Source organism: Thermochaetoides thermophila, assembly GCF_000221225.1.
Source record: "Thermochaetoides thermophila DSM 1495 unplaced genomic scaffold scf7180000011822, whole genome shotgun sequence".
Lineage (NCBI taxonomy): Eukaryota > Fungi > Ascomycota > Sordariomycetes > Sordariales > Chaetomiaceae > Thermochaetoides > Thermochaetoides thermophila.
In genome coordinates, this window is record NW_006383038.1 from 1 (window position 1) to 113669 (window position 113669).

The 113669-nt window shown below is 53.9% G+C and overlaps 31 protein-coding genes and 1 non-coding gene across 32 annotated transcripts; 18 read left to right on the forward strand and 14 right to left on the reverse strand.

The window, feature by feature from the left end:
• Positions 1 to 181: 181 nt before the first annotated feature.
• On the forward strand, positions 182 to 692 carry CTHT_0064580 (uncharacterized protein; the record flags this gene model as incomplete). Its single annotated transcript, XM_006696699.1, has 1 exon — positions 182 to 692. A coding segment is annotated over one exon (511 nt), but the record flags the coding sequence as incomplete, so codon positions are not given.
• Positions 693 to 3956: 3264 nt separating this feature from the next.
• Positions 3957 to 8613, forward strand: CTHT_0064590 (putative pyridoxal phosphate binding protein; the record flags this gene model as incomplete). Its single annotated transcript, XM_006696700.1, has 6 exons — positions 3957 to 4413; positions 4480 to 5047; positions 5967 to 6130; positions 6178 to 7446; positions 7846 to 7894; positions 8511 to 8613. 6 exons carry the CDS (start codon positions 3957 to 3959, stop codon positions 8611 to 8613), a joined length of 2610 nt encoding a protein of 869 aa, XP_006696763.1.
• A 4003-nt stretch (positions 8614 to 12616) lies between these two features.
• CTHT_0064600 (uncharacterized protein) lies at positions 12617 to 14382 on the forward strand (the record flags this gene model as incomplete). Its single annotated transcript, XM_006696701.1, has 3 exons — positions 12617 to 13067; positions 13325 to 13611; positions 13882 to 14382. 3 exons carry the CDS (start codon positions 12617 to 12619, stop codon positions 14380 to 14382), a joined length of 1239 nt encoding a protein of 412 aa, XP_006696764.1.
• Positions 14383 to 17207: 2825 nt separating this feature from the next.
• Positions 17208 to 24289, reverse strand: CTHT_0064610 (uncharacterized protein; the record flags this gene model as incomplete). Its single annotated transcript, XM_006696702.1, has 14 exons — positions 17208 to 17294; positions 17563 to 17823; positions 17872 to 18033; positions 18232 to 18570; positions 18760 to 19074; positions 19146 to 19587; positions 19650 to 20050; positions 20114 to 20352; positions 20626 to 20789; positions 21160 to 21179; positions 21614 to 21721; positions 21993 to 22128; positions 22558 to 23206; positions 23269 to 24289. 14 exons carry the CDS (start codon positions 24287 to 24289, stop codon positions 17208 to 17210), a joined length of 4344 nt encoding a protein of 1447 aa, XP_006696765.1.
• A 1556-nt stretch (positions 24290 to 25845) lies between these two features.
• CTHT_0064620 (cinnamyl-alcohol dehydrogenase-like protein) lies at positions 25846 to 27074 on the reverse strand (the record flags this gene model as incomplete). Its single annotated transcript, XM_006696703.1, has 4 exons — positions 25846 to 26364; positions 26766 to 26874; positions 26942 to 26990; positions 27038 to 27074. 4 exons carry the CDS (start codon positions 27072 to 27074, stop codon positions 25846 to 25848), a joined length of 714 nt encoding a protein of 237 aa, XP_006696766.1.
• Positions 27075 to 27294: 220 nt separating this feature from the next.
• CTHT_0064630 (uncharacterized protein) lies at positions 27295 to 28602 on the forward strand (the record flags this gene model as incomplete). Its single annotated transcript, XM_006696704.1, has 1 exon — positions 27295 to 28602. One exon carries the CDS (start codon positions 27295 to 27297, stop codon positions 28600 to 28602), a length of 1308 nt encoding a protein of 435 aa, XP_006696767.1.
• Positions 28603 to 28821: 219 nt separating this feature from the next.
• CTHT_0064640 (uncharacterized protein) lies at positions 28822 to 29655 on the reverse strand (the record flags this gene model as incomplete). Its single annotated transcript, XM_006696705.1, has 3 exons — positions 28822 to 28868; positions 28932 to 29149; positions 29207 to 29655. The coding sequence occupies 3 exons, from the start codon at positions 29653 to 29655 to the stop codon at positions 28822 to 28824; spliced, it is 714 nt and encodes a 237-aa protein (XP_006696768.1).
• Positions 29656 to 30616: 961 nt separating this feature from the next.
• Positions 30617 to 31509, forward strand: CTHT_0064650 (uncharacterized protein; the record flags this gene model as incomplete). Its single annotated transcript, XM_006696706.1, has 2 exons — positions 30617 to 31415; positions 31466 to 31509. 2 exons carry the CDS (start codon positions 30617 to 30619, stop codon positions 31507 to 31509), a joined length of 843 nt encoding a protein of 280 aa, XP_006696769.1.
• A 3660-nt stretch (positions 31510 to 35169) lies between these two features.
• Positions 35170 to 36297, reverse strand: CTHT_0064660 (uncharacterized protein; the record flags this gene model as incomplete). Its single annotated transcript, XM_006696707.1, has 2 exons — positions 35170 to 35787; positions 36163 to 36297. 2 exons carry the CDS (start codon positions 36295 to 36297, stop codon positions 35170 to 35172), a joined length of 753 nt encoding a protein of 250 aa, XP_006696770.1.
• A 1223-nt stretch (positions 36298 to 37520) lies between these two features.
• CTHT_0064670 (uncharacterized protein) lies at positions 37521 to 39904 on the reverse strand (the record flags this gene model as incomplete). Its single annotated transcript, XM_006696708.1, has 4 exons — positions 37521 to 37602; positions 37685 to 39542; positions 39603 to 39768; positions 39857 to 39904. The coding sequence occupies 4 exons, from the start codon at positions 39902 to 39904 to the stop codon at positions 37521 to 37523; spliced, it is 2154 nt and encodes a 717-aa protein (XP_006696771.1).
• A 12264-nt stretch (positions 39905 to 52168) lies between these two features.
• Positions 52169 to 54374, reverse strand: CTHT_0064680 (uncharacterized protein; the record flags this gene model as incomplete). The annotated part of the gene is made up of 7 exons (XM_006696709.1): positions 52169 to 52198; positions 52255 to 53030; positions 53080 to 53547; positions 53597 to 53723; positions 53774 to 54039; positions 54089 to 54121; positions 54173 to 54374. 7 exons carry the CDS (start codon positions 54372 to 54374, stop codon positions 52169 to 52171), a joined length of 1902 nt encoding a protein of 633 aa, XP_006696772.1.
• A 1154-nt stretch (positions 54375 to 55528) lies between these two features.
• CTHT_0064690 (uncharacterized protein) lies at positions 55529 to 57154 on the reverse strand (the record flags this gene model as incomplete). Its single annotated transcript, XM_006696710.1, has 1 exon — positions 55529 to 57154. The coding sequence occupies one exon, from the start codon at positions 57152 to 57154 to the stop codon at positions 55529 to 55531; it is 1626 nt and encodes a 541-aa protein (XP_006696773.1).
• A 1010-nt stretch (positions 57155 to 58164) lies between these two features.
• CTHT_0064700 (uncharacterized protein) lies at positions 58165 to 59186 on the reverse strand (the record flags this gene model as incomplete). The annotated part of the gene is made up of 2 exons (XM_006696711.1): positions 58165 to 58492; positions 58552 to 59186. 2 exons carry the CDS (start codon positions 59184 to 59186, stop codon positions 58165 to 58167), a joined length of 963 nt encoding a protein of 320 aa, XP_006696774.1.
• A 1278-nt stretch (positions 59187 to 60464) lies between these two features.
• On the forward strand, positions 60465 to 61869 carry CTHT_0064710 (3-ketoacyl-CoA thiolase-like protein; the record flags this gene model as incomplete). Its single annotated transcript, XM_006696712.1, has 4 exons — positions 60465 to 60529; positions 60583 to 60763; positions 60816 to 61392; positions 61445 to 61869. The coding sequence occupies 4 exons, from the start codon at positions 60465 to 60467 to the stop codon at positions 61867 to 61869; spliced, it is 1248 nt and encodes a 415-aa protein (XP_006696775.1).
• A 355-nt stretch (positions 61870 to 62224) lies between these two features.
• CTHT_0064720 (uncharacterized protein) lies at positions 62225 to 63742 on the reverse strand (the record flags this gene model as incomplete). Its single annotated transcript, XM_006696713.1, has 4 exons — positions 62225 to 62272; positions 62323 to 63150; positions 63240 to 63557; positions 63608 to 63742. The coding sequence occupies 4 exons, from the start codon at positions 63740 to 63742 to the stop codon at positions 62225 to 62227; spliced, it is 1329 nt and encodes a 442-aa protein (XP_006696776.1).
• A 954-nt stretch (positions 63743 to 64696) lies between these two features.
• Positions 64697 to 67288, forward strand: CTHT_0064730 (uncharacterized protein; the record flags this gene model as incomplete). The annotated part of the gene is made up of 2 exons (XM_006696714.1): positions 64697 to 65884; positions 65933 to 67288. The coding sequence occupies 2 exons, from the start codon at positions 64697 to 64699 to the stop codon at positions 67286 to 67288; spliced, it is 2544 nt and encodes an 847-aa protein (XP_006696777.1).
• Positions 67289 to 67998: 710 nt separating this feature from the next.
• On the forward strand, positions 67999 to 70392 carry CTHT_0064740 (putative sulfate transporter protein; the record flags this gene model as incomplete). Its single annotated transcript, XM_006696715.1, has 3 exons — positions 67999 to 68453; positions 68502 to 69534; positions 69688 to 70392. The coding sequence occupies 3 exons, from the start codon at positions 67999 to 68001 to the stop codon at positions 70390 to 70392; spliced, it is 2193 nt and encodes a 730-aa protein (XP_006696778.1).
• A 305-nt stretch (positions 70393 to 70697) lies between these two features.
• Positions 70698 to 71768, forward strand: CTHT_0064750 (uncharacterized protein; the record flags this gene model as incomplete). Its single annotated transcript, XM_006696716.1, has 1 exon — positions 70698 to 71768. The coding sequence occupies one exon, from the start codon at positions 70698 to 70700 to the stop codon at positions 71766 to 71768; it is 1071 nt and encodes a 356-aa protein (XP_006696779.1).
• Positions 71769 to 75606: 3838 nt separating this feature from the next.
• CTHT_0064760 (putative cellulose binding protein) lies at positions 75607 to 76414 on the forward strand (the record flags this gene model as incomplete). Its single annotated transcript, XM_006696717.1, has 2 exons — positions 75607 to 76179; positions 76235 to 76414. 2 exons carry the CDS (start codon positions 75607 to 75609, stop codon positions 76412 to 76414), a joined length of 753 nt encoding a protein of 250 aa, XP_006696780.1.
• Positions 76415 to 76512: 98 nt separating this feature from the next.
• CTHT_0064770 (uncharacterized protein) lies at positions 76513 to 78358 on the reverse strand (the record flags this gene model as incomplete). The annotated part of the gene is made up of 6 exons (XM_006696718.1): positions 76513 to 76663; positions 76715 to 76949; positions 77001 to 77241; positions 77330 to 77600; positions 77650 to 78203; positions 78287 to 78358. The coding sequence occupies 6 exons, from the start codon at positions 78356 to 78358 to the stop codon at positions 76513 to 76515; spliced, it is 1524 nt and encodes a 507-aa protein (XP_006696781.1).
• A 1881-nt stretch (positions 78359 to 80239) lies between these two features.
• Positions 80240 to 80339, forward strand: CTHT_0064780. Its single transcript has 2 exons — positions 80240 to 80275; positions 80304 to 80339. It is a non-coding gene; the product is annotated as a tRNA-Trp (tRNA).
• A 3278-nt stretch (positions 80340 to 83617) lies between these two features.
• On the reverse strand, positions 83618 to 84934 carry CTHT_0064790 (uncharacterized protein; the record flags this gene model as incomplete). Its single annotated transcript, XM_006696719.1, has 1 exon — positions 83618 to 84934. The coding sequence occupies one exon, from the start codon at positions 84932 to 84934 to the stop codon at positions 83618 to 83620; it is 1317 nt and encodes a 438-aa protein (XP_006696782.1).
• Positions 84935 to 85393: 459 nt separating this feature from the next.
• Positions 85394 to 87498, reverse strand: CTHT_0064800 (uncharacterized protein; the record flags this gene model as incomplete). The annotated part of the gene is made up of 4 exons (XM_006696720.1): positions 85394 to 86142; positions 86283 to 86624; positions 86721 to 87147; positions 87199 to 87498. 4 exons carry the CDS (start codon positions 87496 to 87498, stop codon positions 85394 to 85396), a joined length of 1818 nt encoding a protein of 605 aa, XP_006696783.1.
• A 677-nt stretch (positions 87499 to 88175) lies between these two features.
• Positions 88176 to 89004, forward strand: CTHT_0064810 (uncharacterized protein; the record flags this gene model as incomplete). Its single annotated transcript, XM_006696721.1, has 2 exons — positions 88176 to 88274; positions 88330 to 89004. 2 exons carry the CDS (start codon positions 88176 to 88178, stop codon positions 89002 to 89004), a joined length of 774 nt encoding a protein of 257 aa, XP_006696784.1.
• A 279-nt stretch (positions 89005 to 89283) lies between these two features.
• On the reverse strand, positions 89284 to 91856 carry CTHT_0064820 (uncharacterized protein; the record flags this gene model as incomplete). Its single annotated transcript, XM_006696722.1, has 3 exons — positions 89284 to 89951; positions 90003 to 91638; positions 91686 to 91856. 3 exons carry the CDS (start codon positions 91854 to 91856, stop codon positions 89284 to 89286), a joined length of 2475 nt encoding a protein of 824 aa, XP_006696785.1.
• A 798-nt stretch (positions 91857 to 92654) lies between these two features.
• On the forward strand, positions 92655 to 93764 carry CTHT_0064830 (uncharacterized protein; the record flags this gene model as incomplete). The annotated part of the gene is made up of 1 exon (XM_006696723.1): positions 92655 to 93764. The coding sequence occupies one exon, from the start codon at positions 92655 to 92657 to the stop codon at positions 93762 to 93764; it is 1110 nt and encodes a 369-aa protein (XP_006696786.1).
• A 50-nt stretch (positions 93765 to 93814) lies between these two features.
• Positions 93815 to 94436, reverse strand: CTHT_0064840 (N-acetyltransferase-like protein; the record flags this gene model as incomplete). The annotated part of the gene is made up of 2 exons (XM_006696724.1): positions 93815 to 94332; positions 94397 to 94436. 2 exons carry the CDS (start codon positions 94434 to 94436, stop codon positions 93815 to 93817), a joined length of 558 nt encoding a protein of 185 aa, XP_006696787.1.
• Positions 94437 to 95015: 579 nt separating this feature from the next.
• CTHT_0064850 (uncharacterized protein) lies at positions 95016 to 97238 on the forward strand (the record flags this gene model as incomplete). Its single annotated transcript, XM_006696725.1, has 4 exons — positions 95016 to 95168; positions 95447 to 96359; positions 96425 to 96740; positions 96809 to 97238. 4 exons carry the CDS (start codon positions 95016 to 95018, stop codon positions 97236 to 97238), a joined length of 1812 nt encoding a protein of 603 aa, XP_006696788.1.
• Positions 97239 to 99261: 2023 nt separating this feature from the next.
• CTHT_0064860 (uncharacterized protein) lies at positions 99262 to 100540 on the forward strand (the record flags this gene model as incomplete). Its single annotated transcript, XM_006696726.1, has 4 exons — positions 99262 to 99462; positions 99515 to 99737; positions 99793 to 99859; positions 99919 to 100540. The coding sequence occupies 4 exons, from the start codon at positions 99262 to 99264 to the stop codon at positions 100538 to 100540; spliced, it is 1113 nt and encodes a 370-aa protein (XP_006696789.1).
• A 317-nt stretch (positions 100541 to 100857) lies between these two features.
• CTHT_0064870 (uncharacterized protein) lies at positions 100858 to 102169 on the forward strand (the record flags this gene model as incomplete). Its single annotated transcript, XM_006696727.1, has 3 exons — positions 100858 to 101161; positions 101214 to 101790; positions 101851 to 102169. 3 exons carry the CDS (start codon positions 100858 to 100860, stop codon positions 102167 to 102169), a joined length of 1200 nt encoding a protein of 399 aa, XP_006696790.1.
• A 646-nt stretch (positions 102170 to 102815) lies between these two features.
• On the forward strand, positions 102816 to 107600 carry CTHT_0064880 (uncharacterized protein; the record flags this gene model as incomplete). The annotated part of the gene is made up of 3 exons (XM_006696728.1): positions 102816 to 102922; positions 103138 to 107252; positions 107305 to 107600. 3 exons carry the CDS (start codon positions 102816 to 102818, stop codon positions 107598 to 107600), a joined length of 4518 nt encoding a protein of 1505 aa, XP_006696791.1.
• Positions 107601 to 107931: 331 nt separating this feature from the next.
• On the forward strand, positions 107932 to 110949 carry CTHT_0064890 (uncharacterized protein; the record flags this gene model as incomplete). Its single annotated transcript, XM_006696729.1, has 1 exon — positions 107932 to 110949. One exon carries the CDS (start codon positions 107932 to 107934, stop codon positions 110947 to 110949), a length of 3018 nt encoding a protein of 1005 aa, XP_006696792.1.
• Positions 110950 to 113669: the final 2720 nt, after the last annotated feature.

Consider the following 113669-nt stretch of genomic DNA (forward strand, 5'->3'; position numbering starts at 1 on the left):
TAACCCTAACCCTAACCCTAACCCTAACCCTAACCCTAACCCTAACCCTAACCCTAACCCTAACCCTAACCCTAACCCTAACCCTAACCCTAACCCTAACCCTAACCCTAACCCTAACCCTAACCCTAACCCTAACCCTAACCCTAACCCTAATACAACTGGCCCATCATGCGTCCCTAAGGGTCAATCAGCTGTGCACCAGGGCCCGAGGGCCCGGCATCAGGGTCGACCCGAACAAGACGGAGGTCCTCTACATCCCCCCCCCCGGGGCCACCGGAGCGAGGCGTGGCAGGATCGACCCCACAACAACCTCGACCCAGGCGGAGAGGACGTCCTTCCTCCGTGGTAAATCCGTCAAGTGGCTTGGAGTCTCCCTGGCCCCAAGCTCAGCCCTGCGACCCAAGCAGCCGCGAGGGCGGCGGCGACAGCATCGGTGGTGGGGCTGGTCGAGCGCTTATCCAACACGAGGCTCCGGGGCTTTCCCCCCTGGCCGGTCCCAAGATCTTCGCGCAGTCGTCACCCCTTCCCTCCTGTATGGCATGGTCCAACTCGATACCGGCCCAACTAGAGCCGCGGTTGACGGCCACTTAGCCCCATCTAAAATTATGCCGGTGTGGTCGTCCCTCACCAAGGTCGCGAACGCGGCACCCAGAGTGATCTTCCCGGTGTGGTGGACGATCCCGACCACGTGACTCTGGTGGCTAATTGGCCTCTACCCAGAATATCTGCTGGACAGAGAGCGATCAAGGTGGAGGGCTCGCACAGAGATGCTGCCGGCCAACCACCCTCTGTGGATCAGGCTTGTCCGACCCCCTTATCGGGGCTGGTCTCGTCTACACCAAGCGGCCCGCGGGCTCAGGGCTAAGCCCTTATGGGAGCCAAAGCACCTAGGGATCAGGGAGTGGCTCGGCCTCCCCCTGCCTTTTCTCCCCCCCCCCCGCGGAAACCGATGAGTGCCTCCCCCGGATATGCGTAGCTGGTGGCGCACTAACAAACCCCCCTCGACCTGCTGGGCTGGGCACAGTGCTAAACCATTCCTCGAGAGTTTCTCCCGTCAATGCCTATTGCGTTGGCTGGCGGAAGCCTCGGGCCACGGCGACTTCTTAGAATATCACACGATCACACGCGCTTCAACCATCCGCCGGAGGCTGTCAAAAAGTGTCCCTGCGGGGCGGTGGTTTCCAGGGGACACTTCTCCTGCCCTCTTGTTTCCCTTGACAACCCACTCGCGGGAAGGATAGACCCTAGGGCTTTCTAATCCTCCTTCCAACTTTTTTATATCTAGAGTCTCCCGGGCCGTACTCTGGGGGCAGCCTGCGAACCCTGCCCAGTGACGGCTCTCTCTCTCTAACATTCATCCTCTTCCCCCAAATCCCCCTTCGAACCCGGGGGTCCGGACACAGCTCCCCTGAACTACTCTCTCTCCCCTTAACCATGTAACATAACAGCCCTTCATTACTTCACGTCGGTTTATCTCCCACGCGGGTTTTTTCCTCCGGCGTCACCTGTAATTAATATATTTTAGATAGCTCTTGCCCGCCGGCACCATGGGCACGACTTAGCACTCCCAGTGGTGAAACAGTCGAAAATCAAATCAAATCAAATCAAATCAAATCAAATCAAATCAGGGCTGCTCCCCCCAGACGTTGCAGGAGCCATTCGATCGCCCTCTCACCTCCTTAACAACCCACTTGCCGGCAGGCTAGACTCAAGGGCTTTTTGGTTTCCCTTCCAGCTGTTCAAGTCCAGGGCCTTCCAGCGCAAACTCTGGGGGCAAGCCTGGGACGCTGCCACAGGCACCTATCCCGTTACCACTCCTCCGCTCCCCTCTCGCAAGCCCGCCCCAAGCCCAACGTACTGATCATTTAGACTCCGAGCCTAACGACCCGGAGTAGGTCCTAACGAGGCACATGCCTGGGACCGGCCGGTTTTGAGAGCCTTCCCCAGTACATAGTATGCTGTACTCCCTCTAACCGACGCCGGTTTACCCCTATGCGGCTTTTCCCCGGCGTTACCTGTATTTAGTTCAACTCAGGCAGCTTTTGTCCGCCGGCGTCGTGGACACGACCCAGAACCCTCGGGGGTGAACCCGGTCGAAAAAAAAGAATGAATAAATAAACGATCAGAGTAAAGGGAGTTGTGACCCATCCACCCAGATATCTGTCCTTAACGACTCCACGCATTGGGGAGGGGTTCCCCAACGCCAAGAGGCATTGATCCCCAACACCCAAGGATGTTAACCTTCAACAGTCTGTACCGTTAAGGAGGAAGGAGCAAGGGAAGTAAACAAGATGGTATAAGATATAGATAGATTCCAGGCAAGGCCATTTGGCCGAAGAAGGCCCCCAGTCAGCAATGCACAGTTGTCTACTCAACTGGTGATCACTGCGATCATTCTGACTGTGTGAGAACTCTTGTCTCCAAAGTCCAGCGGCTTGGCACCTCGCGAACCCATCCAGGAGGCCTGTCTGGATCGTCACACTCGGCTAGCTCCTATACCTCTCTTCTTGTAATATATGTTACCGCGTTGATGCGAACCTATAGCCGTCCCTCGGCAGTGACGAGAGGACCAACCCCGAACGGGGCCGGAGAGCGAGCCAATCAAAGGCCGGGAAAGATTATCGTTGCCAAGAACCATCGCTAATCGACCCCAACCCGCGACGATAATCCTAAACTTTGTTGACGATGACCTAAACAATAAGACGGCTGTACCAACTATTTTCAAGCATAAATCAGAATGTAGATTAGCCCCTTCCCCAGAGCCACGATGGAGATCCTCGGTCAGTAATACAAACACTTGGATGCCAACAGTTGTCACGACCAACAGGGTGTCAGGCGGGAAGAGTGGGGCCAGACACAAACGGCCAACAAAGACTCACGGCTCACGTGGGTCGGAAACGGCCAATAGGATACAGAGCCTTCTGACTAAGGTTGTCAAAAGCCAAGAGTCACTAACGAAAGATCGCCATAACAAGAACCGCTGACGAAGGACTGAATGGCCCTTGGTAGAAGTAAGAAACAAGGATCTGAGTCTCTAAGGAGATACATTCCTCGCAGCAGAAAGAGGATGAAGAACTCCCAGGTTAGCAACACAGTTTTGCATAACAAACTGATGACCACAGTGCTCCTGATCTAAGCCCATCTCAGCAAGGCTCGGTGGATCGGCACACAGTCATTCAGCTGTGTGAGGACCCCAGTCACTCAATTCTACAGCCTGATCACTACTTTTGAACCCATCTCAGGAGGTTGTAGAATCGTCACAACTCTCTTTTCCTAGGAGGTTTTTGTTTAATTAGCTGGGTGAGTGTTGTAGAGGCTGTACAAGATTACGGTGCAAGATTTAGTCGCTTAGATAATCGAGGAAATTTTCCAAGATTTTGCATTGTAATCATTGCGCAGTTAAGGTGCCCTTTATTTGCCTTGCATTTGCATGTCTTCTCAGTTTTGCGATTCTTGCAGTTGTGAAAGTAGCCCCTGCATCCTCTAACAAGAGTACCTGCACTCCGCATGATCCTCCTCGGTTGTAGGGTAGTGTTAAGGCGCTCAAACGGCTTTGCCGAATACTTCAGTCAACTTGGACAAAGTGAGAAACACTAGGTAATTTATCCTGCTTGGCTTCCGTAGACGTTGTTCGGTTTGGATCCGAAACACAGCTCCGATTGGCGCGCATGGGGATGCGGCTCAGCTATAGTAGCATTCGGAATATTCAGGCTCACCCCGCCATGCGTCAACGCCTAAACACCACGCTCACACATCGCGGCGATCACCAGACTATGGCTCCATTGGGAAGTTCTCCGGGGGATTCCAGAAATGGATGACCGGCAGATGGCGAGGTTGCTCGCCAAAGTGAACCCCAGAGAACATATATGAAGGGGTCACTCTTGCTCGCAAGCCAATGTTGCCAGGCATCGTCAATCCACCGCTCAATCTTCGGTCTTGTCTCTTGCACCAACACCATGCGCACTCTTTCTACCATCGCTCTCTCCCTTCTTGCCGTTCAGGCTGCTGATGCCGCATCGGCTGGATGCGGCAAGGCTCCTCCAAGTTCAGGCGTCAAGACCGTCACAGTCAACGGAAGACAACGTCAATACATCCTGCAACTGCCCAACAACTATGACCGCAATAAGCCTCACCGCGTGGTCTTTGGTTTCCACTGGTTGGGCGGCTCCATGAATGACGTTGCCAACAACAACTTCTATGACCTGCGGTCTCGTGGCGCCTCTAACACTATTTTTGTTGCACCAAACGGCCTGGATGCTGGCTGGGCCAACACTGGCGGCCAGGACATTGCCTTTGTCGATCAGATCGTCGCCTCCCTCAAGAATGACCTTTGCGTTGATGAAGGACAGTTCTTTGCGACCGGTTTCAGCTATGGTGGTGCCATGAGCCACAGTGTGGCATGCTCGCGGCCAAGTAAGTTAGACCCATGGACACTGAACAGCATCCGCGGAGGTACTCTGTACTAACGCTATTACTTAGACGTCTTCAAGAGCGTGTCAGTCATCGCGGGTGCTCTTCTCTCTGGTTGCGACGGAGGAAACACGCCGGTCGCGTACATGGGCATTCATGGCGCGGCAGATAACGTCCTCCCGATTGCAATGGGTCGTCAGCTGCGTGACAAGTGGCTCCAGACCAACGGCTGCCAGAACAAGAACGCTCCGGAGCCGTCTGCCGGCCAGCAAACTCACATCAAGACCGTGTATGAGTGCTCTCGTGCGCCAGTGGTTTGGATTGCTACCGGCAACGGCCATGTCGGTGATCCTACTGGCACCGGTGGCGTCAAGTTTGCTCCTGGAGAGACCTGGGATTTCTGGAACTCGGTCGCTGGTTTGCCGGGCGAGGGTGGTAGCAATCCTAATCCTACTCCGACTACGATCGTCACGTCGGTTATCCCTACTCCGACCAGTGTAATTGTGCAGCCGACGCAGCCTCCTGCAAACTGCTCGCCTCGTTGGGGACAATGTGGTGGTCAGGGCTGGCAGGGTCCGACATGCTGCGAGGCCGGCACTACCTGCCAGTCCTTCAACCCCTGGTACTCGCAGTGCCTGTAAGCACTCGGCACCTGATGTATAGTGACTTTGCTTCCGCATGTATATAGTTTACAGTTTACGTTAAGTTCAACGATGAAGGCAACCAGCTTAGGTGTTAAGACAGTGCATTCTCGCTATTAACTATGAACATGACATTGTAATGAACCGAGAGAGCAAGTGTTTATCCAAAACAACACCAATTTCTTCACCCCTCCCCTGCATATTCCCAAAATGAGGTAGCATTCGGTAGAACTAGAAGAAGCCGCTGAACTGAATCAAGTTTCTTTCTCCCCGCATTTCTTCGCCCTTTTTGAGTTCCATGTTTTGCATACAATACTGCGACGAGTCGCTGAAGATAGAGCATAATGACGGCTGTTTCGCTATTTGAATGAGTCTTCACACAATTGAGAGAGCCTGACAAGGAGGCATGTCTTTACATGTCCAGTATGCGGGTACTGATATAACGGGCCAGATATCGTGAACTGCTGTCATGGACACTGATTGGTCCCGACTGGGCAGCTGTGCTCTACTTTAATGTAGAAGTTCACTCTGTTCGTGAAATTGAGCTTAAGGGAAATGAGCCGATCTACCAGAACTTGAGTAAACAGCTGGAGTGTAATCCAGACAAGTCATACACGAGTTCACAATGCTACTTGAACTGTCATCTCCTCGAGCACGTGAATGTCACGTGATGCAGTGACTTTCAAACCTATCAGTCTCTGAAACTCTGAGCAAAGCGGTCGCTGGCATTGGAAGGAAAATGGAAACCATTGACTGATTTTGCTGAGAAAAAGCCCTACATCTGTGTTGCAAAAGAAAAGGCGCGCCCTTTGAACAACAGGTGTCACCCCACTCTTTGTGGATCTGCACGGATTGAAAAGACCGGCATATCCGATAATAGGAAACACTGACACGCTCTTACCACCTATTTGTGAGACTCGAGACAATGCTCAAAGTGTTCAAGGCGACTGAGATAAACTCGACATATGCTTCCACAATGGGCTCCTCTCAAAGCGAGTATATTGGGCCCGCCAAGTTTGGGCGCGAGCTCAGGGAACAGCACTTCCTTTTTGATCCCTCATATCGCAATCTCAATCATGGTATGCACCGCTTCTTGACTCACCAGCGCGCACTCTAATCCACACAGGTTCCTTTGGCACGATCCCACGTGAGATTCAGGCCAAGCTGCGCTCATACCAGGATGCTGCCGAAGCCAGGCCTGACCGCTTCATCCGCTACGATTATCCCAATCTACTGGACGAGTCCCGTGCAGCTGTTGCGAAACTCCTGGGGGTTCCAACCGATACGGTTGTCCTTGTCTCCAATGCGACGGTTGGCGTCAACACCGTTCTTCGGTCATTGCCTTGGTCTCAGGACAAGACAGATGATATTCTATATTTTGAAACCATTTATGGGGGCTGCGCCAAGACTGTCGATTACGTTGTTGAGGACCGGCGCGGCCTCATCACTTCTCGCTGCATCCCCATTCAGTATCCGTGCAGCGATGCTGTTCTGGTTGAGGCCTTTCGATCTGCCGTAGCTGCGTCCCGGGCTGCGGGGAGAACTCCTCGAGTGTGTCTGATGGACGTAGTCTCGTCCTTGCCTGGTGTTCGGGTGCCCTTTGAGCAACTCGTCGAAGCTTGCCGAGAGGAAGGGGTGCTCTCACTCGTCGATGGCGCACAGGGGATCGGCATGGTTGATCTGTCGCATCTTGGAAAGGTTGACCCAGATTTTTTCGTCAGCAACTGTCACAAGTGGCTACATGTGCCCCGCGGTTGTGCCGTGTTTTATGTGCCGCTGCGCAACCAACACTTGATCCGCTCGTCTGTGCCAACATCTCATGGATTCGTGCCCTTGCCGGTTCCTGGAGAGAAGCCCAGGTTCAACCCACTACCGCCGTCAAAGAAGTCTGCATTTGTCAACATGTTTGAGTTTATTGGCACTCTGGACAATTCGCCTTACCTATGCATAAAGGACTCGATCCAATGGCGCAAGGAGGTGCTTGGAGGAGAGGAGAGGATCATTCCCGCGTTGACAGAGCTCGCTCGGGCCGGAGGAAAGACGGTTGCTAAAATTCTAGGCACCAAGGTGCTGGATAATGAGGAGCAGACCATGACTCGTTGTGCTATGGTGAATGTGGCGTTGCCACTTGCAGTGCAACCGGCGGAAGGCAGAGAGCTGGACGCTGATTTGTCTGGACTGCCACTGATTCCCAAGGAAGACATTGGTGTTGTGACCAACTGGATGCTCGAAAAGCTCGTATACGAGTACAACACATTTGTGGCGCTTTTTGTTTATTCTGGTCAATGGTGGGCACGGTTGAGTGCGCAGGTGTACTTGGGTATGGAGGACTTTGACTGGGTAGGCCGCACGTTGAGGGAAGTCTGTGATCGAGTCGCTAAGGGCGAGTACAAAAGTAAGGCATAAGAAACAAAGCATGAAGAGCCCACGGAGAATGTCAATAAGAGGAAATGACTAGAGAGAAGATTAGGAGCATATATCTTGTAATTTGATACACTACTATCTACAAATAAGCCCCTGAACCCCTGATGACCACTCGTGACCCTAGGAAAGAAGACAACTATGAGAATCCATCCCGGTTAACCCTTCAGTAGTATGTTCGATGATTAAGTGAATATACCGAAAAATGACTGCAATCAATGGATAGTCGCTGCAGTCATGAGAGTCGTCACGGTGTCGAGAAAGAGCCGAACGGGTATTGGAGCATGAGAGCTATGTCGTTTGTGGGTTAAATTGAGGGCCTTACATAATGTGAAGCATGCGCCAGTCCATGTGCTGACACAAAATTGAGCAGAAAACGTAGACGAGGCTTTTGCGGCAATGGTCGTCCTCAAAATATATTGGTAAGAGGAGATGGGACGGAAGAAAACAGGGCCGTGAAATCTTGAGGCAAAGGACAATGTCACACGGACACGGCAGTCCAAGGAAAGGGGTGTCCCGACTGCCAACGCAAGGGACACCAGAGATAGAATGATTGTGAACGAGAGAAATACGTTGTTGATCCTGGAAGATATATGGAGCCATACAACCGAATGAGCTAGATGGCCGGGGAAGGAGGACGAGACCTCTGAAAAGTCTGGAAGCCCGAGGCACTCACAGGGCAAGAGGATTCCATAAAGGAAGCTGCCCGGACACGATGAAAGTCTTCTTTTGGTTCTTCCCCTCCCTAACACAAGGACACTGAGGAGCAAGAAAGATTATTACACGTATTACTTGACTTCGTTGTGCACTCCACATCGTCAGTGGCTATCATCTAACCCATTTGACCCATTGTCGATCTCTGTCTACACCAGATCAAGTCATACCCCACAGACAAGGAATGTTGGAGTCCTTTTGGGACAATAAAGAACACAAGATGAAGAGCAACACTGGGAATTGGGACTTCCTTAATTCAGGGAGATGAGAAAGTGCTTATAGTCCAGGTCCGTCGGGGGGTGTCAGTTTGCATCCCTGTGATAGTGGGGCAGTCCCGGCTCGAGGAGGTTTCCCAGCTCTTGCGGTCCCTCCTCCCCCGGCCCCGGCTGACTTCGTCGACAAGGAGGAGCTTGAGCGCTTTGCCTAGCTACTCTTTGATGTCCTCTCCGGGGTCGCTGGCCGGTTCTCGGTGCGCCCCCATAAGCACACTAAGTGTGGCCTCAGTGGTCCGAAGTGCTAGTTTCCTCCAAGGAACGGACCCCATCGAATTAAATTGAATTTTATTTCCGACCCGTATCACCCATGAGGATGCTCGGTCGTGCCCACGACGTCGGCGGGGAAAAGGTACATATGCACTCACTAGTCTAAGTTATGTAAATGCGGGGAAAAACCCGAGAGGGAAAACCGGTGAGTATCCGTGGTATAGATGAGTGGTATAGGAAAAGGGAGAAAAGTAGGAAAAAGAAAAAAGAAGATGGGTTAGGAGGGGCGAGTGTGAGGTATGTGGATGTCCAAACTAGACCGTTCTGATTCTGATTCTTCGTTATTAGGGGTGCGCATCGGTCGAGATTGTACGGCCATGCGTCAGGAAGGGTGGGGAGGGCGTTGAGTAGAGACAAGCTTTTGTGCGGGGAAGTCTGTAGCCTTCTCCAAGTGGGTGGTCCGGAGGTAGAGTTTGAACTCGATTCCGCCATCTGTATCCTTCCCGATCCAATAGGTACCGCAGGTACAGTCCGGCGAGCCACCACAGCCACGGCGTTGGGGTTGTACGCCAAAATGGAAAGAGAACCCTGAGAGCCGCGTGGGCGGTTTCGGACAGGACTGCCTCAACAGCACAGAAGCCGACGGGTATCAGCCGACCCCTAGCCCCGACCCGGGAAAGGCCTATGTCGAGTTGAGCCAAGCCATACATTAGTGATGGCACTACTATTATGTTGAAGACGATAGGTTCAGATTTGGGAGGGAAACCTTTAACTTTAGTATTGAAAAGTCTCTTGATTAGGCCTACCACGGAGGACGTAGCGGATGTTCTCAAGGATGCTTGGGCTAAGGGTCTCAGTTTGCCATCTAGAACTACCCAAAGTCACTTCACTGAGGTCTTGGGGGGACTGTCAGGTCACCAGATCGAAGAGTAAGCCAATCTGGGTCCGTCTTGTGCAGCTTTAAGCCTGCTCCACATGGGGGGATGTACAGGACCTCTGTTTTGTTGGGATCTACTCTAAGACCGAGGCCGCCTGCCTTTTGACGTAGGGATTTGACACGGAAAGCAGCGTGGAGTGCCAGTTGAGTCGGGTCCCGGCTCCAGGATAGTTGTGCGTGGTCATCCATGTACGTGAACGATGCACCTTGTGGTAACGGAGTAATGATGGGTAAAGAGTATAACACAAAGAGTATCGGTGACAATGGGCATCCTATGGAGCAGCCCAATGTCCGAGTGAAAGGTAGATCGTGCCGACTAAAGGAGAAGCGGCGCCTCTCGCAGAAGGTCGTTGCCGCCTCTCAGATGTTTGAGGGCCATCCTTGGTCCATTAGGACCTCTTTGAGTAGCTGAGGTTGGACTGAGGGGTAGGCTGAGTCCACGTCGAGTGTAACCAGTAGCCCGTGGTATCCTTGACGTGATCTAGTCTCCGCATCATGAACAAGAGCCTGGGCAAGGTCTAGAGCAGATCTCGAGGGAATAACCCCGGCGACGTCTGGGGGGATGATGCCTGATAAGATTGCAGCTGAAGTCATCCTTCTCACGAGGAGTCTCTCAATGCCCTTACCGAAGACAGACAATGAGGTAATCGGCCGCCATCCTTTGTAGGATCGGGGTCGTGGCCTGGTTTGGATAGAGTAACCACGGTTGCTTGCTTGAACGCCGAGGGGAAGTAGCCGAGGAGGAGACAGGCCTCAGAGAGACATCGGGCGGTCGGTAGCAATTTGTCCCAGGCATGTAGAACAAATGCTAGTGGCACTCCATCGGGATCCGGAGTGTTAGACGTCGCCCCGAGGAAGCTGTCAGTGAGTTCAACGTCCGAGGGTGGGGTTTTTAACTTGATCCGTAAATCTGGGGTGATTCTTGGTCCGGACCAAAGTGGTCTGGGGCCGGACTGCGAACCAGCTGGCCGGAAGGCTTGGACAGCAAGGTAAGCTGATATTTCCTCTACGTTTAAGATGGAACGTCCATTGACTGAAATTACCGATGGGCGGTCGTCCGAGGAACCCTTGCGCCATCGCAGGATGTGACCCCAGTCGGATGGGGTAGCGGCAGAGGCAACCTGGTTTCTGTAGAAGTTCGTACGGGCCTCTTTACAGAGTTTCCTGAAGACCAGGGAGTCAAAGTCTCTGGATACCTGGAGCGTCTCGACCACCATGGAGTGCTCTTTGGGTGTGGGCCAGAGGGAACAGCGAAACGGCCAACTACTCCTTTCAAGGCGTCATAGACTACCCAAGCATAATCCTTCAGATCTTGCAAGGTGAGGATTTTCCTCGGTTGGGGCAGAAAGACCTCTAGGAGAGCGGAGGCTTCGTCGAACCGGCTTCTTCGTAGCAATTTAGGGGGAGGGAGGGGCATCGGGCGGGCTCTATCCACTTGCACCAGCAGGGTTCTGTGATCCGAAACCCAGTGGGTAAACTCGGCGAAGGCTGTCTCCGGTCCCAGGGCTAGATCTAGTACTCCGCTAGCCCAATGTGTAGGGCTGGGCGGGTTTAGGACGTGAAGGACACGGGTCTAGATCCAAGCAGCGAGCATGTTTTCTCTGGGGTTCGGGAGGGCTCGGGAATCCCAGTGGGTGTCGTGTACTAGAGTCGCTAAGGACAAGAGTGCGTTGTACGCATTGTATGTTTCTAAGGCGTGTCCAGGCTGAAAGGGCCCTATCCAGTCTGGGATGCAGGTATATATTGATAATCGTCATCGATGGTAGAGAGTTGCCGAGAATGGCATGGTCGGGGGGGAAAGGGCCAGGTCGAAAGTTAGACGCCGGTCCACGTATATGGCAGCGTGTGTATCGTTATCGTCGAGGGTCAAAGTAGTATAGCCCGGGTGACGTCGCACTCTGTTGAAGATTATAGAACGTTCTTGGATGCAAACAATTTGGCATTTACATTTGACGGCGAGCTCTAGGATGCTGTCGGTATTGGCTATGGAACGTTGGACATTGGCCGAGATGATTTTGAGAGAGGGTAGCATTATTTAGTATCTCACGAAGATAGTGTCGCCGATATGGACTGATGGTCGATCAGGGCCTTGTGAAGAAGGATTCTGGAAGGGAGGGGAAGAGGAGGACAAAGGGGCCGTAGCTGCCCGGAGCGGTTGTATAGTACCGTCTGTTGAAGGCTGGGCGAGGCCTCTTGTTCTGACCGGGCGGCGAGCGGGGGTCTCTCTACGAATGTGTTGCTATCCGTCGAGGATCGCAATGCCCTCAGGGGAATCCCATGGCAGCTGGGCTACACTAGGGCAGCCTTACTCCGATGGTGGGAGTCTGCCAGAGCTTAGGAAGTCAATAAAACCTCTGGCATCTCAGTTCCTGTTCGTGATGAGTCGTTGGGCCTCTGCGATGACTTCATTCAGCGGGGACCTAGCTGTCACCATCCTAAAGGCCGCTCGGAGGCGTTGTCGCCATTCCTCCAAGAAAACTATGGTCGCTACGGTCTCTAGGGATGGAGGGCGAGAGGTGTTTGCCGCCGAGGGTTCGTCCTCCATCAGATCCAATGGCGACAGCGTCACGTCCTGCGCGTTGCGGGATTCCGCGAGTTTAGTTTTGTAGGCCGCACGACCCGCTTTTCTGATCTAAGAGCGTTGTTCTTTGGTCGGCTTAACTACTCTGCTCTGCAAGACTTTAGGTTTCGTAGGGCAGTCCTGATGACCCGGGGTGATATGGCCGAGGGAGGTTGGGGCATTGTGGGATTAGTTTGTGTTGCCTGTGATCCCGGAGTTGGCCACCGCATTCTCCGCACACTGGGTTATATTGACATTTGTCGACGTGATGAAAACCAAAGCACTTGGTGCAAGTATAGATACGAGGTTTGCGAGGGAGAAATTTGGTTGGGTCGGATCCAAACACAGAGAATGCAGAGACCTTGTGTTCGAGAATGACTAAATAGGAGCCCGGGGTATGAAGGGGGTAGACTTGCGCTTCTGTTTAATGGACGCTTCAACATCCTCAGCAATGAGGGGCTCCGTCGTGTACCGCAACTTGTGCAAGGTCAGGGTGATCTTCTGTAGGGAGCAGGTTGCCTCGGCCTCGTCTTCGGCGGACTGGGGCAAGATACTCAGGTGGCGCTCCGGCCCCGTTGATGACTGGCCAACGGTTATAGTCGTGAATGGGCGGGCGATTTTAGATACGGAGCAGGTGGCTGCGTACCTGGCTGCCCAGGCCTTCCGCCCAGCCGGGGCGCAGGTGGGACCCCGCCCGTTGTGGTTGGGGTCCCGCCTGACCCCCAGTGATGAAGAGCTCAAGGACGCGTTTTGGGGGCCACACCTAACCCCCCGGGTCCGGACGGGATCCCTCTGGCGTTCCTCAGGCACGTCTGGGACGTCGTGCGCCCGGCTACCCGGGCCCTCGTCGGGGGCTGCGTCGCGCACGGGCCTTCCCCGGGGCCTTGAAGCAAGCAACGGTGGTCACTCTGTCGAAGCCAGGGAGGGACCCTCTGTCATACAAGGGGCTGGCAACCGATAACTCTTCTTTCGACATTCGGTAAGGGTGTGGAGAGACTGTTGACCCGACGTATGGCCGCGGCGATGCTGGGCTTGGGGTGACTTCCCCCTGACGTCGCGGGGGCCGTCCCACCCAGGTTGGCGTTAGACCTCGTCCAGGCGCTAGTCCACGGTGCGAAGTCCATGTCAAGACAAGGCTATCGCTATCACGGACTCTTAGTCACTCTAGACGTCGACCCTGCCTACCCTTCGGTCCAACCACCGGTCCTCCGCGAGGTCTTGGCTGCCCAGGGCTGGCCCCGCTGGCTGTGTGAGGCGGCGGCGGACTTCTGCCACGCTCGCCGGTTTTCCATTCGGTGGACGCAGTTTAACTTCCGATCAGACACGGGTCTCCCACAGGGTCCCCGTGGTCTCCGATCCTGTTCTGTACTCTATGCCAATCATAACCCCTTCGCAACAAGGGTCCTCAATTCATGTACATGGACGGCCACACCCAACTGTCGTGGAGTAAGCACCCTGTGCAACTGGCCCAGCGTAATTCCCTCAGGATCAGATAACTGTGCTGCAAAGCCCACGGGCGTGGCCTCAAGATTGACCCAGGCAAGACGGAGTCCTCTACATTCCCCTCCGGGGGACCGGGGCAAAGTGGAACACGGTTGACCCGACGAGGATCCCGACACGCGTGGAGGGGGCGTCCTTCTCCCCTGGCAAGTCCATCAAGTTGCTAGGGGTCTCACTGGACTCTAAGCTCAGCCCCGCGACCCAAGCGGCCACTAGGGCGTCGGCGACTGCCTCGATTGTGGGTCTGAGTTAACGCCTGTGCAACACGGAGGTTCGGGGCTTCCTCCACTAGCTGGCCCCAACATCTTCAACACGGCCATTGCTCCCTCCCTCCTGTACGGCATGGTCCAACTCGACACAGGCCCAACCAGGGCCGGGGTTAACAGCCGCCTGGTCCCATCCAGGCTCACGTCAGCCCGGTCGTCTCATCAAGGTCGCAAATGCGGCGCTGAGGGTGACATTACCGGTGTGGAAGACGATTCCGAGCCGTGGCTCTGGTGGCTGGCAGGTTTATACCCCGAGTACCTGCCGGACAGGGAGCGGGAGCGGTGGAGGTGCCGCGCCGAATGTTGCCGGCCAACCCCCCTCCAGGCCAGGCTTGCCCGACCCCCTTACCGCGGCTGGTCCCGCCTGCACCAGGCGGCCGACGGTCTCGGGGTCCAATTCCAACGGGAGCCAAAGCGCCCGGGAGTTAGTGCGTGGCTCAGCCTTCCCTAAAACCCCCCAAACCCCCCAAGAAACGCCGAGTGCCCCCTCCAGATATGCAGGGGTGGTGGCAAGCCAATAAACCCCTCAGCTCGCTGGGATAACCACGCAGCCAAACCGTTCTTCGAGAGGTTCTCCCGGCAATGCCTGTTTCGTTGGCTGGCGGAGGTCTCAAGGTATGACGATTCCCTGGAGTACAGCGTGCGGTTCAACCACCGCCCCCGAGGCTATTTAGGAGTGCCCCTGTGGTAGGATGGTCTAGAGGCCACTTCTTCTCCTGCCCACTTACCACCTTCAACAACCCGCTCGCCGACAGACTGGACTCGAGAGCCTTCTAGTCCTCCTTCCAATTGTTCAGGTCCAGGGCCTCCCAGATTGAGCTCTGAAGCCAGGCCTGGAATGCCGCCACGAAGCTCCCCATTCGTACTTGGCGACCCCCCGGCCTCCCCTTACGTGTTCAAGCCCGATTCCACAGGAGCAGCGGCCCTAACACCAGCTCGTCGGAGACGATGTTGGGGGTAGAGATCTACTTCCCTGGGGTCGTGCAAGAATGATCCCTATCTGACACACGTTGCGCAACCGCCAGATATCTCTCCTTGCTCACGCCGGTTTTGTCTCAGTGCGGGCTTTTTCTCCGGCGGCACATGTATATAGTAGTAAGGCAGCTGTAAGCACGACCCAGCACCTCCAGCAGTGGGACAGGTCGAAAAATAGATTTCGATACAATTCAATTTAATTCGATAGCAGAGCAGGACTTTAACGAGAACTTAAAGGCGCTCTTCAAGACTTCCAAGATGCTTCTCTCAGTTTTCTTGGAGCCACTGTTGTGCCGCAGCCTCCATGCTGGTGATGTTTTATTGCATGTTTTACCGCAGGCACTCCCACAACTCCTGAGGAGTGCATGGTCAAGTAATACTGTGTAACGCGCTCGTGGTTGTTGTCTTTGCGCACGAGATGGTAAAGGGAGATGAGTGCATAGCAGCGCATTCGGGCCTTGTTGAGAAGTTAATTTTCCGGGCTTGTGGCGTTGTACTCCTCGATGGCTTGCAGCGTAGAGTCAATCCCGCCAAACGGAACGCATGTGTGATCCCAAATATGCCCAACGGCTTCTTTGACAATGGATGACCAGATGCGCATCTTGTCGTATAAACAGCGAATATGGATAGCTTCGTCTTGCTGCATGTTGAGTCCTGATGTGACAGTCTTATGCCACGCCCACCACGCGATGTTGTGGTACCGTGGAAAGTTCAGGCCAATATTGGCGAAGAATTTGTGCAGCCAAGCCTTTTCAAGCTTTTACGCTGCTTTCCCGGATGTTGCACCTGCAGGTCTGATGCTCGGGTTGCGAAGGACAGATGTCCTCAAAGGGCCAAGGGCGACGTTGAAATGGGCGGCCAGCGCTTGCTAGTCCGCAAAATGTCGAAGGTTGCGGGCGCTGTGGATGATCGAAACGCCCCTGAATAAAGCCTACGCCTGCCCAGCCACTCTGTTAAAACGTGCGGATTGCTACTATGAGCATTTAAGAAACGATCCGACCAGGTCCAACCAGGAATGCTGCGCAGCTTTCATGATTTGAGAGCCTTCCCACTAGCTTGCCAGCGGAGGGTGAGGGACTATTCAGATATTTCCAGAAGTGGTGAATGCGGCTAGATAGCCGAGCTGTCAGCGACGTTGCAGAGTAGAGGTTAGTCTTTAGACCTTTTATAGTCTCCATGGTTCGATGCCGAGATTTTTAATAAACGCAAATCCTTAATCTAGACACTTGTCAAGATATTAGCAGTCGTCAATGCCGACACATCGTGGTCCTTTGAAGAGTCGGGCACGGTATTATTCGTACTCAGCACAGTTTGGTCCCTCATTCAGCGGGGAGAGGAAGATTTCGCTACACGTCTTCAACGGTATGGATTTGTTGGAAGACTGTTAACAGGATATTTGTTAGAAGCAGGGTTTCAAATTGACGGTTGTCAGGAGGGTAACACATGCAAAACGAGGCCAAGATCAGCTGGTCCATGTGGTAGTTCATCAAATCGGCCACGATATGTATGCGACCTGCTTCCTCAAACTGCTCTAAAATAGCGGGCTGAGAAACATTGATAAGATTGTGTTTTAATCGATACGTCGATGTTGCAAGATCGGCGGCGATGCGCAGATCGTAAACACAGCGGCCCCACGGGCGCGCGACTGAGCTGAGAGTGCGATATTTGCTTCCTGTTGAGGTCGCATGAGAATCGATGAGTAACGTTATTGGTCGTAAGGAGTGTTAGGGAAGATGGGAGAGGGAGAAAGTGTGGGAGGAGAGTGAGGACTCGAGTACGCAGTCTGCAGTTTAGGCAGACGTTGCTCGGGTCCGCGACGCAGGTAAATATGCCAAGCCGCATCTGATTGGGCAGAATCGTTAACCATTTGCAAGGGTCAACAACGGGTCCTGCACGTAGTGGAATCTACACCCCACGACCAATTAATCGACCAGGACACAGCATACACGGTCCGCACACCCAGCGCGTCTCTCTTCCCTTGGAATATCTTTGTCTTTTTCAGCAGCTGCACGCTTCGTGTCAGATATTGTCCATTTGTGATCTATCTTTCGTACCATGGACCTGACAGTTCTGGGAAATTTCTGGAAACAAGCCGTGCTCCTCTTGAGAGAAGTTATTCTATTTTTTCGACCGGATCCACCCCTGAGGGTGATAGGTCGTGCCCACGGTGACGGCGGGCAATAGCTACTAAAACTAACCTATATACAAGCAACACCGGAGGAAAAGCCTGCACTGAGGCAAAACCGGTGTAAGCCAAAGGGGGGGTGGGGGGGGTTGTGTGTCCTGGATTGAATGGGAGGTTCACACTTGTACGAACCCGGGGATGTGAATCTCCAGCTCCGACACCGACTCCGACGAGTCGGTGTCGGGGTCGATGCCCCTGTGGGACTGGGGTCGCGTACGTAGGGGGAGGTGAAGGGGTCTCAACGTTGGGATAAGGCGCCCAGTGGCGGCATCCCAGGCTTGGCCCCAAAGTTCGATCTGGGAGGCCCTGGACCTGAATAGTTGGAAAGAGGTCCGGAACGCCCTCGGGTCCAGCCTGCCCGCGAGCGGGTTGTTAAAGGTAGCGAGGGGGCAGGAGAAGAAGTGGCCTCTAGACACTGCTCTGCCTCAGGGGCACTCCTTTAGCGCCCCCCCGGGGGTGGTTAAATCGCACGTGGTATTCTGAGAAGTTGCCATGGCCCGAAGCCTCCGCTGGCCAGCGGGAGAGACACTGCCGGGAGAACCTTTCGAGGAAGGGCTTGGCTGTGTGTCCATCCCAAAGGGCCGACGCAGGCTTGTTAGCCCGCCACCATCCACGCATATCTGGGGGAGGCACTCGGCGTCTCTTGGGGGCGTCGAGGGGGAGGCCGAGCCACACCCTGACGCCTAGGCGTTTGGGCTCCCACTGGGGCCTAGCCCCGAGGCCAGAAGCTGCCTGATGCAAACGGGACCAACAGCGGTAAGGGGGTTGGACAAGCCTTACATGCAGAGGGTGATTAGCCGGTAACATCTCGACCCGGCTTCTCCACCGTGCCCGCTCCCTGTCAAGCAGGTGCTCCGGGTAAAACCAGCCAGCCACCAGAGCCACGGGGTCGGTATCGTTCTCCACACCGGGAAAATCGCTCTCAGAGCCGCGTTTGCAACCCTGGCGAGAGATGACAAAACCGTCGCGAGTATGGATGGAATTAGGCGACCGTTAGCCCCGGCCCTAGTCGGGCCTGTATCGAGTTGTACCATGCCGTACAGGAGAGAGGTGGTGACGACTGCGTTGAAAATATTGGGGCCTGCCAATGGGGGGAAGGCCCCGAAGGCTCGTGTTGGATAGGCGTTTGATCAAGCCTACCACCGAGGCCGTCGCCGATGCTCTGGCAGCAGCGTGAGTTACAGGGCTGAGCTTGGGGTTTAGCGAGACTCCTAGCCACTTGATGGACTTTCTCGGGGAGAGGGACACTCCCTCGACCTGAGTTGAGATCCTCGCGGGGTCTATCCTACTTCGCTTCGCCCGGGCCCCGCGGGGAGGGATGTAGAGGACCTCCGTCTTGCTTGGGTCGATCCTGAGGCCGAGCTCCCGGGCCTTAGCGCATAACTGACTGACCCTAAGGGAGGCATGGTGGGCCAGTTGAATCGGGTGCTTACTCCAGGACAGTTGCGCATGGTCGTCCATGTACATAAACGAAGACCCCTGTTGTGAGGGGGTTATGATTGGCAGAGAGTACAGGAAGAACAGTATTAGGGACCATGGGGGCCCTTGCGGGAGGCCCGAGTCCGACTGAAAACTAAATTGTGCCCATTGGAAGGGAAAACGGCGGTCCTGGCAAAAATCGGCTGCTGCCTCGCGCAGCTAGCGTGGCCAACCTTGGTCTGCCAGAACCTCGCGGAGGATCGGCGGTTGGACAAAGGGGTAGGCTGAGTCCACATCCAGGGTGACCAGGAGCCCATGGTAGCCTTGCCTCGACATGGTCTCCGCGTCGTGTACGAGCGCCTGGACAAGGTCCAGTGCGGACCTGGATGGGACAGCCCCCGCGACGTCTGGGGGGAGAAGCCCCGAGTTTAGCGCCGCTGCCGTCATTCTTCGGGCCAGAAGCCTCTCTACACCTTTGCCGAAAGTCGACAGTAGGGTGATCGGCCGCCAGCCCTTGTACGATCGGGGATCCCTCCCGGGTTTTGAGAGGGTGACCACTGTCGCCTGTTTAAAGGCCTTGGGGAAAGCTCCCATTTTATGCAGCCCTCGGCGATGGCCCGGGCAGCTGGGCGCACGAGCTCCCAAGCATGTCTGAGAAAGGCCAGGGGCACTCCATCGAGGCCGGGTGTGTTTGATGTGGCTCCGAGGAAGGCGTCCCTGAGCTCGTCGTCGCTGGACGGGTCGGCGAGCCTCGCTGCCCACTCAGGGGGAAGACGAGGACCGAGCCAAACCGGGCGAGGACCCTCTTGGGCCCCTGCGGGGCGGAAGGCTTGTGTAGCGAGGTAAGCCGCCATCCGCTCCGTATCCGAGATCACCCTCCCGTCCACGACCAAGACGGTGGGTCGGTCGTCCGAATGATCGAAGCGCCATCTCAGTATCTTGCCCCACTCCGCCGGGGTCGAGGCCGAGGAAACTTTCTCCCTGTAGAAGTTTACCTTAGCCTCCTTACAGAGCTTGTGATAGACTATGGGGTCGATCTCCCTAGCCGTAGCCAGCACCTCCGACCACCAGGGAGCGCTTTTCGTGTGTTTGTCGGGGCGGATCGAAAACGGCCTGCCACCCCGGCAAGGGTATCGAACACATCCCACGCGAACTGCTCGAGCTCCTCCCGGGAGTCAAAGGTAACCGGAGCTGGGGGGAGGAGAGACTTCAGTAGATGGGCTACCTCTTCGAAACGGGCCTTAGGGAGACGTTTGGGTGGGGGCAGGCGGCTTGGGGAACGGCTGGGGATCGAAACGAGCAGCGCGCGGTGATCGGAGGCCCAGTGGGCGAACTCTGCGAAGGCTCGGGCCGGGCCAAGGGCGAGGTCAATGACTCCGCCTCCGCGATGCGTAGGGCCTTCCGGGTTGAGGATGTGCAGTCCCCTCGTGGCGATCCACGTCCTGACCATGTCGCCCTTAGGGTTGGGGCATGCACGAGGGTCCCAGTCCGGGTGATGGGCATTGAAGTCTCCCACTACAATGAAAGAGTTGGGATCGATCTGAAGAGAGCGAGGGGTACGTCAAGAGTCAATGGCGATGTCGAAATTGGGATGTAGATAGACGTTGACTATAGTGATCCCTTGGAGGGATACGGTAACTAACCCGTGTTCGGGAGCGGTTGGGGCCGAGACCAGGAGCCGCCGGTCAACGTAGATCGCGGCCCTGGTGGCTCTGTCGTCGATAGCGTAAAGTGTGAAACCTGGGTGACGTCGAACTCTGCCGAAGAGAACCGGAGGCTCCTGGACGCACACCACCTGATACCGGTGTCTCACTGCCCTTTGGAGGACACCGTCGATGTTGGCTAGGGACCTTTGTACGTTAGCTGAGATAATCTTACAGGTCCGACTCATCACTGGAGTCTAGGCTGGTTCTGACGACAATGCAGTCCTCAATATGTTCCTCCTGCTTGGGCTCCGCCTGGGCGGCAGGGCGGGCCCTTTTGAGAGAAGTTGCTCACTTCATACAATCCCTTCGAGTGATTCCGCGTTGACACAACGACCGGTGCTGCGTCAACAAAATCACCTCGTGCGCCCAAGGGGATGGTGCAATTGAAGTGCGTTGCGCCTGAAAGAACCTGCTATGGCCCAGCAGATTGCCTGTTCAAATTCGGCCCACTCCACCTCATTCCCCTGGTCTTTAATCAGCTTAACCCCTACTTCTCCCGCTTGGGCCAGCAGGTACAAGCTACTCAACCGGTCTTCGACCAGCACAACCTCCCACCTTCCCCGCTTGGACCAGCTGGATCAGCGGGCACAAGCTACGCACGAGGTTTTCCCCGGAAAGGGGGGTTTCCCCGCTCAATGTACTCGGTAACTTATTGCCCGCCGTCGCGGGCACGACCAGAGTACCTAGATAGGGTAGATAGTGGTCAAAAATATACATACATACACACCTCTTGCACCCAATAAGTACCCAGTGAGACGAAGTAGGGAAGTTGTGGGATCAAAATTCCACGCATCATTGCATTGGCAATTGCAGGGCACGCCGAATGGGCAATCCCAGGAGTTCGTTGGCATCTGGATTTGAATTTGAATTCTATTTTTCGACTGGCTCCACCCGTGAGGGTCCTAGGTCGTGCTCACGGCGACGGCGAGCAAAAGCTACATACTGGACTATGTAAATGTTGCACTGCGGAAAAATCCTGCGTCGAGGATAAAATTCGTGAGAGCAAAGAGGAAGGAAGGGTGAGGGTTTTGCCAAGGTTGGGACGGGGCTACCCCCGTGCGGCTTGGGAATTTGGATCTCCAACTCAGACAGTGACTCAGAAGAGTCAATGTCAAGCTCTCTATCTCTGTAGTGTTGGGCTCAAGCACGGAGGAGGGGTCCGGGGGATCGCAGCGTCAATATGGGTTGCCCCATGGCAGCATTGAAGGCTTGGCCTTGGGGCTCGATCTGGTAGGCCTCAGATCTGAACAGTTGGAAGGAGGACCAGAAGGCTTTCGGGTCCAGCCTCCCCGCGAGCGTGTTGTTGAAGCAAGGGGGCAAGAAGAGAAGTGGTCTTTAGATAGCACTCGGCCACAAAGGCACTCTTTGGTCGCCTCTGGGGGATGGTTAGACTGTACGTGGTACTCCAGGAAATCACCATGGCCTGAGGCCTCCGCAAGCCAGGGAGAGGCATTGCCGGGAAAATCTCTCAAGAAAGGATTTGGCCGTATGTCCGTCCCAGCGGGCTGAGGGGGACCTGTTAGCTTGCCACTAGCTCCTCATATCCGGGGAAGGCACCTGACATTTCCTTGGGGCTTCAGGGGAGAGGCCGAGACCACACCCGGTACCTGGGCATCGGGGCTCCCATTGGGGCCGGGCCCCTAGACCTGATGCTGCTTGGTGCAGACGGGACCAGCCGCGGTAGGGGATCGGGAGAGCCTAGCCTGCAGGGGGTGGTTGGCCGGTAACATCTCGGCACGGCATATCCACCGAGCTCGCTCTCTATCCAGCAGATACTCCGGGTACAGGCCGGCCAGCCACCATAGCCACGGGGTTGGGATCGTCCTCCACGCCGGAAATATCACTCTGAGAGCCGCATTTGCAACCGGTTGGCATCTTATTGCTGGTCTCGGACACCTTACCTGACTCCTTGCTGCAGTGCCAATGTGGTTTCGTCCTTCCGGCAGTGAAGTACCTAGGCACTGGTTAATCGAAGCTCCTGCAATGCTTGTACAATCGCATCCACTCACAATTACCAATCTGTCTGCTGTCGTCCAGGGTATAATCCAGCTCTTGATTTGGCGACTATCCGAGGACTCTCCTTATTTTATCGTGGCTTATCTTCTCCACTTGCCACGCTCGGCGGCACGTAATTTGGTATCATATCACGCTGGCGGTGTTGAATCCCGGGCCGCCCGAGATGGAAACACTGTCTTTATGTAAAACGCAGTATGCATTGTTCAGCATTATAATTACTATGCAAGTACAAGTCGCGCAACCAACGCCGATACAACATCGTTTCAAAGGGGTATCACTTCATCTAAAACGACAACCATCGCCAATTCATCCAAGACCTACTTACTTCTCGGACTTTCCCCTCCACTCCATGATTTCCTTTGTGCTGGGCAAAAAGAGCTCTGAGTCTCCCTTCCCGCTGGTCAGCCCGCGGAGCGATGAGACATACTCACCGCGCTTCTGGATGAGAAAGGCCAGGGCGAGTGTGGGCTGAACATTGCGCTTAGTCGACGTCGTGTGTCGCCGGCGGCCTTTTATCCTATTTTCCTCTGCCGTATGCATTTCTTGATGAAACAGTGCTCGAGAAACTGCGGAGGCAAGCTGCCGGGCGTGGGCCTCGTGGATAGTCCCATGGGCGTCCAGCAAGACTTCGGCAAACAACGTCAACAACAGTTTGGTCAGATTGCGGGCAGGCGTGGACAGTCGGTTGAGCGCTTCCGTCCAAAAGTCGAGACCAGTCTCGACACGTGGACAAGACGGTTCAATTGCGCCATACTGCTTGCCAAGCAAGATCCATGATTTGAAAACCGACGCGGGAATCAAAGGCTTTGGTAATTCCTCAAGGAACAAAAGCACGAGTCGCGCAGCGTCATGTACAGTGTAATCGTAATCCTCGAAGCGAAAGTGCAGGCCGTATGATGGGGCCTGGTTGAATAGCGCTTTGAGCGCGGCGATGTTCGCAGGGTCACCGGGAGAGAGAAATACGTCCCGGTGTGCTTCCATTAACGTTAGAAGTTCCATATCAATCACAACAAGTGCCAAGGGCGTTGAAGCTCACCATTGGCTCGTATAAATTCGCAACACTTGTACACGCAAGTCGGATATGTGCGGTACGAGGTACTGCGGCCTTTGTGCAATATCCTGATCTTCATGGGCGCAAGGCGCACGCTCTCCTTCAAGTCGACACCAAACACAGTCGGGGCTTTGTCATCAGGTACCCAAGGCATGCGCAACAACTTCGAAATACGGTTGGGCTCGGATGGCAGCGGTAGCGGCATCTCTGAGGATTTTTGCGCGCTAGTTCGAAGCCGAAACAGCTTCACTGGTCCCGAAGTCTGTGAGCCATTCTCAAGCGACTTGATGCTCTGCGGGGCGCTCTCTGCGGTAGGAAGCCTGACGCCCTCGGAGCTTTCTGCAAAGGAAATCTCGGTTGGGGTCATCGATGCCCCGTCATCAATGTCTTCGTCTCCAGCAGGAACCATACTGATCGGCTCAAACGCTCCTAGATGGAGGTCGGGAAGACTAAGTTGGGTGAGTGGCAGGAAGAGGTCGTCGAGGTTGGGTGTTCCAGGATCTTCGGAGCAGGTCGAGAGGGACAGAGTGGTGTCGCTCTCGCACACCAGGTCAGGCACGTCACATGGGTGGGCACAAGGAAACCGTGATATCCTGCAAAACGTTATTGTCGTTGCTGATTGGGGTGACGCTGAGGCCAGGAGCGGGGGCGATAGTTTTGCCGGGTCTTGCAACGTCAAGGTTGGATCGCTAGCTACGGTCGAGATCCTTGGGTCCGGGCGATCCGCGCTGCTGCCAGCATCATGATTTTGGGTGGAGGTGTGATGGATATTGCTGGTGAACTCGTGGATCCCTTCATCTCGGCCAACGTATTTGACCGTCTGCACCGAGCTGCGCTGGCTGTCGTGGGCGTGTTGTGTCTTGAGGGCTGATGCGTGGCGGCAGAGTTCGACGACCGAGTCCCGGGAAGAGCTTGAAGATTGTGGGCCGCCCGCAACGGCCCCCCACCTGTTCCACGCGACAAGCTGGTCGCGCAGGTCATCGTCTAGGACCAGATTGATACTCATGATTGCAACGTTGCAATTTCCGGGTCTGGCGGTCTGTCACAACATGCTTTGCTAATGACCATGTCTGCAGTCAGTTGTCGACATGTGGTCAAGGCACTCTGCCTATATGCTCAGTATACGTAACGATAGAGATGAGTCCCCGAAAGCTGAGGAGTTGGAGGGCGTGGTGGTCAAGGCGGAAGACACGGAAAGGCTCGATATAAATCGAGCCCCTGTAAGGGGGTGCCCAGGGCCGGAGAATCACGGCAAACAGCTGTGTCGGTGGGAGGGTTGAACTGTCAATGTTCGGGTCCTGAAATCCGATCTCAAATCGGAGGTAGCTTGGAAAGGAAAGACTGTTGCTGCACGCACAGACTAGCGAGCGCATGGATTTTGAATGCGGGGGGAGCGCCGGCACTTTGGCGAACTAAGATAGGCGTCAAGATGTTGAAGCCGAGACTCGAAGACGCTGTTGCTCGGCTGCACCATCCTGCATTTCGAGCCGTGCCTTAATGCCCACCATCACGGCTCCTTCTCCCTCCTGTCGCTCCACAGCCGCCCCCTCCGAACATTTTGGCTACTTTTGTACTCGTCATTGTGCCTGGTGCTGTCTACAATCGCCCGACTAAGCCACCCACGTCACTACAGCAAGGGAACACTGAAACGGACGCCTCCAGTTCCACCAGCCTAAGCTAGTTTCAGGATTAACGTTGCGAGCCTACGATACGCCCTAAGAGAAAATCTTGAATCTGCTCAACGGCCAGCCCAGAACGGGGGAGTTCAAAAGGCTGTTTGACATATCTGACTAATGTCTCCTCTCCTGGCGCTATCGTTATATACTTGGTACGGGCATTTGTTGCGAGTTTGAACGCGCAGCACCCAGTAGTTATCACCCGTCAACACCCATGCTGCTCTGTTTACGATGCGTGATGCCAATCGCTGACTTGCTTCCGCCCGTCGCAAGTAACGGGCAGCCGGGCGTTGCACAAACAGCTGTCAACCATGGTTTGGTGGCCCAACACCAGTATTTAGCAATTGAGCGAGCCGATGGCTTCCTGGCACAGGGTGACAAGTCCAGTGCCTCTCCCCATGTTGATCAGGATCGCCTCATAAGCTTCCTTACAGTCGGGGCGTTATCTGCACTCTGCATGGAACATGTTCAGGTGCAGCCTTCCCAGGTTAGCTTTGAGATGCGGGGCACTGGAGGTCCAATTGCGCTGAAACAAGGATCATGGCACAGCAAGCTGACGGCATGACGTCTGAGCTGTGCAGCCCTGGTCATCGTAATGATCCTCAAGCGAGCCGACCTCGGCTAGAAACCCAGACAGATTGTCAAATAACACCTAGTGTAATTGCGCAGATCTTGATGTTCTTTTTAGAAACACGCCAAGTCAAACACCTGCGTTAGCTTCGGAGCTTTGATTAAGAATGGCACAGCAGCATCGATCCTTCGACCCCGGGCTTTCAATAGCTCAAGTCACATGCACTGAAACTCCGTTCAAGAACAAGAGTCGCCGACTAAAGAACGCTGGTTGGTTAATCCATGCACCTAATGGAGAGGTCTTGCTCATGCCTCGCTACACTCTCTCAAATTCCAAGATCGACCTGACGGTGTCGACGACGCTCTCTTCCAAGCTCGTGTACTCGATCCCCAGCACCTCCCTCGACCGCCGATTGTCGAACTTCCAGTGGTTTTCTGGGAAATCGTCTGTGACTGTGGTTTCCTCAGGCAGCCGGTTCTTCAACTCTGGAAAGTGCTGTCGGACGATCTGCACTAGCCGAGGGTTCGAAAAGAAGCCGCCAACCACGTAAAACCGCTTTCCCCCTGCCTCCGGCACTGTCAGTGCACGCACGTGTGCCAATGCAACGTCTCGCACGTCAACAAAGGTGAAGACGGGATAGGTTGCCGGTACACCCAGCTCGCACCAATGGCCATGCACGAGGTCGCGTATCCGGTGGTTGGACGTGTTGAGTGCTTCCAGGCCGGCTAGGCTACGAGGGATCGGTCCGAACGTGTACGTGTTGTTGATGGCGACGAGGTCAAAGCCCGGAGATTCGACTGCCACAAATTTCCACGCCGCCGACTCGGCAAAAGTCTAGCTCGTTATTAGCAGAAGATACAATTAAAGTCGGAGAACTGGTCTGAAACTGTCTCACTTTACTGGCTGGGTACGTGTACCTCTGATCCATCGCCATCTCCCACGTCACATTGCACCAGCTCGACTCGTTATACACTGCTGGATGTTGTGGCGGATCGCCAACCTGAAGCATTGCTGCAGAGGAGGACGTGACCACGACACGCTTGACCGATGGTGCATGTTTTTTAATAGATCGCAATATCCCCGTTGTTCCTTTGATGGCTGGATCAAGACAATCGTGCACAGGGTCATTGAAGTGCAGCTTGTACGGCGATGCTGTATGAACAACATAGGCAAACTTGGCAACTTTGACAGCCTAACTCGTCAGTTGGAGTTGACTCGAGCCTTGCAGTGCTTACCTCATCGAAGGCGCCTTCTTCAGCAACGTCCTCGACCACAACATACGAGACGCGGGTGCGCAGGCTCTCGCGGGTCGACTCTAGAATTCGCTGCCCTTTTTCCGGGGATCTTGCCGTCACCACCACCTCATAGCTGTTGAGTCAGTTTTGATCATGTTGTTTCGTTCGTGACATACCCATGATCCAGTAGACAGTCGAGAACGTGCGATGCGATGAAGCCCGTTCCTCCTGCACTTGTCAGCCATGCCGTAGCGAGAGATAGCGATCCTTACCTGTCAACAACACTTTCTCGCCGGCCTCTTTGGTCATGTTGACTTGTCAGCCTGTGGCTTTCATGGAAAACAGTCGTCAAGACAGGAGAGAACCTGAAGTCTAAGGCAGGCCGAGGGGGTGCGATATGTGTTACACGGAAGGAAGGCCTAAGGTAGCTGACGGACTCCCCACTCGAGACCGAGACTTAACCCCGGCACTTTCATCAAGAACAAGCGACCCTGTTAACAGTTCATCGCACTATGCAATTTATCCAGCCATGACCGATAGCAGCAAATCGGAGTTTCACGTCGCCATCATCGGCGCCGGCATTACCGGCGTCAACTTAGCCCTCGCACTCCTGCATCGGGGTGTGCGTTACACTATATACGAGCGCTCGCCGGGCTATCGTGAGATCGGCGCGGGAATCGGCTTTAGCCCAAACGCGGAGCGAGCCATGCTCAGGATTCATCCTGAAGTGTTGCCAGCCTTCAAGCGTGTGGCCAATCCAAACGGCAAGGACTACTTCCAGTGGATTGACGGTTGTCGCCCCGATGACCTCCTGCTGTGTCGTCTGTTCGTTGGTGAGAATGGCTTTCAGGGCGGTCGCCGCCAGGACATTCTCGAAGAATGGGCCAAGCTAGTGCCCCGGGATACCGTGCAATTTGGAAAGGAGATCCGAGACATCGAGGAACCGGAGAAGGGTCCCTTGACATTACACTTCCAGGACGGTAGCACCGCCCATGCCTCTGTCGTTGTCGGTTGTGATGGTATCCGCTCGCGCGTTCGCCAACTCATCTTGCCGCCTGGCTCACCGGCTGCACATGCCTCATACACGGCAAAGTACTGCTTTCGTGCCCTGGCCCCAATGTCCGCTGCGGTGGCCTCCCTAGGACCTTACAAGCCGTCCACCCGCTTCATGTACATCGGCCCCGGCGCGCACATCATCACTTACCCTGTCGGCAATAACACTCAACTCAATATGCTTGCTGTCGTGTCCGAGAACGGCTCTCCCGACCCATCACGCTGGCCACTCGCCCCGGGTAGCCATCACACCGCACCGAGCGTACGCGAGGAACTCGAACGCGCATTCACCGAAGAGTGCGGCTTCTACAGCCATACAGTACACAAAATTGTACGACTCTTTCCCGAGCGCCTCGACAAGTGGGCCATCTTTGACATGGCTGAAAACCCAGCCCCGCAATACCATCGAGGCAGGATCTGCATAGCGGGAGATGCCGCACATGCGTCTGGTCCACATCTTGGAGCTGGTGCTGGTATGGGCATTGAGGATGCACTGGTACTGAGTGAAGTGATTGCCAGAGCAGCAGGAGGGGGCGAATGGTTAGTCGAAAAAGCACTTGAGGCATTCAATTCACTGAGGTACGAACGTACCCAAGAGGTCGTCCATATGACGCGTGAGTCGTGTGAGCTGTTTCACTGGCGCAGGCCCGAAGTCTCTGGCGACCCACAAAAGTTTGTCGCCGAGATGGAGAGGCTGTTTCATCGGGTTTGGCACTATGACATTGAAGAGGCTATCAGGCAGGCGTTGTCAATCGTGGAGGGCCACAAGGCCGGTCGTCTTTGACGGTTTGTTAAACTGGCATACACATAAGGCTTTCTGTTGACATTAACAACAATAAACATACATCATAACTTCCAAGCTGTGTGCAATCAGGCTCCAATATGTGTTCCTGTTTGATGACTCAACGAGTCAAAGAACTCTTCCTCATGCAACAGCGCTGGTCGAAGTTGAAGTGTCACAAAACGCTTACCTCAATCACCCACCAGTCGGACAACTTCATCCTCATCCCCATCTCCAGTTCCCTTTCAGATAGTCTTTGTCATAAGGGTCTGAAGTACAAGGATCGCCGTAAGCATCCATTTGTATGGCTCCTTATGATATAGGGATCTTACCAGTTTCGGTCGAGCATTTCTTTAGACGTTCAAGCAGATTGACAAGATCACGGTAAACTGGAGTCGGCGAGGAATCATCTTTGGCTTCATGTTGCTGAGTCACCATTAATTGTGAAGTCGAAGTTGGGGACCGCTCCGTCGTTGAGGTCACTTCGCTTGGTGTCGGTTGCATCATTGCGTCATCGCTGGCCTCCGACGCTGCTTCATCATTGGCAAAGCTGGTGCATGGGAATTTAGCTTTTAGCAGTTCCTCAATATGCACTTCCCAAACACACGATAGAAACAGTTTCACCAATGATCCTCCATTGGTATAGTCCGTTAGGTTGCGCTCAACCTGAAGACTTGACGGGTTCTGCAATGCAGCTTTGATGCAAACCTTAACAAATCCTGGAAACCACACGTCATCACCAACAGATGTGGGATACGAAATCTTTGCGGCATCAAAGAGCTCGAATGGGCTAAATTTGGCGGCCAATGACTCGAGTTCTTCCCGGGCCAGCACTTCTAGACCAGGAAGAACATACGTCCGCGCAAGAGCGTAGATCTCCAGCAACAATGCTAACTTCTGCTGGGGAGGGGGTCCATTGTTTGAGCCATGTCCATGACAGTCAAGACTGCCACAGTAGAGGTAGTTGACGAGAGCGTGACCAGCTTGGTAAGATGTCGAGGGTAAATCGATCTTGTGATCCCACTGCTTTACTGCCTGCAGTTCCTCCTTTAACATTGGGATACGGAAGAGGATATCCCGATGGATTTTAAGGCATTTCTGATGCTGAAATTTAATCTCGACGAGCGGACTGCTGAACCACCTTCAGAATTGTCAGCATTTATTGACAGTTAAGACTGCAAGGTAAGTGTCGTCGCGTTGCCAGTAATGATTCAACCTACGATACGAAACCCGGGATAATGTGTTGCTGGTGATTAAGTGAGCCCATATTTGACATAACTTCGCTCGTATGCTCATGGAATACGAAAGAACTCGAAGTTCCAGAACAAATTGGAGAAGAATAAAGCGAGCTTGTTGCGCGCGCTCCATTTATTGTTCAGGAATGCAAACAGCTACCTGTAACCACCTGCGTTTGCTGCAAGTACTTAGCCGTACTGCATGAGGGCTTTGAGTGGATACTTGTAAAGCAACCACTTATTTATTTGTATTTTTTGACCGCTTCGCCACTGAGGGTACTAAGTCATTGTCCACGGCGCCCGGCGAGCAAGAGTATCCAAAATACATTGAATACAGGTGCTTACTCTTATCGATAGGTGAGCAAGCATCAGTTGTTGGAGCCATGGATGCTTCCGTCATGTCTGACATCATCTTCGTTCCATTCGCAGTGAATGCAGAATATCGTTGGCAAATGGGATTTTGCGGATCGCGTTTCATTGTTGGAACGCAGCAGGGTAGAATATGTACCCGTCTTTTTTTCACCCGGGAGCATAAATTAAACATCGCGGCAGTGCTGACAGACAACCCACGTTTCGAGGACCGTCATTAGGTGGCATTGCCAAGTCCGCTAGGCACCAGAATTGACCATTTTGCACTTGCTTCTTGGCGCGCGCCCTGTAAGCGTGAAGCTTTTAAGCTAGTATATAACTGAGTTTTTATCTCGAGTTCTCGAGCTCTCTTGAGAACTTTCAATTTTCATTTCACCTACGTACTCGTGTTATTCACCTCAACATTGACCATCATGGATAAATCCACACCACCACCATCCCTTCCCCATTTGTCGGCTCCGCCTCCGGACTATGATCCTGCCCCTCCTTCTCTTCCTGATCCAGATGAGATCCTCCCGCCAGCAATATTGACCCTCCACGGCCGCTTCATCTACCCGGTCCAGCCGTGCGGCACGCCGTCGTCAAATCCTCTCTACCAGCTCTCGCGCGCTATCCACGCACAGGGCCGCGCGACCGAGTCCATTGACTTCCAGCGTCTCGATTACCGCGTACACAACAGCGATGGCTTGGTGGGGCCCTCAGTGACGCACCGCGCGCGCGACGTCTACACGCTACTTCACCGACCACCGATGTTCGATTACGTGCCGCTCGACGCGCGCATTGCGCCGCCGACGACGAATCTGAAGCGTAACATGGGTCAACTAAAGGTGCTGGTGAGTCTCTGGGCACCATACCTGCCTGGGAAGAAGAAGTTTCGCGTGGTGCGTGTGCCGCCCGAGGATGACCAGGCGATATGGCGTCTGCGCGGAGACAAGGAGAAGCTGAAGGAGAAAAATTGGGAGACGGTGTTTCAGTTGAGCAGAGAGCATGACAAGGAATGGTGCTGGCACGATTCCGAGGGTAGATTGTTAGCGAGACAGATGGAGCAAGTCAGGAAGGCAGGTGAAACTGAGGAGACGGAGCAAGAGCACCAGCTGCGCATCTTAGTGCCGCTTCCTCGGAAGGAGATGGATGCCCTGGTCGCATTGTGGTGCTTGTGGATGTGGCATCTCCACGTCGAGGCCACGCCTGTGAAGAAGACGCTGGATGATGGTAAGTGCTGGCTCCAAGACCGAGTAATAATATGGGGCTGACAGCCACAGTGCGGCGAATCATGGCTGCGGCGCCCGGTGTGTGGAGATATTAGGGATCCGCGAGAGATAAGGAGGCTTAACGAAGTTAGGTTGACCTCAACCTGAGACCCAGAATACCACATCAATTCACTGATGTTCGGTAATGCAGTCAGCCACGGGCATGTGCCGTCCCGTCTCCAGAGAGCCATCCTCTGCGGGCCTAATCCACTCTTAAAGACCTAAACTCATGTCAGTTCAAATGACTTATCTGTTTCTTCCTTCCCTGGGGGTTTAAGTAGAGGGTTCACTTGCAAAGAGCATTCAAATATCTGTAACTTAAAGCAAGATAACATACGTATCTTAACAGTATTGAATTGAATTAAATTCTATTTTTCAACCGATCCCACCCCTGAGGGTGCTAGGTCGTATCCACGATGACGGCGGACAATAGCTACCTCTTAACCTACATACATGTAACACCGGGGAAGACCCGCGCTGCGGCAAAACTAGTGTGGATTAGGGGGAAGGCATGCAGGGGGTTGTGTGTCGTGGGTCCGGGGGGGGGGCGCCAGTCTCGCGCGATCCCGGGGATATGAATCTAGCTGTGACACCGGCTCGGCCGAGTCGCTATCGGGGTTGCTGCCCACATGGGGCCGGGGTTGGGCACGCAGAGGGGAGCCGGGAGGGGGCGCCACGTCGGGATGGGGAGCCCGTAGCGGTGTCCCAGGCCTGGCCTCAGAGCTCGATCTGGAAGGTCCTGGACCTGAAGAGTTGGAAGGAGAACCGGAAAGCTCTCGGGTCCAGCCTATCAGCAAGTGGGTTGTTGAAGGTGGTGAGGGGACAGGAGAAGAAATGGCTCCTGAACATGACCCTGCCGCAGGGGCTCTCCTTTATCGCCTCCAGGGGGTAGTTGAACCGCACATGGTAGTCCAGGCTATCGCCGTGGCCCGAGGCCTCCGCTAGCCAGCGGGAGAGGCACTGTCGGGAGAAGCTCTCGAGGTAGGGCTTCGCTGTGTGCCCGTCCCAGGGGGGTTTGTTAGCCTGCCACCACCCACGCATGTCTGGAGGGGCCACGCGTCGTCTCTTAAGGGGAGTCGGGGGGTGCGACTAGCTTGGCCGCCCACTCGGAGAGGCGGGGCCGGACCAGGTTGGCCAGGGGCTCTCCTGCGCCCCCGCAGGACGGAAGGCTTGGGTGGCCAGGTAAGCGGCTACCTGCTCTGTACCCGAGATCACCCTTCCGTCAACGACCATCACCGTTGGGCAGGTTGTCTGTGGGGCCAGAACTAAGTATTCTGCCCTACTTCGCCGGGGACGAGGCCGAGGCGACCTTCCCTGTAAAAACTCACCCTGGCCTTCTCACAAAGGTTGCGGTAGACTATGGGGTCCGTCTCCCTAGCGGTAGCCAGCACCTCCGACCACCAGGGGGGAAGCTGCTCGGGGGACGGCTCGGTATGGAGACCACCATCGCCGGTGGTCCGAGGCCCAGTGGGCCCACTCCGTAAAAGCTCTAACCGGGCCGAGGGCCAAAGTCGATGACCCCACCGCTGCGATGTGTTAGCCCCCCCGGGCTGTGGATGAAGCGGCCCCTGGCTGCTATCCAAGCCCTCAGTTTGGGCAGGTGCGGGAGTCCCAGTCGGGGTGATGGGTGTTGAAATTTTCTACCACCACTGTAGTGTCGGGGTCAATGTGGAGGGACCGTAGGCTGTGCCATGTTTCAATAGCGATATCAATGTTTGGATGTAGGTAAACGTTGACGATGGTAAGTCCTTGCAGTGAGACTGAGACTATGCCGTGCTCGGGGGAAAAGGGGCAGATGCTGAGAATCGGTGGTCGACATAGACCACAGCTCTGGTCGCCCCGTCGTTAGCCCGGTGGAGGAGCCGTGTCGAGGGGCTGCCAGCCGACCACCCCTTCAGGTCCGACTTCGCCGATCCCCTACCAAGGCTGGTCTCGCCTACATCAGGCGGCAGCGGGTCTCGGGGCCCAGCCCCGATGGAAGTCGCGTCGCATGGGACCTAGAACGTGGTTTGGTCTCCCTCCAAACCCCCCGAAAAGGCGCCGGTACCCTTCCCAGATATGAAGAGCTGGTGGCGCGCCAACAAGTCTCCGTCGGCCTGTTGGGACGGGCACACAGCGAAGCCGTTTCCAGAGAGCTTTTCCCCGCAATACCTCGCGCGATGGCTTGCAGAGGCCTCAGGCAACGGTGAATTCGTGGAGTACCACGTGCGGTTTTAACACCCTCCTGGGGCGTTCAAGGAGTGCCCATGCGGCCAACTGGTGTCTAAAGGCCACTTATTTTCTTGTCCACTCACCAAGTTTAACAACCCGCTAGCAGAGAGACTCGATACTAGGGCTTTCTGGTTCTCTTTCAACCGTTCCCATCTAGAGCCTCCCAGATCGAGCTCCTTGGTCAAGCGTTCGACGCGTCCACAGGACAACCCATTCCGACGTTACGGTCCCCTCGTTCCCCCTTTCGCGTGCGGGTCCAGCGCTACGAAGACAGGGAGCCCGACACCGACTCGGAGGAGTCGGTATCGAAGCTGGAGATCCAAATCCCACTTGCTCTGCGGGAGTAGGTCTCTGCCCCTCCCGAGTATCCATTTCCCCCCCTCCTCCCCCCTCCCTCCGCTACCTTCTTCCGCACAGGTTTTCCCCCTCTCGGGTTTTTTTCCCAGTGTGACATGTATATAGTAGTGTAGCTATTGCTCGCCGTCGTCGTGAGCACGACCCAGCGCCCCCGGGGGTGAAGCCGGTCGAAAATATATTCCAAAATCCAAATCCAAGCCCCGTCGTTAACGGCGTACAGGGTAAAGCCGGGATGCCTCCTTACCTTGCCGAAAAAGACTGGGGGCTTCTGGATACAGACCACTTGATAACGATGCCTAACTGCCCTCTGTAAGACACCGTCGATGTTGGCCAGGGACCTTTGGACGTTGGCTGAGATAACTGTACAGGTCCGAGTCATTGTCTGAGTCAAGGCCCGTCCTGACTACTATGCAGTCTTCCGTGTGGTTCCCTTGACCGTCGGCGTCCTGGGCCCGGGGGGGGGGGGCGGATTGGTGGGGACCGGGCGCCTGGGACCCGGACCCCTCAGCCTGACCCTCCTGGTGTGCTCTGTCTCTTTCTCCTTGCGGAGCTCGGACCACTTCTTTAAAAGGAAGCGCGCTGTCTCGGAGCTCCAGAAGGCATCTAGAACCACTGGGGTGGACGCCAGCCTGTTCTCCCAGAGGCGGGTACCCGAAATTCACCAGCTGGGAGAAGTCGCAGCATTTCTTGTCGATGACGCTAGACCTCTCTTTGATCACTGGCTCTTCTGGCCATCTGGAGGCCGCTAGGGTGAATGCCTTCCGAAGCCTGTTGCGGACTTCTTCCCTGGGGATGGGGGACCCTCGGCCTGCCGCCGCCCCCAGAGCGGGGTGTTGAGTTGGCCGGGGCTCCGGGGTTGGTGGGAGAGGCGTTTGGGCCCTGGATACCGGAGTCCGGGCCAGTTTCCCTTACCTCTGATTGCAGGGGCTCCGAAGCCCTTCGGTAAGGGCTTGTGGGGCGTCGGGCAGGTCACCCTCGTCCCAGTTGGCCGGGGTCAGCGAGCTTTTTGGGGCCCCAGAGGGTGCGTCGTGGCGGGACGGTTGGGGAGGGCGCGGGCGATGGAAGTTAGAGGCTGCTTCTTCGGGCAGCCCTATATACCGCCTGGCCGGCCTTTCTAACGGCCTTCCGCTGAGCGCCTGTGAGCTTTATCACCCTGCCTTGCCAGATCCTCGGCTTATCGGGGCAGTCTTGGTGCCCGGGTCTGGCGGGCTGAGGCAATTAGGGCATTGGGGGAGCGCGAGGTGTTGAGTGTGGTTGTGGAGGGGGCCGCCGCACTCCCCGCAACGGGCGCTCGAGCGGCGCTTGTCTTTATGATGGAAGCCGAAATAGCTTCCACAAGTATGGATCCTTACTTTGCGTTTCAGGAGAATAAATGGGTCAGAGTCGAAGATCATGAACGGTGTGACTTTCTTGGTGAGGACCACAAGGTATGCTCTTGGTGTGTCCCTCACTGCGTGTATGCTGAGTTTCTTCTTAGTGACAGCCTCGACCTCGTCAGCGATCAAAGGGTAGGTGTGCCTGCGGCTACCGTCATGTGCTAAGATGTACTCCGGGACGTTCTTCACAAGATAAGCGTAGGTCGGCATCTCCAAATCGATGCGACAGTTGAGCTCCCTGGCTTTAGCGGCAAACGGTTCACGGAGCTCAGGGTGGGATACCTCGATCGCAAAGCCGGAATTCACAGGGTAAACCTTGACTATGTCGCGCCTTGGGAAGTTGAGCCTCTCGACTAAGAGGGTGATAATACCGGCTGGGGTGGCCTTCTGCTAGTCTGGGTGGCTCTGTCGACCCTGAGGAAGACACGACGGCTGGGTCCCTCCGAAGCCGCTTCATACCTCGCTGTGAGGGACTCAGGATTGCCCGTCTGTGAGGGTCTAGTTGGTTGGGGGCTGCCCGTCCCGTGGTTGCTGCCTGGGCGTATGAACGTGGTACACCTTGGTTGGCTGGGGTGGCCGAACTCTGTGTCGCGGTCGCCGATGTCGGGTTTTGAGAGGGTTAGAGCGGATTCTGCGGGATTCTAATGGGCTCCGGGGGCGAAGGGGGAGGAGGTGAGACCGGCGTCCCCTGGGCCAGCGTGGCCTGAATGAGAAAGAGTGAAACTTCGAAATAATGGGCTTTCCGATCTTCTTCTCCAGGCTCACTTCAAGTTTTCGCTCGACGTCCTCGACGACTCGCAGGAGTTTCTCGGTGACGGAGATAACGGTGTTGAGCTCCTTCAACTTCTCCTCGCGGGCCCTTTTAAGAGCAGCGAGAACGACCGCGCTCGAGGGGGCCATCTCGGAGAGGATGCTCGAGAGCCTTGGTGTTCAGTATCAAATCGCTCAGGTTAACCACTCCTGATTGGTTTATCCCAACGTCGCCTCCTCTGATTGGCTGGATCTAGGAATCAGAGGAAGAAAACAGGGAACGGTTGGTATCTTAACAGTAGTGCGCTGCATAATTAAAGGTGTAGGCATTGAACTTGCCCTCGGGAACTTCCGTCGTAGCGATGTGAAAGGTCTATTGCACACGTAAGGTAAAACAGTCTTCGGTGTCCCCATGTACAAGACAATGAATAAGCGTGTTAAAACAAGACTAAGCATCAGGTATGACTGAGCCTTTCCTATGGTCAGAACAATCCATTATTGTTAACTATATCTCTATTCCCTTTACACATGCGACAAGATCCGTGCCAGTGATGTGGCCCCTTTTGCTCTGACATGATCCTCCCATCCGTACTTGATTGCCCTCCAGCCCTTGAGTTTAACAATACAACGATATCAAACCCAGAAAGCAGCCAAAACAACAAAGTAATGTATAGGTTCCATGTTCGACACATGTTTCGGTTCTTCAAGTTGAGCCAAGCAATTTCCACAGAACCATCAGTAAGCTCCAATCCATCTCACGGAGAGAACGGCGACCTTTATGACCGAAGCGGGGGAGACTAGGATCAGAGTTGGATTGAAGTTGGATGGACGTGGGGACAGCTCCATGTCTCGATACATGGCCATGGACCAACGGCTTAAAAGAACGACAAACAAACAAACAAACAATGTGAATGATGAGCCCACGGAGAGCTGGTTAACGTCGATGTCGTGCAGCATGCAACCATTAAGAATCATGTGTTTTCATGCAGGCGATCCGTTTCTGGCAAGGTCGCACCCTCTCGACAGGACGGTGCAGCGTTAATGCAACTGATGTTGGCTTAGCCAGGCTGAGAGCAAACGAGGCCTCCTGCGAATCGACTGGAGTCGGGTTGCATCATGCTGCGATGAAGTCCTTGCGATGCGTTAGCGTTTGAGATGGAGGAGGAGCCCTGTCCCTGATTGGCCACTACCCCAACCAGCTGATCACTCCAACGGTCCCACATGGTCGTGAGGTCGTAGTGTTGGCTCTTGACAGCATCATGACAAGGTCATCTATGGGGCTTTAAATGGACCTCGCGATACCCAACCACCCTGGGCGACATACTCAGGCAGCTAGCTGTCTATCTAGATCTGTCCTCCTACCCGGTCATGCCTCAAATCAAGGTTTCACGAACGTTGCGCACCGTCAGAATAGTCCCCATAAACGTGACTGTGTGCATGATGTCCGCTTCCTGACTGCGTTGAGTAGCCGGTGTCTGTGACCGAGTAGCTGTCCCAGCCCTGTCGTGGGCTGGGCTGCGTTAACGAATGTGTGTACCCGCTTTGGCTGTGCGAACTGTGCGGCACAGGAGCAGGCAGGCCATAGGGAGATGGCAGGCTGTGGGTAGTTCGATGATCGTAGACGACCGGCAGCGATGACATACGCAGGCTGCTTCCAGCGACCGGTGAGTTTGGCTTAAGCTTCGGTGCCGGGCCATAAGCCGGAGGCCACGTGGATGACGTACCGGCCAGAGAGCGGGGACTTGTGAGAGAATCGTGATGTCCATAGCCTGAAGGATCTGTAGTGGCTGTCGAAGTCGACGAGACGGGCGTCGGGGGAAGCCCGGAGTACGGTCCAGGCATCGATCCATGCGCTGAGCCAGGAGGAATAATGGGCCCGGTAGAGGCGCTGTACTTGGAGATGATTTTGTGTAGAGCTCCAGCTAAGTCCTTCCACTGAAATACCTTAACGTCCTTCTCGATGTTGCGAGGTTTGGGGTTTCCAAAGCCCATGATGACCTTGAAGAATTCTTCGCTCTCAGGCCTTGACTTGCTGACAGTGGCCGGGCGAAAGCCTTCAAGGTTTCGGCGGATACGGTTCTTCTCGTCGACACCAAAGCGGTTGGGCGCAGCGAGCAGCTGTTCAAGTAAGTGAATCGTGTCGACTGATGTAACAAAGCAAGCCTGCTTCTCCTCCCACCAGATGCAGCTGATGCAAATGCTGTGGGGTGGACGGTCGGCCGGGCTGACTGCCTTGAAGCTGACTGTCAAAACGTTGCCCTGCTGTTGTTTGCGAAACAACACCAGCCGACGCTTGTTCTCCCACTCCTCGTGCGTCCAGCCCTCTGCCATCGTCGACAAATCGCCGAGGATCTTGAGAGTAGCCTTCTCGTGGTATACTCCGTAACCCCCATATCCGGTTGGCTGAGTCAACGTGCTAGTGCGGATCAGCTGAGGGGTTTGGGGGCTTGTATGTTGCATCGATGTCAGCGGTGGCCTAGACAGAGGGGCGTGGATACTGTGACTGAGTGAGGAGCCAGTCGACCCGCGAAGGGCGTCCATTTGACTGCCGTACATCCATCCAGCAGGCTGTGGCGAGCGCAGAACGGGAGGAGCGCGCGAGCAGTGGTCAGTATAAGAAGGAGTGCGATAAGACGGAAGCATACTCGAGCTGCTCTGGTATGCAGAAGACGTTGCTGAAAACTCGGAGTGTACCTGGGCTTGGGGCTGAACCTGTGCCGTGCTAGGAGTAGATACGCTTGGCGAGAAAGAGTAGGCGCCAGCACTCGAGTCCTCGGGCAGTACGCCGTGCTGAACAAGTGGACTGGCACTCTTGGGCGGTGCTTGTGAGTCTTGATGCTGCGGGCTAGCTCTAGCCCCTGAAGTCCTTGCTTTTGGGGATCCCAACTCAGGGGGGCTGCTGCCATCCGACGCACCGCTCGGTGCTGTGTTGTAAGAAAAGACACCGATATTTGTCGCTCGAGCGAGCACCTCGCCGCTGGAGCTCTCTAAAAGCAACGATACCGGCACGTTGCTCAGCGATGGACAGGCTGTGCTCAGGAACTGCGGGGCGTCGGCGGTGACCGCGTAGGTGCAGAGACCGTTGCCCTCGCGCGACTCCCTCACCACATGGGTGCTGCACTTTTGGGAGCCAAAGTACAGCGATGCAAACGTCGTAGACGTGTTGAGCGTGCTGCCGACGAGATCGTAATCACACGTTAGCCGTACCGTGACCTTGGTGCCGGCACTGCCGGAGCTCGGCAGACAAGAAAGAACATTAACGCTCAATGGGGCGACCGGGGCAAGATACTGGCTGGTCGCACTGTTGGCCGCAAAGGCCATCTGGTTGATCTGCGAGCCATTCTCCTGGGCCGAGAAGGACTGAGAGTACTGAGAATACTGCGAATCTGCATATCCTGAACCGGTCAGCCGTAGCCAGTCAACTCGACAGTAGGATTAGGTGTCCGGGGACCTACCGTGCAGCTGGGACTGGGCCTTGTACGCAGACATGGGCAGCAGGCCAGGGGGGCACCCCCCGAGGTCGCCTGCGCGGGCTTCCTCCTCGAGTCGAAGCGTGAGCGTCTCGGGCGATTCGACGTGGTCGTCGTCCACTATGATTGTTCGCTGGGGATGATAGTCCGGCTGCAGCAAGCGTGAGCGATGTTTTAACTTTTCAATGACTGGTTCTGGTTCTGATTCTGGTTCTGGCGTCTGCGTAGTGCGTACTCACCTCATACACCTTGTACAGCGGCTGCTGCTGGACCTTGGCTGCAGACATCAAGATGAGTTTCTTTGATGGGGCCCTGTCAAGAGGGTGGAAGTGAGAATGTGCTATGACACGACTGAACACGAGTGTGAGACAGTCCGCTGCTGATGGAGATCGTGTCGGGCTGATTATACTTATCAGTCAGATAAGCCCTGGGAGAAGGCATTGACCAGCTAAAAACTGGGGCCAAGGATCGGAGGGTCCTACCTTCTGTGACCAACTGGAAAACTTGACTCAACCCCGATCCTGAGATGATCCTGACCTTGAAGAAGGTACGTCTAAGATTTAGACTGCTGCCTGTGTGGTGGAGAGATCGTCTGTATCGTCGGGCTGGACCTGTTCCTGCTCTGGGTTGCGTTACGCTAGGAACCTCTCTTCTTCAATGTCCGCGCTCAAAGAGCAAACTGCAAATGTCGGTCAGCAGGCATTGCCAGGCCGTGAACTCCGGCATAGAGCTCAAAGGCTGCCCACGGATTCTGATATTTACGTATTGCGTATTAGAATGGGCGGACAGAGGCTTACTCGAATGCTGATTGGCACAAAGCGCTGCTTGTCCAAGTCTCAGAGAGTTGTGATTCTCGGAACCAGCTTTGTGGAGAACCTGGATAGAGTGTATGCAGCTATCCCGAAGCTGTTCGCATGCAAAGTTAGACTTCGCAATCAGCGGCAGCAGCTATCCGCGAGCAGTTCGTCCGCTGAGCCGGAAAGGCACGGGGTAGGAGAGCAGGGAGAAAGACGGGAGAGAGAAATGGCAGACAACAGAAGTGCAGATGACAGAACAGAAACCGCGAGATAGCGAGACAGTCTCAGCAAAGAAAAGAGGCGGGCAGACCGCGAAGATCAATGTTTCTTGCACGTATGGGAGGACAACACAGACCAGCAGCAGGTGGCCTGGAGAGCCACGAGAGGCTTGGGCGGGGTGGCATCCGGAATGGAAGAGCGCTTAGAGTTCGGGAAAGACGTGTCGACCGGCACACTCCCGCAGGGTCTGCGTGCTTTGGGCAGAGGATCCCTTGGTCTGCCAGTGGTGTGTGGTTTGTGTCCTGTGGTCTGCCAGCGGGAAGATAGGGCTGTACCGCAGGTGTGGGAGTACATGCCGGCCAGGACAGAACCATCCACTGCAGTGTCCCAATGTCCCACTCAATGCCCGGCGCCAACGCTCCAGCGACCCCAGCTACCCCAGCATCCCCGGTCTCCTTGACCCCAGATTGACAGCGGCGAATAGGCAGGTGGTATGGCGTTCGGATGATCAGGGATGGGAGAAACTAGCCTGGCCGTTGGATGCCAGATGCTATGTCTCTCTGTTCTGAGGATGGGCGTGGGTCATGCAAGAGTCAACACTGAAGGGTGGGGATCAGGGCCGAAATACTGGTGTTGTGCTGGTGGAGAAAATGAGAACTGCTCTCAGCGGAAACCATTCGGAATGTTCTGCAGTGATCGGGAGCGCGAACTCAGCTTAGATGTTGCTGCTAGGATCACCTTGATCAACTTGATCAGGAGCCCCCATGACAAAGAATGCCAGACCGCATGCTCATTCAACGAAGCTCAGATGGCCAGCTCAAAATCGACAGCGCAGGACTCTTGGAGAGCAGGAACCAGGCAAGTGCCTGTACATGCATCACCAACCTTACTGTGGTTGAAAGCGGGTGATAGGGACACCCCAGGTGTTTGTTCTTGCTGTGCAACGTTCGGGGAGCTAAGCAGGGGTCAAAAGGCTTGGGCCGAACGGGGCTGGTCGGACGGGAGAGGACTGGCTGGCAGACCGGTCAGGGGCTGTCATTGGCGGAAGAAGAGCAGAACCAGGCCGAGCAGGGAGACAAAGGCGGAAGAGATCGACCCTTGGCGGATCTGGGACGGCAGGCCGATCAGCTGCGCGGCAATCCACTGATCCCTGTGATCGAAAATACGACGCTACCCTCGACCACCCGGCACTTCCACGGCGGTAGGGTTGCGTTCCCGGCGGCGATCAAATCGGGTGTCCTCCAGTTGGATGTCCAAGCTCAACAGCGCATAGATCACTGATCGGGACGCTGTCCGCAGGAGCCAGGAGTGTTGATGGGAGGTATTATTGATATTGCAGGATAACAACGAGAACCTGACAGCAAGGGGGATGCCCTCAAACGTCAGGAGCGGGCACATCCTAGTACAGACTTGTTACCAAGATGTGATCATTCTACCCCATCGGCGCTGTTCCTACGCTGGAGCTGAGGCACTCGCTTGTTCAACCAGCGTGGTGTGTTATTATGGAGAAGAGGGCGTGGGTAGCACATGCGGATGGTAAAGAGAAGCGGCCCATGGCGAACGCCATCTCCGGTGGCGCGTCGGAAGGCCCCACAGCCAATCGATCGTGGCCAAAGCGGGCTGTGCAAGGGGCGACCAGGGCTGCCGCCTCGTGGGCCAGCTGAAGGCTCAAGCCAGAGCAGCTGAAAAGGGTAGCATAGTGTAATCCATCGTAAACGCTAACTTACCAGCTATGCAGAAAAGGAACAGTTGCACGGAAAGAGCCCTTGCTCTCGACGCGGGTTTTCTCAGACTCTGCTGGGCTTGGTGATGGTCGTGGCCAGCTTTCCCCAAGTGCCTGACGGGCGATTAACGTTAGGCAGCGCACAGTTTTGGCGGACTGTAGGATGATCGGAAGAGAGCCAGAAGCAAGGAACAAATACTCAAATGAATGCCGGCTAACAGATCAGCAGGACTCAAAGTATATACCACGATCGAGATCTCAATACCGAACATTGAAGCTGTGATAATTCCTCACCCCACCCGCCCGGTGAGCCACTTCTGCGTCTGCACTGCGAGATCACAACAGGCCTGGTCACAAATAGACAGGCCGAGCAACGAGCATCCCGGCAGGGTGGCTGCTTTACAGGCCGAAGCACATCGCGGTGCGGCCGAGTACCCGCCAGTCAAAGCCTGCTAGATGACTACTCATCCGAAGCGGTCGTGATGATGCAGGGCTTACAAGCGAAATGTGGTTAGCTACTGAGCGTCGTGGTTCGACAGGCACGGTATATGTTAACAGCGGATACGGGCGTAGTCCCCCGCCAGCTCCGCAACTCCTTGCAACTCCCGGTAGAGCTGATTTACTGGACCTCGAATCGACCACCACATGTGCCACGGGTCGAGGGCTCCAGAAGATGGGAATGTTAGTGGAGTGGCTGTGGTGGTGCAACATGCGTGGTAAGAGCCTAGGACAGTCCGGCACCGAGATCTGCTCTGTAAAGGCGACAATTGTCCAATGGATCCTCAAACGATACCAAGTGCCGCCCACTTCGAGCTCCCCGATGGACTTTACACTATGACTAGTTGGCCTCTATTGTAAATGCTGTTTGATTCTTTGAACCCTAAAGTCTCATCGCCATCCTCCTCTCCCTCGGGGTCGATTGCAAGAGTGTTGTAGTAGGCAATGGAATAGTGGAAGCTCAGGGGAATCCATCTTGACGGCAGGATCTGATCAATGGAAAAGTCTCATAGCACCAGATCCTTGACTGTATCAAGTTCTTCTATTGATGCCGACTCGTTGGAACGGCAATCGGGACGCGGTAGCTGGCCTGAATTCATGGGCTTCATCAATGGGCAGGCGACGACACTGTGAACAGTGGGGCCGAAGCCCAGTGGGGAGAAGCTCACCGCGTTCATGGTAGTGTTCCAATCGCCATCGTCACAATGTCTATTGTTCTGCCGGGCTCCTCGGATGTGCGCCGTGATTGCATCACCCTCGGACAGCAGATGCCGTCACTGCAGTGAGGACACGATCATGCAAATGGCCGCGTCGGACGTCGGTGAGGTGAAGGCCCGCTCGGTTCCACTCAGTTCCAGCTGAAGGCAATCATTGGCCAATGGCTCAGTTAGCTGTAGGAGACTGTTAGTCCCTTCTCTGAAAAACACACAGAAGAAACTTCCAACTCATCCAAGCCCAAATCACTCGAACAACTCAAACCTCCCGCTTCCAACCCCTAAATCCTTCTGCCCTTGAATTGCCCTTTGTAGTCGATGACGAATCATAAGTCATGCCCTCTGCATCGCATGTATCTGTGTCTTTTCCGATAGGCCTGCTGTGCCTGCTTCACAACGCCAGTACCTGCATCCACCCATCCATTCTCGCTGCCTGCTCCCTGCTCACCCACTTAAACTGCAGGCACCGCTGACACCGATTTGCGTCTCTTACGAGCGACATTTGACACAACCCCCTTTCACTGACAGGAGCTCCAATACAAGCAAGCTTAAGTTTCGTGCGACAGGTACCATTCGAACCTGTGCTGGGCTTGGTACCAAAACACAATTCGACCTGTTCACACACGACGAAGCACATTGCCACGATCTACGGCCGTACAAGCTCCAGATTCGACGGCTTCCCGCAAGCTGCCCGCCGCTGTGCAACACGATCCCATAAATGCGGCGCCCCCCAAGTACAATTATCCCCGCAGCTCTTTGGCATTTGGTCACACTGGATTCCTGCACATTAACAATTCAATTTCATTGTGTACCATTGTCACTGACTCGCCGCACACTGCTGAACCTCCGCCCCAAATCCTCAGTTACTGCTTGAAATCTCGGCAGTCCATCGGTCCCACTGCCGACTGTGTCCCAGATCTCGACCAACCCCGGCGCTCGCTCCGTTTCGATCAGGCTTTCTTCACTTGTGTAACTGGACTTCCTGGGCTAACCATCACGGCTGCTCAAACTTAGTTGTTTATGCGGATTTGTCCCTGAACGCCCAGCGGGTAAATGGCATAACTGACAATGGTCACTGTTGTGATGAAGTTCTGTCCATGCTAGCTCTTGTTTGTCCAGAAATCTTCAAGGCATGCAAAGCCACACGCTCCTTACGAATCCTGGAACGAGGAATCAAGAACCGATAGTTCATTTGTCTGCAAACATTTTACCACATGGAAGGACAGACAACGAATCCGGCTGCAATGCTCCTAGCATGCACCTTTTTAATCGTTAGTGCTACGTCTGGCAACCCCATACTTACTGACACCAAGCCTGAGTTGGATAATGTTATCGGCAAACATCAGCACGGGCACTCGCATCATCTCTTATCTCAGCGCTCGATCCTGCAGCTCGATCGCCGGCCAGTACGGACTGCTTCTAACCATCCTGCATAACGTCCGTAACGACTACGGGGAATGTAGTCGAATGCATGCATTTTGTAAGAGGCCTCTTGCATCATCGATAGTCTGGCAGCAATCCCGCAAGGCAGGATTGGTCAGCAGTGTAGCCCTAACCGTCGAGGCTTTCAGCTTGATGTCCAAAACAACCACGACATCGCTGCTACCCCTGTGCCTGCAGCAGTGAGATTATAACCTAGGATCATAACTTGAAAGCTGCGGCTGAAAAACAGTGTCCAGTCAATCTTCATCCCCTGAGATTCTCCACGCAGGAACAAGAATGGTTGAGTCTTTCATTCCGCGAACGGTTTGTCTTTCCTGGAAATAAGCTTCCTAGCAACGGCTGAAATAACACTAGATGAAAAGGGAGAGCAGCAACGATTTGACCAGATTGTGCTGGCTGACCAGATGAACCAAAAACCTGGAAATCGGTTAGGACGGCGCCGCACCTGATCGATGATGCTGGTCCCCGCAAGTCTAGCCGCCATATGCAGATACCCGGGATCAAGACCAACAGGAGACCGGAACGTCGGCGATGTACAGGGTGACTGCTGCAAACAACCATCATCATTTGCTCAGAACAAAGAAAGGCGGCCGATAGGTTCAGCTTGCAAGGTGAGCGCTCACCGATGCCGTTGCGGACCCCTCAAGCGACTGAGTGGTATTCCCAGATAAACCATGCTATAGCCCACCATCAGTGCTACTACCACAGCAGGAGGTGCTCATCTATGAGACGCCGCCATCCTCTTCGCAGCTGTGCCACAGCATTCCTGAAGCTGTGTAGCCTCGATGTCCGTGGATTGAGACGCGCAATAATGAACAGGAAAATCAACCTCCGTTTGTTCTGGCTCGTACTCACCAGAACACAGGATCATGTTCGTTAGCCGACATGTCTCAAAATAAAGTCAGGTATCCTGCTCGGTAGACGCACCGAAATTGAATCTTGACTCCATCACCATTTTCGTCAACATACCACGCCGGCATTTCATTTGCCGTCATATGGTTCGGTCGCAAGACATCCTCTTTGCGCTCGCACTCACCCCGGGGTGAAGTGTGAAGAACAGGCCAGGGCCCTTGCCATCGCCGACTAGGATGTCGACGCCAAACCTTTTGTGGTTAAGCTCATCAAGATGAAGTAAGGTGCCGTTGCCCCTCCTCTTGTCATGCCAGACTCTGTCTTCCCCCACATCTTGGGCCCAGCAAGCAGAGTTACACTGTGCAAAGATCGGTCTGGCGTTATCATAACTAGTGAGTATAATATGTCTTGTAAGTAGAATTTTTGATGGACGGGCGCTTGGACAGCCGAGCGGTGATATACGCCCCTTCGGACGTTCGCGTGATGAGGCGGTCTGAATATCTGAGATAATCTCAACGGCCCGCCTTCAGACATGTTCAAACCCCGCCGTTGAAGGATTAAGTGTGGCATGTTCCAGCCGTACATGAACTAGTGCGAGAGCTAACTCAACGGCTGCCGGGGTTTTGGGCAACCCCGCATGATGTTATGGACGTTTTTGGCCGTACAAAGAGGCTTGGGAAGCTGAAAGTGTCATATCTCGGACCCGATAGAGCCGGAAGGCGAGATAACTGAATCCAACCTGCACAACGCTCCACAGTTTTTGGAAAACAGGTGTTCCTATTGCCCTCACATTGCCTGATTGATGGAGCCTAAAAAGACTGACAGACTCCCAAAAACTCTTGACGTCGTGTGTGGGCAAGGAAAAAGACCGAAGCCACTGGTGTTGCGTGTGTCAGCCACCATCGGAAGGGACTCATTAGGCGATCACCTGGCTGATCACTTTGACAAGCCCGCCCCCCCCCCCTCCCCAAACTGTCAGCCAAGGCAGTGATCGGCACTCCAAAGCGCACAGTTGCCTGCTCTCTTGTGCGCTCTTTCTTGGCAGACGACCGACTCATGCTTACACCACTCAATGCCCAGCAAGTGGACAAACTGCTACTGCGCTACTGTAGCTTGCCTTATGGTGGCGATGTCACCCTAGCACTGCTCTTGTTCCCTTGGATATGTTGAGTAAAACAATCTCGCTTGCTGCTTGAGGGCCGGGTGCAATCTGCCATCCTGAGGTTTTTAATGTTAGTCGGTTCCCTAAATAGTTGCTCGTCGTTCAAGCTGATATCTTCTCTGTCCATCAAGATCCCAGCTGCCATTATTGATCATTGAGCAGGGCGAGCTGGGTTTAGATGGACCCATATGATGGCAAAGCACACTTGATACCAAGCACACTACTATTAGAAGAGTGGGACATCGTGACTCCAGTACAAAGTGGTCCCCCTCTTGTACACAGCCATTTGTACACAGAATGACCACAACGGTTCGACGGCTGTCTCCTCTCTGGTTGGTGCTGTCTTTCATGCACACTATTAACAGTGACCGTCCAGTCCAGGATTTTTCCCCGCCTTCCCTATGTTTATTGGTGCAGGACCGGCAGTTCAGCGCCATGCAGAATGGGGGGCTCCAGCAAATTCAGGACAAGCTTGAGTTGACAGAACATCGTGGGATTGAAAGAAATTAGTTTGACGCAGGTTCTATAATCGTTAACTTGTCTTAGTATCCTAATCTGTCTATCTATTGACTGCTTTCTCTTATTTTAAGCCTGATCTCTCACTGTTTGTTTGCCGACACGTCCAGAAGCTTGAGGATGCCTGAATGTCACCGAATCGGAGGCTTTGCATTCTCTTGCCTGTACACTCTCCTCGCCAACAAATCGGACCGGATACGGGCGCCGAGCTTACCTCGTCCTCTGTCAGCAAGTGGCCACACAGCTCACATACAGCACGATGATCGGGATCGGGGAAAGGGTGCCTGTGCAACCGGGCAAGCAGTAATGCCAGATCCTAGGACGATCTCGAAGTGCCGACATCGCCTTTCTTTCACTCGCCAGAAATAAGTGTCTACAACGCAAGAAAGCCAAACAAAAGTTGGGAACATATTCGGGACCGTTTATGTCACAAGGCTCTCTCTTCTGACAGTCTACCTGTCATCTTGGGTCCAAAGGCAGTGCCGGCTCCGACTTAAAGCCATCGGACTCTCGGATTCTCTGCTACTCCACGTTCCGACGCCAGTCCTCCGAAGATCACTATCCTCGTGTCGAATATACCTCTTACCGAGCGGTACATCCAATGAATGATGACAAAACAGCTTCATCATCGTCCACATCACGCCTCTTGAGTTGGTCGTGGCTTGGTGTCCCCAATTTGACATCAATCCCCGAGCGGACGGCCAATAGGTCTCATAATTGTGGAAGACCGGAGAGACTGTGTAACAAGGCTGTCGTGATGCTCGAGATGTGACAGAAGGCTCGGCCGGCAAGGGAGCCCGGCCATTGCCTGAAGTCAATTGTTATTCTTTCACCACTCGGAATACGGCAGGGCAAAGTTGGGAACTCAGTCACATCTCTGAAAAGCAAGTTGTTGCCGATGGTAGAGCTATCTATTACTAACCGGCCATATACGTTTCTCTCTTACTCACCTCTGCCGTTGATAGGTTGTCTTAACAAAGTTTCCTGTTACCTATCTTATTCAAGCTCTTAGCACCTTCCGAATTAAGTGTGTCTGTTCTATTTCCACTGATAACTCAGCTATGGTGTCTAAGCCGTGTGTGTTATAGCTCATTTTTTTCATCAACTCTCTCAACGGGGTATAGTGAATAGACCTAGTGGAAGAAGACAAGTAGTGCTGCTGAGACCCATAATGAAGATAAGAAGAGTGGTCCGGCTTCAGGCAGAGGACTGCTTTTGATCACTCGATTATGGTGAAGGTAACTAGAAGAGCTGAGCGGTCACCTGTACTACACTTTGTACATGGATTGCTGGCGACTGGACATTATGGGCAATTGAGATAGCGATGGAGCCGATACTTCATGTGTAGCAGAAGGTTGGACAGTATCCCCGCCATCCCATCAGCTACTATGGGACCTGTGGATGTAGATCATGTACAAAAGGCCGAGTGTTGAGCCCGTCAAGGAGAAGTCAACAGTCGAAGCTACTACCCAGTAAAACTCTGGATTGCTTTGTATATAACCGTCAAAGTAGCTGTTTCTGAAGGTGTTTGTCTAGTGGCGAATTGCACGGTCAATTGTGATAAAAAACGTAAAGTTTTAAACCCTACGAGTGCGGCTGCGTACTAAAGAAATATCTCGTGGGCAAGCTAGCCCGCTTCGCAGGACCTATGATCGTGTTAGTAACTTGGCGTAGTAATTGATTTACAAGATCGTTACTTACACGACGAAGTTGCTCGTTTTTGAGCTCTCTATGAACGAAGAACACGAAATCTATGTTATAATACTGGCAAGAAGTGTGATGACGTCCCGTGCAGAAAGAGCGCTAGAGCATGTTGCCATCTTGAAAGATTCTGCGAAATTTAGGTCACTACTTTATACTGCCGTAGCCATTCTGACATTCCGGGATAATGGGGTACACTGGTAAAAGCATAAGAACATAGCATCCATCAAGTATATACCAATTTGTCGGCAACAGAGTTTGTCATATATGAGTTCTTTGATACGATTACATCCTGGACTACTGGAATTGTAGGATTAGAAACCGTTTACAGTCTTGATGAAGCAATCAATAACTCGACATCTGAAAGTTGGTGCAAGAACACAGTTGTGCAATAGGGGTACTAGCTTTGATGGCATACTATCAGATTGTCACAGCTCTGTAACGATAATGCAATATTTGGATCACAAACTCACCGTAAGTACATGATTGCAAAGGTGCTAGAGGGAGTTTAAGGACTGGTCGACTGTTAGTACAACGGCGGAGACATTATGTAAGCAAGCCCGAGCTATCCGTTGAACGTCAAAAAAATAAAAAAAAAACAACTTACATAACCCAACACAGGGTGATAATTTTCATTCAGGCCAAATTATGGCAGGCTTGATTAGGCTTATCTCGCTTCCACAATGGCCTTGTGTTCTTGAACCAGAAAGCAGCGAGTGGCAAAGTTCAAAGCCCAAAACGACTGGGGCTATGAAGGAACCGAGACGAAAGCATGTTTCAGGCAAATTAGGTAAGGTTGAACTGATCGTATAACCATCAAAAGGACTGAACAGCTCACAACCACTCGGAGGAATATGTCGGTGAAGTAGAAACGATGATTACCTGATGCTTAGGGAGTGCCAAGTATTAGAGAAGATGAGAGGATTAAATGGAGAGGTAAGGGACTATGAGGGAAATATCTGGCTGTTCCTTGGCTGTTACCTTTAACAATCCTCATTACGAGACACTAGGTACCTTATAATAACTCTCGTGCCGTGCCTTGCTTTTTATGCGTATTTTACGACAAGCACATCTACGGCAAAGCTGAATACAAAAAGTATCAGCAGAGTGGCGATTATCCGCAATACACTCACGCAGTTTTCACTACCAGCAACGTGATACAGAGAGGGAAATAGCGCTTGCTTCCTAGCCGCGTTAATATGAATGGCGCGTGCTAACCCAAAACTTGTGCAAGCCTGGCGGTCTACGGGAGCTTCTCAGAGGGTTCAAAGCAACTAGGACGACCACTGAGCCGGCAGAGATACGACCGCGAGTGGAATGACGAGGAGAGGCGAGGGGTGGATATTCAGGTTACAGAGTCAAGTAAGTGATACCTAACCTCACTTTCAGGATATGTTGCAGAAGCGTTGATAACTATATCAGCGACTTATTACATTATCCCTCATTACAGATTGAAAACTTCCCATCTCCTTCGAACCTTCCACAAGATTTATTCCCAGCATAGTGATCTCTAGTGATGTCCTCTGCTCTGAAATCTCTTGCTCTCCTGCTCCCAAAAACCCTGCTGAAGATGCTAAGTTGTTCCTTGGACCTTCGATTTGACAAGACAGCTTGGATGGACCGTACAACTAATACTGTTAAAACTTTAGATCTGGTGCCTCATATGCCATGTACTCTGAGGGCAACTCGGCCGATTGTGGCTTAGCTGCTGTTGACTGGACAGAAGCAGGATGAGAATATGATCCTGCCCCACTGACACTAGCAATGAAGGTTTTAGGAGTTATAGTACTCCAGAGAGATGGTCTCCTGGAGACAGCGGATGCCAGCCGAGACTCCATGCAAACAGACTGCATACGTTAGTGACATAGTAGGAGGTTCATGAATTGACGAGAACATGAAAGTCAGCTCTCCAGTTTGGTGAGATGGTGTCCCTTAGAAGTTCATTAATCGCAGGTGACTCCACTCCTCTCGGGAAGCTAGAACACCGGAGGTACTTGAGGACCATGGTGTATTCCGGCTCTGTACGAGCTATTTCACAGTCCTCACTTAGCTTTGCAAAAGCATGTCGCACCAGAGAAGAATGAAAGTGATATTGTAAGGGGGAGCTTTGTCTGGTGCAGGCAGGGACCGACAATGGGTCAAATGGGTTAGATGATAGCCACTGATGATGTGGGGTGCACAACGAAGTCGATTGATACGTGTAATAATCTTTCTTAGTCCTCAGTGTCCTTGTGTTAGGGAGAGGAAAACCAAGGGAAGTCCTTCATCGTGTCCGGGCAGCTTCCTTTATGGAATCCTCTTGCCCTTGTGAGTCTTTTAGCCTATAGGCTTTTCAGGGGTCTCGTCCTCCTGCCTCGACCATCTGGTTTGTTCTGTCATGTGGCTCCATATATCTTCCGGGATCAACCGCGTATTTGCATCGTTCACAATTATTCTATCTCTAATGTCTCTTGTGTTAGCAGTCGGGAATACACCTTCCCTTGGACTGCAGTATCTTTGTGACAACGGGGACTCCAGAGATTTAAAACCTTAAGCTTTATGCACCAGGGTTTTAGGCACCTAAAGCAGATGAACTAACAAAGGAGTTTGTCGCTCCGGGAAGACAGCCAGGCTTGCTCAGAGCTGTGGCTCTTATACGCTAGAAATGTAAGGTGCTAGCTAAGACCGCAGGGCAGCTTTGAAGGTGGCTATCTGCAAACACATGGCTATTAAAAGACACTCCTTGTTAAATTCTTAACACGGACCTTTTGGTATGGAGGCCAAACTACTGCAGTGAGTACAATGATTATTGATCGAAGAAGCACAAAGCAGCCTCAAAGTTAAGATACAGAATGTGATCAAACTATCTAATTTGACTGTTCACCCCACAGAAGCGGGCTCTCCAGACTTCCTGATCTTGTCCACGCTCCCCTGGGTCAGGTCATCCCTTAAGCACGAGCCTTGATAAGATCGGCAGCCTGTTGGCATTGTCAGCATTGGTTTTATTGACAACGTTGCTATTCGGTCAGCTTACCTTCTCAGCAACAGCATACACTGTCTGGTAAGTGTACGAGCCAGGGAGGTCAGGCATGATGCTGGCATCAACGACGCTCAGGCCCTTGACACCATAGACAAGCAGCTTCTCGTCAACAACACCACCCAGGTGCTGCGGCATCATGGCAGCAGTGCCAACTGGGTGAAAGCAAGTTGGGTTCATGTTGGCACGTACCCACTGGGCTATCTGCTCGGCAGTCTGGACATCCTTGCCGGGGGCCAACTCGACGGGGGCCAGCTCCTTCAGACGGGTCTCGGTGAAGTAGCGGCGCGTGAAGCGAGTGAATTCGACAAGGATATCCACATCAATGGGGTTGCTTAGCGCGCGATAATCGACCTCCGGAGGAGAGAAGTATGGGTCCTCAGGACGGATGTATACGGTACCACGGCTGGTCGGGTGCAGAAAGACGATGGAGCCCTCGTCCTGGGCACCGCGCAGGAAGAAGTTGTAGATGGCCGAGTCGCGGGAGCGCATCGCCTTGGCAAGAGCCTTCTGCTGCGCCCGGTAGCCAGCAACGACCCGCGGGTCGGTGTCTTTGGGCAGGTACTTGGCCGGGTCCTGGGCCTCGTAGCGGCGGGCAATGTCCTGCCAGGTCTTCGGGGCAATGACAGGAAGGGACAGCCAGCTGCCAGCGTTGCCAGAGGCGATGGTATGGGGGCCAGTGCGATTGGCCGCAAACTCGGCGTCGGCTTCGGCAATGAAGGTCGCGTTGCTGAACTTGTCGTTGAGGTCGGGATGGAAGGGGAAGTTGGTGACTAAGTTGGTCAATACCTATCGGACAACATGATGCGATGAAGTGCTTACAGTTGAAGCTAGCGCCAACCTGGAATGGCTGGTCTTGGAAGTTGGCACCAACACCAGGGAGGTCAACAACGACCGTGATGTTGGCCTTCTTGAGCAGCTTCTGCGGGCCAATACCGCTAGCCTGCAGAATCTGTGGTGTGTGAATGGTACCAGTAGCGAGGATGACCTCGCGCTTGGCCTTGACCGTGCGGGCCTCGCTCTGGTCTCTGGCGTTGGCAGGAACGAAGACGACTCCAGTGGCGCGCTTGTGGTTGTCGAACTGGACCTTGAGCACACGCTGACCGGTTAAAGTGTGGTAGTTGGTGCGCTGGTCAGCAATACCATCCCAGTGACCGGGACGGGCGAATGAACGCAGCATGACGCTTGGGTCGACGGACGCCGGGTGCCAGTAGGCACCGGTCTCGCCTGAGCCGGAGTCGGCCGGGTACTTGACGCCGGGGATGTCCTTCCAAGCGGACATGACAGTCTCTGCTTTTGTTAGACCTGGCTCGAGACAAGGGACAGGGTAAAGACGTACTCAGGGAGGGGAAGTGCATGGTAGGGAACGAGGCGTGCACGTTGGAGGTGCTTCCCCAGTACTTGGTGTCGTACTTGATGTCGAACTGCTTGACCAGCTCCTTGCTGGGAGGATGGAAGTTCCAGGCCTGTGTCGTCAGTGACCGATCAACTATCCTCTAGTCAAGATTAAGCTTACTTTGCGGAAGTAGGGCAGCAAGCTGTTCCAGCTCCACCCAGAGTTCCTGCCAAAGTACTGCCCCCAGCGGTCATAGTCCTCGCGTTGACCGCGGACAACCTGCATGCCGTTGACGCCGGAACTGCCGCCAAGGATCATGCCGCCGCGCACAATGAAGGTGCGGTTGTTGAGGGCCTCCTGCGGCGTCGAGTCAAAGGCGAAGGTCAGGGTCGGGTCGAATAGACCCCAGAAACCGCTTGATACGGTCGTCACGAAGGAGTCATTACCTGAGAGACGTCAGCGAGAGATCATTCAGCTCTTGTGGAGGGGACTTACGGAAGACGCCACGCTCGAGAACAAGAACAGTGTCTGGTCATGTCAGTCATGTCCAATGCTCAGTTCCGGAAGCCATCCACATACACTTCCCGTTCTCAGTGAGCCGGTCCGCTACAGTCAGACCAGAAGTGCCACCTCCAACGACGATATAGTCGTACTCAGGCAGCAGCTGGTCAGCCCTCTCGACGAGGGTCGAGGAGGTCACCGGGCGGCCAGGGTAGGCATTGACGGCACTGAGGAGGTGCAGCAAGGCACCAGCAGCCAGAGAAAGTTTCGGCAGCGCCATTTTCTCCCGTTTGACACGCTTGATGCGGGCTGGCGAGAAGACTCAATGGCTCGGGACGAGAGACTGCGTATAAGTAGTCGTCACGCACACTCCGCCCTGGCGGGGTGGCCCCTCATCGCCAACGTGTTGGTCAAGAAGGGATCGTTCGAGCCATGCATATTAGCGGATTCTGGAAGGTTTCTTTGCGTAACCTGCCATTCTCCCGGTCGGCGTTGGTTAAGATGCATCGCAAGGTCGCTACGTGTTAAGCTGAACCGACCTTGACCAATGCATCGCTGCAACGCGGGGTTCCATTCTCGGAATTCGGAATATATGCACAGATTTACTCTGCAGCCACACAATTTCACCAGCAGGGCTATGTCTTCCTTAATTTTACATGTCTTTTCAAGTGAATATCATGATCACGAAGCTTGTCGTCATCCTTCATAGTGTTGTCATAACGCATTGATAGGTTAATGTGCCCGGGTACTATACTTGGTAGGGCCAGGTCGTGTAACCCATACTACACAGCAATATAGCCACGAGCAACTGCAGGATTGGCACACATATAGCCGGGGTGCGTTTGTGGGCCGTACGGTGACCCGTACGTTTGGCCGCATAGCGTGTGTGGTGACTGCAACGTCGTGTTGGCGCAATACCTTCTTCGGCCCTAGCCAGCAGTCCCGCATGACGCCACCCTCAACCGGGGTAATATTGATAACCTCTTTTTGAACTGTTTACCAGGATCGAGTCCTACCCTCGCAAACATGGCCACCATCCCAGGGCCGAGTTCATGGACGTTTGCACATCATGTTGGACAAACCAGATGTTAAGGGGGTAAATAGCATCGAGAATATAGAACGGAATCTAAGTCATTGAGAGTCTGTATAAGACGCATCAGTGTTTGCTTCGATGCTTTTCCATGCAGCTGAGCTATGTTGTTGTTCAGCATCAATGTCGTAGCATTGAAATAGCTATAACGGCACGACAAACGCATGCTCAAAGGTCCACTGCCTACAGGCTCTTGGCACGAGCTACACATCTCGCCAACTAACCTCATTGGTCACTAACAATACCGTACCATTACGTGCAAATCAAGACCTTCAAGCCTGCTGATATGCTAATGTATACAATCCCTATCGTACAATCTCGGTCTCGCTCACCCAAATTATCCCTTATTCATACCGATCGCTCTCATGGCTCACTGGGCGATACAAGAAATAGTCAAATATTGCCCTCGCCGCAGTTCCATTCAAATCTGACGCCGCAACGCCTATCATCGCCCCGGTAAAGCTCCCATGCTCCTTATGTCCTCCACACTCATCCGACACAATGCTCGCATCCAACACTGGCCCGATCTTCTTCAACTCCTCCTCTACCTCAAGTGCATAATAAAATTGCAGCTGTTTCCCTCCTCGAATGGTCACTGCTAGCCGGACCTTCCCCTCCTGTGGTATGGGGATTGGCTCGCCTGGGAAGGGAAACCGCAAGTTGCTGTCTGGCCAGGAGCCTTCTGATGACATAATCTGCAGCTCGCGCTGGCCGTTTGAGTGCGCAGTGATGGTGAGGTAGAAGAAGTTATACCGGCAGTAGTAAACCGTCAACCCGGCGAACTGACGCTCGTCTGTTGGGCTGAAGTCGATGACTGTCTCTGCGTCAAGAGAAAAGTGCTCGATGCGACGGGCAACGAGGGCTTGTTCGAACCACGACCCGATGCTTTCACGTCCGGTGAGGACTAACTTACCCTCAGGGTTGGTCTCGAAGATACGTTCTGGTTCTGGCGTACGCAGCCATTGGAAGTCTTTGGGCAAGCCGGTTTCGAAAGTGTATATCTTCTCAGCCCAGTACTTCGCCTCATCCCTTGCGGCAGGCAAGTCAACCCACAGACTTGGTACTGGCCCATCTTTGACATACAACCATCCATCCTCGGCCCAGTAACACTCTTGGATAGCTGTTTCCCTGCCGAGGACACATCTCCTTCTCTGGGTTACCGGCCGGCCGGTGAGATGGACGAGGTAGGTTCTTCCATCTGGGGTATCGACGATATCTCCATGCCCTGCCCTCTGCAGCGCAGAACGGGGATGGTCTTTTGACGTAAGGATGTGCTTTTGAGGATGGACTTCATACGGGCCCCAGATATCCCTCGACCTAGCGAGAGTGCAGGCGTGGTCATAGCCCGTTCCACCTTCTGCCGTCAAAAGATAGTACCACCCGTTGCGTTTATACAAATGGGGTCCCTCCACGAGGGCCAGATCGGTGCCATAAAAGATGGTTTTCCTTGGCCCAACAACTTTCCCCTGAATGGGATCAAACTCCTGCAGCGCAATACCCGCAAAGTAGTGCGGCCTTTGTCGATGATCCCATAGCATGTTGACAAGCCACTTCTTCCCTGTATCCAGGTCGTGAAATAGCGAGGGGTCAAATCCCGAGCTGTTTAAGAAGATTGGATCCGACCATGGCCCCGTGATATCCCTCGCCGTAACGACGTAATTCGGGGTATCCTTAAACGATCCATCCTTCCTCTTGACATCTGTATATACCAACCAAAACTTCTCTCCGTCATGGCTCAAACATGGTGCCCAGATGCCACAGCTGTCTGGGTTACCGCGCATGTCGAGCTGGGACTTGCGGGACAAGGGCCGAACGATCACTTCCCAATTGGCAAGGTCCCGGGAATGGTGAATTTGCACGCCTGGGTACCATTCGAAAGTTGACGTGGCAATATAATAGTCTTCCCCGACGCGTAGGACCGAGGGGTCGGGGTTGAAGCCTGGGAGGATGGGGTTGCGCACTGGGGGCATGGTGAAATCGTCGATGGTATGGTGTTGGTCTTAACGCTCTGGTGTAAGTGCTCAATATTACGCGGTCTCGGGCTTGGGCCTCGCGAGTGCTGCAAACCAACGGTAACGTTTGAGTAGAGGCGATTGAGCTCGATTACGACGGTGACGTTGAGCATGCAAGGGGACCACGCAAAGTTGGCAATGTGGTCAGCCAGCCTGGCGGGGAAGCTCTTATCCTCTTCATCGGAGGTCAGGTACCAGGATGCGGAGGATGATCACCGATGATGACAGCTCCACTCCCCGTATTTAGCCGGGACGGATCGAAGTTCTGGAAAAGCTGGCAAAGCCGACCGGGCGGGGTCCGGGGTCGAGCCGACTGGAGCGGATGCACAGGGAATGCCAAGCGTGACATCATGGAGCACGAGGAATTTCACCAGGGGATTCACCGAGTGTAGTGGTTGCCTAACAGTTGTAAGTCGGTGGGATTCGGCCGGTTAAGTCGGCAATTACAGGCAGTTGGTGAGGCTGTCCCTATCGACCACCGAGACTTTTCGCAAGGTTAAGACGAAGAACAGATCAGTGTGTTAAAGTTCAGCATAACCCGCCTCTCGCTACACTTTGGTGTCATTGGAACTCTTGCACGTGGCTCACAATCTGAGGCCGCTCCTTCAGCGCCTGGCTTGAGCCATCTGCCCACTATTCCGCCCCTGGACTTCCTCCTAACACGTCAAATGTTGATATCCATCCACGCATGTACTGGGGCTCCAGATTGGTGGCAATCAACCACAGGCATATCTGACCTAATTGCATATGGAGTGTTGTAGTAAATGGGCAGTTGCAATGGAGCGACGCCCAAAAGGGCACACCAAAATAATATAGAACCGCAAGGCAATGGCGGGTGCGTTCAGCAACATTAGATATTGTATTACCTGACAGCATATTAGTCATAAATATCCGGAACTCTAGTGCCCAAACATTTATCTTAGCCAAACTGCCAGCAAATGTCAGGAATTCTAAGCCTTCGCACCTTATTAAGCCACCAAGGAGACGACGACACCCAGTAGGCCCAATACCCATGCCACACTGAGCCGAGTACCCAGAGACTCAGGATTGACCCCAGCTGCCGGACGTCCCAGGTACCAGTTCCCAATATCTGTAAGTTGCCCATCAGCAGTGAGCATGGCCGCATTAGGGCCGACGTTCGACACGTCACTGCGGAAGGCGCCAAACAGAGAATACCGCTCGACCTCCTCCAGACGGTCCATATACTCGGCCGAGATGTTGTAGAATGCCTGAGTCTCGGCGAGAGAGGCATGTGCGAGATTGTACTCGGTCACCCAGACCGTTTTGTTGGGAAAACTTTTGACTCTGTCAGTCTTTCGGCTGCAAAGAGAAAAGTCAGGACACGGGAGACTTACGTAGCAACATACTCCCCCAGATGACTCGCCAGCCCCTCGAAGTTCCCATACCAATGGACCGTCACAAAGTCATACGTGCAATTCCTGCTCTCTTTTTCCGTGCTCACTAGCTTCCTGCACTCCTCTAGAAAACTTTTCAACCACACCAAGCCCGAAGGCGCACCCGTTGTAGCCGGCAACCCAACCCTAATCCCCATCTCCTGCAGCGGCATCAGATTGCTCACCCACACCTTCGCCGCGTGAGCAGGCTCAATATCACTCCCGCCCCACTCCCACGGCCCATCCGGCTCGTTGAACGACAGCACATTGGTGATGTTAATCCCTTTCTTAACTAGCCCTTTTATCGTCTCCAAGAAAGTGGTGTCACTCGCGTCTTCGGGTGCGCCCCACATCATGGGGACGAACTCGAACTCGGACTGGGAGAAGGACTCGGAGAAGGTCGGCTCGGGCTCGGCTTTGTAGTTGTAGTACCATGTTAGGCAGGATGGCTGGGTGATCCAGATGGTGTCGTCGACACGGGTCGTATCGTTGGGGGTGAAGGCGAGGCCGCGCTTGGGGGAGGCGAGGGGCCCTGCTGCTGCTGAGAGGGACCAGCCCAGAGCCGCCAACGCTACAATGGCTTTGAGGGAGGTCATGATATGGATGGGGGTTGAGTGTGCTGATCGATCCGGTCGAGCGGTGTTTAGGGGCGGACTCGACTTCACACGCAAAAGTGTCAGTGGAGTCGGAAGAAATTGAAGCGAGCGTGATCCACTGGTGCTGTCAACTGGACGATAAACGAAGGGGTCATCGACAGCGTAACTGGAGAAGAAGTCGAAAAAAGCGACGGATTTCGGAGTCTCAACCTGTCAAGCAATGTGGCTGAGGGGACTGCAGCAACATCGTCTCTGAGTTGAAGGGAGACAATGACATCTGCGATTCCGTGATGCTGCGTGCCAATGCTTGGCGTCAGCCTCTACCGAGGCTAAACCATCATTGGTCTAGCGCAGAATGGCCGAGGACGCTAAGCTTTGTCATGCCCAGGACACAATGATTTCCAGAAATTTGGACGGGATTCCTGCCGTCCTCGAGGTACAGACGAACACTGCACCCTAGAACAAATCTGGGGTGGCGTAGATCGTCGATATCAGACCCACAGCCGGGTTGCCAGCTCGGTGATATGACAGGAGGGGCGGCTAACTTTGCGGGGAACTGCATCGTCGCTACGTTTCTTCCAGGCCGATTTGTGGGTTCTAGCGGCCAGCGTTTGCCAGGTAACCGAGGGCTGAGCAGTGGCATCAGCCGGGGGTGGACGTTTCGCGGACATCAAGTCTCTTGTTGGTTTCAGGGCCTCAGCGCTAAGAGTTCATGGTGAAAGATGAGACGAGGAGATTGCAAAAGTGACTTGATGCTCATCCAAAGCGGATGAAAATAGTCAAGGACTTCATCCAAAGAAAGCAGTTGAGCCACTGCAGCAATGGTCACTTACAGCTGGAAATCGATGCCCGCAACTGCCGACAGTGGAGCTGTGGTTGTTGGAAGCTCCACAGCGTGGCAGCAGACTAGCGAATGTCCGGTATGGAAACGGCCCCCGCGTCCAACTGTGTCCTGGAGCCTTGTCCAATGGTGACCCCATGCTTAGTGGGCGGGCCAGTCGTCCCGCGTACAACCGAAACCGCAACTCGGCTCGGGTCACTTTACCCCAAGGATATGGAGGACAGCCACGGTCCCTGACAAAATCCGAAAGATGCCTCGGCAAACCGCTCCCCACCGTTCACAGTGAATTGCAATCGTGCCGTGTATTTGTATTTGCCCCATCTCATTTTTGCTGTCGGCATCATCATCTCCGGCCATCTTGTTTCCAGCGCCATCTTACTGTGATCTTCACCGTCACACGCCTTCGTCTCGTGATACCCATCCCCAAATCAGACACAATGGCCGCCGAGCGTCTTGGTTCCATCCTCAAGCACCTATCACCCAACAGCGCGGTGAGCAAGATGTGTGTCTTTACTTGGGAAACTTGCCATCAACGTTCCGCTAAAACAGCCACAGCACCGCCAAGAACCCCGATGATATTGTCATCACTCTGGCCGTCCGTACCCCGCTGTGCAAGGCCAAGAAGGGCGGCTTCAAGGACACCACTCTTGAGTACATGATCTATGCCCTCCTCAAAGAGGTCCGGGAGCGCAGCAAGCTCGACCCTGCTCTCGTTGAGGATATTGCTCTGGGCAATGTACGTGTCCTACTCGCCTGATATTCTCCAGAGCGCTCACTAACAAATACAGGTCTCCGATGGTAAGGCCTCCTACAAGCTCCGCGCGGCGGCTCTGGCCGCCGGCTTCCCTAACACGACCTCGTGTTACTCCCTCAACCGCTTCTGCTCGTCCGGTCTCAAGGCGGTCGCCGACATCGCGCACGCCATCAGCAACGGCTCGATCGAGATCGGTATCGCCATGGGCGCCGAGAGCATGACCATCGGCGGCGACGCCCTTGAGAAGCCCTTCGACGAGGAGGTCACCAAGCATTCGCAGGAGTCGGTCGACTGCATGCAGCCCATGGGTTGGACGAGCGAGAACGTGGCGCGCGATTTTGGCGTCACCCGTCAGATGATGGACGAGTATGCAGCGGAGAGCTTCCAGCGCGCTGAGAAGGCACAGAAGGCCGGTCTGTTTGATGACGAGATTGTGCCCATCAAGACCAGGATCAAGGATGCCAACGGCCAGTGGCAGGAGGTTACCCTGACCAAGGATGATGGTATTCGCTATGGCACTACTGTTGAGGCCCTCAGCAAAATCCGCTCGGCCTTTCCTCAGTGGGGTCCGACAACTACTGGCGGCAACGCCAGCCAGGTTACTGATGGCGGTAAGCTCCTTATCCTTTTCCCAACATACCGCAATAATCTAATGTATGTCAGCTGCCGCCGTCCTCCTCATGAAGCGCTCGACTGCCATCAAGCTGGGCCAGCCCATCCTCGGTAAGTACGTAGGCTCGACCGTGGCCGGCCTGGCCCCTCGAATTATGGGCATCGGTCCCACTGTTGCCATCCCCAAGCTGCTGGCCCAGCACAACCTCACCCTCAACGACATTGACGTCATCGAGATCAACGAGGCCTTCGCCAGCATGGCAGTCTACTGCCGCGACAAGCTCGGCCTGGACTGGGCCAAGATGAACCCCCGCGGTGGTGCTATTGCCCTAGGTCACCCTCTGGGTGCTACTGGTGCTCGTCAGATCGTTACCGGCTTGAGCGAGTGCCGGAAGACCGGGAAGAAGATTCTGCTCACAAGTATGTGCATTGGTACGGGTATGGGCATGGCAGGGTTGTTTGTGAACGAGCAGTAAATGGTGAGGGGACGGAGAGGGCGATAATAACGACGGATGATGAGCATACATAATGTCTTTTTTTCTCGTTTGCGTATGTCTGGGCCAGCGTCCATGGATTATGGAATAGACCGTTTTTGTCATCACCTTTGAGTTCTAAGCCTCTGGGACTGTAACCAGCCAGTTAGAGAGGAAGTCGCCATTACTCCCATGAGAAAATTACCTAGGCACGTCCAAGCAAATGATGTACAGCGAATCCAATCATGCGTGATACTACAGCTGCTATACCTAGTCGAGCCCATCCCATGCAAGGACATGTCATACATTGTTAAAGTCCAGGTGTTGAACCAACGCCAGGGCACCCTGCCCTATTCAATCATAGTTGTTTAGCTGAAGAGAGCAGCTTTTCGAATGCCGCCGGGGTCTGTCAAAGTTAGCGTCAAGCTCAAATTTTTGATCGGGCGGGGGACCTACATCGGACTTAACGATACCCTGGTTCGACAGATACTTGAGCACACCCTTGATCACCTCCATCTGCTCGTCGGCCGTCAACTCCATAATCGCCAGCTCCATAACATGACTGACCGACGACCGTTTAAACGCAATAAATGTGTGGTAATAGATGTAGGCAAACAAGCCCATGATAAACTGGCAGTCCATACGATCTGTCATGCCACCATGGCCAGGGATCGAGTCGCCAAAGTCTTTGATCTTGAATGTGCGCTTGAGGCCTGAGGCAAAGAAGCCGCCGAAGGGGGCAATCAGCGACGCGAAGCTGGCCCAGAAGAAAGCGTGGAACTGCATCGGAGCGATGGTCACGCTGATGGAGTAGTTGGGGGGGAGGAAAAACAGCTCGGGCGTTGTGTAGGTACGGGGGATGAACACTGGGTTGGGCTCGCACTCAAGGCCGGTGAAGATGTTGGCGCCAAGGTTCGTTGCTGGGCAGATAAAGTACTTGGAGCGCAGCAGCAGGTTGGTCAGGACGATGCCGAAGAGGATGGTCATGATCCAGGCGCCGACGAAGCCCTCGACTGTCTTCTTGGGGGACAGCTTGATCAGCTGGGTGCGACCGAAAGTGATGCCGCAGATGTAGGCGAAGATGTCATTAGTGATGACCAGCGCGGCCGGCAGGAAGAACCAGATCAGGCCCTCGAGCACGTTATTCATGATGAAGTGCGCCTGCACGACGATGAGGAAAAGAGCCATGTGCGTCCAGGCGAACTGAGAGAACTGGAACTTGAGGTGCCCGGCCTTAAGGGAGCCAACGAAGAAGACAAAGCCTGGAGAGTCAGTAGAGTACGGCTACTTCAGACAGGAAACATACCAAAAACGTAAAGCACAAAGCTGATGAAGCGATGGTGCGTCGCTAACGGCAGCAGCACGCGGTCGACCAGAACGATATGCTTCAGATAGTAGATGACGCTCTCGCCATACAAGAAGTACATGGTTGTGGCCAGCCAGTACCAGTTGAGACTCTTGGTCGAGCGCAGGTCGCGGGCCTTGCTCGACAGGTTGGAAATGGAAATGACCTCCTTGAAAGAGACGATCTGAACAGCTGTGATGATGGCCAGCACGTAAACATGACCCATAAAGAGGGCGGCGAAAAAACCACCAATCATGATGAAGGTCCAGAAAGTGCGTGTGATGAAGTTGGCCTTCTTCTTCTCGTACTCGGTCTTGGGGTCCTCGACTTTGGCGGGCTTCGAGAGCTAGGGCCTGTCAGCGACTGCTCCTATATTTTATCCTTGTCAATTCCTACCTCATCGAGGCTCTCGATCGCATCGGCCCGCGACGAACCCTCCTCGCTGGCTTCGCTAAAACTGCCGCGGCGGGCCTCGGATTGGCCATTGTGCTTGTACGGGAACTTGACCCCGCGACGTAGCCTTCCTGTCATGGTGCTGCTAAATTCTTTGGACGTGTACTCTGGGAAGAGTATCGACGCAATATGTCTTGCTCGAGTATCGGAAAAACAGGAGTTGCGGTGGGGTGGTCAACTACAACTTATCTGGCTGAGCTCACAAACGGTCGGAGACGCAAAGACTTGGTTAAACGGTAACGAAGGAGAGCCGGCGCAGATGGGATAAAATGCCTTGGAGAGACCGGCGAGACAACAGGGTCGGAGTGTGCGGTCGAGAGACAGACGCAATGCAGCCGTGGGGTATCTCGCGCCGGCGAACACGCGAAAATATGGCTGGGGGACGGGCACAAGGACAGGCGGATGCGGGTTGGGGCTTCGGGGGTTGAAATTTCGATGGTTTTGAGTCCGACGTCAACTCAGCTTGGCGCCTGTGGGGACGTACCCTGTCTCCAACAGCCTGCCAAGCTAGTCCAGGGCCTGCCGTCAGCAGATGAAACTGAGAGTAGTGAAGGTAGGACAGAATTGGGCCTATCCACCAAATATGAAGATGGATCCTGTCGCTCGGATAACGGTCTCTCATCAGGCCCCGCGAATGATCTAATATTCAATGACAGCAGCACGGTTGCGTGCTCAAGACATGGCTTAGCTTTGTGGCTGTCAGCGGTATCAAGTGCTGCTGGAAATGGTGGAGTAGCACTATCTATCAGCGAATCACATGAAGCAAATTCCGTTGAGTAGACCCCACATCGACTGTGTTAACGACCCGAAATGGCAGAGACCCACACTGGCCCACATCCGGTCCGATCCGCCAAGACATCCCGCCAAGAGCAGGCCAGCCGGTGCAGGGCGTTTCATCCAACGCGGTCTGGCGCGCAAGTCATTAATGGAGGAATAGTGACGCAACTCCGATTTCAACTCAACAACAGCCAGTTCTCGATAATAACCCAATGGCAGTGCCACATCTGGCAACACTTGAAATAGCGGCCGGCCATGGATGAGTACGAGGATGACACATTCAATGAGCTGGACAACTCGATCCTGCAGGAACTCGAAAACAATGCCATCCAGGCGACACAGGCGAAGCTCGCCCAGACCCAAGGACTAGCCCAGTCGCAGTTCCAGTTCTGCCCTCCGCAGGCTCAATTCAGGCCTATCCAACCGATCCAACCCCCCCGACGGCCGCAAAATCAACTGCAGCAACAACACAATGTGTCCGACTATGGTCTTGACGATGACGACTTTGACGATACCATTGTCATCGACGAATCAGCGCGGTTACCCCCACGGACAGCGATTGAGAAGACCATTTCACAAAACCAGCCCCGCCTCGCTGCTGTCGCTGGAGGGACACAACGATGGAACCAACATCTCCCACAGCCGAGGCCGACTTATCCCCCGAGACCCCAATTTCGTCGCTTCCCACAGCAGAGCCCTCAAACATTTTCCTCACCGCGATACCCTCCTGGCTCTTCCCGACCGCAGCCTCACCATCCCCTTCAGCCATCCCAGTTCTCCCGTCCAGCGCCCTTCGTCCCTCGTCCAAGCCCTCCTGTCCGTCCTCCACAGGTAGCTTACCCCTTCCAGCCATCTCAACCTCCCCACGCCGGCAACCAAAATGATCTCATTGCCGAGCTCACAGCGAAGCTCAACGCCCTCGAGCAAGAGCTGATCACCGCCCGAGGCGAGGCATCCATTCTACGATCCAAGTACGACAAAGCCCAAGCCGCGCACGATGCAGAGCTCGCCGCGCTCAAAAAGAAAACGGCTGAGCAATTGGCTAAACAAGAGCGTCTGATCGAGGAGGCACGCGCGGCCGAGAAAATGGCCACCACCGAGCTGCAGTTTGCGCGTCAGGATCTTAGAGAGGAACTGACCCGGACAAAGGCAAGGAGGAAGGATAAGGATGGAGGAGCAGGACCATCAACGCCGAGGAAGAATCGAGCCTGGGGTGTGCCGGATGGATTTGATGATGTGGAGATACTGGGGACGAGCCCAAATAAAGGGCAGGCTAGGAGGAGAGAAGCTGCAGGGGATCGGACACCAACCAAAAAGAGGAAGCGGCCGGTTGTTGATAGCCCGACATTTGTGCTAGAGACGGAGGGGGGAGATGTACAGGTCGTCAAGGCGCCTAAGCCGGCTCCAGTTATGTTAAGTTCTAGGCCCGGGTTGTCGTTTGATGTAAGTTGATACCTACGACTGCGTGGGTGTGCATGGCTGACAGCACAGTTCCTCCGGGTTATCATAGACCACGGTACGGTCCGAGAGCAACCACCTACTTTCGACCTGCTGTCGCGGTTCTCTTTCCCGTCCGACCCGACTCAGTCCTTCTCATCCATCATCTTCCAAAAACTGCCAAAAATTGGCGATTCGCATGATCCATTGCGGCTATTGGCCGACTTTGTCGAGCTGATTATTGACCTGTGGCAACGCTGCCTGTCGGAGCGATATCATACTCCGATCTACTACTTGGCTTCACTCGCTCTCTACACCCTATTACTGAACACAGAGAGCGTCGCGCCGCATATTATTTCGTCGCTGATCCCAGTTTGTGCGACCACTTGTCGGCTGGTGGCTCTCCCCCGGCTGAATAGTGTTGATGGGAACTTGGCTGAGCATCCTGACCCAGCAGTGCGCCAGCTGCTTTCTGAGATTGATGTCGGACAGTGCTTGTCACTGCTGCATCTCGCTGCTCTAGGCTGCCTATCCCCACCAGTGGATGACGGTGACAACACGCAGCAACCTAAAACTTCTACTCAAACCCAGTTTTGGCGGACCATGGAGCTTGACTTTGTGCTCCTGATGTTGTCGCCTAAGCACCCTGAGACTGAATGGTTGCAAATGCTAAACCTGCTGTGGACATCCGTCACTCCGGACAGCCTAGGCCCCATCCCGTCTTTTGCGACGGACCAGTCGGCGGGCAGTGAGCGACCAGGAGATATCCACACAACCACTGGCATCGCTGCCATGGTCATTGACTGTGTCTCGTCTTTCTTGTGCGAGCCACCTCTGTGGGCTACGCCTGGCACAATTAAGGACGCAGGGGTACGGATTGCTGCGGTTCAGACCCTGACGATGTTTGCTACCAGCCCATTCGGAGCAATGCAGCTCGCTATGAGCGACGTTGCAATCCCCCGTTTAGTAACTGTCCTTTCCTGGGCAATTGACCGGCTCTACGACATGGATGTGGAGTTCCCCCTACGCCCCGAGAAGAGGCCTTTGTTTGATAAAGACGAAATGCAGCATGATTGTCCCAAACCATCCGAAGCTGATGACAACGAAGAGAGTCACGAACCAGATCCAATGACCCTCTTCTGCCGACTCATCGCCGAAACCACCAAACTGCTGCACTACCTCGCAACTGACTCACGCACGGCCAACGTGGCTAACCTGGCGGGCAAGCTGGCGGCATCGTATGGCGGATCACAGCGGCATTTGATCAGTTTGGCACGGCTTAATTTTGCTGAGGAAGATTTGATCTTTGAGGCGGGGATCGATGCAGAAACGATTGAGCTTGCACATGATTTGATCGAGTTGGCGGTTACGCCGGATGAGGGGAGGGAGGTTGTTGAGGTTTTCGGCTAATCGAGTTATTGAGCTAAGGCCCTGGGAATGTTGTTGTGGCTGCCATGATGGTGCAGACGTAATGCTTGGACGGTGTGGTAATGTGCAACTCCGGTATGGATAGGATTTACGAGTAAATGATACCTGATACCCTAGGTACTCACTATGTTTTGCAAAACCGAATTAACCTTCTCAGAATCAATTGATCTTTTTCTTTCACCTCTCTTCTCGTCCTTCCCATGCAACCCGTCGACTGGCAAACCTTCTTCGTGAAGGTTGCCCACGCAGTGAATCTAACGCGGCTCTGACCAACAGAAACCCTTCCCCACCACCCTGATTGGCCACCCGCCCACTTTAGCAAGATCACGTGCAACGCAGAACCAGCGATCCAGGCATTTGCCAAGCCTTGATATGTGACAATGCCCCGCCATCCGATCTCAAGTAATTCCCACTGAAAAGTCGACAGGACCTCGCTTCTTGACCGACCAAGCTTTCTTTTGTCTTTTCTAGACTGCATGCATCTCGACTTAGGGAGCCGTCCCCTCGATGGCTTTCAATTGCGACGGAAGAGCGCAGCTTCACTCTGTGGCACTGCAGTTGGTCGATTGTACTCCAGCGCCGTGTTGAACGGCCAACATCTACTTACAATCCCAACTCTTACACCTCATCGTCATCATCATCGATACCATTCCCGTTGTTTCTGATCGATGTCACTTGATCACCAACCCACCATGACTTCCAATTCGAATTCCAGTTCCGGTCGCGACCATGCCCCCCTGCACCCGAGCCATCTCCGACAAGCCTTTACTCCGTCATCCTACGGCTCGACGGACGACTCTTCCTCGACTCGCAGCGCACCTTCACTCCACAGCCGCGCCGGGCCCAGCACCGAGCGCCCTACCGAAGCAACTGCTCTGCTAGAGTCAGCACTCAACTTCCGTGAGCCGCCTCACGAAGGCCCATGTTACCATGGCGTGTTCTCGCCTCGGCCCACGAGTCCTGTCAACAGTGTCCAGGGAGACCTGTCTACTCCGTCGGGTGACGAAGAACCTGATGGAACCATGACCCTGGGGCAGAGGAAAACGAAGAGCTGGAGGACGAAAATTGCCGCCAAGATCAAAAGCAAGAAGATCAGCAGCTCAAGGAGACTCGCGCAACGATATGGGGTGGAGGATTCCGCCTGGATGTGAGTCCCCTTGTTCTTCAGGGACATATTCCCCCGCTAACGAAACAGGTACCTATCCTACTACATGCCCGTCCTCAATTGGGCTCGCGAGTACTCCTGGTCCTACTTCAAAGGCGACTTTGTTGCCGCGCTTACGGTCGCGGGGATGTATGTTCCCATGGCGCTATCCTTAGCGGACAACCTCGCCCATGTCCCACCGATCAACGGCCTCTACTCCTTCGTATTCAACCCTCTTATCTACGCTTTGCTGGGCAGCTCCCCATCTATGATTGTTGGCCCCGAGGCCGCGGGATCTTTGCTCGTCGGTACGGTCATTAAGGGAGCTGTGGACCGCAATGGCGGGGATCATGATGCGATGCTGCATGCCAAGTTGTGCGGCATTGTGTCTGGTATTGCTGGCGCGATGGTCTTTATTGCAGGCCTGGCTCGCCTCGGGTTCCTGGACAGCGTCCTCTCCCGTCCCTTCCTCCGCGGTTTCATCAGCGCAATCGGCATCGTCATCGCCGTCGACCAGCTCATTCCCGAGCTGGGGCTCAGCATCCTTGCAGACCAGGAGCATGTCGGACACAGTAGTAGTGTCGACAAGGTGACGTTTATTTTCCGAAATCTGCACAACGTGCATACTCTTAGCTTCGCCGTCGCGGCAACGAGCTTTGTCGTCATTATGGTCTGTCGCGAGATTAAGCGTCGCTTGCAGCCAAGGTATCCTGGAGTGGCGTACATTCCGGATCGGTTCCTTGTCGTTGTTTTATCTGCCTTTCTAGCGTACCAGTTCAAGTGGGACACGGCAGGTGTTGCCGTACTCGGGAAGGTTGAGGCAGCAAGTGGGCATGTGTTCAAGTTCCGTTGGCCGTTGCAGCCGGCTAACCTGCAATACATCCGTGACTCGATGAGCACATCCTTCTTGATTGCGTTGTTGGGGTTCTTCGAGTCATCTGTTGCGGCCAAGAGCTTGGGCGGGGAAGGGTTCGCCGGGATTCAGTTAAGTCCGAATCGGGAGTTGGTCGCGCTGGGAGCAGCGAATCTTGTGGGCGGGTGCTTTGCCAGTTTGCCCGCTTTTGGGGGGTATGGTAGGAGTAAGGTAAATAAATCAACGGGAGGGAGGACGCCGATGACCTCTATCATTTTGAGTGGGCTTACGCTCTTTACGATCTTGTTTTTGTTGCCTTACCTTTACTACCTACCGGTAAGCCTCATAACCTCCAGAGACAATGGACACAGCTAACTGCCTCAGAAACCCGTCCTCTCGTCGCTCATCAGTGTCGTCGCCTGGTCCCTTATCGAAGAATGCCCGTACGACATCCACTTCTTCCTCAAGATCCGCGCTTGGAAAGAACTCGGCCTTATGGCTATCATCCTGCTTACTACCATCTTCTTTTCTCTCACTGCCGGCATGGCCATTGGTGTTGGCTTGTCCTTGTTGCAAGTCATTCGCCATGCGACACGCCCCCGCATACAGATCCTCGGCCGGATTCCTGGTACCGACCGATTTGAGAACGCTGAGGCGAACCCTGACCGGCTAGAGTTTATTGAGGGGTGTCTCATTGTGAAGATTCCAGAACCACTGACCTTCGCAAACACGGGCGAGCTTAAAACGCGTCTGCGCAGGCTAGAGCGCTATGGCACCAGTCTGGCTCATCCTGCTCTGCCTAGGTTGAGGAGAGAAGACTGGAATAGGAATATCATCTTCGATATTCATGGGGTTACGTCATTGGATGGAAGTGGTGTACAAGTGTTGGAAGAAATTGTGAGAGGGTACAGGGAGAGAAGAGTAAGGGTCATTTTTAGTCGGGGACCGGGGCCCGACTCGAAGGTTGGGAGGCTGCTCAGGAGGAGTGGTATCGTTGAGCTGGTTGGAGAGCACCACTTCGTGAACGATGTGCACGAAGCTTTGAAGTTGACTGAAGCCGAGGAGATGGGTAGGGCTGACAGGGCATAGGACCACCTTTCACCCTACGATTACGACGACTCCTGGGACGATGACACGTGTATCATACCTTTTTCTAGACCGATGATAGATTTTGATAGAGGACATCCCTGTTCATCACATTGTGATTAGACATTCAGGAGGAGGCTGAGCTTCCGCCGAGACCTCTGAGCCCTAACCCTCTCCAAACAGGGCATGCTCTGCGACACAGCCCCTTCTACTTAACCCCTCTCTACTAACTGGGACCTGCTTACAGCTCATTCAGCTTCAGCTTCAGCTTCACATTCCTCACACAACATCCCATTACTTAAATCGACATGTCAACGCCTTCACTGACCCGACGCGACCGCATCCTCGGCGCCCTCCTAGGGGTCCACGCCGGCGACTCTCTCGGCGCAACCCTCGAGTTCCAGGGCTGGTGGAACATCCACTGCATGTTCCCCAACGGCCTACGCGACATCATCGGCGGAGGGCATTTCTCCTGGCCCGCGGGGCACGCAACCGACGACACCGACTTAACGCGGGCAGTCCTCCTCGCATATCGAGACGTCGCACGGGCCAAGAAAAAGGGGAAAGAAAATGATGTGGTGAAGATCGCGGCGGAATATATGCTTGATTGGCTTGACGGGCGGGACTGGCCTGGTCGGGCGAAGGGATCAAGACCGTGTGATGTGGGCGGGGCAACGGTCGAGGGGTTGGAGAGGTATAGACAGACCAGGGACCCGGCTGCAGCCGGAGCAGGGGAAGGCAGAGCGGGGAACGGGTCGTTGATGAGATGCATTCCGACGGGGCTGTTCCAGAGGGAGTGGGGAAGCCTGTGGGATGAGAGTGTTGCCATTTCAGCGGTCACGCATGATGATTTGGTGTGTACTTTCTCGTGTGCGGTGTATAATACTGTTGTGGCGGCGCTGGTGGAGGGAAAGAGTGTTGAGGAGGCGTTTCAGGCTGGGATTGGAGCGGTTAGATATACAGAGAGGCTGGCGGGGAAGGAGGAGGATCCGGTGTTCAGGCTGAAGAAGGAAAGGGCGATCAAGAAGGTTGAGCAGGCGTTGGTTACGGGGAGGACGCTCATTAAGGTGGACGATCTGGCGAGAAACGGCCCGGATGGGGCAAAAAATGTGAAGAAGGCGCTGCCATTGGCGGCGAAGGGGTTTGTTTTGGAGTCGTTGACAATCGCGATTGCGGCCCTATTTGACGAAAGGTCGTTGGAGGAGATCCTGGTTGATGTGGTGAGATTCGGGGGAGACTCCGATACGAATGGAGCGATTGCAGGGGGCTTGTTAGGCGCAAGGGATGGCGTCGATGCGATTCCAGTGAGATGGAGGGAGAAGTTGCAGTTTCGGGAGGAGTTCGAGAAGGTAGTTGACGAGATACTGAGTGTGGAGTGATGTTTCGGTTAATTCCGAAGTTCTTTTCGGTGTAGTTCTCACCTCCTGGAGTTGGAGGGATTCTCGCACAGACAATTTTTTCTCACTTGCCGTCTTTGATCAACATTCAAGCCCACTTCTGCATATACAGTCTATTTTCTGCCACATCTTAGGATTTCGGTCTCCTTGGCCTGCCGTTTTGATGACCTTGCCGAGTCTCGCCAACGGTAACGAGTACCAAGCCGATCAGTACATTTTCTAGAGATGAATTCTTGACCTTTAGGTTTTCCCAACTTGAATTACATAAAACCATTGTCATTCCAGGCCCTCATGAGCATCTCGGCGTTCTCCCATCATTAACGTGGACTTAGGGGGATAGGAAGTAGTGTGCCATAGGCGAGGGAGGAAATCTCATGGCCGAAAGACCCCAGGGATGTGGATCTCCAGACTTGACACCGAGTCCTCAGAGTTGGAGCCTGGCTGATCAGCGATTGACACCATACATGTGATGCAAAACTCATATCCTAAGATTAGTGTACTAACTTCATCTTTAATATGTACCCTCATAATGCGCTTTCAACATTATTTCCAGGAAGTTGCCAGCTTGGGCTCAAAATTTCATACATTGCACGAAAACTTATACCTCAATCGTATCTAGTATGAAGTTCGGGTCGAAATTTTCTGTTGAGTTCAGACATGCAAACTTCTCACTTTGAAACTACAATAAGTTTGAAGTAGTGCTCTGAACCTCAGGGTGTGTGAAATTGGCCAACAGCTTGAATTTCTTGGGCCAGTCCTATGTATTCATCCAGAAATGGAAAGATGCGTCGCAAAATCCCACACAGCATTAGTTTCTGAATCCTGCCTAGGATTCTTCGATATCTACACAGTCTAAAGATAAGCAGATACATATCAAGGCGTCTGCTCTGATAGGCAGGAGCTAGACCAATATCCTTTCTTAAACCTTACTTTGACTTCCTTCGTGTGTGGGGGATCGGTGAAGCGCCGTTGACGCTGAAGTGCTGTGCTTGTCATGAGACAGTTTCTCGCTCGGGATACTCTCTAAACCCTCTACGTCAAAGGAGGACGCGCTTCAATGACGCTCAGATCGGAGCAATGGCCAGAAGCTAATGTAGATGAACAATCGCGATGCTAGAGTCACAATACAAAAGGTGTACCATAGAAGTTCTAACGTCAATGCTGACGAGAGGTCAGCCAGGGGGTATAAGACGATGACCGCTCATCCCTCTGCATAGTAATATCCGCATCCTCCATCGACACCTAACACGCGGGATCATCTATCAAGCGAATTATAATGCGTTCCCTTGGACTCCTTCTGCCAGGCATTGCCAGCGCGGCCGCGCTGATCCGCCCTGCCATCTGTTTTGAGTGTCCTGCTGGCCATGCTTACGTTAATGTCAACGCTACTGGCACCATCTTCGACGTCGCTTTCAACCAATAAATCGTGACGGATGGTCCAGGCACCACCATGGCCGATAGCCGCAAGAACTGCCGCTTCAATATCAACTTGTTACAAAGCCACACCTGAATCAGCTTGAAAGATTTAACTCTCGCCCTCCCTTGGACTCAGACATCGAGGTTAGCCTCATATGTGACAGCTTGGACTGTCACATTTATTAAGTTGAGGAAAGCAAGGCTGTGGTTGAGTTCGTCACGTTATTGTCTCTGAGTGAGCCAGAGCGAATCCCCATATCCCTCCTAGCTCTGCTCTTTACCCATAAAGACAAAGCATACGACGTGATTTCGGTATGGTCCGAGTACTGTATACTTGTCCGTAAAAAAGAAACGGGTGTTGATGACATGTACTGACTGCTCCATGGTGAAATGAGAAGATTCTATTGAGGAAAATGATCCCGCTGCATCACACAGAAGCGACAATATTCAGTTGCATTAGAAGATTTTTGCCACAGCCTCTAAACGACCTATCAAATTGGCGAGCTCTGCTGACAGATGTTGTCAAACTAACAAATGACAGTGTTGCAGGACTTCATAAACACAGCCAGGAAGGAACAATTAATCATCACTACTACATTTGGATCAGAAATTATCATTCTGTAACTGTGACTTTAACTGTAACTTTGATTGTAACTGCCCTCTTTGCCGCCTAATATAAAGTTGTCTTCAATTCTCGAGATCAGTAAGATAATGTCAATTTACAGGTGATAATTCTTTATAAAATAAATCAATATTTTCAATCCACCTTTTCATCTAAGTTTAGATACGATTTTCTTCGTAATCTGTTTTACTAGGAATTGTCATAGTTATAGACTTCAGATCCGAAGAGATAGTGCAATATAGCCGCAAGGGTGCTGAGATGAACCCCCGTCTTCACACCAAACACAATCCCCGTAGCTGTATCATGCACCCATGGCGGGAATATGGAATGGGAATGCATCCTAAGCAGGATATATCGGAACATTTGAGGTGTTGCGTATTGTAGTATAGAAAGTAGAGTACGTACGTTGGTGAGAAGCTCCACGTCGTCTCAGCATAGAGAACCAAAGAACTGTGCAAGTCGGTAAGGTTGCGATATGTTAACGGAATCAATTATCAACCACGGGATTGTGCACAAGTAAGCGAGAACACTTTACACTCGATCACCCAGAGGTTCTCAGGCAGAGATGTGCCTAGCGTATGCGCTAATTTGGTGATACAGAGATGCAGTTGACGTTATGGAGAATTTCACTAGTATCTTTAAGGTTCGTTCACTGATTCCAGGAACTTGGCGTTATGGAGTATTACTCGAGTGCCTAAGGAAGGCCCTCAAAATGGCACCCTTGAAGGTTCAAAAAATATTCCAACAAATCGATGTCCTAAACTTTTTGGAGACTACTTTTAGAAGCTAACGAGTCAATGCCGTTGAAAGTTAAATAGTTATGCTATCAAAAAGAAACATCTAGACTATGAATGAGCAACTAGAGGTCCGATTGAAAACAAGAGCAGGCATAGCAAGCTAGGCAGCATAAGCGAAAGCCTTTTCATTACCTTAAGTCGAAACATTTCCCCATATTTCCTGTCTACTAGAATGCGTTAGGCTATGGGCTAACATCCCAATATCTGAGTTTTGGACTGAGAGTCATCCGTCATCATGACAGCCAATGTAAATCAGAGTAAATGATCGATTATGATAATTCCACTGTCGAGTTTTCAATTTATTGCTCAAATATTTCTTGTATGGCTTTTGCTTCCCTGATGCCGGACGCTGCATTTAGGCAAAACAACTGCCCCGCATATCTGTTGACAAGCACGGTACGAGATTAACCAGTGACACACTCTCGGTATGTGCTATGCGGGTAAAGATGGTGATATCCAGAATATACAGGGATCAGTGGTCTCTCCAAGTGACATTTGGCAGGATATGCATCATATACCTCCAGTCAGTACCTGGAGTGTTCTACCGCTGTGTTATGGCAGACGGCATTTGCAAATTTGGGTTTTCGATATCCAGATACCCTTTTTTTTTCTGCTTATGTTTGTTTTCCTTTCAAACAAGCACCAACCGATCGTTCCAATTTAATCGTTGGATCCTCTTCAACAATTTACTACCATGGAGCATGTGCCCGCTATTATCACAGTAACGAGCTAGAAGTGATATATGGCGATGGGTGGGACTGAAAAGCAGGGCCTTCAAACTATTCGCCGGGGAAAGCAGATTATATTGCTATTCGTTAGGCAACATTCCATTCGCTGTCTCTTGTGTCATTGGGCAGGGTTATCCTCGAAAGGCAGATCATCCACATCACCCTCGGAGACTCCGTTTGCCCGAGACTGATCATGGTAAAAGGCTCTGCGCCGATAAACATATAAGAGGACACGCTAATCACTGGCCCATGAAACGATGATCCTCAGAAGCTTGACTCAACAGCCCCAGGTCCCATATAACTCTACAATTCCTGAAGCCAACGCGATGAAGATCACCACTCTCACCTTCCCTGTCCTCGCCAGCCTTGCTAGAGCCAGCCCTGTCGAGCCGCGACAGTCTTGCCCGCAGGTTCACATCTTCGGCGCGCGCGAGACAACCGTTTCGCAAGCCAACGGCTACGGCACAACTGCGGGGCTCGTCAACATGGTTAAGCAAGCCTTCCCTGGGGCGACCAGCGAAGCCATCGTTTACCCGGCCTGTGGCGGACAAGCGTCATGTGGCGGAATTAGCTACGACCAGTCACAATGGCAGGGCGCTGAGGCTGTTGTCAGGGCTGTGACGGACTTCAACCGGCGGTGCCCTGACACGAAGATTGTGCTCATCGGCTACTCGCAAGGCGGGCAGATCTTTGACAATGCGCTGTGTGGAGGTGCTGGGTCGACATTGTCTGGCTCAGCGCTGCAGGCTGTTAAGGCGGCTATTCTCATGGGTGACCCGCGTTATGTCGCTGGGTTGTCGTACAATGTTGGAACTTGCCAGGCTCAAGGGGTAAGTCATGCCGTCTTTCAAGATAAACACGGACAAGGGTAACTAACAGATGCAGTTCGCTGCTCGCCCACGTGGCTTCCAGTGCTCGCCAGCAGACCCATCCATCATCCAGTCGTACTGCGACTCGACCGATCCGTACTGCTGCAACGGCTACGACGCCAACTCGCATCAGCAATACGTCAATAAGTACGGCCAGCAAGCTTTAGAGTTCATTAAGAGGAAGTTGAATGCCTGAGGTATACATAACGCCTTGTACAAAAGGATCGTTCATCTCATGGATATCCCTGAAGCATATACTACATGAAAGTCATCAAGTCATTCTCATCTCCTCTGTTAAAGTGTGCTCGACGCCATGTACACCCTAAGCTGCTCATACGCCTGCTTATACTCCCTTTCAATAACCTGAGCATGCTTCTTGGAGCGTGGAGTGATCGAACACTCAAAGGGGAGAGGAGTAGAGTTGAAACCCTCAGAGTAGGCAAAGCTGTGATTGTCAGCCTGGTTCATCCCTGAGAGAGAAGAAAGGTAGACTTACATATCGACATCAATTTTCTCCCCCTTCTCATTGACAGCAGGCTTGATGTTAAAACCCCAGAGGATACGAGCAGTGTTGATCAAAACAGAATTTGTGCCGAGGTGCATGCCGGGACAGATGCGGCGGCCCCAGCCAAAGGCGCTGTGGCCCAGGTTACCAGGGTACTTGCGCTGCTCGAGAAAGCGCTCGGGACGGAACTCGTGCGGCTCGGGGAAGTCCTTCTCGTTGAGGTGGACTACAAACGTCAGCATTGTCTTTGGCACGTGAAGCCAGCAATGGGACTTACTGCTCCATAGAGGGGCAATGATCGTGCTGCCCTTAGGGATGAACCAGCCACGATAATAGTCGTCGGCGGTGCTAGCATGGGGAGTGCCACCCAAAACAGCAACGGGCCGCCACCTCAGGGTCTCAGCGACGATGGCCCGGATGTAAGGCAGGTTTCTGAGATCGTCGAACGTGGGTAGCCTGTCGGGGCCAACAACCAGATCAAGTTCTTCCTGAGCCTTGGGAATAAATCTGTGGCCAAACTTGACGCATGCAAGCAAAAAGCTAGCCAAAGAACCAGCGGACTGAGAGCGTTAGCTCAAGTCAGTGCCAACATCTAGGATGACCTACCGTCTCAACACCAGCACCAAATGGCGACCCGGCAGTGTAAGCAATCTCAAGATCTGTCATGCCCAGATTCTTCTGCTCATCCAAAAGATGCTTGGCGAAGCAATCCGGCAGCTTTCCAGCAGTCAGCCGCTTCTTAACATCCTCCATCAAGCCGGTATACATCTCGATATCCTTCCTGCGCTGCTCAAGGACCTCCCGCTTCCATGGCGCAAGGAAGCTCGGGACGTGTTTGAGCAGGGGGTACCGTTCGACGGCATATTTGCCTGGAATACTGCGAAAAATTAGCCAGTTATTAGTGGGTGCGTTTGAGGAGGACCTACTTAACAAGAGTGAGCCGGGTCATCGACTCAGCGTTCATGCGGACGACCTTGTCAGTCTTGACGTCCTCCACTCGCCTGCCATAAGTTACAGTAACAATAACGGAAGCCGCATAACGCTCTAGATGCTCTCGGAAGTTCTTTGGGTCGTGGAGCAGGTCTTGCATAAGCACCTTCGACTCCAGACTTTGAATCGGACGGTACATCTCGCTTTGGCGCTGCATGAACCCGCTGTGCAGGAGCTTCCTCCAGCGCCTCCAGAAGGGAGAGTACGGCGCCATCAGACCGCGTAGGCCACCAGAGAGTAGCTCACTGCCCATGATGAAGCGGGGGCGTGAGGAGAATATGGCGCCGCGCTTCTCAAGGAGGTCCCAGGCCGCCTGGGCCGAACCCAAGACCACTGTCGGCGTTGGGCCCATCTGCAGATACACGACATCTCCATACTGCTGATGCAGTTCCTTGAACCACAGCCATGGCTTCTTGATACCGGTTTTGATGGATTTTGGTCCTGGTGGGAGTTCGTTGCGATGGGCCCACAGTCTCCATTGTTGACGTAGCTGGATTCAGGGGTAAGAGGTTAGGGTTAACGCAGAGTTGCGCGTTGGCGGGGTAACGAGAATCAAAAACCGGAGAAACTTACCCGGGGTAAGTCCAGTGCGAGATATGTGAGGGCAATAGCAAGCCCTAAACTGATCAAGATCTCACTCAACATGGTGGCGACACAACCCATGACATACACACACAAACACGAGAATTTCTCGCCGATGAGGCCAAGTCACCGGGGGAGTGGTAACGCCTCCCAGCCAACAACGGCACGGGCTGGGCTTCGCTAAAAATAAGAACTCTCCGGGGCCGGTGACATCTCCAACTGCCGCAGCGTGCCGCAAGCCCAGCTTCGCTCGATGTGTTCTTGGCAAATCTCTAATCTCTGCCGTTGGGCTCTCTCCGCACTAGGATCACCAGACATTCCCGGGTGCCGGGTACTGGAGCCCGATTAGCGCCGTTCGGCAATCTCTGAGATTCGCCGGCGCCGCAGCAGCTGACCACTCTGCTTGTGCCATGATCGTTGTTGCAGCATCATAATGCAGGAGGAGGATTGACGGCTTTGGTTTCGCAGCGCTGCAAGTGGCGGTGTTAGTCGAGACTTACACAGGCATCAGCCAAGGGTCAAGTGATGTGGCACACAGGTGCTGGGGACTTAATTCCACGATAAACTCTTAGAATATTCAAGCTCAAAACTATAGCCTTTAAGCTAAGTCCGTGGGGCCCTCCCCGGCATCTCAATCCTCACTCCGCAATATAGGCACTTGGCCTCACTGGTCCCGACAAATGTTTAATCTTCACTGACCCCACCGCCTAACCAGTCAGAGACGACCACACTCAGCGCCAACCGCATGTTCACACTGAATAAGGCAAGCTTTTGGTTTACTATCATCTTCTTGAATCCCTGGGATGAGCAGTTACATTTTCGCAGGAAAAGCACTTCACTATCTCTGGCGTTGGCCGGGTTCAGGATTGCAGCCATGCTTGGATATCCGGCCAGAACGGGCACGAGGAGGCTTCGTTTTGTGGAAACTCCTAAGTCGCAGAGTCAGCTCTCCAACAGCCTCTCGCTCGTGGGCAGACAGGATAGGAGTGCTGACTCGGGAGGAGTTGGCAAACTCTCGTTGCAATTGCGTACTCTCGCTTAGGATGGATGAATGAATTTAATTTCATCGACCGGCTCCACCCTTGTGAGTGCCAAGTCGTGTTCGCGGCCACGACGAGCAAAAGTTACATTATTAGACTATGTACATGTTGAGCCTCTCTTCGAAGGCATGGTCAGCTTCATTCTGCCATGGGTCTGCGAAGTTGCCAAGGGCAACATTTCCCGATAAACGGGACTCCTGAACAGCTGAGTGAAAAGCTGCCAATTCCTGAAATGTTCGACGAACTCTCAATGGCTGCTGCCAAGTACGGGGTCCTCAGTCTCGCTCAGGTCATGATAGTCAGATACGGCTGAAAAGGGCATCAGTTTGGTCATCCATTTGAGAAACTGGCTGATTGGCTATGTTCTGGTGTGACTCGAGCTTCAATGTGCATGTCCGCTCACCTTCTCAAATGCAAGTCTGCCTCAATGTAGCAGCATACCTAGATGGCCTTTAAATGCTTGACAACGGGAATAATATCCTAGTGCTTCTGGCCGTCCAGAGGAAAGAAAATCATATGCTGATAAATCATCTTCAGATTCTGGACAAAATAAAGCTATGAAATCAGTGTTTAGAAAGGATCATGCTAGTTTGGTTGTTGAGGACACATCTGTGTGCTACATTGGCCGCATCTGAAAAAGACAATCTGATGAAGTTGGCAACGAAGACATGATGGTTGCACAAGAGAATGTTGCATCACTCTCCTTTGTTCACTGTAAAACCTGTACAACGAGCGATTTTTTTGACAAATACTGTTTACGTTGAATTGATGCAGGTCTGCTTCGCGAGAATGTTGTTTCAACTTAGAGCATCTGTTCAACACAACATGGAATATGAACATCTAAGTCAAGTGTGCGCGTTTGCTATGATGTGGGGTAGGGAATTGCAATTCCCAACAAATGGAAGGCCCGCTGGCGCAACGGTAGCGCGTTTGACTCCAGTTTCCGATTCTTACCGGAAACTCGAGGAATCAAAAGGTTATCCGTTCAAATCGGGTGCGGGTCAACACTTTTTACTGACCTTCCTGCAATCACATCAGTAACATGCTGTATTTTTGTTGCCAACTACATAAAGTGTCACAGTACTGACTTGGCGGCCAGATCAGTTACACGATATTTTACTTCCCATAAGGCTTCGTGAGTCCCACCATTTCCTCAGCCAACTTAATCTAAGCTTGTAGCTGGCAGAATCCGCCCCCAAACTCCAATGCCACTTGATGAAGAGTCAATAAAAAAAGAACTAAAGGTCCACGAAATGATCATCAGTTGACCCATCCAGCGACCAGCGCCACATAGCTTCCCAAACTCATACATGTCCACTTGAGCAATCCGCCCGGCACTCTACTTCGTGTCCCTGCTCCTTCATCACTTCCTCGAAACGCAGAGCCTCCCAATCCTCAGGAGACAGATGTATAACCCAAATCCTTGACTCAGAATCGAGCCGGAGCTCCGCGTGTCGCAAATTCCGTAAGATTAACAGAGAAAGCTGGCAACCCTATCTTTTGCTGGCAAACTCTTCATCACGGACATCCTCAAATCCATCCCTTTCCCACCAAAAGTCCTCCCAACCAGACACAAGTCTCTCAGTCTCCGAATTAGCAAACAAATCCCATCCTGCCTAGCCCTGCAGCACCCGCCGATCCTTCCCCTGATCCTGCTCTTGCTCCTCCTCTTCCTCTTCTCCAGACACTTCATCCCAAAGACATGCCCGCACAGCAAAACGTGCATCAGCTCCATCCACTCGGCCTGGCTCCACTCGTTCCAAAACAGCTGCCCCGTATAGGAGATGACAGGCTCCACCCGCAGGCAAATGGGGCGGGTGACGTCAGGCTTGGCGCATTTACTGGTGGCGATCCACCGGGCGATGTTAGGCTAGAAGTTCTCGGTCAGGGTCGGGGAACGTGCAGTAGGGGCACGACGACGGCCAACCATGGGAGGGACGAATCTGGCTCCAGTAGCCAGCTCTGCTGGTTGGTAGTGTCATTGGCGGCCGGGATACGGGCGGGCAAAGACATCGCGGCGCCGGACAGTTGGAAGTCGGTCATCAGGTGTCGCAATGGGATGAGGAACGAAAAAAAGGATTCACTCTGCGCAGCCGAAGTGGTGTTACCAAGTGACGCTTGGCCAAGCGCTTGGTTTCTTCATCTGGTAAGTATTATTGGGCCCCTGACGGCGAAAAGCGAAAGGTGCAGGCGAGGAGGTGAAAGTGCGGACAACTGGGGCAAAGAAAACGGACCTGTTAGGCGTGATGCGCGAGGGAAAGGGAAAAACTTGTAGTGGGATAGATCGGCGGAAAGATATACGAGGAAAAAAAAATTCGGTTTATCAGTGGAATTGTTCCCCAAGGCCGCATTAGCTTGACTGACAATAAGAAGGAAAGAGATATCGACCTTCAATGGGGGGCATATACGCCTGCACAATAGTATCGCGATAGAAGTTTTGCAACTACACTGCTCGACAGGAAGGAAATCCGGGAACCACTATTAATTGAGCAATCTCATCCATTGCACCTACCCATTACCCTTTCCCTGGGCTAACCCTCGGCCCTGCCTGACTTTTGAGAACTGGAAAGGAGCATGCCGTCCAGAAACACACCAATCAAGACACCGTGATCAAAGCCCTTGCACTCAGAGATCCTACCTCAAGTGTTTTGAACCGAGCTGCCATCGATGTGAGCGTTGCTCACTTGCCCAACTTCTTGCCGTTAAATCCTTGATCTTGTAGTCCCATACCAGTGGGACGTACAGTAGAATTTCTTGGCGTTGTCGAATTCCCCTAAGCCTTCAGTCTCCAAGGCACTTGCCCCCTTAAGCAACTGTGCTTCCTCTCACCTATTCTAATCTTGTTCAAGTCTAGCATACAGAAGACGTAGTCGTCCGAGTTCGACCCCCTTGCCTACTTGCACTAAATACACAGGAGACATGGCTAATTGCGAGCGGCCGAGCTTGTTTCCAGACATTTTATCATTGTCCCACCGCACACAGAGTCGGTTGCGAACTCCAACATCCGTGGTCAATAAATTCAACCTAGTAGATCGCTGGACTCGCCCCCCCATCCTGAGGGCGGGTTGTAGATTCCAATATCCGTATTCGACAAGTTCTTTGTGTTCTCGGTGATTGCTTGTATCTTCTGGGAGTTGCGACCATCATGTTGCATATGCCGTTTGAGCCAGAGCAAGGCGGAGAGTTCGGTCGCTGCGCTGAGGAGATGGGGAGCCTTGCTGGCATCTCGCGGGCTGGTAGGACATCGAACGACGCACCAGACAACGTAACCAGAAACTGGAAGGCCGTAGAACAAGTGCACTGTTGTGTATAACTGCAAGCTCCGCCAGGCACTGAAAGCCGCCGATGTGGCCGCAGGGGAGGACATATATCCCCTCATTGATGTCCTGGGCAATGACTGGGAAAAAGGCATCTGCCCCAAGATGGTGAGTTTTACCTCGAGACATGTCACAAATGACATCGAGTTTTGAGCCTGCGCCGGTCTGTATCCAGGCCACAATGTTCGGCCAATAGGCTTCGGTGACAGTCTTTTTCTGCTCGCTGACGTCACTTAAAGTGTGGACAATGAAGCTGGTGATCGCCGAGGGCGGCAGCAGTCGGCGGGCCAGGTCAGGTCTAAGCCGCTCGTCTCCCGGGTCGCTGGACTGAACTTGATGCGTCTGGTCTTGAGACGCCCATTTTATGGGCTTAGAAAGTGCCCACGACAGCAACGTCAGACCAAGTGATTTAGATTTGAGGTTGGTTAGACGGGGCTAGGCTGATCGCGTTGGTAATGGTTTTGCAGTGAGACTTCGGTTGGGTATGCCGCGAAGAGTTGTTGTGTGGAATAAACGTGAGTGAACAGGGATGTAAACAGGGATTTCAAGGCTTGGGGCTAACAGCATCCACTCGAAGATGAGAAGTTTCGTAAGAAAGAGAGTGCATCGGGAACTGCAAGCTCGGAAGCACGATCTGTATTGCGAGCACTTGCGTCAAACCGTCATGTGGCTGGGTCCAAGACGCGTCGCTCATGACCTTTGAGATCGGAAGAATATATACTTCGTATGGTCAGCCCCGCGTTCTCTGCTGTCAAGCATACTCTACCGATCAGGCCAGCGGTTCAAAGACGTTGAAATGTAATCACTGGCTCACCAGTTCGGAAAAAAAGGCACAACCTTCATTATATATGCCGATCAGATCGCTGCGAAGAAGCCTAGATGGACTGAGACCATCCGCTGTCTTCGTGCTGAAAGCATCATATCAAACCAGTCACCGTGACTACCACGTCCGATTCAGATCAAACTTAACCTCCTAGCATTAGTACCCGCGACTTCTCAACCAAAGCACCAAGCAACTCCAGCACAGCAGACTTGTGCTTGGCGACTCCGCTCTCTCCATCCTGTGAGTCAACCGGAGCGAACACCTTGAGCCGACTTTCTGACATGGAAAAGCCTCCACAAGCGATCTTGACAACACGAACACCAGGATGGAACAGGTTCACAGCAAGGTGCTCGCTCATGTAAGCACCCAATGCCTCGGTAAAAGGCTGCTTCTTGTCGGCTCGCCAGTCCCATCCCTCTTCGTAGAGCCGGCCAGCAAGTTCGCGGCGCTTCTTGAGGTCGCTTTCCCATCCCCAGTCGGTTAGAGGGGGTTGGGGTTGTGATGACAGGTGCTGTCCGGCTGAAACGAACTTTGACAACTCAGTGCCAGGAATAATGATGTCGATGGTTTTCAGACCAAGGGTATGATCCTCCGAGTCCTCCTTTGAGTCGCTTTCAGGGGTCGGGACGTGAAAGCCAAGGGTGAGCACCATATCCTTTGCGAGTGGTCCTTCTGTAGGGACACCAGCTGATTGAATCCATGACTCCCAGCTTCCAATCAGGCTTCGTGTCCCCAAGCGCATTGGGCTGACACGGCAGTCGAACGTCGTAGCAAGGAAGTCAGCAACAACCGCCTTAAGCGGAGGGGGCATCCTCATGAGCATGAGCGGCAAGTCCAAGAACTGTGTCTGCCCATCCGTTGGCTCCCAGTCCATCTCATCCCCTCCACTATTGACGCCAATCGTGAACTTTGTCTTCTCAGCCTCCGGCCTCTTTTCTGCCCCACGTCCAAAAGACGGAAGGAGTAGCGCCGTGCAAAAAGCAAGCTCGTACCGCAGCGTTATATGAAGCGCCTTCTTCTCCCTCAAGTTCTCCACATTCCCGCCCTTGCTCAAGGCTTCCAAATTCGACCTCGACAGTGCCAACACGCTCGCAACACTAACCCATTCCATCTCAACCTTCTCCAGGGAGCCAGCCCTTGCTAATACTGATCCTTCACCATCTGAAATAAGCCGGACCTCCACGCCGCGAACAACATCTCCAACCAATCTGTCTCGGAGACGTTGGGACAAGATCCGAAGTCTGCCCTCGGTCAATGGCTCGTTGCCAAGGTAGAGAGGTGAGACGCGGTGGGCTGAGAAGGTGGTGTTGTAGAAGAGGACGTAAGAGGTAGTTTCCTCAGATTCGTCATGTTCATTGTTACCTTGCCCGACAAAGAGCTCACTCTCGGAGTTGCGGGCCGCTGTGGGCTCCTCTGCAGGCGGAGATTTAGGTGCTGAGGTTCGCCGTTTGGGCGGCATGTCGTTTCCAGATGTTTCGAAGGTGACGTGCTGAGAAAATGTAAAAGGGAGAAATTTGTGGATGTTTTTGGCTTTTCTAAGTTAGGCGACTCTCGTAATACATATAACAAACGCAATTAACCGGACCGCTACAACGTTCATTTGTTGTTGGCGATGAATGAGCAGGATGAAAACGACCGGAACGCGTTCGTGTTAGGCGGTGGGGAAGACGACGTCACTGCTGATGAAAACCATGCCGTTAACCCTAACCCTGCTAGCACGTTCCGATCTCACGACGAACGTGTGGCACAACCAGACACCAGAACTAGGCTCTTCAAACAGGAATGGGATATTTTGACTATAAATGAGCTTGCTATTATTCAGTAACCCGCCCAGCCCATACTCCATGCAATGCTACCGCCCAATCAGCAAATAATCCCTGATTCCAAAAACATGAGCGGCAAACCCTTTGCAAACCATTTATGATCCAAACCCTTGATACAACCCTTCCCATTTCTCTTCAATGCCCGAGACGACTCTCTTAGCCGCTTCAATTTCAGCATCCAACTCTTCCAAGTTCCTCACCAGCGCGCTGACCTCTTCAAAACGCCTTGCCTGTCTGGCATTGCTGAGCATTTCCTGCACCATAAACCGCTGCTCTTCCAAAATAACAAGCTTCTCCCTTGCCTCCTTCTCCTCGTGCTCCAGCGTCGCGGCAACCGTGCTGCTACTGACTTCGCTCACTCCTCCGATGCTTGCAGTCTCTGTGTTTGAGCTAACCGACTCTCCATTGTTTAGTGGCGACGCAGTGTGCGCGGTCCCGTTCGCGCCAGATGTTAACCTTCTGTGATTCGGCGGTTGAGTTCTCAGTATCGTAGGTACGCTCTTTAGCGGCAGCAAATTTTCATGCAAAAATGACGACGCATAAGCGTATATGGCGCGCTGTAACCGCTGCTGCGTCGGGCTGTCCGTCTTCAAGTTCCGTATGCGTTTCGCGGCCAGGTCATACTTGGCAAAAGCGTCGGTAAGGCGCTTGCGCAGGCGCGCTGCTTCCTGAATCTGGGCTTGTGAGGCAGGCGGCTTGTAGCTCCAATCTCCTTTGCCATGACTGGACGGTTGTAAGGCTTGTAAGGCTCTATGGTAGGTTGGTATGAGCGAGCGGATGCCGTGCTCAAACTGTCGTAGTGTTTCGTAAGCCCGCTGGTCTGGTGGGCTCTGGGCTATAGATTCTAAGAAATCACGGTGAGAGAATATCGTATGTTTGCAGTCGCTACACATGCGGACATCTATGCTGAGTGTGCCATGAGAGGGTCCAGCAGCTGGGAAAGTCAGCCTCACACTCGACGAAAGAGGAGATACAATAACTTACGTTTGGAAACATTCAGCCCAACCTCCGTCGAGCACCCTGTCTGAGGATCGGCGCAAACCACGCGCCCGCATATCCTGCAATGGTGCCTCCTGAACGTCAACGGGCGAAATTCCTGCTTGCAAAACGGACACCTCGGCGCAGCAGCATCATCCTCCCACGTCACGACCGACTGTTCCAACATCTTGCGCTGACTCCTCTGTCTGGCCAGCGGCGCAAGAAGTCCAGCATTCCCATTCGAATCAAGAGGGGCAGCCTCAGCAATTAACTTTGTCAACTTCGTCAACCTCTTCTCCAGCCGCTGCACTTCCAGCCTCTGACGATCAACCTTCTTCGTGCGTATCGCTGCAAAAAAATCCGTATGATCTCTCACAAACCCATCATGATCATTATATCCCTCCCTCGACTTATAACACGTCTCGCAGACCCTGCACCACACACCTCGCACGGGCTCATGATTCGCCGACCGCGAGAGCTTCATCTGGTACATGGTATGCTCCTCACAAAATAACCGGCCGCACTTGCGACAGTTGACCATGCCGCTCAGGGGACCCAGCTTGCGGTCACATAGCGGATCGGTGCAGGTGTCGTGGCCAGTCGGGCGCTGCCAGTGCTTGCGGGTGACGAGTTCTTCAGGGTCGACGACTTCGAGCGGGCGACCGGGCGTCGTGTGCACGGCGACTGGGTTCGATTCGTTCGATTCGAAAACTTCGAGGCCGCGGAGCTTCTGGTTGATGATTGAGAGGGGTTGGAAGCGCTTCGCTTTGAGGACTTGCTTGTCGAACCATGACTTGACCTCTACCTGTTCGGCTTCGGGTAGCTCTTGATGGGCGTCATCAAGATGGCGATTTAGTTGTAAAAGCGTAACCTAGTCTCGTTAGCCCCAAACCCCCATTAATCCCTTTCGAACAGAACATACCATCTCCTCCTCACAAATAGGACACGCCAACCTGGTTCTTACCCCCGACCCCGACCCATTAGTCGGCACACTATTCCCCGTAACCACATTCGACACCAGGTCCTGCGCATAGTCTGGTAGCGGACTCGACGACGCAGGAGACAGCGACACGGGCGTCGAGTTGCGCGAGTGTGCCGAGACGGTGCTACTGTCGGACGGCGCAAACGGGCTCACAGCGCGCGGGTGATGGGCTGGCGCTGGAGGCGCAAGACCCCGGCCGCTGCCGAGAACTCGGCCGCCTCCAAGTTTGCGGCCGGACATGGACAATGTGTTGGGGCAGCAGTTGTGGTCGTAGAGAGGCGGGTGGGGGATGTCGTTGGGATTATCGTCGTCTTTGTCGAGGTCGTTATATAGGCAGCCACACGCGCCACTGCAGGATTAATGGAACCAGTTCAACAAATGCGGCAGCACCCAATTCCAAGCTGTGGTGAGGGCTGTCGGCAGAAGGAACATGTTTTGCACTGAACTTGTGTTGCAGCGCAGAGGGTCAAAGGCCCCGTGGTCAAATGAGGTGAAGCGTGCGTTGCCTACAGCAGGCTTGCGGCATTCACTCAGTGCTCGTTGAGGTTCCAAACACAAGACGTCAGCGGGCTCAGCTCAAGTCTGCGAGGCTGCCCTCCACTGTTGGCTTTAGCAGGCCAACCCGACCCCGTTTGTCGGAACCCGTGGGGCGAACCGGGTCAGGCGACCAATCAATTTGATGGATAGTTGCACTCGAGCGGGTCAATCGTAGTTATCGATAAGCAGCCGAACAGCGAATACCACAACAACTGGGACCGCGAGGCGCGGAAACGGCGAGCGGATGGCCAATGAAGACGCTGCGATTCTTGTTGTCAAGCTCGTCCGCGGAGCATGAATTCGAGATGCGCTCTGTCAATATCGCATTGGTTGGCTAACGCCAAACATTTATCAGCTTCAATTTTCTTCAGAGTAACAGAATGGCATCATCACAATTTCCCGAGATTCAGGGCGGCGGTAGCCTCATAATTGCCTGGCAGATCAAGGGCAAGAAGGTACTTGTCGTCGGCGGCGGCGAGGTATGTTTCCTTCAACACCATTGTCATCATGAACCAACATATTGACAGAAAACAGGTCGCCGCCGGCCGCATCTACCATTGTCTGAACGCTGACGCCAACGTAACCGTCGTCGCTCCCTCCTCCCGCTTAAACCCCGAAGTCGCCTACCGCGTCGCCCAAAAACAAGTCACCCACATCGATCGTGTCTTTCAGCCCTCCGACCTTGACGGTGTGGACATGGTTCTTATCGCGGTCGACGATCCCGTCGCCTCAACAACAATCTACCGCCTCTGCAAGGATCGCCGCATCCCCGTCAATGTGGCAGACGTGCCGCCAGAATGCGACTTTTACTTCGGCAGCGTGCACCGCGACGGGCCGCTGCAAATCATGGTCAGCACGAACGGCAAGGGCCCGCGGCTGGCAAGCTTGATTCGGAAGTTTATCGCGAGCTGTTTGCCGTCTAACGCAGGCAGGGCCATTGAGACAATTGGAGAATTACGTGTTCGGTTAAGGCAGATAGCTCCGTCACCGCAGGAGGGACCGCGCCGTATGGCTTGGATGACCAAGGTCAGCGACGCGTACAGCTTCGAGGAGATTTGCGAATTGACCGAGGAGGACCTGGAGAATCTGCTACAGTTTTACCCTGAGAACAAGGTGCCGACATTTAATGATCTGAGGAACATGCGGAGCCACCCGGACGGCGCGCTGGACGTGTTCGACGGGTCATTCGGCTTCAGTGTCGGATCATAATCACGACAAAAACACCAATACTGGCTGTCTACGATAAAGACTAGATGATGGATGAATGATACCTAACGCTGCCCTTGAGTGAAAGCTTGTCCGTAAACAATTCATCAAATCGAAGGCTCCTGTGTATCCACCCGTCCCGAGCCATCCCGTTATGGCCTTTTCTATCCTAGTTCCGTAAGAAATGCAAACGTAGCCTGTAGAACCCTGAAACAACTAGCAAAAACGCAAACGGTAACCGGATATGTACACCATAACCCAAAAGAAACGAAAACGTTGAAATCAACTCAACGAAGCACCCTCGACGCCCCCCAAGAACCGCCGGACGCGGCCAATCTCGAGCTCGCCCTTCTCCGACTCGACTGCCTTTGTGAGCGTGTCAATCAGGGCGTCAACTTCGCTGTCCGGCCGGCGCGTGCACAGTGCGACCAACCGACGATACTTCATCTCGCGCTCTTTGCTTCTCGCCCGCAAATCCTCTACAGCCTGCTCTGTCTGCGCAGATCTCTCACGCAACGCCTTGATCCTGGCCCTCAGCACAGCACTACTCGGCAACTTAGCAATCTGCTCCTTGGCCGCATCTGTCAAAGTGACATTTGCCGGCGAGGACGTAGCCTCTCCATCCTTAACCAACCCAAGCGCATTCATGACCGCCTCAAGCTCCATCTCCCAAGCATTTTCGCTCGCGACATCCAGCCTACCGTGGCGCTGCTCCAGCTGTAGGAGATGGTACTCCTCTTCGTCGCATGCCCGCTTAAGGTTGATGACTTTCTGGCGTGCTAGCTGCTGGGCTTTGAGCTTTTCTTGGAGGGCTTCAAGCGCGCGACGAGCCTCGCCAACCTGTGCCGAGGTTGTGCGTAGGGAGCTGTGCAGGGCGTCGATGGACTCCTGCTTCTTTTTGAGTTCGTCTTGAAAGATGGATGAGGATTCCTCGATGAGGTTGGAAATGGCTGTGATCCTGTTAGCAGACATGTACATAGACGGATTGGGATAATACCTACAGTTAACAACAGCCTCACTGTTTTGGCTAGTCTTCTGGCTCGACCCCTGAGAGGCATTCCGGTCTGTTGAACCACCATTGACGTGGTCCTCAGTGCCGATACCGAAGTCGACCGGGCACAAGCCAGCCCGATTTCGGATGTTCGGGTCCGCGCCGACCTCGAGCAACTGTGACACAATGCTGCGGTTGCCGATGCGTGCAGCAATGCTGAGGGCCGTGTCGCCGGCATTATCCTGGGCATTAACAATCTCACTCATGAACCGGCCAATGGACATCTTAGGGACCACGGGGCCATTGCTATTCTGGTTCTGAGTGCTCGGCGCGCTACCCTGGCGCACAACCCACTCGAGCAGGCTCTCCAGGTAGTAACGGCATGAAGCATTGCGTCCCTTGACACCGCTGGTGAAGGCGATGTGATGCAGGACAGTGCGGCCGCGATCGTCGCGCACGTCGAGGGTGCAGCCGAGAACGTCGAGCAGCTCAGGGAAGGCGTTGTGGTCCATAGCGTTGGTAACAGAGCATGCCCGCATCAGAGCCGTTTCGCCGGCAGCATTAACACGGAATGGGCTGGCGCCTGCTTCAATGAGGGCCCGCAGCAGTGGTATCCGAGCCAATGTAGCAGCCCAATGCACGGCAGTATGGCTTTGCGTATCGATGGGTGCATCCAGATCCTGCGGGATCATGCCGCGCAGCAAGCGCTTTTTGCTTTCATCTGGCGGGTTCTGGTCCATGAATAGACTCATCAAAATATTACGCTTATGCTCGGCCTCGGGGCCATTATCCCATGGAAGGGGACGCAACGGGCCAGGCGCCCAGTTAGCCTCAGGATCGACGACGCCATGCTGCGAGTAGATGAACGACTCGTTCGGCTCCGTAGGCGACCCGGGGAAGTTAGCCCCGTAGCCACCGTCGGGATGCGGGTAGTTGGGAGTTGTGCCGCCAAAGCTGTTAGCAGGCGTCAACACACGCTGGCGCTTCCTAGGGGGCTGCTCGCCACCTTCCGCCGCCTGGCCTTGACTAGCCTGGTCGCCATGCGCAAAATCCGAGACGTAGCTCTGCTGCGAGTTGGCCGGGTTATCTCCCTCCTGCATCGACGGTTGACGATTGAAGCTAGGCGCGCGCGTTGACAAGCCATTGCGATTGCGTGGGCCAGGAGAGTCGAACCGGGCTTTGCTGATCGCATTGATGGCATGCGAGGCAGTCGACGAGATGTTCTTGAAAAATGTGCCCGACGAGCCGTTGGCGCGATTTTCCTGGGAAGCAGCATTATACATGCGCTTGCGCTGGGCTGCCATCGCCTGCTCCTTGGTCGGAGTGTCGACATCAGCGCCCTGGCCTTCTTGCCCACGCTTGTGGGTAAGCAGCTTCTTGAGTGTCTCTTCGACTCCGTACTGGCGACACACTTCGACGCCGCGCTCGTACGGAATCCAGGTGCCCTGGTACTTGCCGTAGCCGCCCTGGACCTTTTCGTGCTCGCCAGTTTGGATTTCTTTCTCCAAGATCTTAGTGCGACGGCCTTTGTCGACACCAGCTACCTTGAGAATCTGCGTGGCGTTCAGCCAGCCGTCGGCCTGGCGGCGCATGACCGCGACGTTGTTGACCTCCATCTCGTAGACATTGACACCGGAATAGACGGCCTAAGGAGTTAGCAGGGAATGGCGAGCCAAGAATGAAGGGTACGAACCGAATAGATCTCCATGTCGGGCTCCGGGTTTAACTTGGGCGGCTCAGTGTACTGTCGGTAGCCCGATTGCGTGTTCGTCTGCGATGAAGGCTGGCTCATAGAATAGGATTGCTGTGAAGATGGCTGCGACTGGACCTGCTGCGACCCAGCCGATGCTTGTGGCGGTTGCATCTTCCAGGAGGGATATTTGAGAACCGAGTATGGAATTAGAGGGCAGAGGGGTGTGATTGATTGCTTGTAGCAGTCGAATCACATGCATCAACTACTCATTGGCGAACCACATGAGCTTTGGGAGGCTGATGCTGGGGCTGAAGGTCAGGCTGGGAGTCGATGCAGCTTGGTTGAGACGTCCCAGTGGGTGATAAAGATTTTCTCGGATGAGGGCAATAGAGATGCCGAACCCCAATTGTGAGGTAGAGAGACGTGAGGCGTAGGAAGCTCTGCGGGTAAGGATGCGGCCACAATCGCGACAGGGAAGTGGAAGAGCGCGAACGCAGACTCAAGGCGGTTGCACGTAAAACCGGCTAGAGTGGTGGAGCGCAGAGATGCTGTGCTTTTCAGCCGTTGGCCGAAGCTGGCCGTCGTCAAAACCAAAAAGAAAAAAACGTCCGATGCTTGACCAGAGAACAGTCCGGTGTATGCAACCTGCAGACGGCGCCAATGAGGTATCCCAGTCCTCGCGTTGGCGATCAATTAAGACACGGGTGAGCGTGTGATTTTCGTGTTTCTCGCTGCGTGGGCGTGTCCTGGAGAGCGTGTGGAGCCGGCGACGCGCCTCCTTTTAATGGGGCCCTGTGCCCCAAGGCAGGCGGGGCACGGATCTCTGTGGCGGATCTTCCTGCCTGCTGGGTCGGTCATCACGCACGGACCAACTGCTTGGTCTCAGGTCACTTTCCCGAATCAGAATTCGTAAGTTTCGATCAACAACGGGCGCAGAGCAGGCACAGCGGGCAGGTTGAAGCTTTCACCATGTCGCGACCGCTACGGCTGCCACATCCCCAGACGACGCTGCACCTCTACAGACATCTGCTGCGCGAATCGTCCTATCTGCCCTGGCTCGTCCGCAAACAAGTCGATATCCAAATTAAGGAGCGCTTCCGCAAACACCAGAAGGACGACGTCAACCATGAACTGACAAAAAAGCGCATCAAAGATGCCCACAAGGAGCTGCGCCGTATGAGGGCTGCCAACGCCGGAGACATGCCTCGCATGCGGCGCATCATGCTGCTAGCATTTGGCCGAACAGGAAGGCGACGACGTCAGCTGGTCAAGGAATTACTTGCGCCCGAAATTGCGACCACCAACGAGGAGCTGGAGAAGCATATGGCCGAGACGGCAACCATTATGAAGGAGAACCGCAAGGTCGACTGGCTTGACAAGTGGGATACTGAGAAGCTCGGGAAGTACGCACGAATGCAGGCCTCCGTTAGTCTGCATGATATCCCAAAGCCAGAGTTGTCGGCGAAGCAGATCAATCCGGCGCTTTTCATCCCCAAGGAGAATTCCTGGGGCAAGCCTCTCACTCCTCAGTTGTATCGAACAAAGCTGAAAAAGATGTGGAAGCTTGCGGCCGACAAGATCATGCCGCCACTCCCAAAGGAAGAGTTTGAGATGCTAGGCGCGCTTGCACAGGGCAAGATTCGTGACCCCAAGCTGCTGCTGCCCCCACCTCGGCGGCCAGTTGCCCAGCCTTTGGATGGAGAGATATTCCCACCGCGAACATGGAATTGGCAGGACTATGCAGTCAAACCGGTTGCTATCGTGGAGAAGGCGGCAAATCGACGCAACAAGCTGCTCACTGGGGCAGTCGACGAACACTCCCCAGTGTTCGACCCACAGCCTCTCAGCTGCCACAAGTACACGATGCGTAGTTGGCGGCGCCTCTATCAGAGCATATGGCAGCTCTGCTCTACGATTGAAAAAGGCGACGACAAGTCGTTCAAAGTGGTCTGGGGCAGTCCCGACTTCATGCCGCCAAGGCCTTCAATGGGTGAACTTGAGTTCTTTAGAGACTTCCCCGTGCCAGAGAAGCAGAGCAAAAAGCAGCGGAGAGCTCAGCCCCAGCCAATGCCACAATAAAGGCTATACATTAACTGGGTATGTTTAATCTCGCGTAGTATACAAACATCTTAGTCCAACATGCTTGCCAACCTGGTCAGCGCATCCCCATCCACGCGCATGCCCACCCACTCGTTCATCATACGCGCACCAACAGCTTCGTAGAACTTGATCGACGGTTCATTCCACTTGAGAACACTCCACTCCAGTCGCCCGCCCTTCATGGCCACAACCTCCTTAGCCAGCTGCACAAGAAGTCTTTTGCCATAACCCTTCTTGCGCTCGCTCTGCTTTACGTACAAATCCTCCAGGTAGATCCCCGGCCTCGCGCGCCATGTGCTGTAGTTGTAGAAGTACAGCGCAATACCTGCGGTGACACCCTCAGGCGTGATGAGCACGAGGCAGCGAGCAGGCCTAGAGGGGGATGTCGGCTCTGTCGTCGGGATGTTGCCTGTCACGGCTAGGTCGGGGGCGTCGGGCGGGGCGAAGGCGATGGTTTCGAGCAGCTTGGCCTCGGTCGCCTCGACGCTCTGGAGCTCGTGCTCATAGTCGGCCAGCTCGCGGATTAGTTCGAGAATCGCGGGGACGTCTGGGGGGTGTCAGTCGTGGTGTTGGGATTGTTAGGACGTGAGGTTAGGGTTAGTGAGGCTCACCCTCGCGGTGGGCATGGCGGATAATGGGAGCGGCAGACATGTTTATTTTCGAGAAATGGAATTCCAGAAACTAAGAATTTGCCTCGGTATTCAGTGTACTAGTTTTCCCGTGCGTCTGTAACCTCGTGGCAGTCAAAGTCAACTGAAGATCGAGGCTGTCACACTCATGGACTGGGCTGCCCTTGAGATCTTTATAAAGTTTTGACTTGCCCCGCACATCCCACTCTTCCCAACTTGCCGGGATTCCAAAGCCAGAATGACATCGCAAGGGCGCGCATGTCAAACGAAGTTGTCAAAGTTTTTTTCATTCGACTAGCAAATGTGGATCTCTTCCAGCTCAAGTGTATGCTAGCTTTGTGCCTTGGTGGGCCTGGACGCTACATAACATGAGGTCAAGAAAGCAATAACAGCCCGGTGTTTGGAGACGCCGCGGGGTCATTCCACGACTGCCTCCAGACACTCGGCTACCCCACCATTGTCACCCTTGGGCCGGACATGACATGAAGCCTTCCGAGAACTAGCGCCATTTCACTCTGACCTTGCAGTAGTTTTGGCTGGTACCACTAACATAGAGGCTAAAGTGCTATATTAAGTTCGTTTGAATATTATTTTTATAGTCATGGGCTCTGTGAGCGCCGATCCCATCGTCACCTTCCCTTCAGGTCGTGACCTCAACACACCGCCAGACGCCAGGCTCCTCCACTTCAACGACGTCTACCACCTAGACGCCTCGTCAGCTGAACCAGCCGGCGGTATTGCACGTTTCATAACCGTATGTAAGGAATACCGAGAAGCAGAGCGTTATCAGGGTCAGCCTGAGCTGGTTGCTCTGTTCTCAGGGGATGTGTTCAATCCGAGCTTAGAGAGCTCCGTTACCAAAGGTCGGCTCCTGTGTTAGTGCATGTTGGCTCGAGTATGCTCATCGCTGTGACAGGCAGTCATATGGTCCCTATTATGAACTTGATTGGGCCGGCTTGTGCTTGTGTCGGGGTATGCTGGACACAACTAAGTCAACGACCCTTGGAAGATAGGTACTGACATGGAATCAAGAACCATGACCTCGACTTTGGCGTCATGCAATACCGCCATCTCACTTCCAAATGCAACTTCCCCTGGTTGCTAGCTAATGTTCTCGACCCGGGCCTAGGCGATGACATACCCCTAGGCAACGCAGGGAAGACTCACCTCATCACAGCCTCCAACGGGATCAAGATCGGCCTCATCGGCCTAGGAGAGAAGGAATGGCTTGAGACGATCAACTCTCTCCCCCCAGGCATCATCTACCGCCCCGCAAGCGAAGTTGCCCGCGAGCTTGTGCCCCAACTACGTGCCGAAGGCGCTGACATCATCATCGCTCTCACCCACATGCGCGAGCCCAATGACAACAAGCTTGCCGAGGAACTGGGTAGCGACATGGTTGATCTAATCCTCGGCGGGCACGACCACTACTACGCACATAGCGTGATCAACGGGGTCCACGTACTGCGGTCGGGCTCGGACTTTAAGCAGCTGAGTTACATCGAACTGCGCCGTGCAGACCCAGAAAGCGGTCGTCGCTGGGATGTGGATATCTGGCGGAGGGATATTGTTAGAGCTGTGCCTGAGGATGCAGACACAGTTCAACTGGTCGAGAAGTTGACTGCTAAGTTGAGAAAGAGCCTTGAAAGACCTATCGGCTGGACTGCAGCGCCGCTGGATGGGAGATTTACGACCGTGAGGACTAAGGAGAGCAACTTGGGCAACTTTGTGTGTGACCTCATGCGCCATTACTATGGCGCAGAGTGTGCCATTATGGCAGCTGGCACTATCCGTGGCGACCAGGTGTATGCCCCTGGACCTGTCCGCTTGAAGGATGTGACGGACTGCTTTCCGTTTGAGGATCCTTTGGTCGTCATCAAAGTGACGGGAAAGGGCATCTGGGATGCACTAGAGAACGGTGTCTCGCTTTATCCAGCCCTGGAAGGTGCGATTTATCACCTTCCACTCAATTCACCACTCACAGATTTCCTTGCTGACAAAACACTACAGGGCGCTTTCCCCAAGTTTCCAACATCCGCTTCATATTCAACCCCTCCCTTCCCTCGGGATCGCGCATCGTCTGTGCAGAACTGGGCGGTGAGCCCCTCGATCCAGACCGAGTCTACGTCGTCGTCACCCGGGGCTACATGGCCCGCGGCAGGGACGGCTATCGCAGCCTTCTGGTACGCTCCGAGGGTGGAGAGTGTGACGAGATTGTGTCGGAAGAGAATGGCATCCTGATCTCTGCACTACTGCGGCAATACTTCATGTCATTGACTGTGTTAGCCAGATGGAAGAACTGGGGGCCTAGTCTGGAGCGTCATTGGTAAGCCTGCTTGAGACTTCCGAGGTCTGAAGTATGGGTAGAGCCACAGGCTAACAGTAAAGAAATAGGTCGAAAGTCGGCAAGCAGATCGCCAAGAGTCACCCAGTCATGGAGAGAACCGGGTCTTCCCTAACCGTTCTTCCCTCCGAGCCCGCCGACCCCAAGTTTGCCCGCAGCCAGGGCTGGGGTGAGTGGACGCCAGCCAAGCTCCGCAAGCTGCGAGACGACATCTCACCACTCGTTGGAAGAGCCGAGAATGACGAGAGTGAAAGCGACTCTGGATCGGATGTTGAACGCGTTCGACAGGACGCCCGCAAACTAGACAGAGAATTGGCCATCATGCGCCGCTACTTCCGCAAGTGGTGTCATAAAGCCGGTGTGTCGAACGGCACCACGTACGAGAATCTACCCGAGGAGGAGTGTGATGTGAACTGGACGAAGCCTATAGCGCCGCAGGTCGAGGGACGCATCCAAATGGTAAGCACCGGTAGTGCTTAGACGGGACATAACTGCAACCCCTCCCTTTATATTTTGGACTATGGCTATGGTATAGTAGTATAGTGCAGAAGCAATTCATGCACTCGGCCGCTGTCGATCATCACCCCGCCCTGCAAGGACGGATGCGTATGCTGTTCTGGGCGTGCCCAAGACCATGGTTCGCATGCGCATCTTTCCCGCGTTAAGCCGGCGAGATGGTGAGGTGTTATGGCTTGGTCGTCATGTGGAGAATTACACCATATATTCCTTGGCATGTGCTTCTCTATGCGTGAGTCCGCGCCGCTTGCTGGCATCTTGGCGACGGAATGGAGACGGGAGAAACATGGTTGACGACGGTTCGGTTGTCGGCATCCAGGCCCTGCAAGTGTGCGTTTCGTGAATCTTTGCCGGTTGAAGAGGCGGCTACGGATCCGTACAGTGGCTTGCATGCGGTTTCTGTGCCGCTCACAGGAGGGGTCTGGTTCGGTTGTGGAGTGCCGAGGTGTTGACAATGCCTTGTGTTTTGTCACAGCCAAACATCGTGATGGTGATTGATAGCGATGGGCAACGAACGTTGGTTACGATTTTCATGGCGTTGATGATCATAATCAGGTCAGATAGAGCTCCGTAAGAAGCAACTATGTTACCCGTAAAATCATCAGAGATCTTTGAATCGAGCATATTGTCAACGCCGTTTGGTGGTGCCATGGTTCACATGGGTCCCTGATCGTTGGGAAGTGCCTGAACCCTGGCCTTCGTTCCTTTGGGCGCAACTTGTCAACCCCCTGGACCCTGCTTGAGCCTTCAACGCTACATCGCTTGCCCGGTTCAACCTCAACGACTTTTGCCGCACCAAGACTTTCCTATTGTGAACAGCGGCCAGTCCGGACGGCACCTGAACTCAGGGTTGAAAATCTGCCAGGCCTAGCCATTTTCTGCTACTTGGGGAACGGTTTATCGACTTCTTAGGACACCTAGCGCTCTCTGATTTTTCGTGGGAACACACTCCTGGGACGAAAACCGCATTGGAGGGCAGTGCCACTACGGACGGCAGCCGAATCGTCGTCGACGAGCCCTTAGTCGTGCAAAAAGCCACTGCTAGGCAGTTTCCCTTCCTGGCCCGTCTGCAGGAAGGCCTTCCAGGTTCAGGAAGACGGTGCAGGCGCCGGCCAATCGCTTCGTCTCCTTGTTATCTCGACAGCGGGCCACGATTCCCTAACCTGGCTAGCCCGACAACCGTGCATGGCTTGACAAGGGCAGAGCGATGGCGAACATGGGCCCAGAAAACGTGGAGAGGTGAATCCAAAGCACCTTACCGCACGATTGCCCGAGAAGCACTGGCCGACAGCTACAGTGGACGGCTCGCCAAGCTGCCCTTCACATACTGGCTGCCTGTCGCAAGAGGTCTGTGAGCTGCGAGGGGTGGGCTGAGTCCTCATGCTCGTCGCGGGGGCTCAAACTTCTTAATGGTCAAGGGGAGAAACGCCTTGGATTTGGATCAAGAGAAAAGAAAAATCTTGTTCTAAATGGATCGAAGTTGAGTTAGATCATGGCCGTTGGAATCAAATCTCCCTCATTGACAGGATGCGGTGGAGTGTCATCTTTGCGATCGAATCTCGATGATAATGTCCCCAGCTTCCCCAGATTTTGCGACTATGGTGGAGGTCAGACAGGCCAAGGCCTGTTAGTTTTCGGAGATGTTTCCTCTTGGGTAGTAAGGACATTGGTGGGTGAGAAAAATGAGAGACAGGGCGCGAAGGGCTTGCAGGGCAAGGCCCTTCGCGCATGCGAAGACGGTATTTATCAGCTTCGATGACCCATACTTTCCGACCGCTTGGTTCTGTCTTTTCGGCGTGTTGTTACCCATTGACAACTGTGGTGGACTTACACGCGCGAAGCAACAAGTCGAGGCTCCTCCGACGCTCTCGACATCACTGTCGTTGAGCCTCCGCAAGTGGCCATGTGCTAAATACAATCACCTCTTGCTGAACGTGCACCGCCCTCTCGACCTCAGAGGCTTCGAGTCCCAACAACACCTACCACAATGAGGCTTCCGCCGCCCGAGGTGATGGCCACATGGCCAAAGCCTAACTATGTCAATCCCGAGACTCGCGGATCTACTCTCATTGTTGTCGAGATTTTGACTCTGTTCCTTGCCGTGACATGCGTCGCCCTGCGTCTCTACGTCCGCATCGTAATGATGCGCAAGACTGACTGGGATGACTGGCTCATGGTCGGTGCTTCTGTAAGCGCTCTTCCTTCCAGCGATCAGAGACCACGATGTTGATGATTCTTAGATCTTTGGCGCCGGAATTACTGCATGTGTGATTTTAGCAGTCACCCGCTACGGTTGGAACATACATGTCTGGGATCTGACGCCGATGAAGATGGTCTCAGGAAGGCAAGTCTCGCTAGCAGCTCAGGCCATCTTTGTTGGCGCGACATGTCTCGCAAAGACTTCCATCCTGCTCAGTTATCTGCGGCTAGCACCGGCGAAGTCGCTGTTTCGGCGGCTGACCAGTATGTGCTCTTGCCCCTGAATGTCAAGAGGGAACAGACGACCTGACTATTTTAGTTGCCACGATCTGGTTCGTTATCCTGAACAACATAGCCTTTTTCGTCGTCCTCTTTACTCAGTGCATGTAAGTGTCACGAACTCCGTAATTGTCTATACTGGATTGAATTCACTAACTACCGACAGTCCCCTTTCAAGCTACTGGAACCTGGGGCCAAACCACGCCGATGATTGCCTGAGCGAAGGGTCCGCTCTCATCGCTCACGCATCCTTCACAGTCGCTTCAGACCTCCTAGTTTGGGTCCTGCCACTGCCAGCCCTCTACCAAGCCAAGCTGCCCTTCTCCCAGCGCATCGCGCTCATTGTCCTCTTCAGCTTCGGCCTGGTTGTCGTCGTGGCAGCCTGCTTGCGCACCTACTGGATCCATCACGTCGTCAACGAGACATATGACGTGACTTGGGAGGGCTTCCAGCTGTGGATGTGGACCGCCATCGAGGTGCACCTGGGTATCATCTGCGGTTGTGTACCCTGGCTCAAGTCGCTCTTCCGGTTCTGGCGGGCGAAGAAGACCGGCACTAGCGTGTCTGCGATGTCGGGCGCGATGTCAGGGGCCAGCGCTGGAGGTACGGGACGGCGGACGAGGTCTAAGTCGGACATTCGTCCCGTTGGTAGTGCTACGGTTTGTGTGGAGGGAGCTGTGTTTAAGATGGATACTTTGGGAAAGCCGCCAGTGAATAAGGAGGCCTATTTGGATCTGGAAAGCTGTGCCGCATCGCACACGACGAGGGATGAGAGCAATCCGGGTTAACTTTGATATTTGGATGTCAAATGAATTTTCCTTTGTTCTTGTTCCAGTCATCATCGTTTCCTACCTGGAAGTGACTGTCCCGAAAATCTGCCCCTCTCTGTATCATATAAAGCACCTCGCTCGGAAGAGAACTCCGAACCAGAACGGCCCGAGCACAGTCCTTTCCGAGCTCTTTAGCCGCGCCCGGCGCTAAGTGGAGTTAAGTGCGGAACAGATTGCCGAACATCGGTTCTCGGACCTCTTCTGATGAGGACTTATATCTTTTCTGGAAGGAGACAGGGCGACTTAACGTTCCATCAAGCAAGCAGCGAAACGCAATGGCCCCAAAGTTCCCATCAGCCCCGGCTGTCCAGGTTAGCCCGGATATCACGATCCAGCCGCCTCTCTCACGACGAGGCGGTGGTCCGGGCTTGGTGTTGGTTGTGTCGACGGCTGTTGACCTCAGCGAAGATGACAAGACATTGGACCCCCCTCCCCTGAAGAAATGGGCTGAGGAAAGCTACGCGGTTGCCCAAGTCCTTGTGAATGATTCTTTTGATGACGTTCAAGAGAAGCTCAGCACTGCTATTGCGGAGCTGAAAAAGCTCCCGGAGCTTACTGGGGATAAGTTCGGGCTAGTTGGTAATGCTTACAAGTCCTTGGAGTGTTGTTTCCTCTGCTAATCGAAGCTTAGTAATCCATGACAAGGACACAGGCAAGCTGGTTGAGGCCATCCGCTTTCACTCTGAGATCGTGGCATCAGTATTTTACGGATGTCGCCCAACCAGTGAGCCTCCTGTCCCAGCACTCGTTCACCTCGGAGCCAAAGAAGCGCCGAAAAGCGAGGTGAAAGCAACAGTATACACCTACCCCTCAGCAACAGGCTTCTTCAATATTCCAGCCAGTCCCGACTACAAGGCCAGTGCATCGTCAGTGTCGCACACGCGGTCGCTGACCTTTCTCAAGCCGCTGATGGATGGTCCCTACTTCGATCTTGAGAAGATCTGGGAGGAGCACACGTACTTTGAGTTCGCGGACCGCAGCGTCGAGGAGACGATGGCAACGATGGTTGACCAGCCATATGTCAACCATATCCCAGTGTTGACAGGAGGGATTGGTCGGGCTCATCTGACGAACTTTTATCGTGACCACTTCATCTTCAGTAACCCGAGAGACACAGAGCTTGAGCTGGTCAGCCGGACAGTTGGCATTGATCGGATTGTAGACGAGTTTCTGCTCAACTGCACGCACGATTGTGAGATTGACTGGCTGTAAGTCCCTTAGTTCGATAAGTCTGTCTGTGTACTCTCAAAACTGAGCTGATCCTATAGGATCCCTGGGATCCCGCCGACACACAAAAAGCTGAGCATCCCCTTTACCAGCATCGTCAACATCCGCGGTGACCGGCTTTATCATGAGCATATTGCCTGGGACCAAGGGACGGTGTTGCGTCAGCTGGGTCTGCTACCGGAATATCTTCCGTTCCCATATCCCTTGCCGGAAGGCCACCGCCTGGCATCTAGCAAACAACTTGAATTCAGGGTACCTGTGGCCGGCGTGGAGACGGCGAAGAAGCTGACGGATGAGAATGCATGCCCATCTAATGAGCTGCTACAATTCACTGTGAGAGAAGCTGAGACTAGGAATTAATGTAAATCGGAAATTATACTTCTAGTAACTGCGTGGAAATAAGTATGTGAACAACAAACGGGATGCCAATTACTGGTGAATGAGCCTTGACGTGTATCGAGTCAGTCATGTCTGCCCATGCTCGCCGTCAACGTCATCTTTAACTCGCATTGGCCGGACAATAAAGTGCCTGCGCGGAACAAAGGCAAGAAAAGTGGAGAAGACTCTGAAAACCTTTCTCACGAGTGTAGACACGAAAACCCCGTGGGCACCCTGTATTTAGTGGAGCCTTGACTTTGCAGTAGTCACGTGCCAGATCACGTAACCATGCGGGACTGGCTCGGCACGGCTCTAACTCCACGCGCCCGTTGAAACTTTGCAAAAAAGGGAACTGGACTGAGCTCTGCCCTCTGCCTCTCTGCCTCCTTCGAGCCTTGCTGCCACTGCATCACACTCGCCTCCCGCACTGCACCGCGATCGATCCTCGATATTTGCACTCCCGCTGCACGACCCGCGCACGCAACGCGACCATTAGACTGCTTTCACCCACACATAGCACACCCTGCGGCAATTGGCCTCCTGAGCGCCTGACTGCCGACGATCCGCCTCACCATCGATTCCAATCACATCTCGATCACAAAAAACCCATCTCCAAGCCAAATCCATCATGCCCCAGCTACCATCGAGCTTTGCCTCTGCCGCTGCCGGCCAGAACCGTGACTCCAGAGGCACCGGCCGAAGCGATTTGGGCCGCGGCTCTGGAAGTGGTGAATGGTAAGTGTGCACATTCTCATCCTTGCCATGTTCTGTCCTGCGGTGTTTGTCGATTTTTTGATCTCGTTGCCGGATCGATAAATTTTTTGGGGTGACTCGCCACTCAAGATAGGCATGATTATTGCCTGCCTTCGACCGACTCCGCCCATTGTGCCTATCCTGTCGAGGCCATTGATTGCATATAATAGCATTTTGTCTCTAACTTTGTCTTCCAGGCCTCGCTCCAACGGCACCAGAACATTTCGCCGCTCCTCGACCACTCCCTTCAATCAGTCTGCCACTGCCAGCACGACCGACGTGTCGCAGACCTCGGCCCCGACGACTTCTGCAGCCACCACGACTACCTCTACCACTGCCACAACCGACCTCCCTGCTCAGACCACACAATCCCAGAGCCAGACCACCGCAGCCGATTCCAACGGCCCGCGGTATACTCGAGAGGAGCTGCTGGATATCTATCGCAACCACGTCGAGAGTGCCCCTCCGCAAACTGACACGACGAGTCTTTTCATGCCAAATTGGAATCCAAACCAGGTCAACGGTAGCGCCACTGGCGCCAGCCAGCCTCGAGCATGGGGTAAAGCCGCTGATTCAGGCCCCGTGCCCCAGGACCCGACTGTTTGTTGGGACTCCAATGGCACCGTCAAACCCATCAGTCTTGAGGCCATGTCGCCTGAGGAGCGTGAGATCTTTGCTACCGACGTGAATTCGACCTTGAAACCGCCCCAGCAAAAGAATCAACAGAACCAGCAAGACGGTAATCCGGCTAATGGTCGCAAGGCTTCGGTTAGCCTGGGCAGTAATGCCAACTACCAAATCTCGTCACCCTCGACTGCTTCCCGTCCAAATACCCGTCGTCGCGAGACTGCCGACACCAATCCCTTTCCTACCAGCTCGACTGCCTCGCCGACTGCTAGCCGCTTTGCTCGAGATGAACCGTGGATTCGCCGCGGTACTGACTTGAAGGAGTCCATTACGGATGAGCCCGAGGAGGATGCCAGCGCGCAGGCCACCACACCGGCTCGAAATCAGCCGTTCAGTGCCCTGCGCAGCAACACTACGGGTGGCACGCCGGCGTTTGGCGGTGGGTCTGCTTCACTCTGGGGTACGACTGGCGCTTTTGGTAGTTTTGCTCTGCCGACTCCTGTCCTTGGGGACAAGCGTTTCGGCGCTGGCGGCAGTCGTCTTGCTCACCTGATCCCGAAGGACTCGTCTGATAATACGGTCTCGGCTGCTACGACAAAGTCCAGCGATGCTCCGACCTGGCGTCCCCGTCCTCGTACCGACACGGATCCCTTTTCCGCTGACGACGCCCCTCCTACGGCTAGCGCTTTGCTGGGCGGTAGTCGCAGTAACAGCCCCCCTCATACTGCGGCTGCTCCGGCTCAGCGTAACGTCTTCGACACTCCCGTTAAGGGCGGCAGTGCCGGTGACTTTGGCATGTCAGCCCTGAGCCTAGGTGGTGCTGGTGATGCCAATGGCCCCATCAGCCCGTCTGAGACGAACCCCTATCGCAGCCCCATTGCTGATCGCGGTGAGAACCCAGGCGACCTTGACGACAAACTCGGCCAACCTGCTTCTAGTACCGACCAGCCGTCTGGGTTTGGCGCTCTCCCTCGCTCGTTCGGTGCTTCCGCATTCGACGCCACTGATAGGAGCCAGACATCTAGCGTTGGTGCTAAGGGCTTCGGCGGTGTCCATCCGTTGTCGGGCTGGCCTGCCGGTCCGGTTTTGAGCACTCCAGACCGCGAGCGCGCCCCGTTCCAGAGCGCCTTTGGTAACAATATCTTTAGTCCTCTGAACGAACTATCATCTCCTAGCCTAGGCGGTCTTGGCGGCGTGTTTGGCGCTCCCGGCGCATCGCGACTCGGCCGTAGTGGCAGCAAGCTCGAGTCTCTCTTCCCGCCTGCCATGCAAGCTCAAATGCATGGCCATGACCAGGACGGTACTCATGGCCTCAGTGGCGATTCTGCGTCTGACTTGCGCCAGCCCAACCCTCTTGGTGCCATCGGTCGTGGCCCCATTGGCGTTCAACCCCGCGACACTGGCAGCCCTGGGCGCTCTGTCCGCAGCGGTTTCGACGACGTCTACCAGGGCTCAACTGCCGAACAAGGCCAGCCTGGTCTCACCTCGACGGCCTCTCAGCCCCAGTCCTTCACCACAACTTCCGGTACCTCGTTCCCGTCTGGCCAGTCTACTGCTGAGCCGACTCCCGTCCGGACCATGGTCATGCCCGACCGCATGCGTTGGGTTTACCTGGATCCTCAGGGCTGCGTCCAGGGCCCGTTCAGCGGTTTGGAGATGCACGACTGGTACAAGGCCAACTTCTTTACGCCAGACCTGCGCGTCAAGCGTGTTGAGGATCCCAATTTTGAACCCCTCGGTCAGTTGATTCGCCGCATCGGTAACTCTCGCGAGCCCTTCCTTGTTCCTCAGATGGGTATCCCGCACGGCCCGCCGCCGGCTCCTGGCCCCTTCTCAAACGAGGCCGTGCCCCCTCTTCAGAGCGCGTTCCCGTCCTTTGGTCGCACGCTTACTGCCCAACAGCAGAACGAGCTAGAACGTCGCAAGCAGGAAGAGCAGATGTTCCATGCCCGCCAGCGCGAGTTGGCCGCTCACCACGCGGCGTTTGGCCGTCTCCCTCCTTTCCAGCCCGGCATCCCTGGTTTGCACCATCAGTCGAGCATGCACAGCCTTCAAAGCCAACCTAGCTTCGGCAACTTGACGAACCCTTTGGGCATGGGCGGTCCTCAGCTCCCCCTTGGCCCCATCGGACCCGCCGGTGGCTTCTTCGACAGCGCCATGGGTCAAGCTCCCGCACCGGGCCCCATTGGCCCATCTGATATCTTTTCTCCCGATTTGAACTTTAACGAGAGGCAGATGCTGGCGAGCATGCAGGGTCTAGGCGGCATGCCTGGCATGTTCCCGGCCACGAGTGCCTCCACTGCATCTCAGGCTGTGGGTGCTCCGGCCACAACAGGTGAGATTAGCTCTCTGCGCGCCAATCTCCCCAGTATCGATCAGCTTCAGAAGGACGAGGAAGGTTTCAGTGAACGGCTAAAGGAATTCCATCGCTTGCGTGCTCAGTTCGATGCCGAAGAGGCCGCTGCTGAAGCTGCTGCCGCCGCCGCCGCCGCTGCGGCGCCGACCGGCACGACCCCCGCCGCCCCGGGCGCCTCTGTCCCCCGGCCGATCGCCCCTATTGCTGCTCCTACCGAGGTGAAGGAGGAAGCTCCGTCTCCCAAGGAAGAGCCGGCTCCTCAGCCCCAACCTCCGACCGCTAAGGAGGCTGCCCCTCAGCCTGAGCCGACCACGACCGCGACTCCTGCATCGGCCACTACTGCTCCTGCGACTGCTACGTCATCCAAAAAGTCTGCCCAGCCCTCTGAGCCAACCCTCACCGAGAAGGTACGCAAGACTCAGGCCGAGAATGCCAAGTCTCAGCAGTCGCAGGCTTCCGACCTTCCCAAGCCCTTCCCGCCGCCGATCCAGCCGACTCCTCAGCGTCCGGCCTCGAACTTTGCTGCTCGCCTCGGCGAGCGTTCTGCTACCGGCACTCCCGATACCACTCCTGATACTCCTGCTCTTGCTCCTCCCCCCACAGCTCCGTGGGCCCCTCAGCCTGGCCAGGAGCCGCCTAAAGGCCCCAGCCTGAAGGAGATTCAAGAGGCCGAGGCTCGCAAGGCTGCTAAGAAGGAAGAGGCTGCTGCTGCTGCTCGCCGTGCTGCTCTTGAGCAGGAGGCTGCTGCTATTCGTGAGCGTGAGCGTGCTGCTGCCACTGTAGCTTCTGGTCTCCCTCCCCACAGCACCTGGGGCACTGGTTCGCCATCCAACGCTGCTGGTGGTAGCCCCTGGAAGCAGCCTGGCGGTAAGGCTGGTGGCGCTGCTGCAGCTCCCAAGAAGACCCTCGCCGAGATCCAGCGCGAGGAAGAGCTGCGCAAGCAAAAAGCCAAGGAGGCTGCTGCTGCGGCCCAAGCCAACGCTGCTCAAGCCTCTGTTATGGGGAAACGCTATGCTGATCTCGCTGGTAAGGGTACTGCTTCTCCCAGCCCTTCTTCTGCGGCTGCGGCTGCGGCAGCCCAAGCCAACCAGGGTGGTGCCTGGGCTACTGTTGGTCCCGGCGGCAAGGTCAAGATTCCCACCGGTCCTGCTGCTCAGAACCGTGCTGCAAGTGTTGTCAACGCAAAGCCCACCCCTCCCCCGGCTGCTTCCAAGCCGGCCGCTAAGCCTGCTCAGACTTCACTCAAAGATGCCAAGGCCCAGGCCATGGAGGAGTTCAAGAAGTGGCTGCACCGCGAGCTCTCCCGCGGCCTTATTGGGGTTGCCGACAGTAAGTTTGTCTCTGTCTCCACTGTTCCTTCTTTGCGCTAACGTCTCCCCAGTCGACCAGTTCGCGGCCACTCTGCTCGAGATGCCTCTCGACTCAACCATCCTGGCCGAGGCGGTTTACAGCTACAGCACCACCATGGACGGGCGCCACTTCGCTGAGGAGTTTGTCCGCCGCAAGAAGCTCGCTGACAAGGGTATTGTCGAAAAAGACCCTGTCAGCGCCATCAGCACCCCAAACAATAGTGGCTGGAACGAGGTGGCTAAGAAGGGAAACAGCAATCATAATAATGCGCTTAAGGATGAGGTGCCCGGCTTTAGGGTCGTGAGCAAGAAGAAGGGAAAGAAATAAATGTGTAGGAAGGGGGTTTGTCCTATGGGTGACAGCGGACTGCCATGTGATGGTGTGAGTAGGTGGTTTTACGTGCCTGTAGAGTACGATGTGCGGAGATAGTCAAGTGTATACCATTACCATCTGTTGGGCTTTGACGTGATGTTTGATGTTGGTGGGTGTTGTTGGACGTTGTATGACAGGGGCCTTATCTTATCACCCCGCTATGCCCCGCTTTATTTTGGGAAAATAATTTTGGCCCCACGCTCCACCATCGCGCATGCGATGAACTGCTGCGGGCAGTGAGTGCTTGAACTGTTTATTCATTCCTTATTCAGTGAAAATATGCACAATGGCAGAAACACTCAGTCAATTGGGCAATTTCCTCAAAAACGGTTGCTACCTCGATGTTCTGCTCAGCACACCGGCCGAGCAGCTCATTGCCGACTATGTCACCTCCATCACTAACTCTATCACCAGATCTCAGGATGCGACAAGTTCTCCCTCCCCCGGTGAGAGGCTAGCCGTCGGCCTGGCAGCCTTCAACGCCTTCCTCCAAGCGAACGTCACTGGTCCCGTGCTAGACGACCAGCTCATCCGCCATGTCGAGAAACGCTTCTTCCCCAGCGGTAGTCAGCGTCGTGTCCTTCGCACACAATTCCTCCGCGCCCTGGATGTGGATGGTGTCTCGGTGTACGAGCACATTCCGCATGTGGAGCTTTTCGGATTGGCAAAGTTCGTTGTTCTGGAAGGGTTTATCAGTGAGAATGATGATGTCACGGAGGGATTGGGACTCGACGAAAAGCAGGGCGCGGAAAGGTCCCTTCGGTGGCTTGCGCTGCGTATCAGGGTTTGGCATTATAAGCTGTTGACATCGCCCAACCTTGGGCCGGGGTCGGTGTTTAATAAGAGTCAACAGTGGTGTGACGTGCCGAGTCTGCAAGGGGAGATTGAGAGGGGGTTGCAAGAGGTGGAAGGGATGGTTTTGAATGGGGAGAGGAGATGGAGTGCGCTTCATAAGGTGCAGTTTCTGGTTGAGAAGGCGAATGTGCACATTATTTTGGGGCAGGAGGGGAAGGCTAAAGATACGTTGAAGCGGGCGACTGCGCTGAGTGGGTTTGTTTATGCGCTGTCGGGTGCGCTGGGGAAAAGAACGAAGTTCCAGAAGGAGGATATCAGCCAGTTGGTTGTTTTGGCTAAGAGCGGGGAGGTTTCAGCGGATGCTGGCAATGCTGCTGAGCAGCCTAAGCCTGAGGCGCTCCCGTTGAATGATGATACCCTGCTGGAGAACGTTGAGTTCAGCAAGGACGCGCCGAAGGACGATCCCAAGGCTGATTTGCCCGAAGCGCTGCGCGACCTTAAGCCGGATGAGCAGCCTCAGTTAAGCTCACTTGACCAGATTATTCTGCTGGCAGAGGCGACTATCAAGGATGCATTCTCGCCGGCGGACTCTCTTACCCTGGAGGAGGTCCTACCGTTTGCGGTGAGGGTGATCAATGACAAGTCGACAAACTGGCAAATCTACACGCACGCGCTGCTGGTTAGGTCAAGGATTGAGGTTCATCGCAGTAGAACGGTCGAGAGAGGTGTGCTGCAGATGCAGGCGGTTGTGGATCAGGTTGTTGTTGACACGACGCAGCCTGTTAGAGAGGAGAAGGAGAAGGGTGAAGAGGCTAACGAGTCGGGGCTTCCTGAAATCAAGGTTACGGAAGATGGGGAGGATGAGAAGCCTACAGAGCCCAAAAACAAGCCGACTACTTTCTTCCCTGCCCCGAAGCCTACCGAGACGGCCCCCCCTCAAATCCGTCTCGAGTATATCCACACATTGAGTTCTCCCCCACGCTGGCATCTCGAGTCCGAGCTCGCCTACTCCTGGGCCGGCGTTGGCTCTCTTGTCTCAGCCATGGAGATCTTCAAGCGCCTGCGACTCTGGGCCGAAGTAGCCTTGTGTTACGCAGGTCGCGCAGCCGCCGACGACGAAGAAGGCCGCGGAAGCGGAGGAGAGGCCAAAGCCAAGGCTATTCTTCGCTGGCGTCTCTTCCATCGCACAGGTACAATTGAAGGCGACATCGATGAGGATGCCGACGTGGACGAACTTAAAGAGGCAGATTTCCAGGGTCCGGAGAGGCAGCCGCCGCCACCGAATGCCCCTAGGTTGTGGTGCATTTTGGGTGAGATTGAGAACGACCCTGCGCACTACGAGCGGGCGTGGGAGATTTCGAATCACCGGTATGCCCGTGCCCAAAAGTCGCTGGGTGAGTATTACCTTCGGCAGAAGGACATTTGGCGCGCAAGGGAAGCGTATCAAAAGGCGGTTTCCGTCAATAGGTTGAGCTCAGAGCTGTGGAACAGGCTGGGTGACATCAATCTGCGGTTGGGCGACTTTGCTGAGGCGGCTGATGCCTTTGGGAGGGCTATTGCTGCCAGCGATAACGCTGCTGGAGGGGAGGATGCACGCACGTGGAGTAACCTGGGCAGTGCACTATACAGTCTTTATGTGGAACGCATGAGGGAGATGAAGAAGGCTAAGGAGGAAGGCAGGGAAGTTGAACAACACGCTCCTGTCGACCTTTCGCCAGACTACGACGACGAGGAGCTCACAACTAACACCCAGAAGCCCTCTGACCGCGACCCAGCCACACTCCTGGCTCAGTCTCTTGCCGCTTATAAGAAAGGTGCCAACATCGCCCATGATAATTGGCGCATTTGGGATAACGTTATTACTCTCGCCTACCGCATGCGCCCCATCCCTGTGTCAGACCTCCTTCTTGGCCTGCGTAACCTCGTTCGTCTCAAGTCTACCGAAGACGTGCTTGATATCTCTGTGTTGCGCGTCCTGCTCAACGAGGGAGTCCTTTCTAAGGAGAAACCGGCTGGAGATGATGAGAGCAAAGTTTACGAGCCTCCTCGGGGTACTGAAGAACGCGCGGTGTGTGAATTTGTCGAAAAATCCGTTGTTCCCCTCATCACAACCCGCTCGGAACTATGGGAGCTCGTCGCCCGCGAACGGATCTGGAGGCGCGATTACGCTGGCGCCATCGATGCCGCAGAGCGGGCCTGGCGCGCAGCTATCGGCGGCGGCGGTGGTGTTGGCGTCGGAGCGTCAAGCTTGTCTCCGTCTTCAGCGAAGGGGGAGGCTGCGAGGAAGAATTGGATAGAGGATAGGGAAGCGTTTGGGGTCGTTTTGGAGCGGACAGAGGAGCTGGTGTCGATATTGGAGAATTATGGGGAGAGGGTGCCCGAGTTGGGGGAGAGATGGAAGGGAAAGGCGAGAATGGCTGTGCGAAGCGTTATGGGGAAGGCGAAGGAGAGCTGGGAGGGGACGGAGGAGTGGGAGAAGTTGGATGGGTTGTTAGAAGGGTTGAGGTAAAAACGTTGGCGGGGTTTGGGGTCAATTAGATATATACAGCTGGTTCGTGAAGGTATCTATTTTGGGAAAACTACATCAGCATCTTGTCTCCCTTCTATGTGCGTTGCTTTAAAGTTGGCTCAGACCCCAATTCGTAAACTGAAAGAGCTTCCCGCATTTCTATGTATATTCATGCTGAGATACACAAAACATCCCTACATACATGGATGCAGTGCCGCTTCCAGCGTCTCAGCCATCCCTTCTGCCCCGACCATCCCCATGCCTCATTCACTGGTTTGTCATATCAAGCCTTGCTTTTACCTGAAGCCTGTCACTGATGAGCTCGTGCGGAAGCAAAGAGTCTTGAACTCGGCATTTTGTAAGTCGGCTACGAACTGCTCATCCGTGCTGACAGCTATGAGAGCCGCAGTTTTTCCCAAGGCTTACGAGTACCTACGAAACCTACTGATCCCAAGGAACCGAGAGCCCGAGTCCACGCATCGACTACTTATGAGACGGCCAAGTTTGGACTAAGCCGAAAATTTATGGGCTCTCCTCCACAATATTTGACCTCTAGTCCGTTCCTATCGTTGGTAAGAATGCAAATATCTTCAATACATTGCCAGTCACGTCGAGAAGACGGGTGAAATCTTGTTCGTGGATGCTTTGGTCTCATGGCTCTGGTTGTAGTTGTCTTCTCGATCAGAATTGCTGTTATAGGGAGCAATGTCTCTGACTCTAACTGTACTGAAGACAATGTCCACAATCACGATAGCCGCTGGCCAGAGAAGAGACAGGATATTCACCATCATCGTGGAGACGGTCCTTTGATCTGTTAGCATGTTGGTGCTGGGATTTGTTCATGTGTTTGCCCACAAGATTGAACTCAACCTTGTAAGTCGCACTATTCCAGACATGTTCTCAAGAGGTTATGCTAACTGTGGCCTGCTGTAGCTCCAGAAACTGGGCCTGTTTCTGATATCAGTTTTTATCATTAGTCTGCTTCGCCATCCAGTCAACCTGATTAATTCGATATTATTCAACATCAGTGCCACCCGTGACTTCTAGTTCAAGCTAAAGCTTTATTGGGTTGCCATCCCAGCTCTCAAATTCTCTATGTTATGGTTTCTATCCTGCTATTCATCTCAAGCCACACATGTGACACATTGGAAACTTAAGCACCCAATGAAAGGGAGCGTGGAACTACTCCCGCAGCTTCGGAGCCGCTCGGCACGATGCCTGACCGTCTCAAAGTCTCCAAGCTTCCAGAACACCAGATCCCTGCGCTATCCAGAAATCTGTTGAGCCCTCAAGGGATTTCAACGCTTTAGCAGTGAGTAAGGTCACAGCACTTACAGTGCATACATATCGAGCCTAGTTTTCTAGCAATCTTTCCTATAACATTTCGAGTCCTCCGCAGCCACACAATGCAAACCAACAATTTCCAATCCAACAACCTCCAATTGCCTTGGCTTCACCAGGATTCCCTTGGTATTTGGTATGCGTGCCACAAGATCACCGGGAACTATCATTTTTCATTGGAGTCCAAGGACATGCTCCGAATTACGCTGCAGCGGAGTTGCCAGCAGAGATTGACGGCCGATCGTGACTGGACACGGCAGGATTATTCTTTAGACTTGGAGTTTCTTCATTGTATTCATGGAATTTGGAAGCATACAAAGACCTGGACGAAAAAAAAATACGTTTCGGTTCGGTTGATAATTAGTAAAATTCGGTTCGTAGGGGATGTCTGCGCTTTCATGGTTGACTGGATGATAGATATCTTGGCCATCAGAGAGGCGCAACAACTACATTCACATACCTCGAACATTTTTAGCATTCGCCCCAAGTCATCTTAACGCCCGAATGTTGGCGCTTTGAGCTCTCAATTCGACTGGCTCTGTACCTTAGCTGATACCTTTAACAAGATTGGGTGTGACATGCAGCAAGCACCACACTAATCACTGAACCCGGTCGAAAAGTAGAATAAATAGTTAAATAATCACCGGAGAATCACATTCCAATAGCCTTATTAGCCCTGATCATTTCCACTCTTCATTTGCTGCTTTATCGTCACTACAGCCCGTTAACGGTAACCTTATACGGCTGTATCGGAAAGCAAGCAATCTTGCGTCAGGTTTTTGCTAAGAAAATATGGTTATTTCCGGATTCCGTGAATAGCTACGGTGAGGGCCTGGAAGAAGGAAAGAGTCTCGATCTTCCACGGACCCGCATGATGACAAAGGTCTCCATACGGTAACCGATTGAGTTGATTGAAGTGGTGTTAACTTTAACTGTGAGTAGCCGAAGTCACTGTCCTCAACAAAACTGTCCGCGATGTTTGACTGATCCGCCATCCGCTAGCCATGTCACGAGTAATCCGCCGGATTTTTGGCATCAATCACCCTAGATGTTCTCCCTACAAATTGAAGGTCGTTCTCAGCACTCTCCAATGAATGCAGGGCTGACATGAGGAAAGATTTGGGCAAGCAGTTATGTTAGTCCTTATAACCAAGCGAGGAGGTCCAATGCAGAGGTTTCTTCCCCCAATTTTTCTGGATATTTCACAGGCCTGGTAGAGACAGTGCTGACAACACTAACTTTCTAAATGGAACGCAACGTATTGCCATAATTGAAAATTACATCCAGACACCCTTCAAGGAAAGGCTAGAGAACGAACCAGCCTAGATCGGTATAGAGAGAGAGCTATCATCGCGCATGCCTCCAAAGCATTCTAAGCT